The 144,179-nt window shown below is 51.1% G+C and overlaps 2 protein-coding genes across 2 annotated transcripts; both read left to right on the plus strand.

Annotated features, from left to right (window-relative positions):
- The first annotated feature begins 16,921 nt into the window (after positions 1-16,921).
- On the plus strand, positions 16,922-99,621 carry PI16 (peptidase inhibitor 16). Its single transcript, XM_066572781.1, has 8 exons — positions 16,922-17,063; positions 26,539-26,738; positions 48,228-48,449; positions 58,251-58,360; positions 75,153-75,244; positions 92,278-93,081; positions 95,784-96,084; positions 98,857-99,621. Exons 2-7 carry the CDS (start codon positions 26,598-26,600, stop codon positions 96,053-96,055), a joined length of 1,641 nt encoding a protein of 546 aa, XP_066428878.1. The 5' UTR covers positions 16,922-17,063; positions 26,539-26,597; the 3' UTR covers positions 96,056-96,084; positions 98,857-99,621.
- An 18,046-nt stretch (positions 99,622-117,667) lies between these two features.
- LOC136573259 (olfactory receptor 51G2-like) lies at positions 117,668-118,651 on the plus strand. Its single transcript, XM_066574557.1, has one exon. The coding sequence runs from the start codon at positions 117,668-117,670 to the stop codon at positions 118,649-118,651; it is 984 nt and encodes a 327-aa protein (XP_066430654.1).
- Positions 118,652-144,179: the final 25,528 nt, after the last annotated feature.

Genomic DNA, 144,179 nt, shown 5'->3' on the forward strand with positions numbered 1-144,179 from the left:
GCACGAACCCCGCGTGAAGTGAAGCCGGCGCTCTCAGCGGGTCAGTTGTGCGGTTTCTCTCGTGCAGCGATGCCGCAGCTTCTATTTCTCAGTGATTTTGCCGATGAGTTACCAATCGTATCGCCGCCGATGCGTCTCAGGAGGCGCCATTTCTATTTTTCCTGATGAAATCGCATCACATTCACGTACTAAAGTGCGATCTGGCAGTCGGCGCTTCTTGCACGGCTATCGCCTTCCTTACACCACAAGTATCTGGCTTTCCTATCTGCCCTCAGTGTTAACCCCGTGAGCGCCTGAGCGATCCCAGATGTTTCTGCTCCCCTCCCTGCATCTGTTCCCCTCCTTGGAGTCTCCCACCCTTCTCTCTGGCTGCTGTCAGGGTGTTTGTGCTGAGTGCCCCCCGGGGTGGGCCGGGCCCGGATCCAGGGGGCTCTGGGCCGTTCTCACATGCACATTGGGATGCGGTCCCGTGTATTATGCGATCCATATGTCCGGGCTGTGAGAATGAAGGCTGGTAATTCCTTACACATGTCTGCTCGGCGGGACGCCCGCTGCACATGTATGAGGGGGGGCGCACGCATGACCGGGTATAGCAGCCCTCACCAGCTGCAGCCTTCTGACCTCCTTCCAACTACATAATGGTAGAACTAAAGAATTCACAGGAAACGACCCAAAAAATAACTTTTATTGAGAGAATTAAAACTAAATTGAGCAAAACAGACAAAGGTCCTTGAACTTGTGTAAGCCTTCTGGGCGTCCTCATCGCCGCGGAGGTGGTGGAGTGTCGGCTGCCGCTGGATGGATTGCAGGCCTTGTGGCAAGGAGGTGGTAGGGCCAACAAGATTACGCTGCGGACCGGCAGTCTCTACTGGGGAAGCTCATTCCGGCGTGTCGGATGACGCCCACAGAAAGGGATTGTTGGAGATGGTTTTTTGACCGCCGCGTAAAAAAGTGGCCCATCATCGCCGTCGTTTGGGATAAGAGCACAAGGCGGATTTTCAGGTGTGGATGTCCTTCGTGGGTCATACAATGGGGATCAGCGATGATTGCGGTAATTGAGGATTTTGACTGTGAACTGTTTACGGCTGCGGCAGGCGGTTGGCGGTTCAATATGTATTTTCAAGGACAGTGGTGTGTTGGTCAATGGCCGACTGAGTGGCTGGAGTCAGGACTGGTAACACATTTGGTGGTGCTTGAGCTTTTCCTGATTATTGTCGCAGCGACACGATGGGGTGACGGGTTTGGAACCAGAAGCTCAGGTTTCATTGTGTCATTTTAGGGGCTGTCCCAGCTATTACAATGTAACGGCCCCCCGGCCCGGTAGTGAGTGGGCTGTGTAATCCGCTGTTACAAGTGTGGTGACCGAGACTCGAGGCCCACGCTGAGGAGCTGGTGGGGTAGAGATGGCACTTGTCACTGTGGCTCTACCAGACTGCCCACCTGAGGGATGCACAGAACCTCGGCTCAAGTACTGCTAGGCCTCTTCCAGGCTACGCCTCGACAGCGGTTACCTGTATACGTGTTGTGGACATGGAGTTGTCACGCGTGACGCCAGCGTTCCTTTCTCACCATACCTTATCCGGCTCCAAGGACGCCCAGAGATATGATCTATAAAACCAAAGGCCGAAGCCGCTATAAAGTATATGAATAAAGTCCACACACGGATCAGCTGAATCCCTCGGGGAGCGGGCAGAGACTGCAAACTGCAGAAGAGGTAGCAGAATGCAATTGTGCAAGAAAGACAAGTGTAGATGCGAGGTCAGGGGGAGCACTCAGGATGGTACCGGGCCTGCAGTGTCAGTTATCGGCAGCGCTCCTGGACAGGGAACACTCCGGGGAGGACAGGGAACACTCCGGGGAGGACAGGGAACACTCCACTCACACTCACTCTGCACTCTGCTGGACGGCTCTGCTCAGCGGGCTTCTCACTCCTTTCTCTCTTCAGAGGCGGCTCCTGGCATGAAGGCCTCAGGCTACCTCTCTCATCACTTCACCCATGAGGGTTGTAGGTACCCCCATGTGGCCGGCGTTGAAGATGACAGACCCCACCTAGCTCTCCAGCACTCATACTTATAGGGTGCAGACACCACGTGACAGGACATATATTGCTACATTTGCAGACCTATCCCAGCCACTTTCAGATATTAACCTCTTCCATGCTGCAGCTCTGCAACGCACTTAGCAGACAAGACATTTTGCACAGTGCAGCCACATAAAAGACACGACGTATGACAATTATGGAGGGTCCAGAAATAGGTGTTTTGGGCCCCTACACAAGCGTTGTCGCTGGAGCCGTGGACTGTGGCGGTACAAGGACTGGGTGTAAAAAAACTCCATTGCAGATCCTCCTCCTCGCTTTCGGTGGGAGCATTTTCAATTGTTAGCTCTGGAAGCAGAAGAGGAGGGCAGGAGGTGGCGGCACGGGTTTGGGGATGGGCGGCCAGCAGAATCATCTGATTCTTGCATCTTTGGGCCGAGTTCCTTAATGGCATATGAGGCAACCTGGTGGGAATGGGAAGATTGGGTATGGTCACTGTGTGGCACACGGACGGATGATGATAAGGGCGGAGCTTTATAATGTTGGTTGGGGAGCGCATCTACGGCGGGCTGGTCGGTCGCTGAGGTATTACTTTAGAGGGGTCATATCTCTGGGGGTCCTTGGAGTCGGTTTTGGGGGGAGGCAGAGTGTAGATGGGGATTGGATGGGGTGCGTTGGCTCTGACAGGGGGTGTCCTTGCAGAGTTGGTGGAGTGTCCAGTGGGTCTCCGGGTGGGAGGTGTGCGGCTGGGGCAGTGGGGATTGTAGCCACACAAAATCATGATATTGCCGCAAGAAAACACAGTGATATCGCTGCGATTCTCTCGCATCCATATGGTTGTCGCGATCCGGGTGGAAGCGGCCTTAGGGTGCCATGTTCACCAGGAACTACACAAATATGCTGTTAACCCCTTACTGACGCGGCCCCTTTCCCCATTTGCGTTCCTTCCTCCATGCCCGTCGCTGTACGAGCGCTCGGGGTTTTTCGCTGGTCCTATTTATTGTACCGTATAAAGGACTGAAAAACTTTGCAAAATTGAAAGTGGAATAAAATGAAAATAAACCCGCCATTCCGCCATCTTTGGGTGCGTCCTGTTTCTACGGCGCACAAACTGCCACAACAATGACCGGATGGCTTTATAGCTTTCTTCTCTGGGTCGGTCTGATTACTGCGATACAAACTTGCACAGTTTTATTTTTGCGGTACTTTTTCCCCCAGTGAACACAGTTATGCGCGGCCCGTTTTTTGCGGGACGTCCTGTCATTTCCGGTCTGATTCCGGAACACATAGGACTTTTTGATCGCGTTTTATTGCATTTCTTCTGGGGGACGGCTGCGTTTCTGGGGCTCTTTATTTTTTTTCAGGACGATGTTCACCGTGCGGTAAATAATGCGCTACTTTGATAGATCGCACTTTTATGGACGCGGCGATACCAAACATATAATTTTATGTTATTTTTTAGATTCTTTTATTGTAAATATGGCAAAAGGGGTTTCTTTCGAACTATTACTTTATGCCACAAAACCAACACAGCTCCCTGCAATCTCATCCGGGAGCGCCGATTGGTCAGGGGATTTAAATGCCGCTGTCAGAATTTACAGCAGCATTTAAAGGGTTAACAGCCACAATTGGCCGTGCGGCTGTTTGCAGTCGTTGCCGCTGGGTGTTGGCTGTAAGGAACAGTTTCTACCCCGACCCTGCAGGACATAACTGTAGCAGGAAGGGGTTAAGGAGCTCGGCCCAAAGATGCAAGAATCAGATGATTGGCTGCTGGCCGCCCCACCCCAAACCCGTGCCGCCACCTCCTGTCCTCCTCTTCTGTTCCGGGGCTAACAATTGAAAATGCTCCCATTGAAAGCGAGAAGGAGGATCTGCAATGGAGTTTTACACCCGGTCCATGTACCGCCCGTCCTCGTCTCCAGCGACAACACTTGTAACAGCGGATTACACAGCCCACTCAGTACCGGGCCGGGGTGCCGTTACATTGTAATAGCTGGGACAGCCCCTAAAATGACGCAATGAAACCTGAGCTTCTTGTTCCGAACCCTTCGCCCCATCGTGTCGCTGCGACAATAATCAGGAAAAGCTCAAGCACCACCAAATGTGTTACCAATCCTGACTCCAGCCACTCAGTCGGCCATTGACCAACACACCACTGTCCTTGAAAATACGTACCGAACCGCCTGCCGCAGCCGTAAACAGTTCACAGTCAAAATCCTTAATTACCGCAATCATCGGTGATCCCCATTGTACGACCCACGAAGGACATCCACACCTGCAAATCCGCCTTGTGCTCTTATCCCAAACGACGGCGATGATGGGCCACTTTTTTACGTGGCGGTCAAAGACCATCTCTAACAATCCCTTTCCGTGGGCGTCATCCGACACGCTGGACTGAGCTTCCCCAGTAGAGACTGCCGGTCCGCAGCGTAATCTTGTTGGCCCTACCACCTCCTTGCCACAAGGCCTGCAATCCATCCAGCGGCAGCCGACACTCCACCACCTCCGCGGCGATGAGGACGCCCAGAAGGCTTACACAAGTTGAAGGACCTTCAGTTTTGTTGGGAGCCAATAGGAACCCAAAACATTTTGACACCCATTGGACCATCACAAGAAGAGTTAAACAAGTCAGCGAACTTGCCGGACCTAAACATAAAAAATTGTCTAATAATGAATTACCGAGCCAATACCGTCTGTATCGTTTACCACCCCCTAAAAAAAAGCGAGAATAGTTTCCGAGCCAATCTAGAACCTCATATGCAAATTCTGTCTGTAAAATTATCCCCCCCTTCAAAAGTATCCCAACAAACGAATCCCTACAGGATGCGCTAGGCGAAGGCGCAAAGCCGACTCAATAACGGGCTTTGCAGGCAACGCACCCTTTTTTATTTTTTCACACCTAACTTGCTGCTGCATCACAACAATGGAGGAGGTCCCTGGAGACCCCAAAAATCTGAAGCTTCACCATTTAAAGCATAATATCCCGATTGCCTCCAGCCGCACACCTCCTGACTCGGAGACCCACTAGCCTTTACAAGGCTAGACACACCACCATCTCTGCAAGGACTCTCCCCTGTCAGAGCCAAGAAGCGCCAAACACCAGCAGTCACCACCCAATGGGAGAGGGGAAGGTGGCTGTCCACACCTTGCCTCTCCCCCTCGACCATTTTTATAACCGACTTCAAGGACCCCTCGACCCCATGAGATGCCGCTCTGATATGAAACATTGCACAACATTGTGTGTCATCCTTGCACGGTGAGCAGATATGCTTAAACCTGCAGCTTCCCCTAAATTTGCATTGGACCTCATTAAATTGCCAACACATTCCCGTTAATTGACGGGATTGACCGGAGGACTCCTCCTCACAGCAGACCCTCAAAACACACATAGACCTCCCCCTCCACTCTGTTATCAAATTGTATCCCATCCCCATCTTTTTCCATCTGCACAGTCCCCCCGGTCGTCTGCTGACGCTCGCTCGCCACTGGACTTCCACAAGGAACGCTACCCACAACTTGTTGACGGAATTGACGGGGTTATCCATGCTGAAATTGGCAGTGGAGCACACCCTAAACCCGCCCCAGGTCCTCTCCTATATCTATTGAACACCTCGCACACACTTCCCAAAAAATCCTGCAAATCCTCCCCACTACTGCGCACGTCTAAGCCGGACGCTGAACTCTCGTACCTCCAACCTAACCCGATGACTGTGAGCACCATATGACTCTCTAAATTGTACGGACTTACATGGACATGACCTCACGGGGCTGTGTAGGAGCTTTGACCCCACCAGCTGTTGTCCCCATATCCTGACGAGACATCACCTCTGACATTCTGACCATCTGTGATCAAACCGCAGATCCCAAAGCCACCACCGTTGTCCGTGATGACTTTCTCCTCCAGTGTGCAGGACAGGACGATTGCCATCTGATCCTTGTAAACCGTTGATCTCTAGACCAATCCACCTCAGGACACCGGGCATCCATGTCTCCGCTGCTTCCATCAGGGCGACATGGAAACTTCCCGACCGTTACATCACCAGGTGAGCTTCCCCTCGTGATGCTAGTGCTCTCTGGTGTCAGCCGAGCACTAGGCCTCGCCCCTTTTTTAGCTCCAAGCCTAGCACCCAGCGCTGAGCAGCACAGTCTCATAGGATTCCTCCTAGACACGTATTGTAAGGGAGACTGTCTGGAGGGTCCTCGGAAGGACTCCACAGACGGCAGCAGGCTCTCTGCCTCCTCTCTCTCAGCAGCTCAGCGATCTCCTCGGCCTCCTCTCTCTCAGCAGCTCAGCGATCTCCTCGGCCTCCTCTCTCTCAGCAGCTCAGCGATCTCCTGGAGATTTAATAAGGGAAGCGCCTTTTTGGTGTTACATTATTTCTTAAAGAATCCCTAGCGTGCTGCTCCTACATTTGCTTTATGGGACTATATATGTAAGGATCCAAGAAGTCACGGATCTATTGGAGCGTGCATCCCCACAGGCTCTCCCTGCAATTGGTAAACTTTGGGAGTGAATATTACTGTGCTGTTGGCTTCCCCTCTTTTTTCTGCTTTCAGCTCAGGGATCACCTCATGCTCCTCTCTCTCATCAGCTCATGGATCTCCTCGGCCCCCCCTCTCTTGGCAGCTCAGGGATCTTCTCAGCCTCCTCTCTTTCAGCAGCTCAGGGATCTCCTCAGCCTCTTCCTCTTCGCAGCTCAGGGATGTTCTTGGCCTCCTGTCTCTCAGCAGCTCAGGGATATCTTGGCCTCCTCTCTTAGCAGTTAAGGATCTCCTTGGCCTCTTCTCTCATTCAGCAGCTCAGGGATCTCCTCGGCCTCCTCTCTCTCAGCAGCTCAGGGATCTCCTCAGCCTTCTCTCATTCAGCAGCTCAGGGATCTCCTCAGCCTTCTCTCGTTCAGCAGCTCAGGGATCTCCTCATCCTCCTCTCTCTAAGCAGCTCAAGGATCTCCTCGGCCTCCTCTTTCTCAGCAGCTCAGGGATCTCCTCAGCCTCTTCTCTCTCTCATCAGCTCAGGGATCTCCTTGGCCTCCTCTCTCAACAGCTTAGGAATGTCCTCGGCCTCCTCTCTCTTTGCAGCTCAGGGATCTCCTCGGCCTCCTGTCTCTCAGCAGCTCAGGGATCTCCTCAGCCTCCCCTCTTTCAGCAGCTCAGGAATCTCCTCAGCCTCCTGTCTCTAGTCAGCTCATGGATCTCCTCAGCCTCCTGTCTCTCAGCAGCTCAGGGATCTCCTTGGCCTCCTGTCTCTCAGCAGCTCAGGGATCTCCTCGGTCTCCTCTCTCTTTCAGCAGCTCAGGGATCTCCTCGGCCTCCTCTCTCTTGGCAGCTCGGGGATCTCCTTGGCCTCCTGTCTCTGAGCAGCTCAGGGATCCCCTCGGTCTCCTCTCTCTTTTAGCAGCCCAGGGATCTCCTCGACCTCCTCTATTTCAGCAGTTCAGGGATCTCCTCAGCCTCCTCTCTCTCAACAGCTCAGGGATCTCCTCGGCCTCCTCTCTCTTGGCAGCTAGGGGATCTCCTTGGCCTCCTGTCTCTCAGCAGCTCAGGGATCTCCTCGGTCTCCTCTCTCTTTCAGCAGCCCAGAGATCTCCTCGACCTCCTCTATTTCAGCAGCTCAGGGATCTACTCAGCCTCCTCTCTCTCAACAGCTCAGGGATCTCCTTGGCCTCTTCTTTCTAAACAACTTCGGGATCTCCTCGCCCTCCCCTCTCTCAGCAGCTCAGGGATCTCCTCAGCCTCTTCTCTCTCAGCAGCTTAGAGATCTCCTTATCGTACTCAGTTTCAGAAGCTCAGGGATCTGCTCAGTCTCCTCTCTCTCAGCAGATCATGGATCTCCTCGGCCTCCTCTCTCTTGGCAGCTCAGGGATCTTCTCAGCCTTCTCTCTCTCGGCAGCACAGCGATCTCCTTAAGCTCCTCTCTCTCGGCAGCTCAGGGATCTCCTTGGCCTCCTGTCTCTCAGCAGCTCAGGTATCTCCTTGGCCTCCTGTCTCTCAGCAGCTCAGGGATCTCCTCGGCCTTCTCTCTCTTGGCTGCTCGGGGATCTTCTCAGCCTTCTCTCTCTTGGCAGCTCAGGGATCTCCTCAGCCTCCTCTCTCTCAGCAGCTTATGGATCTCCTTGGCCTCCTGTCTCTCAGCAACTCAGGGATCTCCTCAGCCTCCTGTCTCTCAGCAGCTCAGAGATCTCCTCGGCCTCCTGTCTCTTTCAGCAGCTTAGGGATCTTGTCGACCTCCTCTATCTCAGCAGCTCAGGGATCTCCCCGGCCTCCTCTCATTCAGCAGCTCAGGGATCCCCTCATCCTCCTCTCTCTTTCAGCAGCTCAGGGATCTCCCCATTCTCCGCTCTCCCAGCAGCTCATGGTTCTCCTCGGCCTCCTCTCTCTTGGCTGCTTGGGGATCTCCTCGGCCTCCTCTCTCTTGGCTGCTTGGGGATCTTCTCAGCCTTCTCTCTCTTGGCAGCTCAGGGATCTCCTCAGCCTCCTCTCTCTCAGCAGCTTATGGATCTCCTTGGCCTCCTGTCTCTCAGCAACTCAGGGATCTCCTCAGCCTCCTGTCTCTCAGCAGCTCAGAGATCTCCTCGGCCTCCTCTCTTAGCAGCTCAGGGATCTCCTTGGCCTCTTGTCTCTCAGCAGCTCAGGGATCTCCTCAGCTTCCTCTCTCTAATCAGCTCATGGATCTCCTCAGCCTCCTGTCTCTCAGCAGCTCAGGGATCTCCTCGGTCTCCTCTCTCTTTCAGCAGCTCAGGGATCTCCTCGGCCTCCTCTATCTCAGCAGCTCAGGGGTCTCCTTGGCCTCCTATTTCTCAGGTGTTCAGGGATCTCCTCGGCCTCCTCTCTTAGCAGCTTAGGGATCTCTTCTACCTCCTCTCTCTTTCAACAGCTCAGGGATTTTCTCAACCTCCTCTCATTCAGCAGCTCAGGGATCTCCTCATCCTCCTCTCCCTCAGCAGCTCAGGGATCTCCTCATCCCCCGCTCTTACAGCAGCTCAGGGATCTCCTCATCCTCCTCTTTCTCAGCAGCTCAGGGATCTCCTCGGCCTCTTCTCTCTCAGCAGCTTAGGGATCTCCTCTCTTTTAGCAGCTCAGGGATCTGCTCAGCACTTTTGTAACTCCTTCCATCCCCCTGCTCCTCCCCTCTTTTATGTACTGTTAACCCTTTCTTTCCCACTTCCTTGTTTACCATGTCATGTGGGCCTCTGTTCCAGCCCTTCTTGACAACTGTGGCAGAGGCCCTACAGAACCTACACAGCCTGATTATGGTCATGGGGTCCCAGGAGAACATACAAAGGCCAACAGTCACTGACTGCAGCTCCTCTAAGGCTGGGGCTTAAGTGGCGCCCTCGCAGGTCTTTGTCCATCAGAGATGTCGGGGCCCTTTTACACTGGACAATATTTAATTTGTCATTTGAAAATAAAATGACAATCGCCCTGCTTAAACTGAGCAACAAAGAGTGATGATCGGTAGGGTGGCGGACGGGCCATCTGCTGGGGCTATTTGAGGGATATGCCCCACCACCCATTCACATGTCAGCCACCATCTTGGCCAACAGGTGGTGTCTGCAGAAGCAGAGTCTGGGCAGAGAGGATGCACGATGTGAGAGGAACTATGTCACTGTGTCAGGACTTGAGCCCTGGAGCTCCTGTGCTCCAGGCAGCAGCTCTACCTGTTGAGCTATCCAGCACTCCGATAAGCTCCTCTGCTGAATCCTGTTTCTTGCTCGTGGTCCAGTTTCCTGTTTTGGCTTTGCCCTGTTCCTCTATATAAGCCTGGCCCGGTGTCACCCATATTATGAGATTATTGCGTCCTAAGCCTGTAGTCAAGCTCCACCACCTGCCTGCTCTTCTGTACTAAAACTGATATTCCCATGTACTAACCTCTGGCTTTTCTTGACTATACTACCTGCCTGCACTGGTCGCAATAAGAGGCTCCAAACCTGAACCAGAATCATGACACATTGTGTGGTGCCCAGCAGAGACTTGAACTGTGGCGGTGGCCACTGATAGCAGTGCAGCCCGAGCAGTGCTGTCCCCAAGCTGGGGAGCAGCACAGGCATCAACATAAAGGCCCTGATGACCACGGATGAAATAGAAGGATGGCAAGGCCCTGATGACCGTGGGTGAAGTAAAAGGATGGCAATGCCCTTATGACCAGGGGTGAAGTAGAAGGACTGCAATGCTCTGATGACAGCGGACGTTCCACTCACCTGAAAGCCATAAGGCTTATCCTCAGTACAGTGTGCACACCATGTTAATGCTCAGACCGGCAATGCACACAGGTTTATTGGCAAGCGGATTTATATTTGGGTTATGTGGATAATGCGAGGGCACAGCAATCTCACCTGCCATATTGAGAGGAAATGGGATTTAATCAGAGATAGCCCTGGGTAGATGTGCATGGCAGCAGGGACGTAACCCCCATGGGACGTTGAGGTCTAAGCCACATGTAACAGAGTTCATTACGGACACTGAGGTGAACAGGTACATTGCTGCGGCCGGTTCTAGACAGAGTTAATGTGCCAGACACGTGTAATGGTTCCAGTATAGCGTTCTAATGCAAACATCTTCCATCTTCCTTATTTGCATATTACCCAGAGCAGCATGGATGGCCCTATAAGTCTCCTCACACAGCTCCTAACTGCTCTCCCTAAGGGTGACCGCCCACTACAGCTTTTTTTCACTGCGAAATTTGCAGCGTTTTTTCTCTCCACGGGTCTATGGGACTTGTAATGTTAAAATCGCAATCGCGCAAAATCGCAATTTTAACATTACAAGTCCCATAGACCCGTGGAAAAAAGAAACGCTGCAAATTTAGCTGTAAAAAAAGCGGTAGTGGGTAGTCACCCTAAGGAGTGATGTTACCCCTCCCGTCCCAGTCACAGGCCTCTCAATAGTCAAGCCAGGATCCTACTGCACACTGAGGAGGGACAAACACCCGAAACAGCTGTCTGTGTGTGGATTCTGGCCTGGTGCACAATTCCCAATCATTGCTCTGGATAAAGGCTCAAGCATTGATTTGAAGGAATTCTGCCATCCAATAGGTGGCGCTGCAGAGGGATCGTTGCATCTTCCTTATTTGTTGCTGCAGACAGCTACACCATTCTTTGTTAAGCAACGTTGAAGTAGTCGAGCCCCCCCCCCCCATGGAGCGCTGCACCATATAACTGCTTAGTAGAGTTTGTTGTTTGAAATAGGGTGCGCTGCCTCCGCCTGTCACCGCCATGTCATAGTACCAACCTCCTGCACTGTAATAAGTGCCACCATGTAGAGCTGCTAACTGACTATTGTATAGGTATACTATTACTATGACGGGGGTAAGAGTGAGCACTATTACTGAGCTACAAAGGGTATAGCTTAGTGCAAGAGGGGCATGGCCTAACAATTTGGTGTGATGCAAGGGTTAACATGTGGGGGCAGCAACATGCTCCATACTCTGGGCAGCCTTAATCTGTCCCTGAGTGTATGGAGGAGAGGTACACCAGGAGAAGGGCATATGGGTGGCACAGTAGGGGTCTTAAAGGGCCAAAATCAGCACTTAGAGAGAGTTGTGAGGAGTAGATGGCAGCTGAGCAGATAGCTATGACAAGTGTTCACCCAACTATGGCCAACCATGAGGCACCTGACTAGAGTCCAAAGGAAGGGAAGGGTGGAGCGACTCCGGTTAAGGATATGATCGGAGATAGTCAACATTGTTTTTCTGAAATAGTGGGGTGCTGCCAGTCGAATTACCGCCACCTTAGGTAACCGGGCATGGAAATGCTTACTTGTAAAAAGGAGAAATTATTGGAACCCACCACTTCTTCCTTCCTTGGAATACAAAGCCAGGTTATCCAGGAACACACTGCTCGACTTCTAAGGAAGGGGCTATGTCCCCAAAACGCATCACTTAATAAAGAAGAATTGGGTTAATCCCTGTTACGTTCATGAGGGCTAGTGAGCACCGGGCCACGCACACGTTACCAAGGATCGGGAACACCAGGTGAAGCAACCACCGATTAACACCTCTCCCTATACTCTCACTCAAGTGACATTGACCTACCTGAGCGGGGACATCGCCCAATAAAGGGCGGCCCAGCGGTCTTCGGATCTGGACTCTAGCTGCTCCTATGACCCACACACCCTAGATAGGACTCATACACATGCCACCACCGTCAGGGACAGCTGGACAGGGTAAGAAGACACACAGAGCCAGAATCACACCATACAGCAGCCGATACACAAACAGTAGTAGCAGATGTTAACACTATAAATGCCAGGTATTTGTTGACATTTTGATCAAAAGAGCGGGCCACGTCACGGCTCCTGGCTATACCGCTAGTCCCTACACTAACCAGGAGTCCAGCGACATAACCAAACAAAACCACTAGACGCAAACGTTTCTTACAGCCCCCACACATAGAGAGAGAGAAAGAGAACAGAGAAAGCTAAACACCCCCACACCTGGGAAGACAGCTGACCACACCCACACCTAGGAAGACAGCTGACCACACCCACACCTGGAAGATAGCTGACCACACCCACACCTGGGAAGACAACTGAGCACAGCCACACCTGGAGAGACAGATGACCACACCCATACCTGGGAAGACAGCTGGCCACACCCACACCTGAAAAAACAGCTGGCCACACCTACACCTGGGAAGACAGCTGACCGCACCCACACCTAGGAAGACAGCTGATTACAGCCACACCTGGGAAGACAGCTGACCACACCCACACCTAGGAAGACGGCTGACCACACCCACACCTGGGTAGACAGCTGGTCACACCCACACTTGGGTAGACAGCTGACCACACCTACACCTGGGAAGACAGCAGACCAGACTCATACCTGGGAAGACAGCTGACCACAGCCACACCTGGGAAGACAGCTGACTACACCCCAAACTGGAAAGACAGATGACTACACCCACAACTGGAAAGACAGCTGACCACACCCAAACTTAGGAACATAGCTGGACACAGCGAAACTTGGGAAGACAGCTGACCACACCCACACCTGGAAAGACAGATGACTACACTCACATCTAGGAAGACAGCTGACCACACCCACACCTGGAGAGACAGATGACTACACTCACATCTAGGAAGACAGCTGAGCACACCCACACCTGGGAATACAGCTGACCACACCCACACCTGGGAATACAGATGACCACACCCACACCTGGGAAAATAGCTGGCCAGACCTGCCTCTGTGAATACAGCAGACCACAGCCACACCTGGAAAGACAGCTGAGCACACTCACACCTGGGAAGACAGCTGACTATAGCCACACCTGAGAAGACAGCTGAGCACACTCACACCTGGAAGACAGCTGACCATACCAGCACCTGGGAAGACAGCTGACCATAGCCACACCTGGAAGAAAGCTGACCACACCCACACCTGGGAAGACAGATGACTACACTCACATCTAGGAAGACAGCTGAGCACACTCACACCTGGAAGACAGCTGACCATAGCAGCACCTGGGAAGACAGCTGACCACAGCCACACCTGGAAGACAGCTGACCATAGCAGCACCTGGGAAGACAGCTGACCACAGCCACACCTGGGAATACAGCTGACCACACCCACACCCGGGAATACAGATGACCACACCCACACCTGGGAAAATAGCTGGCCACACCTGCCCCTGTGAATACAGCAGACCACAGCCACACCTGGAAAGACAGCTGAGCACACCCACACCTGGGAAGACAGCTGACTATAGCCACACCTGAGAAGACAGCTGAGCACACTCACACCTGGAAGACAGCTGACCATACCAGCACCTGGGAAGACAGCTGACCATAGCCACACCTGGAAGAAAGCTGACCACACCCACACCTGGGAAGACAACTGAGCACAGTCACACCTGGGAAGACAGCTTACCACAGCCACACCTGGAAAGACAGCTGACCACACCCACACCTGGGAACATAGCTGGCCACAGCCACACCTGGGAAGACAGCTGACTACACCCACACCTGGGAAGTTAGCTGACCACATCTGCACCTGGGAATACAGCTGACAGCACCCACACCTGGGAAGACAGCTGAGCACGCACACCTGGGAAGACAGCTGGCCACAGCCACACCTGAGACTACAGCTGAGCACACACACACACGGGAACATAGCTGACCACACCCACACCTGGGAAGACAGCTGATCACACCTACACCTGGGAATACAGCTGGCCACAGCCACACCTGGGAAGACAGCTGACCACACCCACCTGGGAATACAGCTGACCACATCCACACCTGGGAAAATAGCTGGCCACACCTGCCCCTGTGAATACAGCAGACCACAGCCACACCTGGGAAGACAGCTGAGCACACCTATACCTGGGAAGACAGCTGACTATAGCCACACCTGAGAAGACAGCTGAGCACACTCACACCTGGAAGACAGCTGACCATACCAGCACCTGGGAAGACAGCTGACCACATCTGCACCTGGGAATACAGCTGACAGCACCCACCTGGGAAGACAGCTGACCACATCCAAACTTGGGAAGACAGCTGGCCACACACACCTGGGAAGACAGCTAACCAGACTCATACCTGGGAAGACAGCTGACCACAGCCACGCCTGGGAAGACAGCTGACCACACCCACAACTGGAAAGACAGCTGACCACATCCACACCTGGAGAGACAGATGACTACACTCACACCTGGGAAGACAGCTGAGCACACCCACACCTGGGAAGACAGCTGAGCACACCCACACCTGGGAAGACAGCTGACCACACACACCTGGGAGGACAGCTGGCCACACCCACACCTGGAAGACAGCTGACCACACCCACACCTGGAAAGACTGCTGGCCACACCCACACCTGAGAAGACAGCTGGCCACTCCCAAACCTGGGAGGACAGCTGACCACACCCATACCTTGGAAGACTGCTGACCACAGCCACACCCTGGAAGACAGCTGACCACAGCCACACCTGGGAAGAAAGCTGACCATAGCCAAACCTGGAAACACAGCTGATGACACCCACACCTGGGAAGACAGCTGATCACACCTGGGAACATAGCTGGCCACACCCACACCTGGGAAGACAGCTGGCCACAGCCACACCTGGGAAGACAGCTGACCACACCCACACCTGGGAAGTTAGGTGACCACATCTGCACCTGGGAATACAGCTGACAGCACCCACACCTGGGAAGACAGCTGACCACACACACCTGGGAGGACAGCTGGCCACACCCACACCTGGAAGACAGCTGACCACAGCCACACCTGGAAAGACTGCTGGCCACACCCACACCTGGGAAGACAGCTGGCCACTCCCAAACCTGGGAGGACAGCTGACCACACCCATACCTGGGAAGACTGCTGACCACAGCCACACCCTGGAAGACAGCTGACCATAGCCACACCTGGGAAGACAGCTGACCATAGCCAAACCTGGAAACACAGCTGACGACACCCACACCTGGGAAGACAGCTCATCACACCTGGGAACATAGCTGGCCACACCCACACCTGGGAAGACAGCTGGCCACAGCCACACCTGGGAAGACAGCTGACCACACCCACACCTGGGAAGTTAGGTGACCACATCTGCACCTGGGAATACAGCTGACAGCACCCACACCTGGGAAGACAGCTGAGCACACACACCTGGGAAGACAGCTGGCCACAGCCACACGTGAGACTACAGCTGAGCACACACACACCCGGGAACATAGCTGACCACACCCACACCTGGGAAGACAGCTGATCACACCTACACCTGGGAATACAGCTGACCACACCCACCTGGGAAGACAGCTGACCACATCCACACTTGGGAATTCAGCTGACCACACACACCTGGGAAGACAGCTAACCAGACTCATACCTGGGAAGACAGCTGACCACAGCCACACCTGGGAAGACAGCTGACCACACCCACAACGGGAAAGACAGCTGACCACATCCACACCTGGAGAGACAGATGACTACACTCTCACCTGGGAAGACAGCTGAGCACACTCACACCTGGGAATACAGCTGACCACACCCACACCTGGGAAGACAGCTGAGCACACCCACACCTGGAGAGACAGATGACTACACTCTCACCTGGGAAGACAGCTGAGCACACTCACACCTGGGAATACAGCTGACCACACCCACACCTGGGAAAATAGCTGGCCACAGCCACACCTGGGAAGACAGCTGACCACACCTACACCTGGGAAGACAGCTGAGCACACCCACACCTGGGAAGACAGCTGAGCACACCTACACCTGGGAAGACAGCTGACCACACACACCTGGGAGGTCAGCTGGCCACACCCACACCTGGAAGACAGCTGACCACACCCACACCTGGGAAGACAGCTAACCACAGCCACACCTGGGAAGACTGCTGGCCACACCCACACCTGGGAAGACAGCTGGCCACACCCAAACCTGGGAAGACAGCTGACAACACCCATACCTGGGAAGACTGCTGACCACAGCCACACCCTGGAAGACAGCTGACCACAGCCACACCTGGGAAGACAGCTGGCCATAGCCAAACCTGGAAACACAGCTGACCACACCCACACCTGGGAAGACAGCTGATCACACCTGGGAACATAGCTGGCCACACCCACACCTGGGAAGACAGCTGGCCACACCCACACCTAGGAAGTTAGCTGACCATATCTGCACCTGGAAATACAGCTGACAGCATCCACACCTGGGAACATAGCTGGCCACAGCCACACCTAGGAGGACAGCTGACTACACCCACACCTGGGAAGACAGCTGGCCACAGCCACACCTGAGAAGACAGCTGACCACACCCACACCTGGGAAGACAGCTGGCCACAGACACACCTGAGAAGACAGCTGACCACACACACACCTGGGTAGACAGCTGACCACACCCACACCTGGGAAGACAGCTGACCACACCCACACCTGGGAAGACAGCTCTTATGTGTACTGACGTGGAGTTATTGCTGGATAGAGACACGCAACCAGCCAGCATAATCCCCACACCTGAGCAGGAAAGCTTCAGAGAACCTGTAGAACCACAGATCCCAGGAGACCGACGTAAGAATCCCTTTGTCTAAATGTGCCTTGCAGTAGAAGGGATGTAGTTATGGTCCATTACTTCTCCTTCTTAGCAGTCAGCATTCCCTAACTGTAGTGACCCTCTGGGATGGTGTAACCCTGACTGCACATATTAGGGCAACATCTGATCCTCCAGCAGCGCCCGATCCCAACCCCCTTCTGTATCCATGAACAAAGCCGGCTTTCCATTAGCTTTGAAGTCTGAGGTGTTCTTAGTTCTGACCTGTTCACCATCCTTGGCTGTTCTGAGATGTTCTCGACTTCTCTGAGTTCTGGGCTATTCTGGACTTTTCAGACTTCTGGGATTTCTGCGTTGCGGCTTGTTCTGGGGTGTTTTCGGGGAGTTGGGGTCTTCTCTGAGTTCTGACCTATTCTAGGTTGGCCTGGGGTGTACTGGGCTGTTCTGCATTGTTCTGGTCTTTTCTCAATCCTGGATTGTTCTAGACGTTTCTCAGTTTGGGGCTGTTTTGGGCTTTTCTGGATTCCGGGGTGGTTCTGATGCGGCTTCTTGCTGATTGCAGATTTCAGGGACATGCAGTAATTTATTTTTCAGTAACTTGCTGATGGTTGTTTTTCACTTCCCCTTGTTTGTGACATTTTGAGGACTTTGACATGAGACATATTTGCATATAACAGTCACATAAGAACTGCTGGTACATAACATGAGTCTGGAGGGAGGCCCTCCCGATACTTATCACCTGGCAGCAGACCGGCTTGGCTCCTCTCCTATATTCTCAGGGAGGGTGTGGATGTAATCTATGGAGAGGGATGAGATCACCGCCCAAGCCTAATGTACAGCAGATCTCCTCAACAGACATCGGTGTAAGAGAGGTCACCAGTTATAGAGGGAACGGTACATAGTGGGAAGCTGAGCGAGACCTCGTTTCCATCGCTGCAAAGATCAGAGCGTCAACCTGCTCACGGCATACGATTCAATGCCATAAATGGTCTCCTATTCCCCCACATCTGGTTGCTGCATCCCCCACAAAGCTAAGCGTGGTGATACACCCGGCCATTAGCTCCAAGCATCCCTCTGCTGGGGTCACCAGGAATGATGGGGGTCCTGCTCTGAGGGCTCCAGGTCGGTCCTCTATCTGCAGACCGGCCGGTGGTCACACGATATTCTCCAGTCTGTCCTGGACAGTCCTGACTTCTATCCTGTCCTCGATCATTCTATAAGATACGGGAATCATGGAACGTCTCCTGAGATTTGAACCCACATTGCTATTAAGAAGGTTTCTGGGTAGCAAGGACTCATCTGCTGTGATGTCCATCCACCGTGATTAGTAGCACCCGTACGCCCGGGTGGGTAGGCTCACTGGGATGATGCGCACCAGCATGTTGGATTCTAACCCCTTGAGTGTTAAGGACGCACACACTGCGTCTTTACATGTGGCGTTATCCCATATTGTCATGATGTTAGGACCCTTGCTACAATCATTGTGCGCTCTACTGGAGGCTTCTACATGATGACGTCTTACACTCAGCTTTGTGTTCGTCTCATGAGCAACATTTATAGCAATCTGGAAGATCTAGGATTGCAATTATAAATGTCTGCAGTACTAGTTACTGAGTCCTTACACATTGACCAGTCTATGGCTGTCTCGTCTGTCTAAGCTCTGGTCTTCTCCTTGTTGTAAAGCTACTGTAAGGCATGATGAAAGACCAAAGCGGTCCGCGTGAGTCTCATGTCTTGGCTTTGGTTGTCTTCTTTGCCTACCACCACCCTAATCCATGATGATTTTGGCTCAGATTGTCCTCCTTTTGTGATGCCACCCTAAGTAATGACGATAGACCCGAGCCAGGTATGTGTCTGTCTTGTGTATCTTGCATGAGGTTGTCATTTTTGTGTAATATCTTCCTAAGGCATGATGATAGAGAGGATCTTCGGTCTATGTGCCTTCAGTCTGGTCATCTTCTTTCTGAAAAGTGTCCCCCTAGGTCATGGTGAAGGAGAAGAGCCCCAGTGTAGCGGTTTCAGACACTAGGGTGGAGCCTCAGGTGTAGCAGCCGCAGGTCTTGAGAGTAGTCAGGGAAGAGCCAAGACTCAGTAATGTGAGGCCTCAGTTTGCAGTACAGATAGATGAGGCGGGCAGCGTAGTCAGAAGGGAAGCCTTGTAGCAATAGGAGGTCTTGTAGCAATAGCAGAAGGGCAGGCAGAAGTGGCGATTGACCAACGCTGTGGAGCAGAATAATTACGCAATGAAGGACTGTCAGGACCAGGCTTTTATAGCAAGTCCTAATCAGGAACAGGCGGAGCAAAAACAGGGGCTGGATAGTAGGAACGGGAAACAAGGTCAAGGCATGCTGTGGAACTGTCCAAGGCTGAATGGCTTAATAGAAAGAGCCACCGACTAAAGCACAGGAGGTTGTGGGTCCGAGCCCTGACACCGTGTCTGTATGTGTCTCTGTATGTCCTGGCCATGGTTGTTTTCTTTTTGTAATGCCACCCTAAATGATGATTATAGACCGGAGCCCCCATGTAGGTGCGTCTCTGTGTAGCTTTGTGTATCTTGGCTCGGGTTGCCTTTGTTTCATGTTAGACATAGCTTCAGCGAGCCGAGGAGTAACTGTAACCCCTGCAGGGGGAGCTGAGCTACAATCACTGTACAAACCAAGCAAGTACCAAGAAGTTATTAAAGGGGATGGAACTCTGTGTGATTGTAACGTTAGTATACGTAAGTGATTACAGTGTCAGGGCAAAGGGATTGTCCATTGTGGAGAACTGACCCCTAGTGAGGAGGCTCTAGTACCCTGTTGTACCGCCTCTAGCTTGGATACAAGATGTGATACAGACTGGCATGGAGGCTCTAGTACCCTGTTGTACCGCCTCTAGCTTGGATACAAGATGTGATACAGCCGGGCATGGGGGCTCTAGTACTCTGTTGTACCACCTCTAGCTTGGATACAAGATGTGATACAGGGGGCATGGAGGCTCTAGTACCCTGTTGTACCACCTCTAGCTTGGATACAAGATGTGATACTGGTGGGCATGGAGGCTCTAGTACCCTGTTGGGCCGCCTCTAGCTTGGATACAAGATGTGATACAGGCGGGCATGGAGGCTCTAGTACCCTGTTGTACCACCTCTAGCTTGGATACAGGATGTGATACAGGGGGCATGGAGGCTCTAGTACCCTGTTGTACCACCTCTAGCTTGGATACAAGATGTGATACAGGGGGCATGGGGGCTCTAGTACTCTGTTGTACCACCTCTAGCTTGGATACAAGATGTGATACAGGGGGCATGGAGGCTCTAGTACCCTGTTGTACCACCTCTAGCTTGGATACAAGATGTGATACTGGTGGGCATGGAGGCTCTAGTACCCTGTTGGGCCGCCTCTAGCTTGGATACAAGATGTGATACAGGCGGGCATGGAGGCTCTAGTACCCTGTTGTACCACCTCTAGCTTGGATACAGGATGTGATACAGGGGGCATGGAGGCTCTAGTACCCTGTTGTACCACCTCTAGCTTGGATACAGGATGTGATACAGGGGGCATGGGGGCTCTAGTACCCTGTTGTACCACCTCTAGCTTGGATACAAGATGTGATACAGGCAGGCATGGAGGCTCTAGTACCTTGTTGGGCCGCCTCTAGCTTGGATACAAAATTTGATACGGGGGACATGGAGGCTCTAGTACCCTGTTGGGCCGCCTCCAGCTTGGATACAAGATGTGATACAGGCAGGCATGAAGGGTCTAGTACCCTGTTCTACCACCTCTAGCTTGGATACAAGATGTGATACGGGCGGGCATGAAGGCTCTGGTACCCTTTTGGTCCACCTCTAGCTTGGATACAAGATGTGATACGCGGGACATGGAGGCTCTGGTACCCTGTTGTACCGCCTCTAGCTTGGATACAAGATGTGATACCGATGGCATGGAGGCTCTAGTACCCTGTTGTACTGCCTCTAGCTTGGATACAAGATGTGATACGGGGGGCATGGAGGCTCTAGTATCCTGTTGTACCGCCTCTAGCTTGGATACAAGATGTAATTTGGGCAGGCACGGGGCTCTGGTAGCCTGTTGGGCTGCCTCTACCTTGGATATGAGATGTTATATAAGCAGCCATGGAGGCTTTAGTACCTTGTTGAGCTGCCTTATGTCAGAAACAAGATGTGATACGAGCATGCATGAACGCTCTAGTATTCTGTTGGGCCACAACTAGCTTTGATACAAGATGTTAAAACAGTAGGGATGTATGTTCTTCGACCCAGCTGGGTCACCTCTAGCTTGGAAAAGGATATATCACACGGGTGGGCATAGAGGCTCTAGTACCCTGTTGTACCACCTCCAGCTTGGATACAAGATGTGATACGGGGGCATGGAGGCTCTAGTACCCCGTTGTACCACCTCCAGCTTGGATACAAGATGTGATACGGGGGCATGGAGGCTCTAGTACCCAATTGGTATGCCTCTGGCTTAAATACAAGATGTGATATGGGTGAGCATAGAGGCTGTAGTACCCTGTTGGGCCACCTCTAGCTTGGACATAAGATGTGATACAGGCAAGCATGGAGGCATTAATACCTTTTGGGCAATCTCTCTCTCTTGGATACAGGATGTCATGCAGGCAGACATGGAGGCTCTAGTATCCTGTTGGGCACTCTTTAGCTTGGATACAAGATGTGATACGGGTAAGCATGGAGGCACACAGGTTCTGTGTGGTATTCTGCAGCATATCACTTCACATTTGCTGTAACTGAGCCTCTAGATCCTGTAAACCCACAGGTTGTCAAAGCTTGAGTCCCAGATGGTCACATGCAGGTTCTATTGATGATAAATCTGACAATGTTGTGGGGGTTTCCTGTGACCCCCTTGTGTGTGCAGCTTCAGCCAAGCGCCTGGAAATGGTTCAGACAGATAAAGAGGTGTAACAATGGCGCCACCCGTCTCTGGATGGTTCAATGAAACAGTTGGAGCTGCATTTGCTTGTCCTTTCTACTGGTGGTCTGTAGGGGGCCCTGAGCCTGGTCACCTTGTGTGCCCTCACACATCCACTGGTCCCACCACCTCCTAACAGTCTGGTCAGGCGCTCCTCTCTACTGGTGGTCTGTAGGGGGCGTCCTGAGGATGGTCACCTTGGGTGCCCCCATCCACTGGTCCCAACACCTCGTAACAGTCTGGTCAGATGCTCCTCTCTACAGGTGGTCTGTAGGAGGCGTCCTGAGCTCAGTCACCTTGTGTGCCCCCATTCACTGGTCCCAACACCTCCTAACAGTCTGGTCAGATGCTCCTCTTTACTGGGGGTCTGTAGAAGGCGTCCTGAGCCCGGTGTCCTTCTGTGCCCTCACACATCCACTGGTCCTAACACCTCCTAACAGTCTTGTCAGATGCTCCTCTCTACTGGTGGTCTGTAGGGGGCGTCCTGAGCCAGGTCAACTTGTGTATCCTCACAAATCCACTAGTCTCAACACCATCCAAACAGTCTGGTCAGTCGATCCTCTCTAGTGTTGGTCTGTTGGGGGCGTCCTGTACCCGGTCACCTTGTATGCCCCCATCCACTCATCCCAACACCCCCCAACAGTCTGGTCAGATGCTTTTCTCTATTGGTGGTCTGTTGGGGGCATCCTGAGCCCAGTCACCTTGTATGCCTCCATCCACTGGTCCCAACTCCTCCTAACAGTCTGGTCAGGCACTCCTCTCCACTGGGGGTCTGTAGTGGCTGTCCTGAGCCCGGTGACCTTGTGTGTCCTCACACATCTACTGGTCCCAACACCTCCTAACAGTCTGTTTAGATGCTCTTTTCTACTAGTTGTCTGTAGGGGGCGTCCTGAGGCCAGTTACCTTGTGTGCCTTCAAACATCCACTGGTCCCAACACCCCCTAACAGTCTGGTCAGATGCTCTTCTCTACTGGTGGTCTGTGGGGGGCATCCTGAGCCAGGTCACCTTGTGTGCCTTCACACATCCCCTGGTCTTAACACCTCCTAACAGTCTGGTCAGACACTCTTCTCAACTGGTGGTCTGTAGGGGGTCCTGAGCCAGGTCACCTTGTGTGCCCCCATCCACTAGTCCTAACACCTCCTACCAGTCTGGTCATACACTCCTCTCCACTGGTGGTCTGTAGTGGCTGTCCTGAGCCCAGTGACCTTGTGTGCCCTCGCACATCTACTGGTCCCAACACCTCCTAACAGTCTGTTCAAATGCTCTTATCTTCTAGTGGTCTGTAGGGGGCGTCTTGAGCCCAGTCACCTTGTGTGCCCTCACACATCCACTGCTTCCAACACCCCCTAACAGTCTGGTCAGACGCTCTTCTCTACTGGTGGTCTGTTGGAGGCATCCTGAGCCCGGTCATCTTGTATGCCTCCATCCCCTGGTCCCAACACCTCCTAACAGTCTTTTCAGACACTCTTCTCTACTGGTGGTCTGTAGAAGGCGTCCTGAGCCCGGTCACCTTGTGTGCTCCCATCCACTGGTCCCAACACCTTCTAACATTGTGGTCAGACACTCCTCTCTACTGGTGGTCTTTGGGGGGCGTCCTGAGCCTGGTCACCTTGTGTGCCCTCACACATACACTGGTCCCAACACTCCTAACAGTCTGGTCAGACACTTCTCTCTAGTGTTGGTCTGTAGGGGACATCCTGAACCCAGTCACCTTGTATGCCCCCATCCACTGGTCCCAACATCTCCTAACAGTCGGGTCAGACGCTCCTCTCTACTGGTGGTCTGTAGAAGGTGTCCTGAGCCTGGTCACCTTTTGTGCCCACATCCAATGGTCCCAACACCTCCTAACAGTCTGGTCAGATGCTTCTCTCTACTGGTGGTCTGTAGGGGGCGTCCTGAGCCCAATCGCCTTGTGTGCCCCCATCCACTGGTCCCAACACCTCCTAACAGTCTGGTCAGACACTCTTCTCTACTGGTAGTCTGTAGGGGATTTCCTGAGCCCGGTCATCTTGTGTGCCCCCATCCACTGGCCCCAATACTTCCTAACAGTCTGGTCAGACGCTCCTCTCTACTGGTGGTCTGTAGGGGGCACCCTGAGCCCGGTCACCTTGTGTGCCCCCATCCACTGGTCCCAACACCTCCTAACAGTCTGGTCAGAACGGTCGGTGAAGGACAATTAATCGATTCGACCATCCAGCTTCTCACATCCCAATAATGCGCCCCCCTCTGGTAACGGGGTGAAATCTCTTCTCTGTGTCATAGAGGCGTCTAGTGGCCAACAAGCTCTACAAGCCGAAGAAGAGGTCACTACACATAAGGAGCCTCCGAGAGCCTCTTATAGGCCAAGGGGGGAACCACTTTTAGGGCCTCCGGTGACAAGACCGTTCATCTAATCACCACAACTCTCATCATTTACAGATCTGCCCGAGATGAAACCGCAGGACGGGGTCTGCAGCAAAAGGGGTGGGGGTGGGGTATTGTTACAAAGAGTGTAAATACACTACACTAACAGATGATTGGCTGGTGGAACCATCCACCCACATCCAAACAAACTCCACAGCAGCAGATAGATGTGTACATGTCAGGGTGCATGTGCTGGTATCGTGGTCGCATGGGTCGGGGCTCATGTCATGACATCACCCCAAACCGACTACTTGATTGCAACCGCCACACCATAACTGCTGACCTAAGAGACCAGAGCCACGGTCTGCATGTGTCTTGTGCATCTTGGCTCTGGTTTGCACAGAGAGAAACCTATGAAAGCATGGCTCTGATCCTGGAGGCCATCAAGTCTGAGGATGACGAGTGGCAGACGAGCTGCGATGTACCAGTTGGAGCGCTGCTTACAGCCTCACATTTTTTACATTCGCACCTTGGTTTCTTCCCAGAAAGTGCGGCTCCTTCAGTGATGACCAGGGTGACGCGGTCACCAGGATATCGTTAGTACGGAGCCTCGTTATCAAGGACACCGGAGTCTGGAGCCCCTGGCTCATGGGGGATTGCTGACGGTTTCTGGTTAGGGAGACTAATGAGACACCCCAAGATTTGGTAAATCAACCTATTTGCAAACCAGATACAGAAAAACGTTTAATCCGTTGGAATAAATGGCGCCGGACACTTTCCCTTTTACATATAACTTTTTCCCGCTCTTATTTGTGTTTAATCTGTTGACTAGCATTATTGGCTTTTGGGCCGAGGGTGGCGGTATTCCTGAAGCAGCGCAGTCTGTGAACGGTTCGCGTGCTGCTGGGGTGAAGTATACCGTGAGTGGAAGGAGGTCACCGCTGGGAATGACCGACCTGGAAACTGCGGAGCAGCATGCGCCACTGATGTGAGAGGTGAATGACTGCTCTGAAGGTGCGTGGGGGGCCGACTGATGCGCTACATGCAAGGGAACCAGGGGCGACCAGAGGTGTCTAATACAACAGTTCAGCGAACCCGACTGCGCATGGGCCTCCGAAGCAGATTGATAGTCACAGCCAGTAAAGGAGCATCAGAAGAGAAGGCTACAATCTGCGCAGCAGTAGCGGCATTGGTTGGCCTTGTCTGATGAGTGATGTTTTCTGCTTCATCAAGGTTCTCCGGCCGCTCATCCGTGTAGAAGGCGCTCTGAGCCCATCTGGTTATGGATCCATCCTTGCAGATCTGATACAGCCATACATGCTGATTGCCTTCCCAATGCGACACGTCACACAGCTAGAAGTGTCCGCTAGTGGTTGGAGACCCCCAAGTGCTTCCCTGCCTCCTAATTCCCCAGACTTGGACCTCTTTGAACATTTGTTAGACCCCGATCGCTGTATTTGCTGTATGGATCCTTCCTCATGGACCCTCCAGCACTACAGTCAGCTTGACTCCATATACCTGAGACCACCTACCTGCTGAGTCTCCCCGGCCGTCTACTGTCCGTGCGGCACATGGCGGTTACTGTAGAGTCCAGAACCTCAAATATGAGAATTTTTCGCAAGGCTCAGAATGAAGTTTCTCCTTAAGGCGGTAAAACTACTGTGCAGATTGTAACTTCTCCCACCCTCACAATATCATGACCCTCACGAGGGGCAGCGAGCCCACGGAGAGCGACTGCTAGGGTCTCCTTGGCTGCAGCGAGCGGTCGGCGACCACAAGCTGTGCCATCTGTCATCCGCTCGTCATCTGACTTCTTACCGCTGGCCGGTCATAGGAACGTTTTTCAGGCTTTTCTGTTTTTGCAGCTGTGCGTGGCAGTACTGGCTGTCTCAGCCGCCTCCTGGCATTGTGATTAACACTGACAAACAGATGGAAAGCTCCGCTAATAAAAAAGGCCAATTAATAGTAACTCTCCATCTGTGCCGAGGATTAACAGCGGAGTTACTGCGGCTCGCTGCTGGCATGGAGGGGTTAATGAGAGGGGTCCGCAGCATGTATAGCAGGGTTATTAATCCCCGGCTGGACGGACTGCCTGTTCTCCGGCTCTGCCCAGTCCCTGGTCCCTAAAACACAATATTTCTGCTTCCAGCACAATACATCAGCGGGTGGAGTAACGCCGCGTCCCACCCTGCCACAAACTTTATAGTCTCTGACTCCTCTGTACAGTCACACAGTCCCCGGCAGAAGCTACATGACACCACAAAGCGTGGCCCCGAGGATCCAGCATGCAAGGGCCCCAGTACATCCTGCTCTGCCTGCTTCACCTGACCTCCGCTCTGACCCCTGAGGAGAAGAAGACCATCGTGGAGAAGCACAACTTCTACCGCTCCGCACCTGAACCACCTGCTGCCGACATGCAGGCTCTGGTAAGACCATGCCAGGACTAATGACCCCCACCTGAGGGGTCCGACAATGGGAGCGAGGGCGGGAAGACATCAGGGTGGGCATCACCAGGACTAATGACCCCCACCTGGGGGGGTACGACAATGGGAGCGAGGGCGGGAGGACGTGAGGGTGGGCATCACCAGGACTAATGACCCCCACCAGAGTGGTCCGACAATGGGAGCGAGGGCGGGAAGATGTCAGGGTGGGCATTACCAGGACTATTGACCCCCACCTGAGGGGTCCGACTATGGGAGCGAGGGCGGGAGGACGTGAGTGTGGGCATCACCAGGTCTAATGACCCCCACCACAGTGGTCTGACAATGGGAGCGAGGGCAGGAAGATGTCAGGGTGGGCATCACAAGGACTAATGACCCCCACCTGAGGGGTCCGACAATGGGAGCGAGGGCGGGAAGATGTCAGGGTGGGCATCACCAGGACTAATGACCCCCACCAGAGTGGTCTGACAATGGGAGCGAGGGCGGGAAGACATCAGGGTAGGCATCACCAGGACTAATGACCCCCACCTGAGGGGTCCGACTATGGGAGCGAGGGTGGGAAGACGTCAGGGTGGGCATCACCAGGGCTAATGACCCCCACCAGAGTGGTCCGACAATGGGAGAGAGGGTGGGAAGACGTGAGGGTGGGCATCACCAGGACCAATGACCCCCACCTAAGTGGTCCGACAATGGGAGCAAGGGCAGGAAGACGTGATGGTGGGCATCACCAGGACTAATGACCTTCACCTGTGGGGTTCAACTATGGGAGCGAGGGCGGGAAGACGTGATGGTGGGCATCACCAGGACTAATGACCCCCACCTGAGTGGTCTGACAATTGGAGCAAGGGCGGGAAGACGTCAGGGTGGGCATCACCAGGACTAATGACCCCCACCTGAGGGGTCCAACAATGGAGAGCGGGGAAGGGAAGCTGTTAGGGTGGACATCATCAGGACTAATGACCTCCACCTGTGGGGTCCGACTATGGGGAGCGACGGCGGGAAGATGTCAGGGTGGGCATCACCAGGACTAATGACCCCCATCTGAAGGGTCCAACAATGGTGGGGAGCAAGGGCGGGAAGACTTCAGAGGGGACTCCACCAGGACTAATGATCCCCACCTGAGGGGTCTGACAATGTTGGGTAGTGAGTGCGGGACGACGTGAGAGGGGACATCACCAGGACTAATGACCCCAATCTTAGGGGTCCAACAATGGGTAGCGAGGGCAAGAAGATGCCAGGGCAGGCATCACCAGGACTAATGACCAACACCTGGGGAGCCCAACAATTGGGAGCGACGGCGGGAAGATGTCAGGGTGGGCATCACCAGGACTAATGACCCCCACCTGAGGAGTCAAATGGGTTGCGAGCGTGGGAAGCTGCATGAACAGATACCTGGTGGTCAAAGGGACGCTGTATGAACAGATACCTGGTGCTCAGGGGTACGCTGTATGATTAGATACCTGGTGGTCAGGGGTACGCTGAATGATTAGATACCTGGTGGTCAAGGGTCGCTGCATGATTAGATACCTGGTGGTCAGGGGTACGCTGTATGATTAGATACCTGGTGGTCAGGGGTACGCTGTATGATTAGATACCTGGTGGTCAGGGGTACGCTGAATGATTAGATACCTGGTGGTCAAGGGGCGCTGCATGATTAGATACCTGGTGGTCAGGGGTAAGCTGTATGATTAGATACCTGGTGGTTAGGGGGACGCTGTATGATTGGATACCTGGTGGCCAGTTGTACACTGTATGATTAGATACCTGGTGGTCAGGGGTACACTGTATGATTAGATACCTGGTGGTCAGGGGTAGGCTGTATGATTAGATACCTGGTGGTCGAGGGTACACTGTATGATTAGATACCTGGTGGTCAGGGGTACGCTGTATCATTAGATATCTGGCGGTTACTGCTACGCTGTATGAACCAATACCTGGTGGTCAGGAGTACGCTGTATGATAGATACCTGGTGGTCAGGGGTACGCTGCATGATTAGATACCTGGTGGTTAGTGGTACGCTGCATGATTAGATACCTGGTGGTCAGTGGTACGCTGTATGATTAGATACCTGGTGGTCAGCGGTATGCTGTATGATTAGATACCTGGTGGTCAGTGGTACGCTGTATGATTAGATACCTGGCAGTCAGCGGTATGCTGTATGATTAGATAGCTGTTGGTCAGGGGTATGCTGTATGATTAGATAGCTGTTGGTCAGGGGTATGCTGTATGAACCGATACCTGGTGGTCAGCGGTATGCTGTATGATTAGATACCTGGTGGTCAGCGGGGTACGCTGTATGATTAGATACCTGGTGGTCACAGGGACGCTGTATGATTAGATACCTGGTGGCCAGGGGTTTGCTGTATGATTAGATACCTAGTGGTCAGGGGTACGTTGTATGATTAGATACCTGGTGGTCAGGGGGACGCTGTATGATTAGATACCTGGTGGTCAGGGGGATGCTGTATGTTTAGATACTTGGTGGTCAGTGAGACGCTGTATGATTAGATACCTGGTGGTCAGGGGTACTTTGTATGATTAGATACCTGGTGGTCAGGGGGATGCTGTATGTTTAGATACTTGGTGGTCAGGGAGACGCTGTATGAACAGATACCTGGTGGTCGGGGGTACGTTGTATGATTAGATACCTGGTGGTCAGGGGTACTTTGTATGATTAGATACCTGGTGGTCAGGGGGATGCTGTATGTTTAGATACCTTGTGGTCAGTGGGACGCTGTATGTTTATATACCTGGTGGTCAGTGGTACGCTGTATGTTTAGATACCTGGTAGTCAGGGGGACGCTGTATGTTTATATACCTGGTGGACAGGGGGACGCTGTATGACTAGATACCTGGTGGTCAGGGGGACGCTGTATGTTTAGATACCTGGTAGTCAGGGGTAGACTGTATGATTAGATACCTGGTGGTCAGGGGTACGCTGTACGACTAGATACCTGGTGGTCAGGGGGACGCTGTATGATTAGATACCTGGTGGTCAGGGGGACGCTGTATGACTAGATACCTTGAGGTAAGGAGTACGCTGTATGATAGATACCTGGTGGTCAGGGGTACGCTGTATGTTTAGATACCTGGTGGTCAGTGGTACGCTGCATGATTAGATACCTGGTGGTAAGTGGTACGCTGTATGATTAGATACCTGGTGGTCAGTGGTACGCTGCATGATTAGATACCTGGTGGTCAGTGGGACGCTGTATAATTAGATACCTGGTGGTCAGTGGTACGCTGCATGATTAGATACCTGGTGGTCAGGGGGACGCTGTATGATTAGATACCTTGAGGTAAGGGGTACGCTGTATGATTAGATACATGGTGGTCAGGGGGACGCTGTATGATTAGATACCTGGTGGTCAGGGGTACACTGTACGACTAGATACCTGGTGGTCAGGGGGACGCTGTATGATTAGATACCTGATGTTCAGGGAGACGCTGTATGATTAGATACCTGGTGGTCAGGGAGACGCTGTATGATTAGATACCTGGTGGTCAGGGGTAGGCTGTATGATTAGATACCTGGTGGTCAGGGATACGCTGTATGATTAGATACCTGGTGGTCAGGGGTAGGCTGTATGATTAGATACCTGGTGGTCAGGGGTACGCTGTATGATTAGATACCTGGTGGTCAGGGGTAGGCTGTATAATTAGATACCTGGTGGTCAGGGGGACGCTGTAGGATTAGATACCTGGTGGTCAGGGGTAGGCTGTATGATTAGATACCTGGTGGTCAGGGGTAGGCTGTATAATTAGATACCTGGTGGTCAGGGGTACGCTGTATGTTTAGATACCTGGTGGTCAGTGGTACGCTGCATGATTAGATACCTGGTGTTCAGTGGTACGCTGCATGATTAGATACCTGGTGGTCAGGGGGATGCTGTATGATTAGATATCTGGTGGTCAGGGATACGCTGTATGACTAGATACCTTGAGGTAAGGAGTGCGCTGTATGATAGATACCTGGTGGTCAGGGGTCGCTGTAGGATTATATACCTGGTGGTCAGTGGTACGCTGTATGTTTAGATACCTGGTGGTCAGGGGGACGCTGTATGATTAGATACCTGGTGGTCAGGGGGACGCTGTATGATTAGATACCTGGTGGTCAGGGGGACGCTGTATGATAGATACCTGGTGGTCAGGGGTACGCTGTATGTTTAGATACCTGGTAGTCAGGGGTAGACTGTATGATTAGATACCTGGTGGTCAGGGGTACGCTGCATGATTAGATACCTGGTGGTCAGTGGGACACTGTATGATTAGATGCCTGGTGGTCAGTGGTACGCTGCATGATTAGATACCTGGTGGTCAGGGGGACGCTGTATGATTAGATACCTTGAGGTAAGGGGTACGCTGTATGATTAGATACATGGTGGTCAGGGGGACGCTGTATGATTAGATACCTGGTGGTCAGGGGTCCACTTTATGATTAGATACCTGGTTGTCAGATGTACGCTGTATGATTAGATACCTGATGTTCAGGGAGACGCTGTATGATTAGATACCTGGTGGTCAGGGGTAGGCTGTATGATTAGATACCTGGTGGTCAGGGATACGCTGTATGATTAGATACCTGGTGGTCAGGGGTAGGCTGTATGATTAGATACCTGGTGGTCAGGGATACGCTGTATGATTAGATACCTGGTGGTCAGGGGTAGGCTGTATGATTAGATACCTGGTGGTCAGGGATACGCTGTATGACTAGATACCTTGAGGTAAGGGGTACGCTGTACGACTACATACCTGGTGGTCAGGGGGACGCTGTTTGTTTAGATACCTGGTGGTCAGGGGTACGCTGTATGATTAGATACCTGGTGGTCAGTGGTACGCTGCATGATTAGATACCTGGTGGTCAGTGGGACGCTGTATGATTAGATACCTGGTGGTCAGGGATACGCTGTATGACTAGATACCTTGAGGTAAGGGGTACGCTGTATGATTAGATACATGGTGGTCACTGGTACGCTGCATGATTAGATACCTGGTGGACGGGGGTACACTGTATGATTAGATACCTGGTGGTCAGGGCTACACTGTACGACTAGATACCTGGTGGTCAGGGGGACGCTGTATGATTAGATACCTGGTGGTCAGGGGACCACTTTATGATTAGATACCTGGTGGTCAGATGTACGCTGCATGATTAGATACCTGGTGGTCAGGGGACCACTTTATGATTAGATACCTGGTGGTCAGATGTACGCTGCATGATTAGATACCTGGTGGTCAGGGGTAGGCTGTATGATTTAGATACCTGGTGGTCAGCGGGACGCTGTATGATTGGATACCTGGTGGTCAGGGGTAGACTGTATGATTAGATACCAGGTAGTCAGGGGTAGACTGTATGATTAGATACCTGGTGGTCAGTGGTACGCTGTATGATTAGATAACTGGTAGTCAGGGGGACTTTGTAGAATTAGATACCTGGTGGTCAGGGGGACGCTGTATGATTGTATACCTGGTGGCCAGGGGGAAGCTGTATGATTAGACACCTGATGGTTAGGGGTTTGCTGTATGATTAGATACCTGGTGGTCAGGGGTACGCTGTATGATTAGATAACTGGTAGTCAGGGGGACTTTGTAGAATTAGATACCTGGTGGTCAGGGGGACGCTGTATGATTGTATACCTGGTGGCCAGGGGGAAGCTGTATGATTAGACACCTGATGGTTAGGGGTTTGCTGTATGATTAGATACCTGGTGGTCAGGGGGGCGCTGTATGATTTAGATACCTGGTGGTCAGCGGGACGCTGTATGATTAGATACCTGGTAGTCAGGGGTACGCTGAATAATAAGATACCTGGTGGTCAGGGGTAGACTGTATGATTAGATACCTGGTGGTCAGGGGTACGCTGTATAATTAGATACCTGGTGGTCAGCGGGACGCTGTATGATTAGATACCTGGTGGTCAGGGGTACGCTGTATAATAAGATACCTGGTGGTCAGGGGTAGACTGTATGATTAGATACCTGGTGGTCAGGGGTACGCTGTATAATTAGATACCTGGTAGTCAGGGGTAGACTGTATGATTATATACCTGGTGGTCAGGGGTGCGCTGTATGATTAGATACGTGGTGGTCAGGGACACGCTGTATAATTAGATACCTGGTGGTCAGGGGGTCGCTGCATGATTAGATACCTGGTGGTCAGGGGTACACTGTATGTGTAGATACCTGGTGATCAGGGGTAGGCTGTATGATTAGAGACCCGGTGGTTGGGGGTACGCTGTATGATAGATATCTGGTGGTCAGGGTTACGCTGTATGATTAGATACCTGGTGGTCAGGGTTACGCTGTATGATTAGATACCTGGTGGTCAGGGGGACACTGTATGATTAGATACCTGGTGGTCAGTGGTACGCTGCATGATTAGATACCTGGTCGTCAGGGGGATGCTGTATGATAGATACCTGGTGGTCAGGGTTACGCTGTATGATTAGATACCTGGTGGTCAGGGTTACGCTGTATGATTAGATACCTGGTGGTCAGGTGTATGCTGTATGATAGATACCTGGTGGTCAGGGGGACGCTGCATGAATAGATACCTGGTGGTCAGGGCTACACTGCATGAATAGATACCTGGTGGTCAGGGCTACACTGCATGATTAGATACCTTGTGGTCAGGGGTACACTGTATGATTAGATACCTGGTGGTCAGGGGTACGCTGTATGATAGATACCTGGTGGTCAGGGGTACGCTGTATGATTAGATACCTGGTGGTCAGGGTTACGCTGTATGATTAGATACCTGGTGGTCAGGTGTATGCTGTATGATAGATACCTGGTGGTCAGGGGGACGCTGCATGAATAGATACCTGGTGGTCAGGGGTACGCTGTATGATTAGATACCTGGTGGTCAGGGGTACACTGTATAATTAGATACCGGGTGGTCAGGGTAGGCAGTATGATTAGATACCTGGTGGTCAGCGGGACGCTGCATGAATAGATACCTGGTGGTCACGGGGACGCTGTATGATTAGATACCTGGTGGTCAGGGGTACGCTGTACGACTAGATACCTGGTGGTCAGGGGGACGCTGTATGATTAGATACCTGGTGGTCAGGGGTACGCTGTATAATAAGATACCTGGTGGTCAGGGGTAGACTGTATGATTAGATACCTGGTGGTCAGGGGTACGCTGTATAATTAGATACCTGGTAGTCAGGGGTAGACTGTATGATTATATACCTGGTGGTCAGGGGTGCGCTGTATGATTAGATACGTGGTGGTCAGGGACACGCTGTATAATTAGATACCTGGTGGTCAGGGGGTCGCTGCATGATTAGATACTTGGTGGTCAGGGGTACACTGTATGTGTAGATACCTGGTGATCAGGGGTAGGCTGTATGATTAGAGACCCGGTGGTCGGGGGTACGCTGTATGATAGATACCTGGTGGTCAGGGTTACGCTGTATGATTAGATACCTGGTGGTCAGGGTTACGCTGTATGATTAGATACCTGGTGGTCAGGTGTATGCTGTATGATAGATACCTGGTGGTCAGGGGGACGCTGCATGAATAGATACCTGGTGGTCAGGGCTACACTGCATGAATAGATACCTGGTGGTCAGGGCTACACTGCATGATTAGATACCTTGTGGTCAGGGGTACACTGTATGATTAGATACCTGGTGGTCAGGGGTACGCTGTATGATAGATACCTGGTGGTCAGGGGTACGCTGTATGATTAGATACCTGGTGGTCAGGGTTACGCTGTATGATTAGATACCTGGTGGTCAGGTGTATGCTGTATGATAGATACCTGGTGGTCAGGGGGACGCTGCATGAATAGATACCTGGTGGTCAGGGGTACGCTGTATGATTAGATACCTGGTGGTCAGGGGTACACTGTATAATTAGATACCGGGTGGTCAGGGTAGGCAGTATGATTAGATACCTGGTGGTCAGCGGGACGCTGCATGAATAGATACCTGGTGGTCACGGGGACGCTGTATGATTAGATACCTGGTGGTCAGGGGTACGCTGTACGACTAGATACCTGGTGGTCAGGGGGACGCTGTATGATTAGATACCTGGTGGTCAGGGGTACGCTGTACGACTAGATACCTGGTGGTCAGGGGGACGCTGTATGATTAGATACCTGGTGGTCAGGGGGACGCTGTATGATTAGATACCTGGTGGTCAGGGGTCCACTTTATGATTAGATACCTGGTGGTCAGATGTACGCTGTATGATTAGATACCTGGTGGTCAGGGGTCCACTTTATGATTAGATACCTGGTGGTCAGATGTACACTGTATGATTAGATACCTGGTGGTCAGGGGTACGCTGTATGATAGATACCTGGTGGTCAGGGGTACGCTGTATGATTAGATACCTGGTGGTCAGGGTTACGCTGTATGATTAGATACCTGGTGGTCAGGTGTATGCTGTATGATAGATACCTGGTGGTCAGGGGGACGCTGCATGAATAGATACCTGGTGGTCAGGGGTACGCTGTATGATTAGATAGCTGGTGGTCAGGGGTACGCCGTATGATTAGATACCTGGTGGTCAGGGGGACGCTGTATGATTAGATACCTGGTGGTCAGGGATACGCTGTATGACTAGATACCTGGTGGTCACGGGGACGCTGTATGATTAGATACCTGGTGGTCAGGGGTACGCTGTATGATTAGATACCTGGTGGTCAGGTGTATGCTGTATGATAGATACGTGGTGGTCAGGGGGACGCTGCATGAATAGATACCTGGTGGTCAGGGGTACGCTGTATGATTAGATACCTGGTGGTCAGGGGTACACTGTATAATTAGATACCGGGTGGTCAGGGTAGGCAGTATGATTAGATACCTGGTGGTCAGCGGGACGCTGCATGAATAGATACCTGGTGGTCACGGGGACGCTGTATGATTAGATACCTGGTGGTCAGGGGTACGCTGTACGACTAGATACCTGGTGGTCAGGGGGACGCTGTATGATTAGATACCTGGTGGTCAGGGGTACGCTGTACGACTAGATACCTGGTGGTCAGGGGGACGCTGTATGATTAGATACCTGGTGGTCAGGGGGACGCTGTATGATTAGATACCTGGTGGTCAGGGGTCCACTTTATGATTAGATACCTGGTGGTCAGATGTACGCTGTATGATTAGATACCTGGTGGTCAGGGGTCCACTTTATGATTAGATACCTGGTGGTCAGATGTACACTGTATGATTAGATACCTGGTGGTCAGGGGTACGCTGTATGATAGATACCTGGTGGTCAGGGGTACGCTGTATGATTAGATACCTGGTGGTCAGGGTTACGCTGTATGATTAGATACCTGGTGGTCAGGTGTATGCTGTATGATAGATACCTGGTGGTCAGGGGGACGCTGCATGAATAGATACCTGGTGGTCAGGGGTACGCTGTATGATTAGATAGCTGGTGGTCAGGGGTACGCCGTATGATTAGATACCTGGTGGTCAGGGGGACGCTGTATGATTAGATACCTGGTGGTCAGGGATACGCTGTATGACTAGATACCTGGTGGTCACGGGGACGCTGTATGATTAGATACCTGGTGGTCAGGGGTACGCTGTATGATTAGATACCTGGTGGTCAGGTGTATGCTGTATGATAGATACGTGGTGGTCAGGGGGACGCTGCATGAATAGATACCTGGTGGTCAGGGGTACGCTGTATGATTAGATACCTGGTGGTCAGGGGTACACTGTATAATTAGATACCGGGTGGTCAGGGTAGGCAGTATGATTAGATACCTGGTGGTCAGCGGGACGCTGCATGAATAGATACCTGGTGGTCACGGGGACGCTGTATGATTAGATACCTGGTGGTCAGGGGTACGCTGTATGATTGGATACCTGGTGGTCAGGGGGACGCTGTATGATTAGATACCTGGTGGTCAGGGGCCCACTTTATGATTAGATACCTGGTGGTCAGGGGGATGCTGTATGATTAGATACCTGGTGGTCAGGGGGATGCTGTATGATTAGATACCTGGTGGTCAGGGGGACGCTGTATGATTATGGTTCAAAATGTGTTTTTATTTATATAGAAAATTATGCATTTAACATTAAATGTCATCAAATATTGCCAGGTAATATCACGTCACTATTTTATGTCAACTTTGTATGCCAAGATCTTAAACCAAATAAATGAACAAACTTATCTTGGTTTTGTTTTCTTGGTTTTAACCATCTATGAAAAACAAACCAAAAACAAAAAAAAAACAAACAAAACAGCAGTTATTTAGAATTGGAGAAGAAAAGGGGGTGGGGGATAGGAAAAAGGGAAAGAGGAAGAAAAAAAAAAAAAGGGGAGAGGTGGTATGAGTAAAGGGGGTCCGACCTATTAACCATTGAAGTAACCATCAAGTGTTTTTTAAGACTTAATTTTGATGGGCTGATTGGGTTTGTCTTTGGGGAATAATGCCACTTGTAACCCAGGATGCCAACTCTGGTGTGTTACGGAGCATAATCCACATGGACCAGGTTGTCAGGAAGTTGCTGTGCCTTCTCTCGTCCTTTGCACATATTTCTTCCATATACTGGATGTGATCTATCGCTTTGATCCACATCACCCTTGTGGGGGGCGATGGGGATTTCCATTTCCTGGGAATTATTTGGCGTACGGCTATGACAAAAAATCGTAGTAGTGATTTTTTGACTTGTGTCAAAGGACCAGGGAACATCGACAGTAGTGCTATTTCTGGGGATAGTTTTATATTTTGTCTACTCGTCCATGAATAGAGCTCGCCGACCTCTTGCCAAAGGGGGCAGATCATCGGGCACGACCACCAAATATGAATGAACGTACCTTTCTCTTTTAAGCATCTCCAGCAGACATCTGAATATTGTGGGAAGGCTCTGGCAAGCCCCGCGGGGGTTCTGTACCACCTTGTCAGGATCTTATAGTTTAATTCCTGTAATTTACTCGAGATGGTGGTTTTGTGTGTTAGAATATAAGCTCTCCTCCATGACTCCTCGGGGGGGGGGAACATCCGAGCTCCTTTTCCCACTCTCTCTCCAGCACAGCGCTATTTCCTTGACTATTCTCTGCTAGCAAGAATTGGTATAGTTCTGACACCCTACCCTTTACCGTTTTGTTGAGTATGAATTTGTTTTCAAAGGGTGTCGTGTCTGTTCCTATTGATGCCGGTCCCCCTAATGTCCTAATGTAGTGGCATATTTGGAGGTATTGGAACCATGCTCCAGCTGGTGCGTCCCTGCCTTCTAGGATCTCTCCTAGCGTTTTAATGTTGTTTCCCCCAAGCATGTTTTTAATTCTAGGGATTTCCTTTGTCCGGTCACTCGCCAGAAGGTTTACTAGCGGGGAGCCATTGTAAAATGCTGGAATGTCTATATTTCCCACCAGTGGAGTTAGTGGTCCTGGTCTCTTTATCCAACCTGCCTTGGTCGCAGGTCCCACCCATGCTGTCAGTAACTCTTCTATGAATGGGGAAAGTCCCGTGTTTTTATGTTTCCCCTTTCCTGGGATCCATATTAGGCCATATCCCCTATGGGGGGCTGAGTCTTGTTCTGCTGACACCCAACGTTTCTGAGATCTACTCCGTACTAGTTCCAGTACTCTTCTGGTCAGTGAGGCCTTGTGGTAGAGCGAGATATTGGGTATCCCCATTCCCCCATCCTCCTTAGGGCCAGTCAGGGCCCTCCAATTACGTCTCGGTCTTTTGTCGCCCCAGATGAATTTCATTATTATTTTCCTAATTTTATTTAAGTAGGCCCCCGGGAGTCTGATGGGGACGGTTTGGAGGACGTATAGCAGCCTAGGGAGGACATTCATTTTTATGGAACTGATCCTACCAAACCAGGAGAGGGACACTGTCCGCCATCCCTCCAGGTCTTTTTCGAGCTTTGCTAAGAGTGGCTTATAGTTTGTTTGGAATAGGTCTTTTATGTCCGGTGTGATTGTTATGCCTAAATATTTGATCCCGTTTTTTTGCCATTTGAATGTAAAGGCATTCTCCAGGTCCCCTTCCTCGTTGTTGGGTATGTTAATGTTTAAGATTTCTGTTTTATTTAAGTTTACTTTGAAATTGGAGAGGCGGCCGAATCTCCGAAACTCTTCCAGGATATTGGGCAGGGCTATCCTTGGATTTGATATGTAGAGCAGCAGGTCGTCGGCATAAAGGGCGACCTTCTGCTCGCTTGTGGCCACCTGCATTCCCCTGATGTCGGAGTTGGTTCTGAGAGCATTGGCCAGGGTCTCCATCACTATGATATAAAGAAAGGGAGACAGAGGGCAGCCCTGCCTTGTGCCATTTCTAATTTGGACCTGGTTAGACATCCTCCCGTTTACTCGTATTTTTGCTGATGGATTATTATAGAGTGCCATTATCCATTCTAGGAACCTTGAGCCCAGCCCTATCTGTTTTAGTGTTGCCTCCAGGAATCCCCAATCCACTCTATCAAAAGCCTTTTCGGCGTCGACCGCAAGAAGGCAGAGTGGGGTACCTTCCTTTGCGGCCCTTGATATGAGTGCCAATGTGCGGACTGTACTGTCCCCTGCCTCCCTTCCAGGGACGAAGCCCACCTGGTCCCCGTGTATCAGGGTTGGTATGTGGCGCTGCAGGCGGTTCGCCAACATTTTGGCAAATAATTTAGTATCCACATTTAGGAGCGATATTGGCCTGTAGCTCCCACAATTAGTCGGGTCTTTCCCAGGCTTCGGGAGGACTGTTATGACCGCCTGCAGCGCCTGTGCCGGGAAGGGGGATGCTCTGGAAACTGTATTGAATGCCTCTAACATCAGGGGGGCCAGACGACCCATACAGGTCTTATAAAAGCGGGGTGTGAACCCGTCTGGGCCTGGGCTTTTACCGATTTTCAGCGACCCGGCCGCCTCCTCCAGGTCTTGTGTTGTAAAGTCAGTCTCTAATGCCATCCTGTCTTCGTGGGGTATGCTCTTAGGGGCATGGGTTGCTATATATGCGTCTCTCTCCTTCCTATGGTCCACTTCAGTGATGTTCTGCTCTTTATCCAGATTATATAATTTCTGATAATATGCGTGGAAGCTTTCAAGGATCCTAGCATTGTCGTGGACCAGTCCCTCTCCCGGCTTGTCTATAGTGAAGACGTAGGTTTGGGGTGATCTGGGGTTTAATGCTCTAGCCAGTCCCTTACCGCACTTGTCCCCATATTCATAAAACTTTCCTCTGATTCTGTCACGTTGACAGAGAGAGGTCTGCTCCAATATATTGAGAATATTTGTTTGAGTCGCCGATATCTCCGCTGCGGTCTCTGCAGCGGGTGCCGCTTTGTTAGTCGATTCTAGCATGTTTAAGTGGGTCAAAAGGGTCTCTAACTTAGTGGACCTTAATTTTTTAATTCGGGATCCGTGCGATATGAATATTCCCCGTAATATGCACTTGAGGGCTTCCCATTTCACGGGGGATGGGGTTGTGTCTGTGGCGTGGTTAACTATGAAGGAGTCTATTGCTAGCTGTATTTCTTGTAAGCATACTGCGTCATCTAATAAGTTGTCGTTTAGGCGCCATTCGGGACTCGATTTATTCCTCTGTCCTATCCCTAGGGATCCCCAGACTGGAGCATGGTCCGACCACACAAAGGTGCCCATGGATGAGGAGGGTTTTCTGTCTAGTAAGCCATGTGATATGTAAAGATAATCTAATCTCTGGTAACTGTTGTGAGCTAGTGAGTGAAAGCTATAATCCCTCTCTCTAGGGTGGAGTGTCCTCCATAAATCTACCAATCTAAGGCTGGCTAATTCTGTTTTGAGTCTGTGCGTTGTTGTGGGGGAGACCCCCGACTTACCCCCCGAGGAGTCACAGACCGGATCCATGCAAAGGTTAAAGTCGCCTCCCATGATGATATTGGACCCGTTCGCGAAGGTCGCCAGAGCCCTCAGCGTTCGGATTCCAAAACTTTTCTGACCTAGATTGGGAAAATAAACATTAGCCAATGTAATGATTTCAGCATTTACTTGGATTTTTAAGAATAGATGTCTCCCGTTTTTGTCCATTTCGGAGGCCAGCAGTTTATGCGGTAGATATTTGTGGATTGCTATCGAAGTGCCTCCTGCTTTTTTCGTCGGGTGTGGACTATGATGCCACGTTGTATAGTGACGATGCTTACACTTCGGTATCTCAGATTCCTGGAAGTGTGTTTCCTGTATGAAGACTATCATTGTCTTCTGGCGGTGGAAGTGGTCCAAGATCTGCCCCCTTTTGGCCGGTTTATTTAACCCCCTGGCATTGTAAGTGCCAAAGGTGAGATCAGCCATCTGGTTGGCAATTGAGGTGTCTCAGCTGAGGTCGGGAATGGATAGGTGGATATAGAGTGGGGGGGGGGGGAGAGTGTTGGATGAGCAAGGAAAGAGCATGTGAAGAGGTGAAGAGAAAAAAAAAAGAGAGAAATGAGTAAGGCTCACTTTTTGAAGCCTTGTGCTGCGCTGAGTAGTCGCGCATGCTTGCTGGGTGAATTGCTGGCTTGAGCTTGCCAGCGTTCGCGATGGTGCGATTGGTCACCCTGTGTGTGGAGAGTGAGGAGGTACCGGAAGGAGGTTTTCCGAACCCCCGCGTCCCCCACCCATGGGACCAACATGTGTTAGTTGCTGCCGGCCCCTATATGAGGCCTTGGAGGATATTCCCCGAGGCACCAGGGAGTGTAGGATGATGTTCAGTGTGTAGGAGTCTGAATGTGGGGAAGGGAGTTAAGGTTAAGATTGATGAGGCATAGCATTTGTAAGTAAGAAAAAGAGATAGAAGATAAACCGTTTGTAACCATGGTTAATAACTATTAACTTGGAGAACATCTTGTGGTTCTAGTCTCTTTAACGTGTAGGCAGTCCACAGGGTCATGTGTCTTTTCCGCTTCAGTGTGCGGCCTCTCGCTCCGTTTTTCCCCGGAGCCCTGCTTCGGCGAGTTATGAGATGCGTGTTCATTTTGTCTCTGTTATTGTTAGCAGGGCAGCCGAGGTGCGGACGGTAGGGTCAGTGTTCTGGACTGGAGCTATGAGAGGCCAAAAGAAGGGCCGTGTGTCCTCTTTAGGTTTGTCCCCGTAGATTCAGGTGTTTTTATCTGCGCGGGTTCGTTTGTCTCTTTGTGCTTTTGGTTGCATGGTCTGCCACTGTTCTTGCGTTGTAGGTGCCAGGGCTGTTGGGACCATGGGCCAGTCCGGGAGGGCGACCATTGGTAGTTGTAAGGTTCCTAAAAAATTTGGGAGGTCACCTAAGTTGCGGAAGACAGCTGTTTTCCCGTCTTTTGTGGCGGACAGGGAGAAGGGGAATCCCCATCTGTATGGCGTCCCCTGAGCTTTCAGGGCTGCTAGGAGGGGTCTGAGGGCTCCTCTCATTCGCAGGGTGTGGCGCGCCAAGTCTTGGAGGAGTATGATAGGTTTTCCGTTGTGTTGCAGGTCTCCTCTTTCTCTCGCTTTCCTGATGATCTCATCTTTATCTTTGTAGAAGTGTACTCTACATATGATATCCCTTGGCATGTTGGGGTCCATGGCCCTGGGCCCTAGGGCTCTATGGATTCGGTCTATCTCTACTGGGCTCTCTGTTGGCCGTTTCAGTAATTGTTGAAAGAAAGTCTGTGCCCACTCCTCTAGCTGCTGGCCCTCCACTTCCTCCGGCAGACCTCGTATTCGTATATTATTTCGGCGGTTCCGATTTTCCAGGTCATCAATATGCATGATGAGACCTGTAATCTGGTCGGCTTGGGCTTGTATAGCTTGCCTGTGGTTTTCTAAGATGGCTGACGTGCCCTCCTGGGTGTCTTCTATTTGCATTATTCTGTGGCCTAAGTGCTGTATATATGAGCGGATGCCATCTAGTACTTGTTTGTTGGAGGATTCAAATTTGTGGAATAGTTCGGTCAGCTCGTTTTTTGTCGGAATCTCCATTATATGGCGTTTCCACTCCTCGTCTCCTGTAATGTGTGGGGAGCCTCTATTCCCTCTGGGGGGTGGACTGGCCGTGGTATTGGGCATATGTGAGGATGTCCATGAGGGGCTATCACTCCTATCAGCCATGTCTGCCTGTGCTGTAGGGGGGGGTGTGCTGTGCTGTGTGCAGGGGCTGCTGCCCGGAGTACTCACTGCACCCTCGGTCTGTTTGCCTCCTCTCTGCTCCGGCCGTCCTTGTGGGGAGAGATCCGTGCTGCTGGCTGCTCTTGCAGCTCCGTCATCGGCTTGTCTTCCCTTGTCTGGTGTCTGCAGGGCGCCTTCTCTTGGGTGCAGAGCCGCTGGTGAATGCGGAAGCTGATCTGCCTCCCGCGCTTCTGCTGGTGCCGGCGCCATCTTGCTCCTCACAGCCGGCTCCCCTGCTCCACCGAGATATCGCTCCATTCCGCCGCTTCTGCTGACCGGAGTGCAGGTCTGCGATCGGGTGGGTCTTCTCCTCCCCATGGACTGCGTGGTACTCCTTTTCTGCCGCTCGCCGGTGCCTCAAGGCTGCAGGAAAGGTAGGAGACGCGGGAGCTCGCCGAAAGTGCGGCTTATCCCGCCATCCACTTGGCCACGCCTCTAAGCTGTATGATTAGATACCTGGTGGGCAGAGGGACGCTGTATGATTAGATACCTGATGGTCAGGGAGACGCTGTATGATTAGATACCTGGTGGTCAGGGGGACACTGTATGATTAGATACCTGGTGGTCAGGGGGACGCTGTATGATTAGATACCTGATGGTCAGGGGGACGCTGTATGATAAGATAACTGGTGGTCAGGGGGACGCTGTATGATTAGATACCTGGTGGTCAGGGGGACGCTGTATGATTAGATACCTGGTGGTCAGGAGTACGCTGTATGATAAGATAACTGGTGGTCAGGGTTACGCTGCATGATTAGATACCTGGTGGTCAGGGGGACGCTGTATGATTAGATACCTGGTGGTCAGGGGGACGCTGTATGATTAGATACCTGATGGTCAGGGAGACGCTGTATGATTAGATACCTGGTGGTCAGGGGGACGCTGTAGGATTAGATACCTGGTGGTCAGGGAGACGCTGTATGATAAGATAACTGGTGGTCAGGGGGACGCTGTATGATTAGATACCTGGTGGTCAGGGGGACGCTGTATGATTAGATACCTGATGGTCAGGGAGACGCTGCATGATAAGATAACTGGTGGTCAGGGGGACGCTGTAGGATTAGATACCTGGTGGTCAGGGGTACGCTGCATATTTAGATACCTGGTGGTCAGTGGTACGCTGCATGATTAGATACCTGGTGGTCAGGGATACGCTGTATGACTAGATACCTTGAGGTAAGGGGTACGCTGTATGTTTAGATACCTGGTGGTCAGGGGTACGCTGTATATTTAGATACCTGGTGGTCAGTGGTACGCTGCATGATTAGATACCTGGTGGTCAGGGATACGCTGTATGACTAGATACCTTGAGGTAAGGGGTACGCTGTATGATTAGATACATGATGGTCACTGGTACGCTGTACGACTAGATACCTGGTGGTCAGGGGGACGCTGTATGATTAGATACCTGGTGGTCAGGGGTCCACTTTATGATTAGATACCTGGTGGTCAGGGGGGCGCTCTATGACTATATACCTGATGGTCAGGGAGATGCTGTATGATAAGATAACTGGTGGTCAGTGGTACGCTGTATGATTAGATACCTGGTGGTCAGGGGGACTTTGTGGAATTAGATACCTGGTGGTCAGGGGAAAGTATGATTAGATACCTGGTGGTCAGGGGGACGCTGTATGATTGTATACCTGGTGGCCAGGGGGAAGCTGTATGATTAGATACCTGATGCTTAGGGGTTTGCTGTATGATTAGATACCTGGTGGTTAGGGGGGCGCTGTATGATTTAGATACCTGGTGGTCAGCGGGACGCTGTATGATTAGATACCTGGTGGTCAGGGGTAGACTGTATGATTAGATACCTGGTGGTCAGGGGTACGCTGTATAATTAGATACCTGGTGGTCAGCGGGACGCTGTATGATTAGATACCTGGTGGTCAGGGGGACGCTGTATAGTTAGTTACCTGGTAGTCAGGGGTAGACTGTATGAATAGATACCTGGTGGTCAGGGGTACGCTGTATAATAAGATACCTGGTGGTCAGGGGTAGACTGTATGATTACATACCTGGTGGTCAGGGGTACGCTGTATAAGTAGATACCTGGTAGTCAGGGGTAGACTGTATGATTAGATACCTGGTGGTCAGGGGTACGCTGTATGATTAGATACCTGGTGGTCAGGGGTATGCTGTATGTTTAGATACTTGGTGGTCAGTTTTACACTGTGTGAATATATACCTGGTGGTCAGGGGTGCGCTGTATGATTAGATACCTGGTGGTCAGGGGGACGCTGTATGATTAGATACCTGGTGGTCAGCGGGACGCTGTATGATTAGATACCTGGTGGTCAGGGGGACGCTGTATAATTAGTTACCTGGTAGTCAGGGGTAGACTGTATGATTGGATGCCTGGTGGTCAGGGGTAGACTGTATGATTAGATAGCTGGTAGTCAGGGGTAGACTGTATGATTAGATACCTGGTGGTCAGGGGTACGCGGTATGATTAGATACCTGGTCGTCAGGGGGACGCTGTATGTTTAGATACCTGGTGGTCTGCGGGACGCTGTATGATTAGATACCTGGTGGTCAGGGGTAGACTGTATGATTAGATAGCTGGTGGTCAGGGGTACGCTGTATGATTAGATACCTGGTGGTCAGGGGTACGCTGTATGATTAGATACCTGGTAGTCAGGGGTACGCTGTATGTTTAGATACCTGGTGGTCAGGTGTACTTTGTATGATTACATACCTGGGGGTCACGGGGATGCTGTATGATTAGATACCTGGTGGTCAGGGGGACGCTGTATGATTAGATACCAGGTAGTCACAGGGAAGCTGTATGATTAGATACCTGGTGGTCAGGGGGATGCTGTATGATTAGATACCTGGTGGTCAGGGGGACGCTGTATGATTAGATACGTGGTGGTCAGTGGTACACTGTATATGATTAGATTCCTGGTGGTCAGGGGGACGCTGTATGATTAGATACCTGGTGGTCAGGGGGACGCTGGATGATTAGATAGCTGGTGGTCACAGGGACGCTGTATGATTAGATACCTGGTGGTCAGGGGGACGCTGTATGATTAGATACCTGGTGGTCAGGGGTACACTGTATGACTAGATACCTGGTGGTCAGTGGTACGCTGCATGATTAGATACCTGGTGGTCAGGGGTACACTGTATGATTACATACCTGGGCTTAACGGGGAGGCGGTATGATTAGATACCTGGTGGTCAGAGGTACGTTGTATGATTGGATACCTGGTTGTCAGGGGGACGCTGTATCATTAGATACCTGGTGGTCAGGAGTACGTTGTATGATTAGATACCTGGTGGTCAGTGGTACACTGTATATTATTAGATTCCTGGTTGTCAGGGGGACGCTGGATGATTAGATACCTGGTGGTTGGGGGTACACTGTATGATTAGATACCTGGTGGTCAGTGGTACACTGTATGATTAGATACCTGGGGGTCAGGGGGACGCTGTATGATTAGATACCTGGTGGTCAGGGGGACGCTGCATAACTAGATACCTGGGGGTCACGGGGAGGCTGTGTGATTAGATGCCTGGTGGTCAGAGGTACGTTGTATGATTAGATACCTGGGGGTCAGGGGGACGCTGTATGATTAGATACCTGGTGGTCAGGGGGACGCTGTATGATTAGATACCTGGTGGTCAGGGGGTACACTGTATGATTAGATACCTGGTGGTCAGGGGGACGCTGGATGATTAGATACCTGGTGGTCAGGGGGACGCTGCATAACTAGATACCTGGGGGTCACGGGGAGGCTGTGTGATTAGATACCTGGTGGTCAGAGGTACGTTGTATGATTAGATACCTGGGGGTCAGGGGGACGCTGTATGATTAGATACCTGGTGGTCAGCGGGACGCTGTATGATTAGATACCTGGTGGTCACGGGGACGCTGTATGATTAGATACCTGGTGGTCAGGGGGACGCTGTATGACTAGATACCTGGTGGTCAGGGGGACGCTGTATGATTAGATACCTGGTGGTCAGGGGGACGCTGTATGATTAGATACCTGGTGGTCAGCGGGACGCTGTATGATTAGATACCTGGTGGTCAGTGGTACGCTGCATGATTAGATACCTGGGGGTCACGGGGAGGCTGTATGATTAGATACCTGGTGGTCAGGGGGACGCTGTATGATTAGATACCTGGTGGTCAGGGGGACGCTGTATGATTAGATACCTGGTGGTCAGGGGGACGCTGTATGATTAGATACCTGGTGGTCAGGGGTACACTGTATGACTAGATACCTCGCAATAGCAAAGTCCAGGGCAGCACAACGCCGTATAACCCTCTGGGTGGGACCGTCCAATGTGCCAGCCGCAGCAAGGAGCCGGATCGCTCAGCTCCAGAAAGCCAGTCAGAAGAAAAAATAGCCGTGGCAGCAGGAAACGATGCAATCACAACACCTTTATTCCTCCAGTCACCATACGACGCTTCGATCTAACATGATCTGTATCTACATACCTGGGGGTCACGGGGACGCTGTATGATTAGATACCTAGTGGTCAGGGGGACGCTGTATGATTAGATACCTGGTGGTCAGGGGGACGCTGTATGATTAGATACCTGGTGGTCAAAGGTACGTTGTATGATTGCATACCTGGTTGTCAGGGGGACGCTGTATGATTAAATACCTGGTGGTCAGGGGGACGCTGCATGACTAGATACCTGGTGTTCAGGGGGATGCTGTATGATTAGATACCTGGTGGTTAGGGGGACACTGTATGATTAGATACCTGGTGGTCACAGGGACGCTGTATGATTAGATACCTGGTGGTCAGGGGGACGCTGCATGACTAGATACCTGGTGTTCAGGGGGATGCTGTATGATTAGATACCTGGTGGTTAGGGGGACACTGTATGATTAGATACCTGGTGTTCAGGGGGACGCTGTATGATTAGATACCTGGTGGTCAGGGGGACGCTGTATGACTACAGACCTGGTGGTTAGGGGGACACTGTATGATTAGATACCTGGTGGTCACAGGGACGCTGTATGATTAGATACCTGGTGGTCAGGGGGACGCTGCATGACTAGATACCTGGTGTTCAGGGGGATGCTGTATGATTAGATACCTGGTGGTTAGGGGGACACTGTATGATTAGATACCTGGTGTTCAGGGGGACGCTGTATGATTAGATACCTGGTGGTCAGGGGGACGCTGTATGACTACAGACCTGGTGGTCAGGGGGACGCTGTATGATTAGATACCTGGACTGTAGATGTGATATGTACATCGGTCGCTGGATGTGATCAGTTGGACAGTGGGTGGGATGAGTCCAGTTCCATGTCCCGGTACACCCAGTGCACCCGCACAGGAGCGCCCCTTTTGGTAATGATGGGCTATATATGGAGAGAGGAGGGGACTGCATCATGTTATAACGGCACATCTGTATAGTAATGGTGCTCAGAATAATGATGGGCACCCTTCTTGTGCCCGCAGCGATGGGATCGGACGCTGGAGGAGCTGGCAACATCGTATGCTGCGAAGTGTATCTGGGAGCACAACGAGGAGCGCGGCTTCCGAGGGGAGAACCTCTTCATCATGTCTGGCCCCAGTCTGGATGTGGAGATGGGTCTGGCGGACTGGCACAAAGAGCGCGACTACTACAACTTCACTGCAGACACCTGCCAAGAAGGACAGATGTGCGGGCACTACACCCAGGTACAGTGCCATAGACCGATGTCTAGGGGGGCGCAGCAGAGCATCGCGTCCTCAGAAGCAGATGCTCTTCTACCTTCTCAGAGGCTTGTTAGACCTCCGCTGGGTAGCATGGCTCTACGGGGGAGGGCATGGAAGTATATTAGACCTCCTCTGGGTATTATGGCTCCGTAGGGGAGGGCATGGCAGAATGTTAGACCTCCACCGGGTATCATTGCTCAATGAGGGAGAGCATGGCAGTATGTTAGACCTTAGTTGAGTAGCATGGCTCTTAATAGTAGGGCATGGCAGTATGTTAGACCTCAGCTAGCTAGTATGGTTCTATGGAGGAGCCATGGCAGATGCTAGAGCTCAACTAGGTAGCATGGCTCTACGGAGAAGGCATGGCAGTATGTTAGACCTCAACTACGTAGCGTGGCTTTATGGAGGAGGCATGGCAGATGCTAGAGCTCAACTACATAGCCTGGCTCTATGGAGAAGGCATGGCAGTATGTTTGACCTCAGCTAGGTAGCATGGCTCTCTGGAGAAGGCATGGCAGTATGTTAGACCTCAACTAAGTAACATGGCTTTATGGAGGAGACATGGCAGATGTTAGACCTCAACTACGTAGCGTGGCTCTATGGAGGAGGCATGGCAGATGCTAGAGCTCAACTACGTAGCCTGGCTCTATGGAGAAGACTACGTAGCACTGGTTGTATGGGGAGGGACAAGGCAGATGTTAGACCTCAACTACGTAGCGTGGATCTATGGAGGAGGCATGGCAGATGCTAGAGCTAAACTACGTAGCGTGGCTCTATGGAGAAGACATGGCAGTATGTTAGGTAGCACTGGTTGTATGGGGAGGGACAAGGCAGATGTTAGACCTCAACTAGGCAGTATGGCTCAATGGGGTAAGGCATGCCAGTATGTTTGACCTCAACTAGGTTGCATGGCTCTATGGAGGAGGGCATGGCAGTATATTATACCTCCGCTGGCTAACTTGGCTCTATGGAGGAGTTCATGGCATTATGTTACAGCTCAGCTGAGTAATATGGATCTATGGAGGAGGCATGGCAGTATGTTAGATCTCCACTAGTTAGCATGGCTCTATGGTGGAGGGCACGGCAGAATATTAGACCCCCACTGAGTAGCATGGCTCTGTGTTGGAGGGCATGGCAGCATGATAGACCTGAGCGGTGTGGCATGGCTTTATGGAGGAGTTCATGGTAGTATGTTAGACCTATCTGGGTAACATGGCACTATGGGGAAGGTCATGCCATTGTTTTTTAATCCTCAGTTGGATAGAATGCCTTTATGGGGGAGGGCAGGGCAGTATGTTAGACGTCAGCTGGGTAGCATGGCTCTATTGGGGACGGCATGGCAGTATGTTGGACATCCACTGGTTAACATGGCTCTATGGTGGATAGCAGGGCAGTATATTATACCTCAGCTGGGTAGCATGGCTCTATGGGGAAGGGCATGGCAGTATAATAGACCTCAGCTGAGTAGCATGGCTCTATGGAGGAGGCCTGCCATTATGCTTGACCTAAGCTAGGCATTATGGCTCTGTGGGGGAGGGCATGGCAGTATGTAAGTCCTCAGCTGGGTAGCATGGCTCTATGTAGGAGGCAGATGGCAGTATGCTCGATCTCAGCTGGGTAGCATGGATCAATGGGGGAGGGCATGGCAGTAGGTTAGACCTCAACTGGGTATTATGGCTCTATGGAGGAGGCATGCCATTATGCTCGAGCTAAGCTAGGCATTATGGCTCTGTGGGGGAGGGCAGGGCAGTATATTAGACCTCAGCTGGGTAACATGGCTCTATGGGGAAGGGCATGCCATTGTATTTTAATCCTCAGCTGGGTAGCATGGCTCTATGGGGGAGGACATGGCAGTATGTTAGACCTCAGCTGTGTATCATGGCTCTATGTAGGAGGGCATGGTAGTGTGCTAAACCTCAGGTGGGTAACCTGGCTCTATGGGGGAGGGCATGGTAGTATGCTAAACCTCAGCTGGGTAACCTGGCTCTATGCGGGAGGGCATGGTAGTATGCTAAACCTCAGCTGGGTAACCTGGCTCTATGGGGGAGGGCATGACAGTATGTTAGTCCTCAGCTGGGTAGCATGGCTCTATGGGGGAGGGCATGGCTCTATGGGGGAGGGCATGGCAGTATGTTAGACCTCAGCTGAATAGCATGGCTCTATGTGGGAGGGCATGGTAGTATGCTAAACCTCAGCTGGGTAACCTGGCTCTATGGGGGAGCGCATGGCAGTATGTTAGACCTGAGCTGGGTATTATGGCTTTATGGAGGAGGGCATGCCATTATGCTCAACCTAAGCTAGGTATTATGGCTCTGTGGGGGAGGGCAGGGCAGTATGTTAGACCTCAGCTGGGTATTATGGCTCTATGGGGGAAGGCATGGCAGTATGGTGGACCTCTGCTGAGTAGCATGGCTCTATGGGGGAGGGCACGGTAGTATGTTAGATCTCAGCTGGGTACCATGGCTCTATGTAGGAGGCAGATGGCAGTATGTTAGGACTCAGCTGGGTAGCATGGCTCTATGGGGGAGGGCATGGCAGTATGTTAGACCTCAGCTGGGTATCATGGCTCTATGTAGGAGGCGGATGGCAGTATGTTAGGCTTCGGCTGGGTATCATAGCTCTATGTGGGAGGGCATGGTAGTGTACTAAACCTCAGCTGGGTAACCTGGCTCTATGGGGGAGGGCATGGTAGTATGCTTAACCTCAGCTGGGTAACCTGGCTCTATGGGGGAGGGCATGGCAGTATGGTGGACCTCTGCTGGGTAGCATGGCTCTATGGGGAGGGCATGGCAGTATGTTAGACCTCAGCAGGGTATCATAGCTCTATGTAGGAGGGCATGGTAGTGTGCTAAACCTCAGCTGGGTAACGTGGCTCTATGGGGGAGGGCATGGTAGTATGCTAAACCTCAGCAGGGTATCATAGCCCTATGTAGGAGGGCATGGTAGTGTGCTAAACCTCAGCTGGGTAACCTGGCTCTGTGTTGGAGGGCATGGCAGCATGATAGACCTGAGCGGTGTGGCATGGCTTTATGGAGGAGTTCATGGTAGTATGTTAGACCTATCTGGGTAACATGGCACTATGGGGAAGGTCATGCCATTGTTTTTTAATCCTCAGTTGGATAGAATGCCTTTATGGGGGAGGGCAGGGCAGTATGTTAGACGTCAGCTGGGTAGCATGGCTCTATGGGGGACGGCATGGCAGTATGTTGGACATCCACTGGTTAACATGGCTCTATGGTGGATAGCAGGGCAGTATATTATACCTCAGCTGGGTAGCATGGCTCTATGGGGGAGGGCATGGCAGTATAATAGACCTCAGCTGGGTAGCATGGCTCTATGGAGGAGGCCTGCCATTATGCTTGACCTAAGCTAGGCATTATGGCTCTGTGGGGGAGGGCATGGCAGTATGTAAGTCCTCAGCTGGGTAGCATGGCTCTATGTAGGAGGCAGATGGCAGTATGCTAGATCTCAGCTGGGTAGCATGGCTCAATGGGGAGGGCATGGCAGTAGGTTAGACCTCAACTGGGTATTATGGCTCTATGGAGGAGGCATGCCATTATGCTCGACCTAAGCTAGGCATTATGGCTCTGTGGGGGAGGGCAGGGCAGTATATTAGACCTCAGCTGGGTAACATGGCTCTATGGGGAAGGGCATGCCATTGTGTTTTAATCCTCAGCTGGGTAGCATGGCTCTATGTAGGAGGGCATGGTAGTGTGCTAAACCTCAGGTGGGTAACCTGGCTCTATGGGGGAGGGCATGGTAGTGTGCTAAACCTCAGGTGGGTTACCTGGCTCTATGGGGGAGGGCATGGTAGTATGCTAAACCTCAGCTGGGTAACCTGGCTCTATGGGGGAGGGCATGACAGTATGTTAGTCCTCAGCTGGGTAGCATGGCTCTATGGGGGAGGGCATGGCAGTATGTTAGACCTCAGCTGAATAGCATGGCTCTATGTGGGAGGGCATGGTAGTATGCTAAACCTCAGCTGGGTAACCTGGCTCTATGGGGGAGGGCATGGCAGTATGTTAGACCTGAGCTGGGTATTATGGCTTTATGGAGGAGGGCGTGCCATTATGCTCAACCTAAGCTAGGTATTATGGCTCTGTGGGGGAGGGCAGGGCAGTATGTTAGACCTGAGCTGGGTATTATGGCTTTATGGAGGAGGGCATGCCATTATGCTCAACCTAAGCTAGGTATTATGGCTCTGTGGGGGAGGGCAGGGCAGTATGTTAGACCTCAGCTGGGTAGCATGGCTCTATGGGGGAAGGCATGGCAGTATGGTGGACCTCTGCTGAGTAGCATGGCTCTATGGGGGAAGGCATGGCAGTATGGTGGACCTCTGCTGAGTAGCATGGCTCTATGGGGGAGGGCACGGTAGTATGTTAGATCTCAGCTGGGTACCATGGCTCTATGTAGGAGGCAGATGGCAGTATGTTAGGACTCAGCTGGGTAGCATGGTTCTATGGGGGAGGGCATGGCAGTATGTTAGATCTCAGCTGGGTATCATGGCTCTATGTAGGAGGCGGATGGCAGTATGTTAGGCTTCGGCTGGGTATCATAGCTCTATGTGGGAGGGCATGGTAGTGTACTAAACCTCAGCTGGGTAACCTGGCTCTATGGGGGAGGGCATAGTAGTATGCTTAACCTCAGCTGGGTAACCTGGCTCTATGGGGGAGGGCATGGCAGTATGGTGGACCTCTGCTGGGTAGCATGGCTCTATGGGGAGGGCATGGCAGTATGTTAGACCTCAGCAGGGTATCATAGCTCTATGTAGGAGGGCATGGTAGTGTGCTAAACCTCAGCTGGGTAACGTGGCTCTATGGGGGAGGGCATGGTAGTATGCTAAACCTCAGCAGGGTATCATAGCCCTATGTAGGAGGGCATGGTAGTGTGCTAAACCTCAGCTGGGTAACCTGGCTCTATGGGGGAGGGCATGACAGTATGTAAGTCCTCAGCTGGGTAGCATGGCTCTATGGGGGAGGGCATGGCAGTATGTTAGACCTCAGCTGAATAGCATGGCTCTATGGGGGAGGGCATGGTAGCATGCTGAACCTCAGCTAGGTAACCTGGCTCTATGGGGGAGGGCATGGCAGTATGTTAGACCTCAGCTGTGTATCATGGCTCTATGTAGGAGGGCATGGTAGTGTGCTAAACCTCAGGTGGGTAACCTGGCTCTATGGGGGAGGGCATGGTAGTGTGCTAAACCTCAGGTGGGTTACCTGGCTCTATGGGGGAGGGCATGGTAGTATGCTAAACCTCAGCTGGGTAACCTGGCTCTATGGGGGAGGGCATGACAGTATGTTAGTCCTCAGCTGGGTAGCATGGCTCTATGGGGGAGGGCATGGCAGTATGTTAGACCTCAGCTGAATAGCATGGCTCTATGTGGGAGGGCATGGTAGTATGCTAAACCTCAGCTGGGTAACCTGGCTCTATGGGGGAGGGCATGGCAGTATGTTAGACCTGAGCTGGGTATTATGGCTTTATGGAGGAGGGCGTGCCATTATGCTCAACCTAAGCTAGGTATTATGGCTCTGTGGGGGAGGGCAGGGCAGTATGTTAGACCTGAGCTGGGTATTATGGCTTTATGGAGGAGGGCATGCCATTATGCTCAACCTAAGCTAGGTATTATGGCTCTGTGGGGGAGGGCAGGGCAGTATGTTAGACCTCAGCTGGGTAGCATGGCTCTATGGGGGAAGGCATGGCAGTATGGTGGACCTCTGCTGAGTAGCATGGCTCTATGGGGGAAGGCATGGCAGTATGGTGGACCTCTGCTGAGTAGCATGGCTCTATGGGGGAGGGCACGGTAGTATGTTAGATCTCAGCTGGGTACCATGGCTCTATGTAGGAGGCAGATGGCAGTATGTTAGGACTCAGCTGGGTAGCATGGTTCTATGGGGGAGGGCATGGCAGTATGTTAGATCTCAGCTGGGTATCATGGCTCTATGTAGGAGGCGGATGGCAGTATGTTAGGCTTCGGCTGGGTATCATAGCTCTATGTGGGAGGGCATGGTAGTGTACTAAACCTCAGCTGGGTAACCTGGCTCTATGGGGGAGGGCATAGTAGTATGCTTAACCTCAGCTGGGTAACCTGGCTCTATGGGGGAGGGCATGGCAGTATGGTGGACCTCTGCTGGGTAGCATGGCTCTATGGGGAGGGCATGGCAGTATGTTAGACCTCAGCAGGGTATCATAGCTCTATGTAGGAGGGCATGGTAGTGTGCTAAACCTCAGCTGGGTAACGTGGCTCTATGGGGGAGGGCATGGTAGTATGCTAAACCTCAGCAGGGTATCATAGCCCTATGTAGGAGGGCATGGTAGTGTGCTAAACCTCAGCTGGGTAACCTGGCTCTATGGGGGAGGGCATGACAGTATGTAAGTCCTCAGCTGGGTAGCATGGCTCTATGGGGGAGGGCATGGCAGTATGTTAGACCTCAGCTGAATAGCATGGCTCTATGGGGGAGGGCATGGTAGCATGCTGAACCTCAGCTAGGTAACCTGGCTCTATGGGGGAGGGCATGGCAGTATGTTAGGCCTCAGCTGGGTAGCATGGCTCTATGGGGGGGGGGCATGGCAGTATGTTAGACCTCAGCTGGGTAGCATGGCTCTATGTAGGAGGCAGATGGCAGTATGTTAGGCTTCGGCTGGGTATCATGGCTCTATGTAGGAGGGCATGGTAGTGTGCTAAACCTCAGCTGGGTAACCTGGCTCTATGGGGGAGGGCATGGTAGTATGCTTAACCTCAGCTGGGTAACCTGGCTCTATGGGGGAGGGCATGGCAGTATGTTAGACCTCAGCAGGGTATCATAGCTCTATGTAGGAGGGCATGGTAGTGTGCTAAACCTCAGCTGGGTAACGTGGCTCTATGGGGGAGGGCATGGTAGTATGCTAAACCTCAGCTGGGTAACCTGGCTCTATGGGGGAGGGCATGACAGTATGTAAGTCCTCAGCTGGGTAGCATGGCTCTATTGGGGAGGGCATGGCAGTATGTTAGACCTCAGCTGAATAGCATGGCTCTATGGGGGAGGGCATGGTAGCATGCCAAACCTCAGCTAGGTAACCTGGCTCTATGGGGGAGGGCATGGCAGTATGTTAGACCTCAGCTGGGTATTATGGCTTTATGGAGGAGGGCGTGGCATTATGCTCGACCTCAGCTAGGTATTATGGCTCTGTGGGGGAGGGCAGGGCAGTATGTTAGACCTCAGCTGGGTAGCATGGCTCTATGGGGGAGGCAGATGGCAGTATGTTAGGCCTCAGCTGGGTAGCATGGCTCTATGGGGGGGGGGGGGGGCATGGCAGTATGTTAGACCTCAGCTGTGTATCATGGCTCTATGTAGGAGGGCATGGTAGTGTGCTAAACCTCAGCTGGGTAACCTGGCTCTATGGGGGAGGGCATGGTAGTATGCTTAACCTCAGCTGGGTAATCTGGCTCTATGGGGGAGGGCATGGCAGTATGGTGGACCTCTGCTGGGTAGCATGGCTCTATGGGGAGGGCATAGCAGTATGTTAGACCTCAGCTGGGTATCATGGCTCTATGGGGGAGGGCATGGCAGTATGCTAAACCTCAGCTGGGTAACCTGGCTCTATGGGAGAGGGCTTGGCAGTATGTTAGACCTCAGCTGGGTAGCATGGCTCTATGGGGGAGGGCATGGCAGTATGGTGGACCTCAGCTGGGTAGCATGGCTCTATAGGGGAGGGCATGGCAGTATGGTGGACATCTGCTGGGTAGCATGGCTCTATGTGGGAGGGCATGGCAGTATGTTAGGCCTCAGCTGGGTAGCATGGCTCTATGGGGGAGGGCATGGCTCTATGGTGGACCTCTGCTGGGTAGCATGGCTCTATGGGGGAGGGCATGGCAGTATGATGGACCTCTGCTGGGTAGCATGGCTCTATGTGAGAGGGCATGGTAGTATGGTGGTCCTTTGCTGGGTAGCATGGCTCTATGTGGGAGGGCATGGCAGTATGTTAGGCCTCAGCTGGATAGCATGGCTCTATGGGGGAGGGCATGGCTCTATGGTGGACCTCTGCTGGGTAGCATGGCTCTATGTGGGAGGGCATGGCAGTATGATGGACCTCTGCTGGGTAGCATGGCTCTATGGAGGTAGGCATGATGCTGTTGTGTAGATGGAGGATAGGATCTGTCATGGATTATAATAAGCGGGAAGATTATTGATTTCCAGTTCTCAGCCTGGAATACGCCTCTGGTTCATGGATTGTAATGGAAGGAATTGTTTTACCTCCTGATTATCACACAGCACAGTCCTGTCCAAATTACAGGACTATTAACTCTTCACTGTCTTTTAGGCATTGCACACAGCTCTCCATATGGAACACTTATCTCCACCATTACACACCTGTAACGTTAGAGTTTTCCTCAATGTACACATCTATCACCTCTACGCATCTCTTCTGGCTGTATGTACTTTTCTCCACTTTACACTCTGCCCAGTCCTTTTCATCTTGCCCAATCCTGTTCTCTGCCTAGCTTTCTCTGTACTCTGTCCATCCCTCTCTACACTCTGCCCAGTCTTATCTCATCTGTCCAGTCTTATCCCATCCTCTCTGAACTCTGCCTAGGCTTATCCCCTCTGTTCTGACTTATCCGCTTTTTCCAGTCCTATCCCCCTGTCCAGTCTTCTCTTCACTCTGCCCAGTCCTTTACATCTTGCCCAATCTTGTCCTCTCTGCTTAGCCCCCTCTGCACTCTGTCCATCCTGCTCTACACTCCGCCCAGTCTTCTCCACTCCGCCCAGTCTTCTCCCGTCTGCCCAGTCTTCTCTCCTCTCCCCAGTCTTCTCCCGTCTGCCCAGTCTTCTCCCGTCTGCCCAGTCTTCTCCCGTCTGCCCAGTCTTCTCCCGTCTGCCCAGTCTTCTCCCGTCTGCCCAGTCTTCTCCCCTCTCCCCAGTCTTCTCCCCTCTCCCCAGTCTTCTCCCGTCTGCCCAGTCTTCTCCCCTCTCCCCAGTCTTCTCCTCTCTCCCCAGTCTTCTCCCCTCTCCCCAGTCTTCTCCCCTCTCACCAGTCTTCTCCCGTCTGCCCAGTCTTCTCCCGTCTGCCCAGTCTTCTCCCGTCTGCCCAGTCTTCTCCCGTCTGCCCAGTCTTCTCCCGTCTGCCCAGTCTTCTCCCCTCTGCCCAGTCTTCTCCCCTCTGCCCAGTCTTCTCCCTTCTCCCCAGTCTTCTCCCTTCTCCCCAGTCTTCTCCCTTCTCCCCAGTCTTCTCCCTTCTCCCCAGTCTTCTCCCTTCTCCCCAGTCTTCTCCCCTCTGCCCAGTCTTCTCCCCTCTGCCCAGTCTTCTCCCCTCTGCCCAGTCTTCTCCCCTCTGCCCAGTTTTCTCCCCTCTGCCCAGTCTTCTCCCGTCTGCCCAGTCTTCTCCCGTCTGCCCAGTCTTCTCCCGTCTGCCCAGTCTTCTCCCGTCTGCCCAGTCTTCTCCCGTCTGCCCAGTCTTCTCCCGTCTGCCCAGTCTTCTCTCCTCTGCCCAGTCTTCTCTCCTCTGCCCAGTCTTCTCTCCTCTGCCCAGTCCTCTCCTCTCTGCCCAGTCTTCTCCTCTCTGCCCAGTCTTCTCCCCTCTTGCCCAGTCTTCTCTACATTCTGTCCACTTTTTGCTCCTCTGTCCAGTCATTTTCACTGTCCTGTTTTTTGTACTTGGTGGAGAGAAGTATTCAGTATGGAAGGCTGTGTGCAATGCCTTGAAAACTGCAGAGTTAATAGTCCTCTAATTTGGATAGGACTGCCCTCTGTGTACTGGACTGTGTTGTGTGATAAGTCTTCCTAATGCCGCACCTTTCTGTCTTAGATGGTCTGGGCTCAGACGGAGCGTGTCGGCTGTGGGGAGAAATTCTGTGAAAAGTTGGAAGGATTTGAGGAGTCAAATATGTTTCTCCTGGTTTGTAACTACGAACCCCCGTAAGTGTCATCGCTGCCCCCCTCACTGTATGTAACACCATCAAAAATCATCAAATACTCTAAAAAAACACCAACTCAACCTCTGTGTGCCAATGACCGGGGTCGGACCATGAGGACGGAGACCGGTAGGTAGGAGGACCGTAAACCGACATACAGCGCTCACATGGAGGAGAACCAGAGACCATTACTTGGGTGTCAGATCCTGAAGGTCGTCTTCAAGGAGTCTGCATAAATGCTGGTCCCCACTGTGGCAGCCACAAGCTGGTATAACCTTCAGCCGAGTCCTAACCCAAATCCTCAATCTAATGCTTTCACATGGAGATAGGGTATCCAAGCCGATCCTGCGCCCCTCCTTTAGGCTGAACACCCACTGGCGGTCTTTAATGCTGCGATATCGCTGCGTTTTTTTACCTCAAATGTCCATGGGTCTTTCTAATGTAAAATCGTAGAAGTGCAAACATGCGATTTTTGTGCGATGCGATTTTAACATAAGAAAGTCCCCTTGACATTGTAAGTAAAAAATGATATCGAAGCGTTAAAAAAACGTTAGTGGGTAAAAGCCCTAGAGGAGTTGACCCCGCTTGGGATTTCACTCCAGACGCCATCCGGAAGGTCTGGGCTCCAGTGGCCGCACATGAGCTCCACTCACTTCAATGGGTCAGCTGGATGAAGCCAAACGCTTGACCATGGCAATCTCTGGAGATCTCGTGGAAGTGGATGGCTACTGCTTTAGGATGCGCCAATGGTAATATCTCAGGATCAGTAGGGGTAGCAACGGTTGGAACCCACCTATCAGCGAGTTATCCCCTATCCTGCATCTTGATGCCACCGGCAGCTAGGAGTGTGCCAGCTGTCAGCAGGAGCGAACACCCCTGTCATGCCCCTAGCTTCGCATTGGCTCACAAGACACAGCAGTACCCTGTGAGTGGTGGGGGGCTGCACGGAGGCAGGCGGGAGCGCAGAAAGGAGGCCGGCGGCGGAGGGGAAACACTGTGCGCTGGACCATCCACAGAGAAGTTAGAAAGCCTCTACCCCCACTGTGACAGCTGGCTCTTCTGCGGAGAAATCCTCCCCAACCCCCCCTGCCAGGACTGTGTGAGCGGGACCACCCCAAGCGGTGATACTAAGCCGCCAGGGGACTACAGAGAGCAGCTGAGAAAAGCGGGTCCGCAGCTGCCACACTCGGCAGGACTGCAGCCTCGCAACACCCAGTGCGCCAGCGGCGACAGGCTGCTGTGAGTATAATGTTCCCCCAGGCACTCCCGATGTGGACCACGGTCCTGCGTTGCTGGCCGGCACCTGTAACAGTGGCCGCTACTGATCTTGTATGTCCCCTGCACTCCATCTCTGCTGAATGTCTCCGGCGTCGCAGGAACCTCTGCTGTTTTGGCAATGCTGTGGCATGCCCCCCGTTGCTCGTCCGCTCTTCGCCCCCCCCCCCCTCCTGACAATCTAGTGGCTGTCAAGCAGCCTAACCTGGTGTACACCCACCACTTCCGGTGCGGATATCCTGTGCATTGGGAATAACTGGCAGAGATGGGCATGTGCCCTTAACTCTAATCCTAATACCTGCTGATAAACCCAAGGTACGTAGATGGAGATGTGAAATCACAGCAAAAACTAGCTTCCCCCTCAGCACTAATGCTTCCTCTATGTTATTGTTAGCCTGTTAGCCTTCAAGAGCCTCGGCGACCCTACGGGCGACACTACAGGCGAGCTCCTCCATGTTTTTCGTTTTTGCTTCTTCTAGTTGTGTGATCTCCATGCCAGTATCAGCTCTGTCAGTATCGGCCATCGTGTCCTTTGGGTCTTCTGGGTCTTCTTCCATGACTGATCTGTCCAAGCTTTATAGATTTTTCTAGTGACTATGCTGGCACTACATGGTTCCTCTATGTCCCAGCCGTGTAGGAGTCATCCATATACGCCTGTGCCAAGCCGGGGAGGGTGAGGGAAAGACCCGGCGAACTACCCTGTAAGAACTTCACCTTGGAAGCCCTATGAAAGAACTTCCTCTATACATAATGCAAATCCCAGATTATTCTAACACTAATCGCAGGCAGACGGTCACTAACCCCAAATCAGTTCATTGTAACCCTAATACCGGAACCCACTATGTCAAAGGTAATCCGAAACTCAACTAATACTATCCCTAACTGTAATGCCAACACTAACTCTAACCACAGCTAATCCTAACTCTAACCCCCGGCAGACCGTCAGACTGGGCATTAAACTAACCCCAACCACCGTGACCCCCAACTGTACCCGCTAAATCTAACCCTAATACCGGAACCAACTATATCAAAGGTAATCTTAATCCCAACCACAGTGATTCTATCCCTAATCCCAACAGTAACCCCGACTCACCACTAATCTAATAGTAATCCAGCTGGAACCCTGATGCAGATTGAGCTGTGAACCCAACACTTAAGGTGTCAGGGTATCCAAGGAGGCGGCAGCATCAACGGTGTAAAGATAGTAAAAAAAGGGGTTTATTGCTCCATAAAATGGCGACGTTTCGACTTAATCTAAGTATTTTTCAAGCCTTAGATTAAGTCGAAACGTCGCCATTTTATGGAGCAATAAACCCCTTTTTTTACTATCTTTACACCGTTGATGCTGCCGCCTCCTTGGATACCATTGCATTTATTTGGGGTTTGGTTCATGACCCCACAGGTGGCTTGGCATATACAGACTGGAACCTCTGCACTGAAGTGCATGTGTTAGGTGTGCTGCGGGACTTTCCTATTTCTACTAACACTTAAGGTGTCAGGACCGGCGGCTCGCGGCTCCCCCATGCCCTCACCGCCAGTCCTGTCACGCAAGAGGCTGCCGTGCGGCGCAGTGAAGCCCCGGTCCTGGTTATCTCCCCTGGCCGCCGCGCTCCTCCTTGCCGCCAGGTTGTTAGGGATGCTACTGGCGCCAGCCAGTGCCGTGTCCTGGATGCCATGGCAACGAGGCTGGCATCCTGAGCCTCACCTATCTTGCAGGGCTGTTCCCCAGCTCCGCCTGTGTGATATTCTGTTGCTGTCAGACCATCAGCTGCTGGGGCGGGAGCTCTGACAGCATTATAACCTGTCCGTGTGTGCTGATCCTCGCCAGTGTTAGTTTGGTCTTCCAGCTGCACCCGCGTTTTCTTTGCTTGACTCCCGTTTGACTCCTGGTTTTGACTCTCTGCCTTCTGGACCCGACTTTGCCTACAGCCGGACCCTTTTCTACTGTGCACCCTCCTGTTGCCGATCCGGACCGTCTGACTTGCCTTAGTGTTTGTTTGTCCCTGTGTTTGTTGTTGTCTGTCCCCGTTTCCCACTTCCCTAGTGAGTGCAAGGACCGTCGCCCAGTTGTTGCCACGAGAGTTAGTCTAGGGGGGCAAGTAGGTAGGGACAGGGGTTGCGGACAGTTTTAGGGACTTCCAGTATCCCGGACCCTGCCCTGACAGTAACACTGGCCAAAAGGAAGTCAGATCCCTACATCCGACCAGCAACCTTGAGCCCCTCAATGGAGGCCATACCAGGTTCAGGACTTGATTTCCCGCCTGCAGCATCAGGAGTAGCAGGTGGCTACTGGTGCAGTGCAGCCCACTCCCGTTCTTGGTGCAGTATCTGAACCATGGGCTACTCTTCCCAATTTCTTTTCTGGGGAGTGAAGCCAGTTTTTTGCGCTCAAGGAAGGCTGCAAGCTCTATTCTGACCTACGACCCCATACCTCCGGCACAGAATACCAGAAAGTAGGTATCGTGATTACTTGTCTGAGGGGAGAACCCCTAAATTGGGCCTTCACTGTACCTGCTGACTCTCCTACCCGACAGTCTCTTGACACCTTTTTTGCTGCCTTGGGCCAACTATATGACGAACCAGACCATGCTGTATTCGCAGTTTCCAAACTCCTAGCCTTGCGCCAGGGTCGGAGGTTGGCTGAGGACTATTGTTCTCAATTTCGCCAACACTGCACAGAGTCCGGGTGGAATGACGCTGCCTTGAAGGATTTATTTTTGGCCAGCCTGACGAAGGGTCTCAAGGACCTCTGTGTGGCACACCCTGAACCTAAGACCCTGGAGCAAGCTATGTCACTGGCTATCCGGGCCGACCGACACTTGAGGGCCAGACGCTCCACTTGGACCAGTCCTGTCCATACGTCCACATCCTCGGTAGTTCCAACATTATCACCTCCCTCCGCAGAACCAATGGAGTTGGGAACTATGACCCCTGAACAATGACGGGAATATCGCCTAAGGAGCAACCTCTGCCTCTACTGTGGGGAGCCGGGCCATCGCATTGTGACCTGCGGGAAGAAGCTGCAACAAGAAAAACTTCTGCTCCTAGGCAGTTGTCAGGAGGACTGTCTAGGAGCGAAGGTACTCCCTGTAAGGTCAAAAATGTTGTTACCCAGCACCTTAGAATTCCGGTCTTTCTGCCATGCCGGCCAAGCATTTGTTGCTTCTGGGCTGCTGCTAATTTTGTTAACTGTGACTTTGTGGCTCAACTGTCTGGATTATTTCTCCGTTTAGACCCCCCAAGTCTGGTCTCAGGTCTTGCCTCCACTCCCTTGCAGGCCGCCTAGTAAGTCTTGTTACCCCGAAGTTACGGTTTACGGTAGGAGCCTTACATACTGAGTCCTGTACCTTTCTGGTTATGAAAGACTTGTTTGTGGACATAGTGTTGGGGCTACCCTGGCTAAGGGAACACAAGCCCGTAGTTAAGTGGGGCACATTGGAACTGGTCAAGTGGGGTTCACGCTGTGCCAATCACGTACGCGTGGTGGAGGTGGATATCTCCACCTGCGAGGGGGTTGAGCTACCTGACTACCTCTCCGAGTTTTCGGATATCTTTTTTTAACAGTTGTCAGAAGCCTTGCCTCCTCATAGAGAATGGGATTGGAAAATTGAGTTGGTTCCTGGGGCCAAACTTCTAAAAGGGCGCATCTACAATGTTACGGTTCCGGAGAGGGAATCCATGAAGGAGTATATCCAGGATAGTTCGGCAAAGGAACACATCCGGCCCTCTGAGTCTCCAGTAGGTGCTGGCTTTTTCTTTGTGGAGAAGAAGGATGGAGGCCTCAGAGCCTGTATAGATTACAGGCAGCTAAACAAGATTACAGTCAGAAACCAATACGCCCTTGCGCTCATCCCCGACCTCTAGAGATGAGCGAGCACCAAAATGCTCGGGTGCTCGTTACTCGAGATGAACTTTTCGCTCGAGGGTTCGTTTCGAGTAACAAACCCCATTGAAGTCAATGGGCGACCCGAGCATTTTTGCATATCGCCGATGCTCGCTAAGGTTTTCATTTGTGAAAATCTGGGCAATTCAAGAATGTGATGGGAACGACATAGAAACGGATAGGGCAGGCGAGGGGCTACATGTTGGGCTGCATCTCAAGTTCCCAGGTCCCACTATTAAGCCACAATAGCGGCAAGAGTGGCCCCCCCCCCCTCCCAACAATTTTTACTTCTGAAAAGCCCTCATTAGCAATGCATACCTTAGCTAAGCACCACACTACCTCCAACAAAGCACAATCACTGCCTGCATGACACTCCGCTGCCACTTCTCCTGGGTTACATGCTGCCCAACCCCCCCCCCCCCCCGCACGGCCCAGTGTCCACAGCGCACACCAAAGTGTCCCTGCGCAGCCTTCAGCTGCCCTCATGCCACGCCACCCTCATGTCTATTTATAAGTGCGTCTGCCATGAGGAGGAACCGCAGGCACACACTGCAGAGGGTTGGCACGGCCAGGCAGCGACCCTCTTTAAAAGGGGCGGGGCGATAGCCCACAATGCTGTACAGAAGCAATGAGAAATCCAATCCTGTGCCACCTCCATCAGGAGCTGCACACATGGGCATAGCAATGGGGAATCCATGTGCCACACACTATTCATTCTGTCAAGGTGTCTGCATGCCCCAGTCAGACCGCGGTTTTTTATAAATAGTCACAGGCAGGTACAACTCCGCAATGGAAATTCCGTGTGCACCCACAGCATGGGTGGCTCCCTGGAACCCACCGGCTGTACATAAATGTATCCCATTGCAGTGCCCTGGACAGCAGAGCTAACGTCAGATTAAATGCAGGTGGGCTTCGGCCCACACTGCATGCCCCAGTCAGACTGGGGTTCTTTAGAAGTGGACACATGCAGTTACAACTCCCTGTGGACGACAGCATGGGTGGCTCCCTGGAACCCACCGGCTGTACATAAATATATCCCATTGCAGTGCCCAGCACAGCGGATGTAACGTCAGCTTTAATGCAATTGGGCTTCAGTCCACACTGCATGCCCCAGTCAGACCGGGCTTTTTAATACATAGACACTGGCAGGTACAAATCCCTAATGTGAAGTCCCTGTGGACCCACAGCATGGGTGGCTCCCTGGAACCCACCGGCGGTACATAAATATATCCCATTGCAGTGCCCATCACAGCTGAGGTAACGTCACATACAATACAGGTGGGCTTCGGCCCACACTGCATGCCCCAGTCAGACTGGTAATATGTTTATGTAGCAAAAGTGTAGGCCAACCCCACACACCTTGCTGTACCATGAGTGCAGGCGAAGCCCATAAAAATTACTAGGATTACACTGTAGGCGAGGGCCCAAAAAAATTGGTGTACCAACAGTACTAATGTACCTGAGAAAAATTGCCCATGCCCAACCAAGAGGGCAGGTGAAACCCATTAATCGCTTTAGTTAATGTGGCTTAATTGGTAACTAGGCCTGGAGGCAGCCCAGTAAAAATAAAAATTGGTTGAGGTGAAAGTTCCAACGCTTTAATGAGCATTGAAACGTATAAAAATTGTTTACAAAAATTATGAGTGAGCCTTGTGGGCCTAAGAAAAATTGCCCGTTCAGCGTGATTACGTGAGGTTTCAGGAGGAGGAGCAGGAGGAGGAGGAGGAGGAATATTATACACAGATTGATGAAGCGAAAATGTCCCCGTTTTGGATGGTGATAGAGAACGATGCTTCCATCCGCGGGTGCAGCCTACGTATTGCTTAGGTATCGCTGCTGTCCGCTGGTGGAGAACAGAAGTCTGGGGAAATCCAGGCTTTGTTCATCTTGATGAGTGTTAGCCTGTCGGCACTGTCGGTTGACAGGTGGGTACGCTTATCTGTGATGATTCCCCCAGCCGCACTAAACACCCTCTCTGACAAGACGCTAGCCGCAGGACAAGCAAGCACCTCCAGGGCATACAGCGCGAGTTCAGGCCACGTGTCCAGCTTCGACACCCAGTAGTTGTAGGTGGCAGAGGCGTCACGGAGGACGGTCGTGTGATCGGCTACGTACTCCCTCACCATCCTTTTACAGTGCTCCCACCAACTCAGCCTTGACTGGGGAGTGGTGACACAGTCTTGCTGGGGAGCCATAAAGCTGGCAAAGGCCTTGGAGAATGTTCCCCTGCCTGTGCTGTACATGCTGCCTGATCTCCGCGCCTCCCCTGCTACCTGGCCCTCGGAACTGCGCCTTCGGCCACTAGCGCTGTCGGATGGGAAGTTTACCATCAGTTTGTCCACCAGGGTCCTGTGGTATAGCATCACTCTCGAACCCCTTTCCTCTTCGGGTATGAGAGTGGAAAAGTTCTCCTTATACCGTGGGTCGAGCAGTGTGTACACCCAGTAATCCGTAGTGGCCAGAATGCGTGTAACGTGAGGGTCACGAGAAAGGCATCCTAACATGAAGTCCACCATGTGTGCCAGGGTACCTGTACGCAACACATGGCTGTCCTCACTAGGAAGATCACTTTCAGGATCCTCCTCCTCCTCAGGCCATACACGCTGAAAGGATGACAGGCAAGCAGCATGGGTCCCCTCAGCAGTGGGCCAAGCTGTCTCTTCCCCCTCCTCCTCATGCTCCTGCCCCTCCTCCTCAACGCGCTGAGATATAGACATGAGGGTGCTTTGACTATCCAGCGACATACTGTCTTCCCCCGCCTCCGTTTCTGAGCACAAAGCGGCTGCCTTTATGCTTTGCAGGGAACTTCTCAACATGCATAGCAGAGGAATGGTGACGCTAATGATTGCAGCATCGCCGTTCACCATCTGGGTAGAATCCTCAAAGTTTCCAAGGACCTGGCAGATGTCTGCCAACCAGGCCCACTCTTCTGTAAAGAATTGAGGAGGCTGACTCCCACTGCGCCGCCCATGTTGGAGTTGGTATTCCACTATAGCTCTACGCTGCTCATAGAGTCTGGCCAACATGTGGAGCGTAGGGTTCCACCGTGTGGGCACGTCGCACAGCAGTCGGTGCACTGGCACATTAAACCGATGTTGCACGGTCCGCAGCGTCCGTCTTGGACTTGCGGAAATGTGCGCTGAGCCGGCGCACCTTTCTGAGCAGGTCCGACAAGCGTGGGTAGCTTTTCAGAAAGCGCTGAACCACCAAATTAAAGACGTGGGCCAGGCATGGCACGTGCGTGAGGCTGCCGAGCTGCAGAGCCGCCACCAGGTTACGGCCGTTGTCACACACGACCATGCCCGGTTGGAGGCTCAGCGGCGCAAGCCAACGGTCGGTCTGCTCTGTCAGACCCTGCAGCAGTTCGTGGGCCGTGTGCCTCTTCTCTCCTAAGCTGAGTAGTTTCAGCACGGCCTGCTGACGCTTGCCCACCGCTGTGCTGCCACGCCGCGCGACACCGACTGCTGGCGACGTCCTGCTGCTGACACATCTTGATTGCGAGACAGAGGTTGCGTAGGAGGAGGAGGAGGGTGGTTTAGTGGAGGAAGCATACACCGCCGCAGATACCAGCACCGAGCTAGGGCCCGCAATTCTGGGGGTGGGTAGGACGTGAGCGGTCCCAGGCTCTGACTCTGTCCCAGCCTCCACTAAATTCACCCAATGTGCTGTCAGGGAGATGTAGTGGCCCTGCCTGCCTGTGCTTGTCCACGTGTCCATTGCTAAGTGAACCTTGGCAGTAACCTCGTTGGTGAGGGCGCGTACAATGTTGCGGGAGACGTGGTCGTGCTGGGCTGGGACGGCACATCGGGAAAAGTAGTGGCGACTGAGTAGCGCGGGGCCGCCGCCATCATGTTTTTGAAAGCCTCCATTTCCACAAGCCTATACGGCAGCATCTCCAGGCTGATCAATTTGGCTATGTGCACGTTTAACGCTTGAGCGTGCGGGTGCGTGGCGGCGTACTTGCGCTTGCACTCAAACAGTTGCGCTAGCGATGGCTGGACGCTGCGCTGAGAGACATTGCTGGATGGGGCCGAGGACAGCGGAGGTGAGGGTGTGGGTGCAGGCCGGGAGACGGTAGTGCCTGTGTCCTCAGAGGGGGGTTGGATCTCAGTGGCAGGTTGGGGCACAGGGGGAGAGGCAGTGGTGCAAAGCGGAGGCGGTGAATGGCCTTCATCCCACCTTGTGGGGTGCTTGGCCATCATATGTCTGCGCATGCTGGTGGTGGTGGCTCCCCGGCTGATCTTGGCGCGACAAAGGTTGCACACCACTGTTCGTCGGTCGTCTGCACTCTCAGTGAAAAACTGCCACACCTTTGAGCACTTCGGCCACAGCAGGGTGGCATGGCGCGAGGGGGCGCTTTGGGAAACAGTTGGTGGATTATTCAGTCTGGCCCTGCCTCTACCCCTGGCCACCGCACTGGCTCTTCCAACCTGCCCTGCTGCTGCACCTGCCTCCCCCTCTGAAGACCTGTCCTCCGTAGGCGTAGCAAACCAGGTGGGGTCAGTCACCTCATCGTCCAGCTGCTCTTCCTCCGAATCCTCTGTGCGCTCCTCCCTCGGACTTACTGCAATTACTACTACCTGAGTGGTAGACAACTGTGTCTCATCGTCATCGTCCTCCTCACCCACTGAAAGCTCTTGAGACAGTTGCCGGAAGTCCCCAGCCTAATCCCCCGGACCCCGGGAACTTTCCAAAGGTTGGGCATCGGTCACGACAAACTCCTCCGGTGGGAGAGGAACCATTGCTGCCCATTCTGGGCAGGGGCCCGAGAACAGTTCCTGGGAGTCTGCCTGCTCCTCAGAATGTGTCATTTTCATGGAGTGAGGAGGCTGGGAGGAAGGAGGAGCAGCAGCCAGAGGATTCAGAGTTGCAGCTGTGGACGGCGTAGAAGACTGGGTGGTCGATAGATTGCTGGATGCACTTTCTGCCATCCACGACAGGACCTGCTCACACTGCTCATTTTCTAATAAAGGTCTCCCGCGTGGACCCATTAATTGTGAGATGAATCTGGGGACCCCTGAAACTTGCCTCTCTCCTAATCCCGCAGCAGTCGGCTGCGATGCACCTGGATCAGGAGCTCGGCCTGTGCCCACACCCTGACTTGGGCCTCCGCGTCCTCACCCACGTCCACGTCCTCTAGGCCTACCCCTACCCCTCAGCATGGTGTATTACGAGTAGAGCAGAAACAGAACGCTGTAATTAAATGTGCCGCTTATTGGCCTGTGGTTGGAGGCTGACTTCGCTTACGGAACGCACAGCAGAGCCAGGAAACAATTTTGCACACGCCTGCAGTGAGACGTAGGTGCGTAGGACTGAGCTAGTGGAATTCACAGCGCAGAGGCAGTCAAGTGGCCAAAGGGCAGTGGTCGGCCTTAAGTATTTTTCTTCTATTTTTTTAAATGCTGAGCTGATACAGCAGACAGACCCTGTATGCAGCGTATATTATGTATACTGTTTCCCTCTGGCGGGATGACGGCAGTGATGTAACGGAGACAGCAGAGCCAGGAAACAATTTTGCGCAAGCCTGCTGTAATGCTTAGCTGCGTATTAATTAGGACTACTACCCCCAGCAGACACGCAGTACACTGAAGACGGTCACAGGCAGCCCAAATATAGTATTTTTTCCCCAATTTTTTTTGAAAAAGCCCACTGCCTATATAGACAGTATATCGCTTTCCCTGCCTCACCAGTACTGGCCCTATACTCTGTACAATGACTGCAGACTGAGGACGCAATGCTCTGCACGCCGGATATATAAAAAATAAATAAATTGTGCAACACTGCTCACAGCAGCCTCAACAGTACTGCACACGGTCAGATGTGGCCCTAAGAAGGACCGTTGGGGTTCTTGAAGACTAATATGCTTCAACAAGATAGCACTGTCCCTGATCTATGTCAGAATAAATCTGTGGCGAGCCGCGGGAGGGGCCGATTTATATACTCGGGTGACACCTGATCTCGCCAGCCACTCACTGCAGGGGGGTGATATAGGGCTTGAACGTCACAGGAGGAAGTTGTAATGCCTTCCCCGTGCTTCTATTGGCCAGAAAAGCGCGCTAACGTCTCAGAGATGAAAGTGAAAGTAACTCGAACATTGCGTGGTGCTCGTTACGAGTAACTAGCATCCCGAACACCCTAATACTCGAACGAGTATCAAGCTCGGACGAGTACGCTCGCTCATCTCTACCGACCTCCTCAACCAGGTTACTGGTGCCCAGTGGTTCTGTAAGCTCGGCCTAAGGGGAGCTTACGATCTCATTCATATTCGGGAGGGGGATGAGTGGAAGACGGCATTTAATACACCTCTCGGCCACTTCGAGTAGCTTTACAGAACGGAACTATGATATAGGCAACCGAGAGTTACTTGCTATTAAATGGGCTTTTGAGAAGTGGAGGCATTTTTTGGAAGGGGCTTGTCATCAAATCTTGGTACTCACAGACCATAAGAACCTTATATATTTAGATTCTGCTAAGAGGTTGAATGCTCCACAAGCCCAGTGGGCTCTATTCTTTTCACGCTTTAACTTTCCGGTTACCTACTGGCCCGGTTCAAAGAACATCAAGGCTGATGCCTTGTATAGTAGTTTTGGTACTCCGGAACATTCTGAGTCTGGGACTGAGACTAACCTCTCCCCTGGGGTGGTTCTCGCCGCTATCTCCTCTGACCTCTCACCTCTGATTCAGGCTGTGCAGCAGTCTACCCCTGAAGCCCTTCCGGAAGGCAAACTGTTTGTTCCTTTACCATTAAGGAACTACTTTCCAGAATCTATTGGTGGCCTCATATGATTAGGGACGTTCCAGCGTTTGTCACTGCTTGTTCGGTGTGCGCCAGGGGGAAGTGTCAGGAGACGTCCTGAGGGGCCTCTTCTTCCCTTGCCCATTCCGTCCAGGCCCTGGGCACATCTGTCCATGGACTTCATCACAGATTTGCCCGTATCCGTCTCTTCGTCACAGGGGAATACGGTCATTTGGGTCATTATGGATCGGTTCTCCAAGATGGCACAGTTCGTTCCTCTGAGCAAGTTACCAAATGCCAAACTGCTATCTGACATGTTTATTAAGGAGGTGGTGCGGTTGCATGGGGTTCCTGAGGACGTGGTCTCGGATAGAGGTGTACAGTTTGTCGCTCGCTTCTGGCGAGCTTCTGCAGGCAACTGAATATTGGTCTGTCCTTTTCGTCTGCTTTTCATCCCGAGTCGAACGGGCAAACTGAGAGGATGAATCAAGAATTAATCCAATATCTGCGACTGTTCGTTTCTGACAATCAACATCTGTGGGTTAACTTCCTTCCTCTCGCCGAGTTTGCCATTAACAACCATGTAAATTCGTCTTCTCATGTGTCGCCGTTCTTTTGTAATTATGGTTTCCATCCCCGATTTTCTTTTTCTGCGCCCTCAGTTTCTGACACGCCGTCTGTGGACTCCGCCATTAATGAACTGTGCACAGTTTGGGCCCAGGTTCGTAAGAACCTTCAGGGTTCCCAGGATAAACTTCTTGGTCAAGCTAATAAAAGACGCACGATCTCTGCACCGTTCGTGGTTGGGGAGCAGGTATTACTGGCCTCAAAAGTTAGAGACTTAGGCCAGATGTCCACTAGCAAAATCCCCCAGGTGTACAGACTATCTCTCCCTCAGCCATGAAAAATTCATGATGTTTTCCACAAGGGGTTACTGAAGAAATATGTAACCCCAGTTCTGCCCGCCCAGAATCTGCCCTCTACTACTCTTGTTCAGGGACAACTGGAGTATGAGGTAGAGCGCTTGATTGATGCTCGGAGTGTTAGAGGTGTTCTTCAATACCTGGTACATTGGAGGGGTTTTGGCCCTGAGGACCGTTCATGGGTTCCCGCCTGGGACGTGCATGCTCCACAATTGTTGAGACGGTTCGACAGGACTTTTCCCCTCAAACCTGCTCCGGGTCGTGGGGCTCTGGCGGCTCGCAGCTCCTCCATGGCCTCACCGCTGGTCCTGTCACGCAAGTGAAGCCCCGGTCCTGGTTACCTTCCCTGGCCGCCACGCTTCTCCTCGCCACCAGGTTGTTAGGGACGCTACTGGCGCCGGTCAGCGCCACGTCCTGGATGCCATGGCAACGAGGCTGGCATCCTGACCCTCGCCTATCTGGCAGGGCTGTTCCCCAGCTCCGCCTGTGTGATATTCTGTTGCTGTCAGACCATCAGCTGCTGGAGCGGGAGCTCTGACAGCATTATAACCTGTCCGTGTGTGCTGATCCTCGCCAGTGTTAGTTTGGTCTTCCAGCTGCACCCGCGTTTTCTTTGCTTGACTCCCGTTTGACTCCTGGTTTTGGCTTTCAGTCCGCTGACTGGCATTGAGCTTACTGCCGATCTGTGGTGCTTTTATCTCTTCTCAATGAGGCAAATCTGCAAGTGAACTCTGTCCTGGAAGCGCGCAGATTTCAAGTCTACAGCGTGGATTTCCATTAAAGGGAATGGAAGACTTTTAGGATGTGGATTTGGCACTGATTTGATGCAGAATCAGCGAACATTTCCCACTAGCCCCACTCCCCACTGCCCCCGCACTCAGGGAAGCCCTCTAGCCCCACTCCCCTCTGCCCCCGCACCCAGGGAAGCCCTCTAGCCCCACTCCCCTCTCTCTCTCTCTCTCCACACTCAGGGAAGTGCTCTAGACTCACTCCCCTCTGCCCCCGCACTCAGGGACACCCTCTAGCCCCACTCTCCTCTCTCTCCCCGCTACAGGTATTTCCTTATTCTCTACCTGCAGGGGAATCCCGGCTGAGATGAAGGGAAGCCCTGCAGAGAAGGGGGTTCCCCCAGGGCTTTCCTATATCTCTCTTTCCCCACTGCAGGGAGAGAGATGTTCCCCTGCAGAGTAATTTCTCTGCCCTTTATGGGGAATTCCTCATTCGGGTACAGCTGATCAGCACATTTTAAATGTCTCATTGTAAACTCATGTTAGTCCCATCATCCCCACAAGATATAACAGAAGCTTACAGCGGGACATTTAAAATGTGCCTCTGAGTTTAGCTACATGGCAGCACACCCTCCCCAGGCAGCACGCCCCTCCTCGGCAGCACGCCCTCCCCCAGCAGGACTCCTTCCCCAAGCAGCACTCCTTCCCCTAGCAGCACACCCTCCCCCGGCAGCACACCCTCCCCCGGCAGCACGCCCTCCCCCGGCAGGACTCCTTCCCCAAGCAGCACTCCTTCCCCTAGCAGCACTCCTTCCCCCGGCAGCACACCCTCCCCCGGCAGCACACCCTCCCCCGGCAGCACTCCCTTCCCTAGCAGCACTCCCTCCCTTGGCAGCATGCCCTCCCCTGGCAGCACACCTTCCCTTGGCAGCCCTGCTTCCCCTAGCAGCACTCCCCCTCCCCAGCAGCACACCCTCCCTAGCAGCGCACCCTCCCCAGCTGCACACCCTCCCCCGGCAGCATTGTCTCCCCTGGCAGCACTACCTTCCCTAGCAGCTTGCCCTCCCCTGGCAGCACACCCTTCCCTAGCAGCACTCCCTCTCCCGGCAGCACTCCCTCCCCCGGCAGCACACCCTCCCCTAGCAGCACTCCCTCCCCTAGCAGCACACCCTCCCCCGGCAACACTCTATCCCCTAACAGCACACCCTCCCTGGGCAGCACTCCATCCCCCTTATCTCCCTTCCTATCCTGTTCCTCCTTTCCTCTCCTGTTTACACTAAACAATTGGAAGGTTTACCGAATTAATCTCCTCCCCCCTTGTTGTCTGGCTCCCATAGCAGTCCATGGACACTCCTGCGCCTGGCGCACCATATACCTCAGGTCCTATCTTTTCACGCAGCAGGGAATTTCAGTTGTGGGGTTTTCATAGGAATCCATTGGTTCTATTAGCTGTGGGGGTTTTTGCGCAAGTAATATAGAGTGCGTTTCACGCTTGTGTGAATAAGGCCTAACTCTGACCCAAATCACAGCTAGTCCTGACCACGACCTTACAGGGGTTGCACCACAATCACCAGCTCTCCCCGTCCTTAGGACTCCCACAGGATAGAGGGCATCACTTGCTGCTCACCATTGAGACCCCTGCTGATCTGGAGGACTCCTGTGCCCCCCTCTGACTGTGATTGTGGGGGTCCCCCCAGTGACGTCAGAATAAATGGAGCGCCGGTCATGTAAGCGCGCTGAAGCTCCATTTATTTCAGTGGCGTTGACGTAAATACCCAAGTGTGTGCCGCTCGACTCTCTCCGCAGCCCCACTGAATGCAGCAGCCACGCTTCTACAGCCAGCGCTCCGTTCCATCTCCCCCTCTCTACAGGGACAAATCACAGGGGGATCAGAATGACCAGAAGCCCTTCACAGAGCGCCGCACCCTTAGACCGCCTGCACACGGGATTCCTGCAGAATGTCTGCCCATACACGCCTGCATAGGATGGCATTACAATACGCAATCCTATGCAGACGGCCGCGGTTTGTCTGCGCGAAATCACACGAAAAACAAACCGCGGCATGCTCTGTTTCTGTACAGATCTCGCAGAGCCCCGCACAGAAATGTCACTCCCCGGCCGCCGGCTCCGCTCTGCGCATGTGCCAGCTGCTGGCACATGAAAGATCCGGAGCTGCGGGAGCAGGTGAGTGCCCCGCTGGTCCCTGCAGGGGCTCGGGTCGGGTGCCACCGCGAGAATTCTGGAGGCGGCCTAAGGCTACGAGAGCGAGGAAAAAAGCAGAATTATGAAAGCAGTGATTTTCAATAGTTTCCTCCACATTAGCGGTTTTCACTCATGCGATGTTGCGAGAGAAAAAAAATCGTGTTGCGCCCTATCTTTCTGCGAAGAGCGAGTTTTCTTCATTTAATCGTCTCTCATGTTGCCCCACGGAGCCCCCTATTTATCGCATTACAACGCACAAACATGCGATTGTCGTGTGATGCGATTTCAACATTAGAAAGTCCTGTTGACTTACTTGATAAAAAACCGTCTCATCGGCGGCGGCGGCGCTGCGAGATTATACTCAAGAAAAACATTGCCGACGCGCAAAATTCGCAGGAACAGAGACGCAATTTTACCTCGATTTCCTTGTGGCAAAATCGCGATCGCCCGTGTGACACTAGCCTAAAAACCAATTGATTGATGATTATTAAAAGGGCGGGGCTACAAAACGGACAGGAGATACAAGAATGAAAGCACCCGATGCCTACGGTGGATGCAATGGGTTAAAGAGGCCCGCTACCGGGGATCTGTTGGTGGCGCTGACCAATAACGTCATCAGGATGGATAGTCAGAGGAATGCGCCCAATTGGTAAATAGAGCTAGTGTGAAGGCCGATCCCCTATAGTGACAGCGGCCCACAGCCAAGTGCAATGCAGATGAAGCGAGGGGCCATATAGTCTATCAGCCCCGAGAGGGGCATCTACTAGAATAAACCGGAGGCCAATGTGTAACGGTAACCCCGCAGTGCGGATGGGGCACAGGAGCCCCGTCCTTGAGATCGGCGATGAGCCCCCCACTGATCAGCAATGTATCCGCTATGATGTGGGTGGGCTGTAACCTCTGCTACAACCCCTCTAGGTTCACATGGCATAAAACCCGGTCTGATATTTCCAATGTGGATATCAATAAATATTCCCATTAGAAATCCGTGAAGAGCGCTGCGTGCGAAATAAAGTGATCGCTAAACTCATCTCATCTACATTCCACAGGGGCAACTTCCAGGGAGAGATGCCCTACACCCCTGGAGAGGCCTGTTCATCCTGCCCCACCTCTTACATCTGCCAAGGCTCATTGTGCGCAGGTAGGTCCACAGCGCCAACACTTGTGTACACAGCAAATAATTCTCTCAAAAGCAGTGGACTCTGAGTAGATGAAAGACACCCCATGTAGGGGCTGCCCGGGCCATAGATGGAAGACACCCCATGTAAGGGCTGCCCGGTCCATAGATGGAAGACACCCCATGTAAGGGTTGCCCGGGCCGTAGATGGAAGACACCCCATGTAAGGGCTGCCCGGGCCGTAGATGGAAGACACCCCATGTAAGGGCTGCCCGGGCCATAGATGGAAGACACCCCATGTAAGGGATGAGCTTGTCGTAGATGGAAGACACCCCATGTAAGGGCTGCCCGGGCCATAGGTGGAAGACACTCCATGTAAGGGCTGAGCGGGTCGTAGATGGAAGACACCCCTTGTGAGGGCAAAGCGGGTCGTAGATGGAAAACACCCATGTAAGGGCTAAGCGGGTCGTAGATGGAAGACACCCCATGTAAGGGCTGACCGGGGTGTAGATGGAAGACACCCCATGTAAGTGATGCCCAGGCCGTAGATGAAAGATACCCCATGTAAGGGCTGAGTGGGTCGTAGATGGATGATATCCCATGTAAGGACTGAGCGGGCCGTAGATGGAATATACCCCATGTAAGGGCTGCTCAGGCCGTAGATGGAAGACACCCAATGTACGGGCTGACCGGGCCGTAAAGGAAGACACCCCATGTAAGTGCTACCCATGCAGTAGATGGAAGACACCCCACGTAAGTGCTGACCGGGCCGTAGATGAAAGACACCCCATGTAAGGGCTGAGCAGGTCGTAGATAAAAGACATCCCATGTAAGGACTGAGCGGGCCGTAGATGGAAGATACCCATGTAAGGGCTGCCGTGGGCATAGATGGAAGACACCCCATGTAAGGGCTGAGCAGGTCGTAGATGGAAGACACCCCATGTAAGGGCTGCCGTGGGCATAGATGGAAGACACCCCATGTATGGGCTAAGCGGGTCGTAGATGGAAAACACCCATGTAAGGGCTAATCGGGTCGTAGATGCAAGACATCCCATGTAAGGCATGCCTAGGCTGTAGATGGAAGACACACGATGTAAGGGCTGACCGGGCCGTAGATGAAAGACACCCCATGTAAGTGATGCACAGGCAGTAGATGAAAGACACCCCATGTAAGGTCTGAGCGGGTCATAGATGGAAGACATCACATGTAAGGCCTGCCCTGGCCGTAGATGGAAGACATCCCATGTAAGGGCTGAGCAGGATGTAGATGGAAGATACTCCATGTAAGGGCTGAGCAGGATGTAGATGGAAGATACTCCATGTAAGGGCTGAGGAGGTCGTAGATGGAAGACAACCCATGTAAGGACTGAGCGGGCCGTAGATGGAAGACACCCATGTAAGGGCTGCCGTGGGCATAGATGGAAGACACCCCATGTAAGGGCTGAGCAGGTCGTAGATGGAAGACACCCCATGTATGGGCTAAGCGGGTCGTAGATGGAAAACACCCATGTAAGGGCTAAGCGGGCCGTAGATGGAAGACACCCTATGTAGAGGCTGCTCGGGCCGCAGATGGAAGACACCCCATGTAAGTGCTGAGCGGGTCGTAGATGCAAGACATCCCATGTGAGGGCTGCCCGGGCCGCAGATGGAAGACCCCCCATGTAGGGGCTGCCCGGGCCATAGATGGAAGACACCCAATGTAAGGGCTGACGAGCCGGTAGATGGAAGTCACCCCATGTAAGGGCTGAGCAGGCCGTAGATGGAAGACACCCCATGTAAGTGCTGCCGTGGCCGTAGATGAAAGACACCCTATGTAAGGGATGGGCTTGTCGTAGATAGAACAAACCCTATGTAAGGGCTGCCCAGGCCATAGATGGAAAACACCCCATGTAAGGGCTGAGCAGGTCGTAGATGGAAGACACCTCGTGTAAGGGCTGAGATGGAAGACACCCCATGCAGGGGCTGCCCGGGCTGTAGATGGAAGACACCCCATGTAAGTGCTGCCCAAGCCGTAGAGGGAAGACACCCCATGTAAGTGATGCCCAGGCCGTAGATGGAAGACACCCCATGTAAGTGATGCCCAGGCCCTAGATTTAGGACACTCCATGTAAGGGCTGAGCAGGTCGTCGATTAAAGACACCCCATGTAAGGGCTGACCAGGCCGTAGATCGAAGACACCCCATGTAAGTGATGCCCAGGTCGTAGATGGAAAAACACCCCATATAAGGACTGAGCAGGTCGTAGATGGAAGACATCCCATGTAAGGACTGAGCGGGCCGTAGATGGAAGACACCCCATGTAAGGGCTATGCGGCTCGTAGACGGAAAACACCCATGTAAGGGCTGCCAGGCCGTAGATTGAAGACACTCAATGTAAGGCCTGAGCGGGTCATAGATGGAAGACACCCATGTAAAGGCTGCCCAGATCGTAGATGGAACACACCCCATGTAAGGACTGAGCGGGCCGTAGATGGAAGACACACCATGTAAAGGCTGAGCAGGTCATAGATGGAAGTCACCCCATGTGAGGGCTAAGCGGGTCGTTGATGGAAAACACCCAAGTAAGGTCTGAGCGGGTCGTAGATGGATGACATCCCATGTAAGGACTGAGCGGGCCGTAGATGGAAGACACCCCATGTAAAGGCTGAGCAGGTCGTAGATGGAAGACACCCCATGTGAGGGCTAAGCGGGTCGTAGATGGAAAACACCCAAGTAAGGTCTGAGCGGGTCGTAGATGGATGACATCCCATGTAAGGACTGAGTGGGCCGTAGATGGAATACACCCCATGTAAGGGCTGCTCTGGCCGTAGATTGAAAAATACACCCAATGTAAGGGCTGAGCAGGTCGTAGATGGAAGACACCCCATGTAAGGGCTGACCAGGTCATAGATGGAAGACACCCCATGTATGGGCTGCCCAGGTCGTAGATAGAAGACACCCCATCTAAGGGCTGCCCTGGCCGTAGATGGAAGACACCCGATGTAGGAGCTGAGCAGGTCATAGATTGAAGACACCCCATGTAAGATCTGAGCAGGTCGTAGATTAAAGACACCCCATGTAAGGGCTGACCAGGCCGTAGATCGAAGACACCCCATGTAAGTGATGCCCAGGTCGTAGATGGAAAAACACCCCATATAAGGGCTGAGTGGGTCGTAGATGGAAGACATCCCATGTAAGGACTGAGCGGGCCGTAGATGGAAGACACCCCATGTAAGGGCTAAGCGGGTCGTAGACGGAAAACACCCATGTAAGGGCTGCCCAGGCCGTAGATTGAAGACACTCAATGTATGGCCTGAGCGGGTCATAGATGGAAGACACCCATGTAAAGGCTGCCCAGATCGTAGATGGAACACACCCCATGTAAGGACTGAGCGGGCCGTAGATGGAAGACACCCCATGTAAAGGCTGAGCAGGTCGTAGATGGAAGTCACCCCATGTGAGGGCTAAGCGGGTCGTAGATGGAAAACACCCAAGTAAGGTCTGAGCGGGTCGTAGATGGATGACATCCCATGTAAGGACTGAGCGGGCTGTAGATGGAATACACCCCATGTAAGGGCTGCTCTGGCCGTAGATTGAAAAAGACACCCAATGTTAGGGCTGAGCAGGTCGTAGATGGAAGACACCCCATGTAAGGGCTGACCGGGTCGTAGATGGAAGACACCCCATGTAAGTGATGCCCAGGCCGTAGATGAAAGACACCCCATGTAAGGGGTAAGCGGGTCGTAGATGGAAGACACCCCATGTAAGAGCTGCCCAGGCCGTAGATGGAAGAAACTTCATGTAAGGGCTGAGCGAGTTATAGATAGAAGACACCCCATGTAACGGCTGCCCTGACCGTAGATGGAAGAGACCCCATGTAAGGGCTGAGCAGGTCATAGATGGAAGACACCCCATGTAATGGCTGAGCAGGTCACAGATGGAAGACACCCCATGTAAGGGTTAAGCAGGTCGTATATGGAAGACACCCTATGTAAGGTCTGAGCAGGTCGTAGATGGAAGACATCCCATGTAAGGACTGAGCGGGCCGTAGATGGAAAACACCCATGTAAGGGCTAATCGGGTCGTAGATGGAAGACATCCCATGTAAGGCATGCCTAGGCCGTAGATGAGACACCCCAGGTAAGGTCTGAGCGGGTCATAGATGGAAGACATCACATGTAAGGCCTGCCCTGGCCGTAGATGGAAGACACCCCATGTAAGGGCTGAGCAGGATGTAGATGGAAGATACTCCATGTAAGGGCTGAGGAGGTCGTAGATGGAAGACATCCCATGTAAGGACTGAGCGGGCCGTAGATGGAAGACACCCATGTAAGGGCTGCCGTGGGCATAGATGGAAGACACCCCATGTAAGGGCTGAGCAGGTCGTAGATGGAAGACACCCCATGTATGGGCTAAGCGGGACGTAGATGGAAAACACCCATGTAAGGGTTAAGCGGGCCGCAGATGGAAGACACCCTATGTAGAGGCTGCTCGGGCTGCAGATGGAAGACACCCCATGTAAGTGCTGAGCGGGTCGTAGATGCAAGACATCCCATGTGATGGCTGCCCGGGCCACAGATGGAAGACACCTCATGTAGGGGCTGCCCGGGCCATAGATGGAAGACACCCAATGTAAGGGCTGACGAGGCGGTAGATGGAAGTCACCCCATGTAAGGGCTGAGCAGGCCGTAGATGGAAGACACCCCATGTAAGTGCTGCCGTGGCCGTAGACGAAAGACACCCTATGTAAGGGATGGGCTTGTCGTAGATAGAACACACCCTATGTAAGGGCTGCCCAGGCCATAGATGGAAAACACCCCATGTAAGGGCTGAGCAGGTCGTAGATGGAAGACACCCCGTGTAAGGGCTGAGATGGAAGACACCCCATGCAGGGGCTGCCCGGGCTGTAGATGGAAGACACCCCATGTAAGTGCTGCCCAAGCCGTAGAGGGAAGACACCCCATGTAAGTGATGCCCAGGCCGTAGATGGAAGACACCCCATGTAAGTGATGCCCAGGCCCTAGATTTAGGACATTCCATGTAAGGGCTGAGCGAGTGATAGATGGAAGACACCCCATGTATGGACTGCCCAGGTCGTAGATAGAAGACACCCCATCTAAGGGCTGCCCTGGCCGTAGATGGAAGACACCCGATGTAGGAGCTGAGCAGGTCATAGATTGAAGACACCCCATGTAAGATCTGAGCGGGTCGTAGATTAAAGACACCCCATGTAAAGGCTGACCAGGCCGTTGTTTGAAGGCACCCCATGTAAGTGATGCCCAGGCCGGAGATGGAAAAACACCCCTTATAAGGGCTGAGCGGGTCGTAGATGGAAGACATCCCATGTAAGGACTGAGCGGGCCGTAGATGGAAGACACCCCATGTAAGGGCTAAGCGGGTCGTAGACGGAAAACACCCATGTAAGGGCTGCCCAGGCCGTAGATTGAAGACACTCAATGTAAGGCCTGAGCGGGTCATAGATGGAAGACACCCATGTAAAGGCTGCCCAGATCGTAGATGGAACACACCCCATGTAAGGACTGAGCGGGCCGTAGATGGAAGACACCCCATGTGAGGGCTAAGCGGGTCGTAGATGGAAAACACCCAAGTAAGGTCTGAGCGGGTCGTAGATGGATGACATCCCATGTAAGGACTGAGCGGGCCGTAGATGGAATACACCCCATGTAAGGGCTGCTCTGGCCGTAGATTGAAAAAGACACCCAATGTAAGGGCTGAGCAGGTCGTAGATGGAAGACACCCCATGTAAGGGCTGACCGGGTCGTAGATGGAAGACACCCCATGTAAGTGATGCCCAGGCCGTAGATGAAAGACACCCCATGTAAGGGGTAAGCGGGTCGTAGATGGAAGACACCCCATGTAAGGGCTGCCCAGGCCGTAGATGGAAGAAACTTCATGTAAGGGCTGAGCGAGTTATAGATAGAAGACACCCCATGTAACGGCTGCCCTGACCGTAGATGGAAGAGACCCCATGTAAGGGCTGAGCAGGTCATAGATGGAAGACACCCCATGTAATGGCTGAGCAGGTCACAGATGGAAGACACCCCATGTAAGGGTTAAGCGGGTCGTATATGGAAGACACCCTATGTAAGGTCTGAGCAGGTCGTAGATGGAAGACATCCCATGTAAGGACTGAGCGGGCTGCAGATGGAAAACACCCATGTAAGGGCTAATCGGGTCGTAGATGGAAGACATCCCATGTAAGGCATGCCTAGCCCGTAGATGGAAGACACACGATGTAAGGGCTGACCGGGCCGTAGATGAAAGACACCCCATGTAAGTGATGCACAGGCAGTAGATGAAAGACACCCCATGTAAGGTCTGAGCGGGTCATAGATGGAAGACATCACATGTAAGGCCTGCCCTGGCCGTAGATGGAAGACACCCCATGTAAGGGCTGAGCAGGATGTAGATGGAAGATACTCCATGTAAGGGCTGAGCAGGATGTAGATGGAAGATACTCCATGTAAGGGCTGAGGAGGTCGTAGATGGAAGACATCCCATGTAAGGACTGAGCGGGCCGTAGATGGAAGACACCCCATGTAAGGGCTGCCCTGGCCGTCGATGGATGACACCCCATGTAAGGGCTGAGCAGGTCGTAGATGGAAGACACCCCATGTGAGGGCTAAGCGGATCGTAGATGGAAAACACCCATGTAAGGGCTGAGCGGGACGTAGATGGATGACATCCCATGTAAGGACTGAGTGGGCCGTAGATGGAATATACCCCATGTAAGGGCTGCCCAGGCCTTAGATGAAAGACACCCCATGTAAGGGCTAAGCCGGTCGTAGATGGAAGACACCCCATGCAAGGGCTGCCCAGGCCGTAGATGGAAGATACTCCATGTAAGGGCTTAGCGAGTCGTAGATGGAAGACACCTATGTAAGGGCTGCCCTAACCGTAGATGGAAGACATCCCATGTAAGGGCTGAGCAGGTCATAGATGGAAGACACCCCATGTAAGGGCTGAGTAGGTCATAGATTAAAGACACCCCATGTAAGGGTTAAGCGGGTCGTAGATGTAAAATACCCATGTAAGGGCTAAGCGGGTTGTAGATGGAAGACACCCCATGTAAGGGCTGCCCAGGCCGTAGATGAAAGACACCCCATGTAAGGTCTGAGCGGGCCGTAGATGGAGACATCCCATGTAAGGACTGAGCAGGCCATAGATGGAAAAAAACGCATGTAAGGGCTAAGCGGGTCATAGATGGAAGACATCCCATATAAGGGCTGCCCAGGCCATAGATGGAAGACAACCGATGTAATGGCTGACCGGGCCGTAGATGAAAGACACCCCATGTAAGGTCTGAGCGGGTCATAGATGGAAGACATCCCATGTAAGGCCTGCCCTGGCTGTAGATGGAAGACACCCCATGTAAGGGCTGAGCTGGACGTAGATGTAAGACACTCCATGTAAGGGCTGAGCAGATCGTAGATGGAATACATCCCATGTAAGGGCTGAGCTGGTCGTAGATAGAAGACACCCCATGTAAGGGCTGAGCGGGACGTAAATGAAAGACACCCCATGTAAGGTCTGAGCGGGTCATAGATGGAAGACATCCTATGTAAGGCCTGCCCTGGCCGTAGATGGAAGACACCCCATGTAAGGGCTGAGCAGGACGTAGATAGAAGACACTCCATGTAAGGGCTGAGCAGGTCGTAGATGGAAGACACCCCATGTAAGGGCTGAGCAGGTCGTAGATGGAAGACACCCCATGTAAGGTCTGAGCGGGTCGTAGATGGAAGACACCCCATGTAAGGGCTGAGCAGGACGTAGATGGAAGACACCCCATGTAAGGTCTGAACGGGTCATAGATGGAAGACATCCCATGTAAGGCCTGCCCTGGCTGTAGATGGAAGACACCCCATGTAAGGGCTGAGCTGGACGTAGATGTAAGACACTCCATGTAAGGGCTGAGCAGATCGTAGATGGAATACATCCCATGTAAGGGCTGAGCGGGACGTAAATGAAAGACACCCCATGTAAGGGCTGCCTGGGCCATTGATGGAAGACACCCCATGTAAGGTCTGAGCGGGTCGTAGATGGAAGCCACTCTATGTAATGGTTGATTGGGTTGCAGATGGAAGACACCCCATTTAAGGGCTAACCAGGCCATAGTTTGAAGACACCCCATGTAAAGGCTGCCCAGGCTGTAGATTGAAGACACCCCATGTAAGGGCTGCCCGGGCCGTAGATGGTAGACACTCCATGTAAGGGCTGCTCGGGCCATAGATGGAAGACACCCCATGTAAGGGCTCCCCTACGGGCCGATCACAAGTCCAGGAGTCTGGAAGAGAGCGGACTAAACACTAGAGAGGGATTCCCTTAACGTTCTATGAGCTAGAGGGGTTGCTCGGAGGGAGAACACTTTTCATGGCTCTCTCCATTGTACTACTGTTGGGGGCCACAACTGGAACTATTCTAAGGCAGCTTCTTAAGTGTTCCCATGTAGACCTTGAGGGAAAATCCGCGCGTCATTAACACACATTTATCAATGTATAACCTCAATTCCAAAAATGTTGGGCCACTGTCTAAAGTAAAAAAGATTGCAATGATTCGGAGAACTCAATTAATGATATTTTATTCATAGTAGAACATATCAGATGGAGGGGGACACTGTTCCAGTTTATTTACAACTCATGTAGAAATTGATGACAGCAACAAATCTCACAAAAGTTGGGGCGGGGCTGAGTTTACCGATGTGTAGTATGCCATCTTCTGGGAAGTGAAGAGACCAATTGCTGGGCTTTTGGAGAGGAATGTTGTCCCGTTCTTGTCGGATGTAGGTTTTTAGCTGCTCCGTTGGCAGTCTTCAGTTGTCTCTGCTGAAATTTTCATTTCATAACGCACTATTGGCGGGAGATCTGAACTGCAGGCGGCCGGTTCACTCCATCATCTTGTCCTGTGAAGCCATGCTGTTGTGATGGATGCAGTATATGGGGGAAGGTCTGGACTGCAGGTGGTCGGTTCACCCCGGACTCTTCTCCTGTGAAGCCATGCTGTTGTGATGGATGCAGTATATGGTGGAAGGTCTGGACTGCAGGTGGTCGGTTCACCCCGGACTCTTCTCCTGTGAAGCCATGCAGTTGTGATGGATGCAGTATATGGGGGAAGGTCTGGACTGCAGGCGGCTGGTTCACCCCGGACTCTTCTCCTGTGAAGCTGTTGTGATGGATGTAGTATATGGTGGAAGGTCTGGACTGCAGGTAGCCGGTTCACCCCGGACTCTTCTCCTGTGAAGCCATGCTGTTGTGATGGATGCAGTATATGGTGGAAGGTCTGGACTGCAGGTGGTCGGTTCACCCCGGACTCTTCTCCTGTGAAGCCATGCAGTTGTGATGGATGCAGTATATGGGGGAAGGTCTGGACTGCAGGTGGCCGGTTCACCCCGGACTCTTCTCCTGTGAAGCTGTTGTGATGGATGTAGTATATGGTGGAAGGTCTGGACTGCAGGCGGCCGGTTCACCCTGGAATCTTCTCCTGTGAAGCTGGTTTGATGGATGTAGTATATGGTGGAAGGTCTGGACTGCAGGTGACCAGTTCACCCCGGACTCTTCTCCTGTGAAGCTGTTGTGATGGATGTAGTATATGGTGGAAGGTCTGGATGGCAGGCGGCCGGTTCACTTCCGACTCTTCTACTGTGAAGCTGTTGTGATGGATGCAGTATATGGTGGAAGGTCTGGACTGCAGGCAGCCGGTTCACCCTGGGCTCTTCTCCTATGAAGCTGTTGTGATGGATGTAGTATATGGTGGAAGGTTCGGACTGCAAGCGGCCAGTTCACCCAGGATTCTTCTCCTGTTAAGCTGTTGTGATAGATGCAGTATATGGTGGAAGGTCTGGACTGCAGGCGGCCGGTTCACCCCGGACTCCTCACCTGTGAAACCATGGTGTTGTGATGGATGTAGTATATTGTGGAAGGTCTTGACTGCAGGCGGCCAGTTTACCCCGGACTCTTCTCCAGTGAAGCCATGCCGTTTTGAGGGATGCAGTATATGGTGGGAGGTCTGGACTGCAGGTGGCCGGTTCACCCCGGACTCTTCTCCTGTGAAGCCATGCTGTTGTGATGGATATAGTATATGGTGGAAGGTCTGGACGGCAGGCGGCCGGTTCACCTCGGACTCTTTTCCTATAAAGCTGTTGTGATGGATGTATTATATGGTGGAAGGTCTGGACTCCCGGTGGCCGGTTCATGATGGACTCTTCTCCTGTGAGGCCATGCTGTAGTGATGGATACAGTATAGGGTGGAAGGTCTGGACTGCAGGCAGCCGGTTCACCCCGGACTCTTCTCCTGTGAATCTGTTGTGAGTGATGTAGTATATGGTGGAAGGTCTAGACTGCAGGTGGCCAGTTCACCCCGGACTCTTCTCCTGTGAAGCTGTTGTGATGGCTGTAGTATATGGTGGAAGGTCTGGATGGCAGGCGGCCGGTTCACCCCAGACTCTTCTCCTGTGAAGCTGTTGTGATGGATGTAGTACACGGTTGAAGGTCTGGACTGCAGGCAGACGGTTCACCCCGGACTCTTCTCCTGTGAAGCTGTTGTGATGGAAGTAGTATGGTATGTGGGGGAAGGCCTGGACTGCAGGCGGCCGGTTCACCCCGGACTCTTCTCCTATGAAGCCATGCTGTTGTGATGGATGCAGTATATGATGGAAGGTCTGGACTGTAGGCGGCCGGTTCACCCCGGACTCTTCTCCTGTGAAGCTGTTGTGATGGATGTAGTATATGGTGGAAGGCCCGGACTGCAGGCGCCCGGTTCACCCCGGACTCTTCTCCTGTAAAGCCATGCTGTTTTGAGGGATGCAGTATATGGTGGAAGGTCTGGACTGCAGGTGGCTGGTTCACCCCGGACTCTTTTCCTATAAAGCTGTTGTGATGGTTGTATTATATGGTGGAAGGTCTGGACTCCCGGTGGCCGGTTCATGACGGACTCTTCTCCTGTGAGGCCATGCTGTAGTGATGGATGCAGTATAGGGTGGAAGGTCTGGACTGCAGGCAGCCAGTTTCCCCCCAGACTCTTCTGCTTTGAATCGAAGCTGTTGTGATGGATGTAGTATATTGTGGAAGGTCTTGACTGCAAGCGGCCGGTTCACCCCGGATTCTTCTCCTGTGAAGCCATGCTGTTGTGATGGATGTAGTATGTGGTGGAAGGTCTGGACTGCAGGCGGCCGCTTCATCCCAGACTCTTCTCCTGTGAAGCTGTTGTGATGGAAGTAGTATGGTATGTGGGGGAAGGCCTGGACTGCAGGCGGCCGGTTCACCCCGGACTCTTCTCCTGTGAAGCCATGCTGTTGTGATGGATGTAGTATGTGGTGGAAGGTCTGGACTGCAGGTGGTTGGTTCACCCCGGACTCTTCTCCTGTGAAGCCATGCTGTTGTGATGGATGCAGTATGTGGTGGAAGGTCTGGACTGCAGGCGGCCGGTTCACCCCGGACTCTTCTCCTGTGAAGCCATGCTGTTGTGATGGATGTAGTATATGGTGGAAGGTCTGGACTGTAGGTGGCTGGTTCACCCCGGACTCTTCTCCTGTGAAGCTGTTGTGATGGATATAGTATATGGTGGAATACATCACAGAAGGGGAAAATATAAAAACAAAAACAATCACAGAACATGGCCATGTACTTACTGACTAAGGAGGGCAGATAGCTGCATCCCCTCAACATGCAGGTAGCAAACTGCCAAATGAGGGAGCAGATTACACCTGTGAGGGACACCGATGAGACGGCCACTCACACAGCCACTTAGTATAGAGGGGGGTAGCTGCTTGGTGTATACTGCCACACAGTGTGGGAGTATGACATCACTGAATGGCTGTGATTGGCTCATCGAGCGCCGTCTGTGATTGGCTGGGGCTCGATGAGCCAATCACAACGCTCGCTTTGCTGGAGGCGGGGTATTCAAAACCCCATCACCAGGAAGAAGCTCAGCTGTCAGACGGGGGGACGCAGTTTGCCGCACCGCCGTCTTCTATTTCAAGCCATACCTGAAAACTGGGGTAGGTCTTATTATCAGGATAGGTCCTATTTTCGGGGAAACACGGTACCATTATCTTTTCCAGCTTTCTGTAATTCTGTCCCAGGTTTTCTGAGATGTATAGCTGCCATCAATTTCTAAATGACTTAATTTTTACACCCCCCCCCCCCCCTCTGATATGTTTTACTGTGGATAAATTCTGCTTAGATGAGATTTTCAGATCATTGCAATCTTTTTTCTTCACACGTATTTACATTTTACGCAGCGGCCCGACTTCTTGGAATTGGGGTTGCATTTCTGCCTTTTTCTTCACATTTTACTGTAGAATAAGGTCTTCTCTGCACTGGACACGTTTATCAATCATTTGTGCCAGAGCCCCGATGGGGCTGACAGAAATAGCCAAGTGCTGTGATTGAGGACCTACGGGTCTACCTAATGTGTAAGCACTGCACCTGTAACCAAATGGCATGGATCTCTGCCCCTTAGCACCCCAGGAGGTACGTGTAGGCCCTGGCTGGGAAGGGGTTCTGGCAAATGGGCATACATTTACGTTGTATGGATGGCACAGGCTCAGAAGCTGAGCCCATAGCATTCACAGTGGGAGCTGACCGTGACTGACATTCAGCCTCCCGCTGCAACACCAGGGATCGTCGAGAACACCAAGCCCCGCTGTTAATCCCTTACATGCCATGAACAATATTAATCGTGGCATTAAAGGAGTTCACAGAATGAGCGCGCTCCCTCTATGATGTCATCAGCCCTCCATGGTGTAACTGCAGAGAACCAATGTATTGCCATGACAACTGGACACCAGACAATGGCATCTGGGTCTGCCATAGCCCGTACATGATGGTGCCATGCGGTACAGAAGTACTGCAATGTATTATGGCAATCAGAGCATCGCAGGTTCTAGTCCCCTACTAGAACATAAAAAATGTAAAAAATACACATTATTAGTAAAAAAAAAAAGAGAACATAAATAAAACTGTTTTGATAAAAACTTTTTTGCACACTTTCCAGTTTCTGTTTAAGAAAAGTTTAAAAACCCACTTTTCTATTATTTCATCTGTAACAACCTGCACAACAAATTGAAAATACTGTTTATGCTGCACAGAAAATGCTATTAAAAAAGTAAAAACAGGACCAAAAAAAATTATTTTCCTTGAGTTGAGTTCTCTCCCCGCTCTCCCCCGCCCCTCTCCATTCACTGTAAGCAGTGGTCAGCAGGGGGCCAGGGCGGCTAGAGGAGAGTTCTCTTCCCGCTCTTCCCCTGCCCCTGTAATTTCACTGTAAGCAGCGGCCAGCAGGAGGCCGAGGCGGCTGGAGGAGAGTTCTCCTTCCTGCTCTCCTCCGCCCCTCTACATTCAATGTAAGCAGCGGTCAGCAGGCGGCTGGGGCGGCTGGAGGGGAGTTCTCTCCCTGCTCTCCCCCCGCCCCTCTACATTCACTGTAAGCAGCGTCCAGCAGGAGGCCTGGGCGCCTGGAGGAGAGTTCTCTCTCTGCTCTCCCCCCGCTGTAAGCAGTGGCCAGCAGGAGGCCGGGGCGGCTGGAGTTGAGTTCTCCTTCCTGCTCTCCTCCGCCGCTCTATATTCACTGTAAGCAGCGGTCAGCAGGCGGCTGGGGCGGCTGGAGGATAGTTCTCTTCCCGCTCTTCCCCTGCCCCTCTAATTTCACTGTAAGCAGCGGCCAGCAGGAGGCCGGGGCGGCTGGAGGATAGTTCTCTTCCCGCTCTTCCCCTGCCCCTCTAATTTCACTGTAAGCAGTGGTCAGCAGGGGGCTGGGGCGGCTGGAGGGGAGTTCTCTTCCTACTCTCCTCTACCCCTCTACATTCACTGTAAGCAGCGGTCAGCAGGAGGCCGGGGCGGCTGGAGGAGAGTTCTCTTCCTACTTCCCTCTGCCCCTCTACATTCACTGTAAGCAGCGGCCAGCAGGAGGCCTGGGCGGCTGGAGGAGAGATCTCTTCCCGCTCTTCCCCTGCCCCTCTAATTTCACTGTAAGCAGCGGCCAGCAGGAGGCCGGGGCGGCTGGAGGAGAGTTCTCCTTCCTGCTCTCCTCCGCCCCTCTACATTCAATGTAAGCAGCGGTCAGCAGGCGGCTAGAGGAGAGTTCTCTCCCTGCTCTCCCCCCGCCCCTCTACATTCACTGTAAGCAGCGGCCAGCAGGAGGCCTGGGCGGCTGGAGGAGAGTTCTCCTTCCTGCTCTCCTCCGCCGCTCTACATTCACTGTAAGCAGCGGTCATCAGGCGGCCTGGGCGGCTGGAGGAGAGTTCTCTCCCTGCTCTCCCCCCGCTGTAAGCAGCGGTCAGCAGGGGGCCGGGGCGGCTGGGGGAGAGTTCTCTTCCCGCCCCTCTACAATCACTGTAAGCAGCGGCCGCTCTGTACTGACCGACTGCAGCTCACACCAACTGATATGTCATTCGGATTCTGGTTCAGTTTCTGCATACTGTTACATGCAGGATGATTATCGTTCAAAACCCTGCAGGAGAACGATAATCGTCTTGTGTAAAAAGGCCTTTCGCCATATTGCATGGGCTCAGTGCTGCGGAGGAGTGGACCTCACTTTGTTGGCCGTGTCACCATAAGCTTCATGAGCTCCTGCGGCTCCTCCTCACCCAGCACCCTTCACCCCATCTGACTTTGCCAGCTGCTCCACACGAGTCTTCTTCTGTTCTTCTCCCAGTGGTTGTCACTGTGGTCCTCTTGGACCCTCTTCTATCCAGCATTAGGTCTGCCGGGTGGCTCTGATCTCATGGATAGTGCCGTGCCTCTGAATTTTCCAAATTTTTAATTTCTTGAAACAACTTGTGAACTTTCCAAAAAAAGACAGATCCCGCGGCGCACGCGTGTCATTGAAAGGTTTCGTAATGTCTTCAGTCCGCAGTTGAAAGCACAAATTGCCCTCTACAGTCAGACATGGCAAAAATAAATATCATGTCACGATCAAAGAGAAAGAACGCCCCTTCAGCTGTGATGATTACCAAAGTCACCTCTTTGGTTCTTCTACCCAACCCTGACATGTCCTCCATACTGTGAGATGAGAGCGTAGGGTTAGTAGTGGAGGTGCCAGACTGCTACTATACACCTTGTGAAACCTTCAGAATTTTCCATATTTCTGCTTATATTTGACCTAAGACTAAGGCCCCCTGCACACAGGCGGAAATTCCGCGGTGGGATTTCCCGAAGAATTTCCGCCCATGGCCGCTGCCCTAGGATTGCATTAGAAAACACAATCCTATGCAGACGGCTGCAATTTGTCCGCGTGAAATCACGTGCAGAAAACAAACCGCGGCATGCTCTGCGAGACCCGCACAGAAATGTCACTCCCCGGCCGCCGGCTCCACTCTGCGCATGCGCAGGCTGGCCAGCAGCCGTAAGATCAAAGAGCCGGAGCCGCAGGAGAGGTGAGCGCTGCGCTGATCCCTGCAGGGGCTCGGGTCTGGTCCCGCTGTGAGAACTCTCGCAGGGGATCCAACCCAGCTGTCTTCAGGCGGCCTTAATCAGAATTTTACACAAGTCCTAAAAGCAGGTAAAGAGAACCAAATCAAACAAACACGTCCCAAATATTAGACTTGATCATTTATTTATTGAAGAGAATGAAGCAATATCACATGTCTGGGTGTGACAAAAGTATGTGAACCTGTAGGGTTAGCAGATAATTTGAAGGTGACATTAGAGTCAGGAGTTGTCAATCAGTGGGATGGCAATCAGGTGTGAGGGGGCGACCAGGTTCACGTAAAGCACAAGGGTCTGTTAGAGTCTGATATTCCCAACATGTTTGTGGAAGTGTATCATGGCACAACGAGAAGGAGGATTATGAGAAGCTCAGAAGAACTTATGGATGTTCATCAGGCTGGAAAGGGTTACAAAACCATCTCTAAAGAATCTGGACTCCACCAGTCATACAGACGGAGGACAAGACCATTATTACCCTCTGCAGGAGATCTCACCAAGCCACCATGGGTGGAACAATCAATTCTGAGTTATACCAGCAAGTTCTAAAGGAAAATGTCAGGAAATCAGTCCGTGGGCCAGATCTCAAGAGACTGTGGGTGATGCAGCAAGACAACCACCCAAAGCACGCAAGTCGTTGTACAAAAGAATGACTAAAGAAGAATAAATAAGGTTTTGGAATGGCCAAGTCAACGTCCTGACCTTAATCCTATAGAAATGTTGTGGTAGGGCTTGAAACGGGCGGTTCATGGGAGGAAACCCACCAACACAGCAGAGCTGAAGCTGTACCGAGGAATAGACGAAGCCATGGGTAGGACTAATCAACAATTACCAGAAACCTTTAGATGCAGTCATTGCTGATACTAGATACTGGAAGTAAATGTTCACATACTTAAGACACAGATAAAAAAATAAATAAATAAATCTTGGTATTTGTATAGCGCCAACTTATTCCGCAGCGCTTTCAGGTCATTATTATTATTACCCCCCACCAAGCTGGGTTCTCATTTTACCGACCTCGGAAGGATGGAAGGCTGAGTCCACCTTGAGCCGGCTACCTGAACCATTCGGGGTTTGAACTTGCAACCTTCAGGTTGTGAGTGAGAGCTTACACTGCGCCACACGAGGCTCTCACAGATATGTGATATTGGACCGTTTTCCTCAAGAAAACAATTACCAAATGTAATATTATTGATGTATTTGTTTGATTTGGTACTCCATCTACTTTTAAGACTTGTGCGAAAATTTGATGTAGTTTTAGGTCAAATATAAGCAGAAATATGGAAAACTCTGAAGGGTTCACAAACTTTTAAGCAGCAGTGTACATACAATTCCTGGTGGAGATTGTAGAGAAAAAACTGAGCCCAAGGTTATAAGAGCTACAACCATTTATCAGCACAGATATGAAAGATGGGAGACCACTATAGACACCACACTTGGCCCTGGACCCCATGCGGTGTGCTCATATGTACTAGTGGGCTCAGTTTAGGCAGATAAAGTCTCAGTTTTCTCTTCCTGATTAGTAAGATACTTTATTACTATCATGGTCGATTTGACCAAATGTTACGAGATATTATGAGATTTCACTTACCTCCAGAATTAACCAAAAACTTTTTTGTAATCTGCGATCTGATAAAAGGTTTAGAGCAGGAAGAAACCAGCACAGCTCCACCAGGCACAACACATTCAGAGCGGGAACAAGAACCTACACAACCAGAGCTGGGTCCAGAACCAACACAGTCAGAGGTGGTTCCAGAGACAACCCAATCAAAACCGGTTCTAGAGCAGACACAGTCAGAGCTAGAACCAGAAGCTACACAATCAGAGGTGGTTGCAAAACCAACACAGTCGGAGGCTGATTTAGAATCAACACCATCAGAGGAGGCTCCAGAGGCAACACCGTCAGACCTGAGGTTGGACTTAACCCAACGTAGCACAGAAGCTTTGGAGATAAGCACTCTACAGAGAATGGAAAATTCAAGCCCAGAAGTCAAAGATCAGACACCAATACAACCTACCAGTCAAGTCATTGCTCCTCCAAGTCAAGAATATCTTTCGACTTCAGTGATACCCTCTCTCCCTAAGGATGCTACGCTCCATGTTGACAAGACCAGCATAGACAAAGCATTCTCAAATGATGAACCCAATGCACCAACAGAAAAAGAAGTGATGCTCCCAGTAACAGTAAGCATGATCCCTACAAAGCCAGCGAGAACTCAAGATGTATCTGTATTAGTAGACAAGGACAAAAAACCCCAGGAGGACGCCATTCGTACAGTGATCAGCCAAGACCAGGCCAGAAGAAAAGACTCCATTCCGAAGCCACCAAAGACTTCACCAAAAGATAAGAAGGAGAAGCAGAAAATCATGAACTTAACATCATCCAAGTGGAAAAAACAAAAGTCCAGTTCCATGAGGTGGAATTATAAATCCGCTGCCACAGGTAAGATGACTACCAAGAACCATGAGAGAAGCTGTCCTGATACAGCAGCAATGACACGAGTCACATGTGCTTCACCTGCCATTCTCTGATGTCCTTTTTTGTGACAGCAGCTGGTTTACCTTAAAGAAGCAATGCCAATGGGGGCACTTAGTTAGACTGATGCCCATCCAAGCGGTTTCTAATGAGAAAAGATTGTGGGGGTGGGAGGGGGAAGGGAAAACAACTTAGTAAATTGGTCCCAATACAATTTAGGAATGTGACATAAGTCAGACAGTGTAGGGAAAGTGGAGTCCAGAAGAGGACTGAGAGGGTCTGGAGGCAACAGAGGAGTCTAAAGGAGTCTGGAGGAATATAGAGGATTCTGAAGAAGACATAGTCATTGTGAGAAGGACAAAGGATTTTGAAATGGGACAAAGGAGACTAAAGGGCGACAGAATGGTCTGGAGGAGAGAGAGAGAAGTTTGGAGGACAGAAGATTTTGAAGAGACACAGATGAGTCTTGAGGGGACAGTAGTGTCTAGAGAGGGACAGAGGAATCTGGTGAAGGACAGAAGGGTCTAGAGGAGGCAGAGGATCCTGGAGAAGTACAGGGGATTCTGGAGGGGGGAAGAGGCTGTAGAGAAGGGCAGAGGGGTATAGAAGAGGGTAGAGGAGTCTGAAGTACAGAGGGGTATAGAGGAGGAAGATGAGTCTGGAGACGGAAAAAGGGGTGTGGAATTGGAAAAGGTTTCCCGAGGGCAGAGGGGTGTGGAGAAGGGCAGAAGGCTGTGAAGGAGGGCAGAAGGCTGTGAAGGAGAGCAGAGGGGTGTAGAGAAGGGCAGAAGGCGGGGAAGGAGGGCAGAAGGCTGTGAAGGAGAGCAGAGGGGTGTAGAGAAGGGCAGAAGGCTGTGAAGGAGGGCAGAGGGGTGTGGAGAAGGGCAGAAGGCTGTGAAGGAGGGCAGAGGATTGTGGAGAAGGGCAGAAGGCTGTGAAGGAGGGCAGAGGGGTGTGGAGAAGGGCAGAAGGCTGTGAAGGAGGGCAGAGGGGTGTGGAGAAGGGCAGAAGGCTGTGAAGGAGGGCAGAGGGGTGTGGAGAAGGGCAGAAGGCTGTGAAGGAGGGCAGAGGGGTGTGGAGAAGGGCAGAAGGCTGTGAAGGAGGGCAGAGGGGTGTGGAGAAGGGCAGAAGGCTGTGAAGGAGGGCAGAGGGGTGTGGAGAAGGGCAGAAGGCTGTGAAGGAGGGCAGAGGGGTGTGGAGAAGGGCAGAAGGCAGTGAAGGAGGGCAGAGGGGTGTGGAGAAGGGCAGAAGGCTGTGAAGGAGGGCAGAGGGGTGTGGAGAAGGGCAGAAGGCTGTGAAGGAGGGCAGAGGGGTGTGGAGAAGGGCAGAAGGCTGTGAAGGAGGGCAGAGGAGTGAAAAAGTCTTTGTTTCTTTTGCATTAATAATGAAAAATAAACACATTACTAAGTTTTACCAGGCAATGAAACAGCAAAAAACAGGATTAAAACATGCCAAACCTGTGGAAATTCTAACTATGGATCTGCATTATTAAACATGTAATGGAGAACCAATACCCTGCTATGGACCCATAATTGTACCTATGCTTGGGGGGGGGGGGGGGGGGGTATACAGTGTCCCACAAAGGACCCATACAGCAGCATATGCAATCCCTCCAGGTTTGTAATAGAGCCCCTATACCTGGCTCTGGGCCCATACTGTACCTCTACATGATTCTATAGGGAGTAGCCAGGTAACTAGAGTCATGTGGAACATATGTGTAGTAACAGAGAATAGTCAGAATATCCAGAGTCAGTGGTCAGATGGATAATGAATGCTGTATATCTGCCACTGTTATTGGGGAGTCTTAGTCATCTCCTGTTTCAACATACAGAATAGTGAAGTCTTGATAATTCTTCCTCTATATTCAGCTGCTGTCACAAGGTTTGCTCTAATTTTCATCATTATTCTGTGATAATTTCCCCACTATCTTGTCCATCAATCATCCATGATCATCTATTAATTCTGACCACATGTCAAACCAATCATCATTGCTGATCATTCATCCACCCATGTATTCATTCATCAGAGCTGACCGTCAATTATTACTGATCATCCAACCATCTATGATCATCCTGCCATCATCACTTATCCATCTATTTTGACTGATTATCCAACCCATCCATCCATCATTGATCAGCTATTATGAACAACCATTCCTCATTTCTGTTCATTCATCACTGATCATTCAACCATCCGCCATCTCTGATTAGCCATCCATTTTGACTGATCACCAACTATCCATCAAACAATCACTGATTATCAGTCATCCATCTTTCATCGTTGATCATCCATTTTGACTGACCATCCAACCCTTTCCCGTTTCTGATCATTTGTTCATCTTCACTGATCATCCAAATTTCCATCAACCCTCATTAGCAATCCATGTTGACTGATCTTCCACCCATTCATCATCTCTGACCATACACAAGGCAAGCTACCCATCATACCTGATGATCCATCATCTCTTAAAATCCACATGGTAATTTATATATCCATCGTCCCTGATCTTTCACCCAGCCAACCATCATCGCTGATCATCCATTTGTCTATGCAATCATCATATCTAAAGGACCTTTTAAACTGCAAGATAAATTGGAATGAGCATTGTTTTCATCTTGTTCTTAGAAGTAAGTGTAGACTCTTCCTTTTTTTCTTTGATGGACCTCCAGAGTGGACATACTTTGGCCGCCCTGTCCAGGGCCCACACTTTGTACGAGCTCCAAGGCCTTGTCCATACCCATGCCTCAGGTCACAGTCAAAGCCTCCACTGTGGTTTCCTCTTTATCGCACAAATCACATTACACCTTTGGGAGGATATGATGAGCAACACCAGGAGGTCAACAAACCTCTCGAAAAGCCCAGCTTCAAGCAGCTCCACAGAATGAGCGGGTACAAGAGAGGATTCTACAGCCTGTACCTCCCATCAGCTCGACAACACTGAGAATCAGCTACAAAGTGTTCACAAAGCAGGTAGGAGACATTGCTGTCCTCTCAGCTGAGTAGATTGCATGTAGCTTCAGGTCTTGCCTAGAGGTTTATTTCCTGAATTGCCACTATCCAAGGGTTTGATTCCACTATGTTGTCTCTGTTCGCACTAGATAATGTAATGATTAACTCTGTATGTCCCAATAACATTTATAACTTAGAGATGAGTGAACCTACTCGTTTCGAGTAATTACTCGATCGAGCACCGCGATTTTCGAGTACTTCTGTACTCGGGTGAAAAGATTCGGGGGGCGGGGGGAGGCGTGGCGGAGCGGGGGGGTAGCAGCAGGGAACAGGGGGAGCCCTCTCTCTCTCCCTCTCCCCCCACTCCCCGCTGCAACCCCCCACTCACCCACGGCGCCCCCTGAATCTTTTCGCCCGAGTATGGAAGTACTCGAAAATCGCGGTGCTCGGGTGAAAAAGGGGCGTGGCCGAGTAGGTTCGCTCATCTCTATTTATAACTGGTATCTTCCCAGGGATGGATTAACCAATGCTAACGATACTAATGGTCCTATGTATGTTGCATGTATGGCTGACTATGAAAATCCTGGGCTTTCCATAATCCGACCACCAACAGCCATGAAAAGGCAACCACTGGAGGCTCAGATGCTGTCGCAGAAAGACCCTTCTCTTATCTAACCTTGCTTTCCTCATTTGGTCCAGGTGGTTTTTACTAAGTGCTGCTTAAGCTTCTTCAGATATTAAACAAGTGGTCAGGTACCCATCGTCTACAGCATGTTCTACTGGGATCTCACTTTCCATTGTGGGTTCTCACACAGTGTAGGTCTCTGCTTACTCTTTAGGTGGAGAAGGAACATAATAACCTTGATGTTTATACCAGTATACCTAATCCAGGTAAATTCTGATGTAAACACTACACTATGTTGACAGAAGTATTGGGACGCACATTGGGGGTGATGAAATTCGATTTTATTCACATTTTTCTGCGTGGTGTTAGGCTGCCTGTGGCCTCAATGACTGCAGTAACCCTCCTAGGCTGCTTTCCACCGAATTCCAATAAATGTGTGGAGCAAATGCCTACATTACTTGAGGAGAGCTTCAGATAGTGATGCTAGGGATGATTGACATATTGGTCGCGCACGGATACGGCATTCAAGTTCATCTCAAAGATGCTCAATTGGATTGAGATCTGAACTTTGAGCGGCCAATGAAGTCTGCAGATGTTCTGCTCCTTCGCACTGCTTGCTGTATGACATGGTGCTCGTCATGTTGGTGGAGACATGGAGCTGTACCAGAGTATTACCACAGGGTAGGGGATGCCACATTGTCAGGAGTGTCTCTGTGCCCATTGGTGGTGAGGGTGGACTTTACTGTAACCAATGGCCGTAGTCCTTCCCAGCAGAACCCCCCCCCCCCCCACACACACACAATAAAAGACCCTCCTTCACTGTTGGGACGATGCTGTCATGTCATCATGTAGAAACCGCTCTCCAGGCAACCGCTACGCCCAAGTGCCACCATGCAATCAGAAGATGGTGTCCTGGGATTCATCCACAACACTTGCTTCCACTCACTTACAGTCCGTCTGTTACAGTATACTACCCTTGATACACCAACCCGGGTGCCCTAGATCTCACACACAACCCCTGTCCCTGCCTGCTTGCCTCCACTCCTGGCTAACCCCAGGTGGGCAACAGGGCAGCAGTCCCTACTCTCACTAGGGACCGAAAAGGGACGTTGGCGTACCAAGATGGAAAGGGTAGAATACCGACAGAATAGGCAGATGTAAATAATCAACATGAACAATACTAAGCAGACATGAGGCAGATGGAAGAACCTGGCGGATAATAGCAAAGTATAGCAGACAAGATGACAGAAGCGGGAGACCAACAGAGGACGACTAGCTAGCACACTGAGGGAAACCAATAACTGGCAGTGATTGCAAGTCTCTGCCCGACTTTTAAACAAAAGCCTCCCCCCAGGGGCGGAGAGAGGGAGACAGCCAACTCCCAACAGAAGACAACAAAAGGGGGCTTGTGCACGGCAGCTGCACTCACAGGTGCACGAGCACCACCCGCACCATGCCGGCCGGGCACTGGCGCCGGCAGCCAGACAACAAGCCGGGGGGCCCCGACCGCGGGACCCCGCATACCACTGCCCGGGGAGGATCAGCAACCGCCGCATGGTAACACCGTCGCTCCAAGTCCCATCGCAGGCGCTGCTGTGCAGTCACTACTGTGATGTTGTGTGCAGCCGCTCGATGGTAGTAACCCTTCACATGCCGTTCCCTACGGAGGGCTCTGGTGCTAATGGATGTTCCAATGGCCTGTGAGTGTTTTGGCAGACTATGTGCATGATGCCTTCACAGTTCCTACAAGGCTGTGATGTCCCATACCGATAGGTTTTTCAGGTGACATTCCACCACCATATGACTATGTGACACTCTCATTTATACCTAATGTTCACACATCCAATTTGCATATGCCCTTCACCTCACAGCACAGGATGAGTGGGACGTGGGGGGAACTCAATACTTTTGTCAACATAGTGTACATCCCTCCACCTAGGAAGGAACAGGGAGTGTAATAGTGAAATTGGGAAATAAAAAAAATAATGCATTTGGCGATGGTGGGATCTACGGAGCCTTTGGAGCAGATAACAGAGCAGAACCCTTTGTGCCATTATGGTAGTTTTACGATTAGGGTGGATGTAAGTAGTATACTAAGGGGCAGATAGAAGATCCGTATACCATACTAAGACAACGCTGATGCATCCTACCCCTTATTTTCTTCTCAGGTTTTGAATACCTTTGGTTACTTTTTCGACAAGTTATTCAACGTTCGCCTAGAAGCCTTCATCCTCCAGTCATGCTTGGAATAGGAAGGTCCTCAAGAACGTTTAGTCCCAGATATTTATGTGCAGATGCTGGAAGTTTCGTCTGTGAATCGCTAGCGGCTCTGGTGAGCCTGAGATGCCCGATGTCCTCTCCACAGTATGTATGGAGAGCATATACAAGGCTCCAGCTGAGGTGGAGAGCGTATACAAGGCTCTGGCTGAGGTGGAGAGCGTATATAAGGCTCCGGCTGAGGTGGAGAGTGTATACAAGGCTCCGGCTGAGGTGGAGAGTGTATATAAGGCTCCGGCTGAGGTGGAGAGTGTATACAAGGCTCCGGCTGAGGTGCTCCTTGCGCTTCTTTCTTTTTCTGTCTCTTAATTATTTAGTTGACATCAGAACTCTTGGAAATATTTTTGTTCTGTAACTTATTCCTAGAAATGGCTCCAAACTCCCATCTCTATCAGTGGTCATTTCAGCATCTGCAGATGGAGATATCTAACCCTCCCCAATCAACATGTCCTTCATCACCTGAAAAACAGAAATGTTGGCAAAGGGACAAGTACCCATGTATATCCCTGAGAGATGGGTGCTTGTAGGAAGCCACTGGGCCATGGAGACAGCCCAGCGTGGGTATAGGTTGGCGGGGATCTATAGACTATAGGGCACCTTTACCCGACTTTGATGACGTAATCAGGTGATAAGTCATGCAAATGGAAAGATGGAACAATGCCTCTACAGCACCTCCTGTTGGAAGGAAGCCTTCCTGCAGGTCAATGTCAGACCTCCTAACAAGCCTTGTAACAAAGACGGCGAATATGAGCCAAAGCCAGAGTCTTCTCCAGAAGAAAAAGTTAAACCATAGAGCCAGCCATATCAGGGTATTTGCCCCTCATCAGCGTGCGGTAAGTTTGCTGGCTTGGCTAGTGAGCGGCCCATAGATGAGGAGCAAATACCACTCTTTTACTTCTAGAGAAGACTCTGGCTTTGGCTCATATTCCCAGTCATAGATATAAGTCTTCTTAAAAGGTCTGACATTGACTTGCATGAATGCTGCCTTCCAATAGTTGGCGCTGTAGAGGCATTGTTCCATCTTCCCATTTGCAAAGATTTCCCAGAGAAGGACAGATGTCTTCGAAGTCTCCTTACACTTTCTAGGCGCTCTCCCTAAGGAGAAGTGTTACCTCTCCTGACTATCGGAGGATAAGTCATATTCACATTATTAGAAATGTCTTGTGATGGGAGGCAGATGGTTCTCGGACCACTTGTTACCCCATCACTCTGGAAGTCGTTATTTATTTTATTAGTGGATATTACCCCCTCTCTGTATAAACCCATAAGAAATGCCTCATTGTACATAGAGCCGTGTTATCAATATTCAGCATCTCAGAGACCACCTGCACATGGACAGAAGATCTCAGCTGGTAGACGATTCGGACAACCAGGACACGGCAGACGCTGTACCCCTGACGTGGGTGTCAAACCACCCTGAGGACCATGTATTACCGCCTTGGACCTTTACTCATGTGTCTCAATAAATTATAGAATTGTGGAGTGAACTCTTCGGAGTGGATTAGGTTTGTTTGCAGGTTCCTCACTGGCACCATAGGGTGGTGTTCTGGCTCTTTTATCTGTACATTAGTCATACTGCTCTAGGGGCGAAACTATAGGGGATGCAGTTGCATCAGGGCCCAGGAGCCTTAAGGGGCCCATAAGGCCACTTTTCTCCATCTACGGAGCCCAGTACAATGAATAAAGCATTATATTGGTACAGATTTTGAATGGGGCCCAGAAATTTCAGGTTCTGGCTCTGCTCTAGACCATGCAGATGTATACAGATGAGATGTTAGTGATGACCTGGATCCGGACATCGTACTTCTATCCCTTCTAGCAGTAGGTGACGAGGCCATCCACAGGACAATGACATTGCGTGCCGCTCGGTCACACTCACACGGGTTAACACAAGACAAACTGAATGAATCCCCCTAACGAAGAGAAGCCTCCAGAGATGCCACCACTTAAGTTCCTCTGTTGCCTCCTCTGGAGATGGCAACTAATTACAGATACGGCTAATGAGCTGAGGTGAGCAGAGACTGACGGCTCTGATAAATAATGAGTCCATCCATAGGCCTTGGATCCTCACACAAGAACATCACCATGTGCGCCGACTTCTCCAGTAAGTGATAACCTCCTCCATAGCAGAGAGGGTAATTACTGATAAGCCTAGATGTACATTATATAGTTATAATGACCAGTAATGGGGAGATCCACACCAATAACCAGGATGACATGAAGGCTTCACTGACATCAGAAGGAAAGCACCGCACTCCTACCACAAATCAGGAGGAGTACGGTAAGAGAAAGGTTAGTTAGTGAAGCTTAGGGTTGTGGTTAGAGGAAGGTTAGTTAGTAGAGATGAGCGAGCACCAAAATGCTCGGGTGCTCGTTGCTCGAGTCGAGCTTTCTGCGATGCTCGAGGGTTCGTTTCGAGTAACGAACCCCATTGAAGTCAATGGGGGACTCGAGCATTTTTGTATATCGCCGATGCTCACTAAGGTTTCCATTTGTGAAAATCTGGGAAATTCAAGAAAGTGCTGGAAACGACACAGAAACAGATAGGGCAGGCGAGGGGCTACATGTTGGGCTGCATCTCAAGTTCACAGGTCCCACTATTAAGCCACAACCCTCATTAGCAAGGCATACCTTTGCTAAGCACCACACTACCTCCAACTAAGCACAAGCACTGCCTGCATGACACTCCGCTGCCACTTCTCCTGGGTTACATGCTGCCCAACATCACCGCACGACCCTGCGTCCGCAGCGCACACCAAAGTGTCCCTGCGCAGCCTTCAGCTGCCCTCATGCCACAAGCTGGCCTCATAGCCACACCACCCTCATGTCTATTTATAAGTGCGTCTGCCATGAGGAGGAACCGGAGGCACACACTGCAGAGTGTTGGCAGGGCCAGGTAGTGACCCTCTTTAAAAGGGGCGGGGCGATAGCCCACAATGCTGTTGAGAATTGATAATAGATTGACGTTCGATCTTCATTCCAATCCTGTGCCACCTCCGTCAGAAACTGCAAACGTGGGAAACTGCAAACGTGGGAAGTATGTGAGCGGGCCCTGGGTCAGCCTCTGTCCCAGCAAACACCTTGCGTGGCCCAAGGTGCTGCGAGTGACATAGCAATGGGGACTCCATGTGTCCACACACTACTCATTCTGTTTGGGTGTCGGATACCTCATCGACAACGCAAGGGGTAAACCATCTGCACTCTGCACCCTACCCAAGTCTGTCAGTGTTTTGGGGACAGACAGGTAAAACACCGCTATGGGAAGTCTGTGTGCATCCACAGCATGGGTGGCTCCCAGGAACCCACAGACAGCACATAAAGAAATCCCATTGCAGTGCTCCGGATAGCTAGGGTAACGTGAGAGGAAATACATGTTGGCTGCGGCTCACACGCCATGCCCTAGTCAGTCTGGGTTTTTTGGGGGGCAGATAGGTAGAACACCGCGATGGGAAGACTTAGTGCACCCATAGTATACACAGAACCCTGTAATATTCCTGTAGCAAAGGTATAAGCTGATCCCAGTAACATTTCAGTAGTAACAGTATAAACAGACCCCAGTAACATTTCAGTAGTAACAGTATAGATAGACCCCAGCAACATTTCTGTAGTAACAGTATAGACAGAGCCAAGTAACATTTCTGTAGTAACAGTATAGGCAGACCCCAGTAACATTTATGTAGCAGCAGTATAGGCAGACCCCTGTAACATTTCAGTAGCAGCAGTACAGGCAGAGCCCAGTATTAGTAACATTTCAGTAGTAACAGTATAGACAGAGCTGAGTAACATTTCTGTAGTAACAGTATAGACAGAGCTGAGTAACATTTCTGTAGTAACAGTATAGGCAGACCCCAGTAACATTTATGTAGCAGCAGTATAGGCAGACCCCGGTAACATTTCAGTAGCAGGAGTATAGGCAGAGCGCAGTATTAGTAACATTTCAGTAGTAACAGTATAGACAGACCCCGGTAACATTTCAGTAGCAGGAGTATAGGCAGAGCTCAGTATTAGTAACATTTCAGTAGTAACAGTATAGACAGACCCCAGTAACATTTCAGTAGTAACAGTACAGACAAAGCCGAGTAACATTTCTGTAGTAACAGTATAGGCAGACCCCTGTAACATTTATGTAGCAGCAGTATTGACAGACCCCTGTAACATTTCTGTAGTAACAGTATAGATAGATCCCAGTAACATTTCTGTAGCAGAAGTATAGGCAGACCCTTGTAACATCCTTGTGGCAGCAGTATAGGCAAACCCCTGTAAAATTTACGTGGCAGCAGTATAGGCAGACCCCAGTAACATCCTTGTGGCAGCAGTATAGGCAGACCCCTGTAACATTTCTGTAGTAACAGTATAGACAGATCCCAGTAACATTTCTGTAGCAGAAGTATAGGCAGACCCCTGTAAGATTTACGAGGCAGCAGTATAGGCAGACCCCTGTAACATTTACGAGGCAGCAGTATAGGCAGACCCCAGTAACATCCTTGTGGCAGCAGTATAGGCAGACCCCAGTAACATTTTTGTAGCACAAGTATACGCAGACCCCTGTAACATTTCTGTAGTAACAGTATACACAGATCCCAGTAACATTTCTGTAGCAGAAGTATAGGCAGACCCCTGTAAAATGTACGTGGCAGCAGTATAGGCAGACCTCAGTAACATTTTTGTAGCACAAGTATACGCAGACCCCTGTAACATTTCTGTAGTAACAGTATACACAGATCCCAGTAACATTTCTGTAGCAGAAGTATAGGCAGACCCCTGTAACATTTACGTGGCAGAAGTATAGGCAGACCCCTCAAACATTTAAGTGGCAGCAGTATAGGCAGACCCTAGTAACATCCTTGTGGCAGCAGTATAGGCAGACCCCTGTAAAATTTACGTCGCAGAAGTATAGGCAGACCCCTTTAACATTCAAGTGGCAGCAGTATAGGCAGACCCCTGTAACATTTAAGTGTCAGCAGTATAGGCAGACCCCTGTAACTTTCTTGTAGCAGAAGTATAGGCAAGCAGACCCCAGTAAAATTTCTGTAGTAATAGTATGGGCCAACCTCTGAAACATTGAGCGTAGGCAAAGGCCATAAAAATTTGGTTGGATAAGAGTGTAGGCATGGGCCCGAAAAATAAGGGTAACAAGAGTACAAGTGTACCTCTGAAAAATTTATCAACCGAGAGGGCAGGTGAAACCCATAAACATTTTTTGAAAGATACATCTCACTGTTGCTTAATTTATAACAGAGCCTGTAGGCAGCCCTGTTGAAGAAATTGGTTCATGTTAAAGTATCAATACTTTTGAAACTTTGAAAAATTGTAAAAACATTGGTAGATGTAGATGAGCCTTTTGGGCTGCTGAAAAATTGGCAGTTCAGCGCGATGACATGATGTTTCTGGAGGAGGATTAGCAGGAGGAGGACTAATGTCAGACACAGATTGACAAAGAGAAATGCCCCGTTTTCCCGGTGATAGAGAGGAGTGCTTTTATCTGTGGCTGCAGCGAAAAGAATCTTTAGGTTCCGTTGCTCTCCACCGGTGGAGAAGAGAAGTCTGGGGAAATCCAGGCTTTGTTCATCTTTATGAGTGTAAGCATGTCGACACTGGCAGTTGACAGGCGGGTATGCTTCTCCGTGATGATTCCCCCAGCTGCACTAAACACCCTCTCTAACAAGACGCTAGCGGCAGGGCAAGCCAGCACCTCCAGGGCATACAGCGCAAGTTCGTGCCACGTGTCCAGCTTTGACACCCAGTAGTTGGAGCTGAGGCATCACGGAGGATGGTGGTATGATTGGCTACGTACTCCCTCACCATCTTTTTACAGTGCTCCCTCCGACTCAGCCTTGACTGGGGAGTGGTGACGCAGTCTTGCTGGGGAGTCATATAGCTGTCAAAGGCCTTGGAGAGTGTTCCCCTGCCTGCGCTGAACATGCTGCTTGATCACTGCGCCTCCCCTGCTACTTGGCCCTCGGAACTGCGCCTTCTGCCGCTAGCGCTGTCAGATGGAAAGTTTACCATCAGTTTATCCACCAGGGCCCTGTGGTATTGCATCACTCTCGAACCCCTTCCCTCTTCGGGAATGAGTGTGGAAAGGTTCTCCTTATACCCTGGGTCAAGAAGGGTGTACACCCAGTAATCCGTAGTGGCCAGAATGCGTCTAACGTGAGGGTCATGAGAAAGGCAGCCTAACATGAAGTCAGCCATGTGTGCCAGGGAACCAGTACACAACACATCGCTGTCCTCACTAGGAAGATCACTTTCAGGATCCTCCTCCTCCACAGGCCAAACACGCTGAACAGATGAGAGGCAAGCAGCATGGGTACCCTCTGCAGTGCGCCCAGCTGTCTGTTCCCCCTCCTCCTCCTCCAAAACGCGCTGAGATATAGACATGAGGGTGCTCTGACTATCAAGCCACATACTCTCTCTGGGATAGGGCTGGAACGTCACAGGAGGAAGTGGTAATGCCTATCCTGCATGTCTATTGACCAGAAAATGGCGATAAACATGCAGGGAAGGAAATGGAATTGACTCGAGTACCGCGTGGCGCTCGTCTCAAGTAGCGAGCATCTCGAGTACCCTAATACTCGAACGAGCATCAAGCTCGGACGAGTATGCTCGCTCATCTCAATTAGTTAGTGAAGTTTAGGGTTATGGTTGGAGGAAGGTTAGTTGGTAAAGCTTAGGGTTGTGGTTAGAGGAAGGTTAGTTAGTGAAGCTTAGGGTTACGAATGGAGGAAGGTTAGTGAAGCTTAGGGTTGTGGCTAGAGGAAGGTTTGTTAGTGAAGCTTAGGGTTGTGGCTAGAGGAAGGTTAGTTAGTGAAGCTTAGGGTTGTGGTTAGAGGAAGGTTAGTTAGTGAAGCTTAGGGTTAAGGTTAGAGGAAGGTTAGTTAGTGAAGCTTACGGTTGTGGTTAGAAGAAGGTTAGTGAAGTTTAGGGTTGTGGTTAGAGGAAGGTTAGTTAGTGAAGCTTAGGGTTACTGTTGGAGGAAGGTTAGTTGGTGAAACTTAGGGTTACAGATGGAGGAAAGTTAGTTAGTGAAGCTTATGGTTACAGATGGAGGAAGGATAGTTTGTGAAGCTTAGGGTTACGGATGGAGAAAGGTTAGTTAGTGAAGCTTAGGGTTGTGGTTAGAGGAAGGTTAGATAGTGAAGCTTAGGGTTGGGATTAGAGGAAGGATAGTTAGTAAAGCTTAGGGTTGTGGTTAGAGGAAGGTTAGTTAATGAAGGTTAGGGTTGTGGGTAGAAGAAGGTTAGTTAGTGAAGCTAAGGGTTGTGGTTAGAAGACGGTTAGTTAGTGAAGCTTAGGGTTACGGTTAGAGGAAGGTTAGTTAGTGAAACTTAAGGTTGTGGTTAAAAGGAAGGTTAGATAGTGAAGCTTAGGGCTACGGTTGGAGGAAGGTTAGTTAGTGAAGCTTAGGGTTACGGATGCAGGAAGGTTAATTAGTAAAGCTTATGGTTGTGGTTAAAGGGAAGGTTAGTTAGTGAAGCTTAGGGTTATGGATGGAGGAAGGTTAGTTAGTGAAGGTGAGGGTTGCGGTTAGAGGAAGGTTAGTTGGGAAAGCTTAGGGTTTGTGGTTAGAGGAAGGTTAGTTAGTGAAACTTACGGCTGTGGTTAGAGGAAGGTTAGTTAGTGAAGCTTAGGATTGTGGTTGGAGAAGGGTTAGTTAGTGAAGCTTAGGGTTACAGTTAGAGGAAGGTTAGTTAGTGAAACTTAGGGTTGAGGTTAAAGGGAAGGTTAGTTAGTGAAGTTTAGGGTTGTGGTTAGAGGAAGGTTAGTAAGTGAAGCTTAGGGTTACGGTTAGAGGAAAGTTAGTTAGTGAAGCTTAGGGTTACGGTTGAAGGAAGATTAGTTAGTGAAGCTTAGGGTTACGGTTTGAGGAAGGTTAGTTAGTGAAGCTTAGGGTTGTGGTTAATGGGAAGGTTAGTTAGTGAAGCTTAGGGTTACGATTAGAGGAAGGTTATTTAGTGAAGATTAGGGATGTGGTTAGAAGAAGGTTAGTGAAGCTTAGGGTTACGGTTAGAGGAAGGTTAGTTAGTGAAACTTAGGGATATGGTTGGAGGAAGGTTAGTTAGTGAAGCTTACGGTTGTGGTTAGAGGATGGTTAGTTAGTGAAGCTTAGGGTTACGGATGGAGGAAGGTTAGTTAGTGAAGCTTAGGGTTGTGGCTCGAGGAAGGTTAGTTAGTGAAGCTTAGGGCTGTGGCTAGAGGAAGGTTAGTGAGTGAAGCTTAGGGTTGTAGTTAGAGGTAGGTTAGATAGTGAAACTTAGGGTTGTGGTTAGAAGAAGGTCAGTTAGTGAAGCTTAGGGTTGTGGTTAGAGTAAGATTAGTTAGTGAAGCTTAGGGTTGTGGTTAGAAAAAGGTTAGTAAAGTTTAGGGTTGTGGTTGGAGGATGGTTAGTTAGTGAAGCTTAGTGTTATGGTTGGAGAAAGGTTAGTTAGTGAAGCTTAAGGTTACGGTTAGAGGAAGGTTAGTTAGTGAAGCTTAGGGTTATGCATGGAGAAGGGTTAGTTACTGAAGCTAAGGGTTATGGTTAGAGGAAGGTTAGTTAGTGAAACTTAAGGTTGTGGTTAAAGGAAAGGTTAGTTAGTGAAGCTTAGGGTTACGGTTGGAGGAAGGTTAGTTAGTGAAGCTTAGGGTTACGGATGGAGGAAGGTTAGTTAGTAAAGCTTAGGGTTGTTGTTAAAGGGAAAGTTAGTTAGTGAAGCTTAGGGTTACGGTTGGAGGAAGGTTAGTTAGTGAAGCTGAGGGTTGCGGTTAGAGGAAGGCTAGTTGGGAAAGCTTTGGGTTGTGACTAGAGGAAGGTTAGTTAGTGAAACTTACGCTTGTGGTTAGAGGAAGGTTAGTTAGTGAAGCTTAGCGTTGTGGTTGGAGAAGGGTTAGTTAGTGAAGCTTAGGGTTACGGTTGGATGAAGGTTAGTTAGTGAAGCTTAGGGTTACAAATGGAGTAAGGTTAGTTAGTGAAGCTTAGGGTTGTGGTTAAAGGGAAGGTTATTTAGTGAAGCTTAGGGTTGTGGTTAGAGGAAGGTTAGTTAGTGAAGCTTAGGGTTGTGGTTAGAAGAAGGTTGGTGAAGCTTAGGGTTACGGTTAGAGGAAGGTTAGTTAGTGAAGCTTAGGGTTATGGTTGGAGAAGTGTTAGTTAGTGAAGCTTAGGGTTATGGTTAGAGGAAGGTTAGTTAGTGAAACTTAGGGTTGCGGTTAAAGGGAAGGTTAGTTAGTGAAGCTTAGGGTTGTGGTTAGAGGAAGGTTAGTTAGTGAAGCTTAGGGTTACGGTTGGAGGAAGGTTAGTTAGTGAAACTTAGGGTTACAGATGGAGGAAGGTTAGTTAGTGAAGCTTAGGGTTACGGATGGAGGATGGTTATTTAGTGAAGCTTAGGGTTGTGGTTAGAGGAAGGTTAGTTAGGGAAGCTTAGAGTTGGGGTTAGAGGAAGGTTAGTTAGTAATGCTTAGGGTTGTAGTTAGAGGGAGTTTCGTTAGTAAAGCTTAGGGTTGTGGTTAGAGGATGGTTAGTTAGTGAAGGTTAGGGTTGTAGGTAGAGGAAGGTTAGTTAGTGAAGCTTAAGTTTGTGGTTAGAAAAAGGTTAGATAGTGAAGCTTAGGGTTATGGTTAGAGGAAGGTTAGTTAGTGAAACTTAGGGTTATGGTTGGAGAAAGGTTAGTTCGTGAAGTTTAAGGTTGTGGTTAGAGGAAGGTTAGTTAGTGAAGCTTAGGGTTACGATTAGAGGAAGGTTAGTTAGTGAAGCTTAGGGTTACGATTAGAGGAAGGTTAGTTAGTGAAGCTTAGGGTTGTGGTTAAAGGGAAGGTTAGTTAGTGAAGCTTAGGGTTACGGATGGAGGAAGGTCAGTTAGTGAAGCTGAGGGTTGCGGTTGGAGGAAGGTTTGTTGTGAAAGCTTAGGGTTGTGGTTAGAGGAAGGTAAGTTAGTGAAACTTACGGTTGTGGTTAGAGGAAGGTTAGTTAGTGAACCTTAGGTTTGTGGTTGGAGAAGGGTTAGTTAGTGAAGCTTAGGGTTACAGTTAGAGGAAGGTTAGTTAGTGAAACTTAGGTTTGTGGTTAAAGGGAAGGTTAATAAGTGAAGCTTAGGGTTACGGTTGAAGAATGGTTAGTTAATGAAGCTTAGGGTTACAGTTGGAGGATGGTTAGTTAGTGAAGCTTAGGGTTAAAGTTAGAGGAAGGTTAGTTAGTGAAGCTTAGGGTTACGATTAGAGGAAGGTTAGCTAGTGAAGCTTAGTGTTGTGGTTAGAGGAAGGTTAGTTAGTGAAGCTTAGGGTTACGATTAGAGGAAGGTTAGTTAGTGAAGCTTAGTGTTGTGGTTAGAGGAAGGTTAGTTAGTGAAGCTTAGGGTTATGGTTGGAGGAAGGTTAGTTAGTGAAGCTTAGGGTTACAGTTAGAGGAAGGTTTGTTAGTGAAGCTTAGGGTTGTGGTTAGAGGAAGGCTAGTTGGGAAAGCTTAGGGTTGTGGTTAGAGGAAGGTTAGTTAGTGAAACTTACGGTTGTGGTTAGAGGAAGGTTAGTTAGTGAAGCTTAGGGTAGTGGTTGGAGAAGGGTTAGTTAGTGAAGCTTACGGTTACAGTTTGAGGAAGGTTAGTTAGTGAAGCTTAGGGTTGTGGTTAATGGGAAGGTTAGTTAGTGAAGCTTAGGGTTACGATTAGAGGAAGGTTATTTAGTGAAGCTTAGGGATGTGGTTAGAAGAAGGTTAGTGAAGCTTAGGGTTACGGTTAGAGGAAGGTTGGTTAGTGAAACTTAGGGTTATGGTTGGAGGAAGGTTAGTTAGTGAAGCTTACGGTTGTGGTTAGAGGAAGGTTAGTTAGTGAAGCTTAGGGTTACGGATGGAGGAAGGTTAGTTAGTGAAGCTTAGGGTTGTGGCTCGAGGAAGGTTAGTTAGTGAAGCTTAGGGTTGTGGCTAGAGGAAGGTTAGTGAGTGAAGCTTAGGGTTGTAGTTAGAGGTAGGTTAGATAGTGAAACTCAGGGTTGTGGTTAGAAGAAGGTCAGTTAGTGAAGCTTACGGTTGTGGTTAGAGTAAGATTAGTTAGTGAAGCTTAGAGTTGTGGTTAGAAAAAGGTTAGTGAAGCTTAGGGTTGTGGTTAGAGGATGGTTAGTTAGTGAAGCTTAGGGTTATGGTTGGAGAAGGGTTAGTTAGTGAAGCTTAGGGTTACGGTTAGAGGAAGGTTAATTAGTGAAACTTATGGTTACAGATGGAGGAAAGTTAGTTAGTGAAGCTTAGGGTTGTGGTTAGAAGAAGGTTGGTGAAGCTTAGGGTTACGGTTAGAGGAAGGTTAGTTAGTGAAGCTTAGGGTTATGGTTGGAGAAGTGTTAGTTAGTGAAGCTTAGGGTTATGGTTAGAGGAAGGTTAGTTAGTGAAACTTAGGGTTGCGGTTAAAGGGAAGGTTAGTTAGTGAAGCTTAGGGTTGTGGTTAGAGGAAGGTTAGTTAGTGAAGCTTAGGGTTACGGTTGGAGGAAGGTTAGTTAGTGAAACTTAGGGTTACAGATGGAGGAAGGTTAGTTAGTGAAGCTTAGGGTTACGGATGGAGGATGGTTATTTAGTGAAGCTTAGGGTTGTGGTTAGAGGAAGGTTAGTTAGGGAAGCTTAGAGTTGGGGTTAGAGGAAGGTTAGTTAGTAATGCTTAGGGTTGTAGTTAGAGGGAGTTTCGTTAGTAAAGCTTAGGGTTGTGGTTAGAGGATGGTTAGTTAGTGAAGGTTAGGGTTGTGGTTAGAAGAAGGTTGGTGAAGCTTAGGGTTACGGTTAGAGGAAGGTTAGTTAGTGAAGCTTAGGGTTATGGTTGGAGAAGTGTTAGTTAGTGAAGCTTAGGGTTATGGTTAGAGGAAGGTTAGTTAGTGAAACTTAGGGTTGCGGTTAAAGGGAAGGTTAGTTAGTGAAGCTTAGGGTTGTGGTTAGAGGAAGGTTAGTTAGTGAAGCTTAGGGTTACGGTTGGAGGAAGGTTAGTTAGTGAAACTTAGGGTTACAGATGGAGGAAGGTTAGTTAGTGAAGCTTAGGGTTACGGATGGAGGATGGTTATTTAGTGAAGCTTAGGGTTGTGGTTAGAGGAAGGTTAGTTAGGGAAGCTTAGAGTTGGGGTTAGAGGAAGGTTAGTTAGTAATGCTTAGGGTTGTAGTTAGAGGGAGTTTCGTTAGTAAAGCTTAGGGTTGTGGTTAGAGGATGGTTAGTTAGTGAAGGTTAGGGTTGTAGGTAGAGGAAGGTTAGTTAGTGAAGCTTAAGTTTGTGGTTAGAAAAAGGTTAGATAGTGAAGCTTAGGGTTATGGTTAGAGGAAGGTTAGTTAGTGAAACTTAGGGTTATGGTTGGAGAAAGGTTAGTTCGTGAAGTTTAAGGTTGTGGTTAGAGGAAGGTTAGTTAGTGAAGCTTAGGGTTACGATTAGAGGAAGGTTAGTTAGTGAAGCTTAGGGTTACGATTAGAGGAAGGTTAGTTAGTGAAGCTTAGGGTTGTGGTTAAAGGGAAGGTTAGTTAGTGAAGCTTAGGGTTACGGATGGAGGAAGGTCAGTTAGTGAAGCTGAGGGTTGCGGTTGGAGGAAGGTTTGTTGTGAAAGCTTAGGGTTGTGGTTAGAGGAAGGTAAGTTAGTGAAACTTACGGTTGTGGTTAGAGGAAGGTTAGTTAGTGAACCTTAGGTTTGTGGTTGGAGAAGGGTTAGTTAGTGAAGCTTAGGGTTACAGTTAGAGGAAGGTTAGTTAGTGAAACTTAGGTTTGTGGTTAAAGGGAAGGTTAATAAGTGAAGCTTAGGGTTACGGTTGAAGAATGGTTAGTTAATGAAGCTTAGGGTTACAGTTGGAGGATGGTTAGTTAGTGAAGCTTAGGGTTAAAGTTAGAGGAAGGTTAGTTAGTGAAGCTTAGGGTTACGATTAGAGGAAGGTTAGCTAGTGAAGCTTAGTGTTGTGGTTAGAGGAAGGTTAGTTAGTGAAGCTTAGGGTTACGATTAGAGGAAGGTTAGTTAGTGAAGCTTAGTGTTGTGGTTAGAGGAAGGTTAGTTAGTGAAGCTTAGGGTTATGGTTGGAGGAAGGTTAGTTAGTGAAGCTTAGGGTTACAGTTAGAGGAAGGTTTGTTAGTGAAGCTTAGGGTTGCGGTTGGAGGAAGGTTTGTTGTGAAAGCTTAGGGTTGTGGTTAGAGGAAGGTAAGTTAGTGAAACTTACGGTTGTGGTTAGAGGAAGGTTAGTTAGTGAACCTTAGGTTTGTGGTTGGAGAAGGGTTAGTTAGTGAAGCTTAGGGTTACAGTTAGAGGAAGGTTAGTTAGTGAAACTTAGGTTTGTGGTTAAAGGGAAGGTTAATAAGTGAAGCTTAGGGTTACGGTTGAAGAATGGTTAGTTAATGAAGCTTAGGGTTACAGTTGGAGGATGGTTAGTTAGTGAAGCTTAGGGTTAAAGTTAGAGGAAGGTTAGTTAGTGAAGCTTAGGGTTACGATTAGAGGAAGGTTAGCTAGTGAAGCTTAGTGTTGTGGTTAGAGGAAGGTTAGTTAGTGAAGCTTAGGGTTACGATTAGAGGAAGGTTAGTTAGTGAAGCTTAGTGTTGTGGTTAGAGGAAGGTTAGTTAGTGAAGCTTAGGGTTATGGTTGGAGGAAGGTTAGTTAGTGAAGCTTAGGGTTACAGTTAGAGGAAGGTTTGTTAGTGAAGCTTAGGGTTGTGGTTAGAGGAAGGCTAGTTGGGAAAGCTTAGGGTTGTGGTTAGAGGAAGGTTAGTTAGTGAAACTTACGGTTGTGGTTAGAGGAAGGTTAGTTAGTGAAGCTTAGGGTAGTGGTTGGAGAAGGGTTAGTTAGTGAAGCTTACGGTTACAGTTTGAGGAAGGTTAGTTAGTGAAGCTTAGGGTTGTGGTTAATGGGAAGGTTAGTTAGTGAAGCTTAGGGTTACGATTAGAGGAAGGTTATTTAGTGAAGCTTAGGGATGTGGTTAGAAGAAGGTTAGTGAAGCTTAGGGTTACGGTTAGAGGAAGGTTGGTTAGTGAAACTTAGGGTTATGGTTGGAGGAAGGTTAGTTAGTGAAGCTTACGGTTGTGGTTAGAGGAAGGTTAGTTAGTGAAGCTTAGGGTTACGGATGGAGGAAGGTTAGTTAGTGAAGCTTAGGGTTGTGGCTCGAGGAAGGTTAGTTAGTGAAGCTTAGGGTTGTGGCTAGAGGAAGGTTAGTGAGTGAAGCTTAGGGTTGTAGTTAGAGGTAGGTTAGATAGTGAAACTCAGGGTTGTGGTTAGAAGAAGGTCAGTTAGTGAAGCTTATGGTTGTGGTTAGAGTAAGATTAGTTAGTGAAGCTTAGAGTTGTGGTTAGAAAAAGGTTAGTGAAGCTTAGGGTTGTGGTTAGAGGATGGTTAGTTAGTGAAGCTTAGGGTTATGGTTGGAGAAGGGTTAGTTAGTGAAGCTTAGGGTTACGGTTAGAGGAAGGTTAATTAGTGAAACTTATGGTTACAGATGGAGGAAAGTTAGTTAGTGAAGCTTAGGGTTACGGATGGAGGAAGGTTAGTTAGTGAAGCTTAGGGTTTTGGTTAGAGGAAGGTTAGTTAGTGAAGCTTAGGTTTACGGATGGAGAAAGGTTAGTTAGTGAAGCTTAGGGTTGTGGTTAGAGGAAGGTTAGTTAGTGATGCTTAGGGTTGGGGTTAGAGGAAGGTTAGTTAGTGAAGCTTAGGGTTGGGGTTAGAGGAAGTTTAGTTAGTAATGCTTAGGGTTGTGGTTAGAGGAAGGTTAGTTAGTAAAGCTTAGGGTTGTGGTTAGAGGAAGGTTAGTTAATGAAGGTTAGGGTTGTGGGTTGAGGAAGGTTAGTTAGTGAAGCTAGGGGTTGTGGTTAGAAGAAGGTTAGTTAGTGAAGCTTAGGGTTACGGTTAGAGGAAGGTTAGTTAGTGAAGCTTAGGGTTATGCTTGGAGAAGGGTTAGTTACTGAAGCTAAGGGTTATGGTTAGAGGAAGGTTAGTTAGTGAAACTTAAAGTTGTGGTTAAAGGAAAGGTTAGTTAGTGAAGCTTAGGGTTACGGTTGGAGGAAGGTTAGTTAGTGAAGCTTAGGGTTACGGTTGGAGGAAGGTTAGTTAGTGAAGCTGAGGGTTGCGGTTAGAGGAAGGCTAGTTGGGAAAGCTTAGGGTTGTGACTAGAGGCAGGTTAGTTAGTGAAACTTACGCTTGTGGTTAGAGGAAGGTAAGTTAGTGAAGCTTAGCGTTGTGGTTGGAGAAGGGTTAGTTAGTGAAGCTTAGGGTTACAGTTAGAGGAAGGTTAGTTAGTGAAACTTAGGGTTGTGGTTAAAGGGAAGGTTAGTTAGTGAAGTTTAGGGTTGTGGTTAGAGGAAGGTTAGTAAGTCAAGCTTAGGGTTACGGTTGGAGGAAAGTTAGTTAGTGAAGCTTAGGGTTACGGTTGGAGGAAGGTTAGTTAGTGAAGCTTAGGGTTACAAATGGAGTAAGGTTAGTTAGTGAAGCTTAGGGTTGTGGTTAAAGGGAAGGTTATTTAGTGAAGCTTAGGGTTGTGGTTAGAGGAAGGTTAGTTAGTGAAGCTTAGGGTTGTGGTTAGAAGAAGGTTGGTGAAGCTTAGGGTTACGGTTAGAGGAAGGTTAGTTAGTGAAGCTTAGGGTTGTGGTTAAAAAATGAATGGGATGGAGCTACAATACCAGGCACAACCACTATACAATGAATGGCGCTGTGCCTGGTATGGATTGAAGTGACAGCAGCACTCATTGAAGCATTGCTGCCAGTTCAATCAGCTGCTTGGTGGGGATCTTCAGCGACGGTCCCCCACAATCAACTATAGATGATCCTGAGGATCGGTCAACAATAGTTTAGTATCGGAAATCTCCTTTTTAGAAAAATTATGGCAATGGTTATGGTTGGGGAAGATTAGGGTGAATGTTGTGGCTAGAGGACATTAGCATAATTTTTACAGTTCGGGAAAATGGGGGTAATGGTTAAGAGGAGTGAAGGCAACAGTTATGGTAATGCTCGCCCAAGGGGACCATCAGGGTTCTAGTTTGTGAGGATTAGTTAGAGAAGGTTAGTATAACTAGTAGGAAGGTTATTGTCCTACAAGCAGACCAGACTGATGATCCCTGCAGGTCACGGCTCCAGAATACACTTCATTATTCTGAAGATAGAGATGTCCGTCTGTTGAGGAGATATCGCATATCAGCGAGGTCTTAAGGTCCATCTATATGTAACAATTATCGCTCGAACGAACAAAAGTGCGTGATAATCGTTACGTCCAAACACGAGCCATCGTGCACTTTTAGTTTGCCTGTCGTTTGTCGCTCAGCTTCAGGCGCCATAAGAATCATCGCCGTCTCACTCGCTTCTCACTACTTCTAAACACTCGCCGCTCCGTGTATACATAGCAATGTGAGCGCTGAACGAGATGTGAATGATCCTCAGCGGGGATCTGCCTGTCTAAACACTCCAAACCAATTACTGGTGACGTCACTCGCTCAGGCGCCGTGCACACAAGAACCGTCCCGTGTAAAAGCATTGTCTAGGCCCAAGTACTAGACTGCACATGCTGTTAGTAGAGCCTCTCAGTAGTGCAGCCTCACGCTTTGGCCCTGCAGCTTCAAATGTTCATATCTTAGTACAGAAGACTCGGTATTACAATGCAGGAACACTTATATCTAGAGATAAGCAAACCTACTCGGCCACGCCCCTTTTTTGCCCGAGCGCCACGATTTTCGATTACTTTCGTACTCGGGCGAAAAGATTCGGGGGGTGCCGTGGGTGAGTGGGGGGTTGCAGCGGGGAGTGGGGGGTAGAGGGAGAGAGAGAGGGCTCCCCCCTGTACCAGCTGCTACCCCCCGCCACGCCTCCCCCCGCCCCGCAGCGCCCCCCGAATCTTTTCACCCGAGTACGGAAGTACTCGAAAATCGCGGTGATCGATCGAGTAATTACTCGAAACGAGTATATTCGCTCATGTCTACTTATATCCAATAGGTGGGGGGGTTCACTGATGACATCACTAAGGTTAGAGGATGACATTGCTTTTTATTAGTGGAGTCCAGGAGATCAAGTCAGACAGAAGAAATGAGATGGCACACCACCTCACACAGAGCCATGAGTGGACTATTAGAGGAGAGGGGTTTGTGTGGGAGGCGGTTTGCAGAATGAGTCCTCTGCACTCAGTTTAGTGGTATCTTAGCCATTTTTGAATTTTTTTAAAACTTTGTTTCATTCAAAATGTTTTGCATAGCTGCTAATGGGCGCTAATTGCCATTAGTAGCTTATTAACTTCATTTGCATGTATTCAGAGAACAGCAGGTGGACTGTTCTCTAAATGCATCTTCTTGTTCAGCCATGGGCTGCACGCTGAAATCAATGTTATCAGCCCCCCCCCCCCCCCCCCCCCCCCGCGCGCAGAACTCAGCTTGCGGTCCCTGCTATTGAGGACGATGGATTTTATGCTGACTTCAAGTCAGCGATGAACGAACAGTGACCAAAAAATGCACGATGGGCGCGTATCTACACGCAACGGCTATCACTCAGAAGCCACCGTTTGGACAAATTTTGAGCGATAATTGTTGCATATAAATGGGCCTATAGTTATCAAGAATTTATACAATGTTTCTTTCTTGTACGTAGAGAAAGGAAAAGGGATATCCTCTCCCATCCCTAATAACATGAAGGGAACAGAATCTGCTATCATACATTGTAATACACATTTCGACAGGTGGGCTTCTGTGTATGCAGATCCCACTTAACATGTAGTAACCTGTGCATCCATCCCGGTACATCAGTCTATAGTGTCTGATGGGAGTTGAGTATCTTTTCATCGGGACACCCCATGTGTTCATGTGTTATTTTTCATATGGGATTGTTGCATTGACCACCCCGGACCAACCTGACACCTAGGGTGACTCCACCGCCATCCACCTCACAGCAATTGTTTTACTGGCCGGGAACAAAACTTCCTTATGGAACATTCGGGTGTAGTGCGGCCACACTTCCACGTCCAATTGACCAAACAACGCTATCTTGGGATCTACATTAAGGGCAGAAGTGAAAACATCCGCCCAGAAATCTATGATGTGGGAAGATTCCCATATGAAGTGCCAAAAACCTGCATTTAGCTGGTGACATCTATGACAAGATGTGTGGGACTCCTACCCATTTTATGTAGTCGAACGGGGTTGAATAGGACTGATGGACAATATATAGTTGTAGCCACGTATTGCTAAAATCCGGGGATGGTTGGATGTGAATCCATCTCGTCCAGCCAGTCTTCTGTCGATAATACAGGAAGGTGAGACTTCCACCCAATGGGTTGTGGCTGATTTGGGCTGATAGCTGTATGTATAATATGTAGATTTATCCCTTAGGTCCCTGGGATTTTAATATGCCTGTTGTGGGATAGTTAGAAATTTTAGTTAGGCCGGGAAGGAATTGAGCATTTGGAGCGAGGCGTAATTGAAAATATCTGAACAACTGCAGTTGAGGTGTTAGTAGGTTTTCACATAGTTGGGTACATGATACCAGCACATTATCCTTATATACGTCCCTTAATGTGTTTTTTCCCAACCTGGTTCAGTACCCATAAAGCCTTTTTTGAATGCTGTGCTGGGATTTCTTGCAGGGAGAGAGGAGAGGGAGCTCCCTGATTTCCGTCTGGGTACAGAACTGGTTACACACTACCACGAGAATCGTTCTGCATTTTTTTTGCTTTTTCTTGGGAGGGGGCAGTTTTCCATGTTTTATTTGCAGGGCTCTTTGTTCTGTATGTAGCACATGGAGATGTATGGCCTGTGTTATTCTGTGTTATCTAGAAGCAGCATGATCTCCTCAATTAACGCTTCGGACAGCAGAGACGTCCTGACGCTAGTCCTGGTGGGAATTCCTGGCCTGGAGCACATCTACCCCTGGATATTAGTCTCATTCTGCTTCCTCTATGTCATTTCTTTGATTGGGAACAGCATCTTGTTCTTCATCATTAAGACAGATACATTCTTACAGACGCCCATGTATGACCTGGTTTCTAGGCTGGCGCTCACTGACCTGGGTCTGTCCCTGGTGACCCTTCCCACGGTATTAGGCGTGTTTTGCCTCCAGTCTCTCAGGCTTTCTGTGCCCTGCTGTCTGCTCCAGATGTTCTTCGTCCATTGCTTGTCTGTCATAGAATCTTCCGTCCTTCTAACCATGGCCTATGACAGATTTGTGGCTATCTGCAACCCCCTACGATACTCGTCTCTTCTTACCAGACCCCTCACTAGCAGATTGGGGCTGTTCTCGGTTTTACGGGGTGTGGCTGTCATTTTGCCGATCCCACTGATGCTGCGTTGCTCCAGTCTTTGTAAGAGTAGCATACTGTCCCATGCTTTCTGCCTGCACCCGGATGTCATGAGGCTCCTCTGTTCCCATATGTCAGTGAACAATTTATACAGTATTTTTGCCGTTCTCTCCACGATGGGCCTAGATGCTGTTTTCATCACTCTGTCCTATGTCTTCATACTGAGAGCTGTGTGTGGCCTGGGCTCATCCTCTGAGCGTTGTAAAGCCTTCCACCGTTGTGCGTGCCATATCAGCGTTGTGCTTCTGTTCTACAGCCCCATGATCAGCCTGTCTATGATTCACAGATTTGGGGGCCACAAGACCAGGTTTCCACATGTGGTTTTGGCTTACCTGCACTTCCTCTTACCACCAGCGCTGAATCCCATCTTGTACGGCGTGAACTCTAAATGCATCTACCAGCGGTTGGTGCACCGGATACAACACATCCGGTTAGACAAGGTCAAGAAGCCACAGGACAATGTCCAATGACTGTTCCAATCAACACATTGCGACTTGTGCCAATCTTCCTTCCCTCGTGGATCTGCAGTCAACACGGACTTCTCTCCTGATGGATAATCAAACCAAAGCCAAGATAACCATGATCTTCACTCCTCAAATCCTCCAGTCCTCAAGACCCCCAACCAGTCATGGCTGAGGATATTCTATTGAAGAGACACTGGTGGCAATGACCGCGGCAGAATAATTACATCAACTATGCGATACTGAGGAAATCCTGTACACATGCCCTGTTGGGGGTCCCTGAGGACTGAGGTGGGAGACGCTAGTGCAAACCATGATGTATGAGCCAATATATTGCACGTCTATAACAAAAGCAAAAAGGGTCAGAGAAACCAAACACTGAGGCCGCTCTCGTATACACCCTGTTAGTAAAACGCAGGTTGTAGCAGTCACGGTGATCCCAAATGTGTATAGGGGGTGTTAGATAGATGAGAACATCTAAAATCGAATCTATCTATCTATAAAGGTGAAAGCCTCACTGACTGACTGACTCGCCACTAATTCTCTAACCTCCCGATGTCATACAAACATGAAGTTTGGCAGGAACATTCTTTAGGTCCGCAATAGAAGAAGGTCACAACTCAATTATTCAATGCTAAGTGCAAACGTAAGTGCACCCCTATGTAATGTAACTTCCCGGTGTCGTACAAGCGTGAAATTTGGCACAACAATCTAACTAACCTCTTTATATACTGAGGAGAATTTAATGAACCTCTCTTTATACTGAAAGGCTGTAAAATGCATTAGGAATCGGCAGTATTGTTGTAGCTTGTCTCCGCCAAACGATGCCAACAATTTTGAAGAATGGGTGGAGACAAGAAAAATGCCCCCCCCAAGCGACGCCCACAATTTTATTGGCTGGCCTGGAGAATGGGTGGGCATTATCTCTCCTCTAGCCTTGTGTCACTCAGCCCACTGGTGCTGTGCGTTGTGCTCTGTACCGGCTTCTGCACCATTGCCCCACCCCCACTTCTCTCTGCTTCATTCCCCTAGCTGAGCGTTCTAATACTGCATTCGGCGATGTCATGCCCACCCATTCTCCAGGCCAGCCAATAAAATTTTGGGCGTCGCTTGGGGGCATTCATCTTGTCTCTACCCAATCTTCATGGTGGAGACGATACAACAATATCGGAAGCGGCTGTGGACTGCAGGGATGGAGCCTTTAAGGCTAAGAAGGGGCTGCAACCTCCAGTCTGGGGGCAATTTTGAATAATAAAGGGCGTTGCCTTTAAGGGTATAAAGTGATGAGAGTGGGAGGGGCGGCAAATTCTGAAGAAGGATATCCGTACATGCAGCCTGAGGAGAATCTAACACTCCTCTATGTGTATATAGATTTTATTCCACCACTTCATGAAAAGTTTCCGTGCGAACAACAGGTAAACATCAGTACAGCATTAACTCGGGTGAAGCCGGAAGTATCAGCTAGAATTAAATAAAATATATATTACGCTGCGGTCAAAAGTGCACGAAAAACAGCGCAGCAAAAATAGCATGTGTCTGTACTGTTAATTGGAAGTTTTTGATGGAGCTTCCAAAACAGCATATTTACCAGCAGCAAAAGCACGTACAGATATTGTGCTGTGGTTTAACTGTACCTCAACCGCACTGTGCGAATACACCCATACCCTGATGGAGACCTGATGCTCTCATACAAGCATAAAGAACCAGCTATTACATATGACGGGGCTAACAATGTCCCACGTACTGTATGCTGCCAGGGGTAACAACAGCTAAAAGATGAGGTGCACACATGCCTACACAATGCACAGCATAAGCTGCTACTGGCACTAGTACAATACTGGGCCTGGCTCCACCGCTGGTGTCCCGACACTAGTTTAATACTGGGCCTGGCTCCTCTGCTGGTGTCCCAAGAATGGTACAATACTGGACCCGGCTCCTCCGCTGGTGTCCCAACAAGAGTACAATACTGGGCTAGGCTCCTCCACTGGTGTCCCAACAATAGTACAATACTGGGCCTGATTCCTCCGCTGGTGTCCCGACACTAGTACAATACTGGGCCCAGCTTCTCCGCTGGTGTCCCGATAACAATACAATACTATGCCCGACTCCTACGCTAGTGTCCCGACAATAGTATAGCACTGGGCCTGGCTCCTCCGCTGGTGTCTCGACAATAGTATAATACTGGGCCCGGCTCCTCAGCTGCTGTCCCAACAATAGTACTATACTTGGCCAGACTTGTCCGCTTGTCTCCCGACAATAGCATACTACTGTGCCCGTCTCTTGTGCTGGTGTCTTAACACTAGTATAATACTGGGCCTGGCTCCTCCGCTGGTGTCCCGACAATAGTACAATACTGGGCCCGGCTCCTCCGCTGGTGCCCAGCACCAGTACAATACTGAGCCAAGCTCTTCCGCTGCTGTCCCAACGCTAGTACAATAACTAGCCCGGCTCCTCCACTAGTGTCCGAATACTAGTACAATACTGGGCTTGGCTCATGCGCTGGTGTCCCGACACTAGTACTATACTGGGCCCGATTCCTCCGCTGGTGTCCCAACAATAGTACAATACTGGGCCCGGCTCTTCCGCTGGTGTCCCGACACTAGTACAATACTGGGCCTGGCTCCTCCGCTGGTGTCTCAACAATAGTATAATACTGGGACCGGCTCCTCCGCTGGTGTCTCAACACTAGTACAATACTGGGCCCGACTCCTCCGCTGGTGTCCCGGCACTAGTACAATACTGAGCCCGACTCTTCCACTGGTCTCCTGACCATAGTATAATACTGTGCCCGGCTCCTGTGCTGGTGTCCCAACAATAGTATAATACTGGACCTGGCTCCTCTGCTGGTGTCTCAACACTAGTACAATACTGGGTTTGGCTCTGCGATGGTGTCCCAACACAAGTACAATACTGGGCCCGATTCCTTCGCTGGTATCCCAACAATAGTACAATACTGGGCCCAACTCCTCCGCTGGTGTTCCGACATTAGTGCAATACTGGACCCGACTCCTCCGCTGGTGTCCTGACACTAGTATAATACTGGGCCTGGCTGCACCACTGGTGTCCTGACACTAGTTTAATACTGTGCCCATCTCCTCCACTGGTGTCATAACACTAGTATAAAACTGGGCCCGGCACCTCCGCTGCTGTCCAGACACTAGTGCAATACTGGGCCCGGCTCCTCAGCTGGTGTCCTGACACTAGTATAATACTGGGCCTGGCTGCACCACTGGTGTCCTGACACTAGTTTAATACTGTGCCCATCTCCTCCACTGGTGTCATAACACTAGTATAAAACTGGGCCCGGCACCTCCGCTGCTGTCCAGACACTAGTACAATACTGGGCCCGGCTCCTCAGCTGGTGTCCCAACAATAGTACAATACTGCGCCCGGCTCCTGTGCTGGTGTCTCGACAATAGTATAATACTGGGCCCGGCTCCTCCAATGGTGTCCTGGCACTAGTACAATACTAGGCTGGGCTTCTCCACTAGTGTCCCAACACTATTACATTAACTGGCCTGGCTCCTCCACTAGTGTTCGAACACTAGTACAATACTGGGCACGGCTCCTCCGCTGGTGTCCCGACACTAGTACAATACTGGTCCTGGCTAATCCGCTGGTGTCCCAACACTAGTACAATACTGGGCCTGGCTCCACCGCTGGTGTCCCGACACTAGTGCAATACTATGCCCCGCTCCTCCACTGGTGTCCTAACACTAGTACAATACTGGACCCGACTCCTCTGCTGGTGTCCCAAAACTATTACAATAGTGAACCTGGTTCCTCCGCTGGTGTCGCAACAATAGTATAATACTGGGCCCGACTCCTCTGCTGGTCTCCTGATAATAGTATAATACTGGGCCTGGTTCATCCCCTGGTGTCCTGGCACTAGTACAATACTGGACCTGGCTCCTCTGCTGGTGTCCCAACACTATTACCATAATGGGCCCAGCTCTTCTGCTGGCGTCCTGGCACTAGTACAATACTAGGCCTGGCTCCTCCAGTAGTGTCCTAACACTAATACAATAACTGGCCCGGCTCCTCCACTAGTTTCCCAACACTAGTACAATACTGGGCTTGGCTCCTGCGCTGATGTCCCAACACAAGTACAATACTGTGCCCGATTCCTTCGCTGGTGTCCCAAGAATAGTACAATACTGGGCCCGGCTTCTCTGCTGGTGTCCCGACATTAGTACAATACTGGGCCCGACTCCTCCGCTGGTCTCCTGACAATAGTATAATACTGGGCCCGGTTCCTTCGCTGATGTCCCAACAGTAGTACAATACTGGGCCCGACTCCTCCGCTGGTGTCCTGAGAATAGTATAATACTGGGCCCGACTCCTCCTCTGGTGTCCAGACACTAGTACAATACTGGGTCCGGCTCCTCCGCTGGTGTCCCGGCACTAGTACAATACTGGGCCTGGCTCCTCTGCTGCTGTCACAACACTAGTACAATTCTGGGCTCAGCTCTTCCGCTGGTGTCCCGGCATTAGTACAATACTAAGCCCGGCTCCTCCACTAGTGTCCCAACAATAGTACAATATTTGGCCTGGCTTCTCCGCTGTTGTCCCGACAATCGCTGGTGTCTCAACACTAGTACAATACTGAGCTCGGCTCCTCCGCTGGTGTCCCGACAAAAGTATAATACTGGGCACGGCTCCTCCGCTGGTGTCCTAACAATAGTACAATACTGGGCCCGCCTCCTCTGCTGGTGTCTCGACACTAGTATAATACTGGGCCCGGCTCCTGTGCTGGTTTCTCGACACTACTATAATACTGGGAACACTAGTACAATTACTGGCCGGGCTCCTCCACTAGTGTCCCAACACTAGTACAATACTGGGCCTGGTTCCTCCGCTTGTGTCCTGACACTAGTACAATACTGGGCCCGATTCCTCCGCTGGTGTCCCAACAATAATACAATACTGGGTGAGGCTCCTCCACTGGTGTCCCAACACTAGTACAATACTGAATTCAACTCCAACACTGGTGTCCTGACACTAGTACAATACTGGGCTCGGCTCCTATGCTGGTGTCCCAGTACTAGTAAAATACTGGGCTCGACTCCTCCACTGGTGTCCTTACACTAGTACAATACTGAGCCTGGCTCCTCGGCTGGTGTCCTGACTTTAGTACAATACTGGGCCAAGCTCCTCCACTGGTGTCCTAACACTAGTACAATACTGGGCTTGATCCTCCGCTGGTGTCCCAACAATAGTACAATACTGGGCTTGACTCCTCAGCTGGTCACCCGATAATAGTATAATACTGTGCTCGGCTCCTCTGCTGGTGTCCCGATACTAGTACAATACTGGGCCTAGCTCCACCGTTGGTGTCCTGGCACTAGTACAATACTGGGCCTGGCTCCACCGCTGGTGTCCCGACACTAGTTTAATACTGGGGCTGGCTCCTCCACTGGTGTCCTGGGACTAGTACAATACTGCGCTTGACTCCTCCGCTGGTGTCCCAACACTAGTACAATACTAGGCACAGCTTCTCCACTGGTGTCCCGGCACTAGTAAAATACTGGGCCCGACTCCTCCACTAGTGTTCTGACACCAGTACAATACTGGGCCTGGCTCCTCCCCTGGTGTCCAGACTTTAGTACAATATTGGGCCCAGCTCCTCCACTGGTGTCCTAACACTAGTACAATACTGGGCCCTGCTCCTCTGCTGGTGTCCCGTCACTAGTACAATACTAGGCCTGGCTCCCCCGCTGGTGTCCCGACAATAGTTTAATACTGGGCCTGGATCCTCAGCTGGTGTCCCAATAATAGTATAATACAGGGCCTGGCTCCTCCGCTGGTCTCCTGACAATAGAACAATACTGGTCCCAGCTCCTGTGCTGGTGTCTCAACAATAATATAATGCTGGGCCCGACTCCTCCGCTGGTCTCCTCGCACTAGTACAATACTAGGCTGGGCTCCTCCACTAGTGTCCCAACACTAATACATTAACTGGCCCGGCTCCTCCTTTGGTGTCCCGACACTAGTACAATACTGGGCCCGACTCCGGGGCTGGTGTCTCGACACTAATATAATACTAGGCCCGACTCCTCCGATGGTGTCCCAACACTAATACATTAACTGGCCCGGCTCCTCCTTTGGTGTCTCGACAATAGTATAATACTGGGCCCGACTCATCCACTAGTGTCCCAACACTAGTACAATACTGGGCCCGGCATCTCTGCTGGTCTCCTGACAATAGTATACTACTGGACACGGCTCCTCCGCTGGTGTCCCAACAATAGTACAATACTGGGCCCGACACTTCCGCTGGTCTCCTGACTATAGCATAATACTGGGCACGGCGCCTCCGCTGGTGTCTCAACAATAGTATAATACTGGGCTTGACTCCTCCGCTGGTGTCCCAACAATAGTACAATACTGGGCCTGACACCTCCGCTGGTCTCCTGACAATAGTATAATACTGGGCACGGCTCCTCCTCTGGTGTCCTGATTTTAGTACAATACTAGGCCAAGCTCCTGGGCTGGTGTCTCGACAATAGTATAATACTGGGCACAACTTCTCCACTAGTGTCCCAACACTAGTACAATACTGGGCCCGGAACCTCCGCTGGTCTCCTGACAATAGTATAATACTGGGCACGGCTCCTCCGCTAGTGTCTCGACACTAGTATAATACTGGGCCCGACTCCTGCACTGGTGTCCCGACACTAGTAGAATACTGGGCCCAGCTCCTCCGCTGGTGTCCTGACACTAATACAATACTGGGTCTGGCTCCTTCGCTGGTGTCCCGGCACTAGTACAATACTGGGCCCGGCTCCTCTGCTGGTATCCTGACACTAGTACAATACTGGGCCTACCTACTCCGCTTGTGTCCCAAAACTAGTACAATACTGGGCCCAGCTCTTTGGCTGGTGTTCCGGCCCTAAAACAATACTACTCCCGGCTCCTCTACTAGTGTCCCAACACTAGTACAAAACCTGGCCCGGCTGCTCCGCTGGTGTCCCAACACTAGTACAAAACCTAGCCTGGCTCCTCCTCTGGTGTTCCAACACTAGTACAACACTGGGCCTGGCTCCTCCGCTGGTGTCCTGACACTAGTACAATACTGGACCCCGCTCCTCCTCTGGTGGCCTGGCACAAGTGCAATACTGGGCCCGGCTCCTCTGCTGTTGTCCTGACACTAGTACAATACTGGGACCGGCTCCTCCGCTGTTGTCCCAACAATAGTATAATACTGGGCCCAGCTCCTCCGCTGGTTTCCTGACAATAGTATAATACTGGACTCGGCTCCTCCACTGGTGTCTCGACAATAGTATAATACTGGGCCCGACACCTCCGCTGGTGTCCCAACACTAATACAATAACTGGCCCGACTCATCCACTAGTGTCCCAACATTAGTACAATACTGGGCCCGACACCTCCGCTGGTCTCCTGACAATAGTATACTACTGGGCACGGCTCCTCCGCTGGTGTCCCAACAATAGTACAATGCTGGGCCCGACACCTCCGTTGGTCTCCTGACAATAGTATAATACTGGGCACGGCTCCTCCGCTAGTGTCCTGACTTTAGTACAATACTAGGCCTAGCTCCTCCACTGGTGTCCTAAGACTAGTACAATACTGGGCTCGATCCTCCGCTGGTGTCCCAACAATAGTACAATACTGGACCTGGCTCCTCCGCTGGTCTCCCAATAATAGTATAATACTGGACACGGCTCCTCCACTAGTGTCCTGACTTTAGTACAATACTAGTCCAAGCTCCTGCACTGGTGTCCCAACACTATTACCATAATGGGCCCAGCTCTTCCGCTGGCGTCCTGGCACTAGTACAATACAAGGCCTGGCTCCTCCAGTAGTGTCCTAACACTAGTACAATAACTGGCCCGGCTCCTCCACTAGTTTCCCAACACTAGTACAATACTGGGCTTGGCTCCTGCGCTGGTGTCCCAACACAAGTACAATACTGTGCCCGATTCCTTCGCTGGTGTCCCAACAATAGTACAATACTGGGCCCGGCTTCTCTGCTGGTGTCCCAACATTAGTACAATACTGGGCCCGACTCCTCCGCTGGTCTCCTGACAATAGTATATTACTGGGTCCGGCTCCTCCGCTGGTTTCCCGGCACTAGTACAATACTGGGCCTGGCTCCTCTGCTGCTGTCCCAACACTAGTACAATTCGGGGCTCAGCTCTTCCGCTGGTGTCCCGGCATTAGTACAATACTAAGCCCGGCTCCTCCACTAGTGTCCCAGCAATAGTACAATATTTGGCCTGGCTTCTCCGCTGTTGTCCCGACAATCTCTGGTGTCTCAACACTAGTACAATACTGAGCTCGGCTCCTCCGCTGGTGTCCCGACAAAAGTATAATACTGGGCACGGCTCCTCCGCTGGTGTCCTAACAATAGTACAATACTGGGCCCGCCTCCTCTGCTGGTGTCTCGACACTAGTATAATACTGGGCTCGGCTCCTGTGCTAGTTTCTCAACACTACTATAATACTGGGAACACTAGTACAATTACTGGCCGGGCTCCTCCACTAGTGTCCCAACACTAGTACAATACTGGGCTCGATTCCTCCGCTGGCGTCCCAACAATAATACAATACTGGGCGAGGCTCCTCCACTGGTGTCCCAACACTAGTACAATACTGAACTCAGCTCCAACACTGGTGTCCTGACACTAGTACAATACTGGGCTCGGCTCCTATGCTGGTGTCCCAGTACTAGTAAAATACTGGGCTCGACTCCTCCACTGGTGTCCTTACACTAGTACAATACTGAGCCTGGCTCCTCGGCTGGTGTCCTGACTTTAGCACAATACTGGGCCAAGCTCCTCCACTGGTGTCCTAACACTAGTACAATACTGGGCTTGATCCTCCGCTGGTGTCCCAACAATAGTACAATACTGGGCTTGACTCCTCAGCTGGTCTCCCGATAATAGTATAATACTGTGCTCGGCTCCTCTGCTGGTGTCCCGATACTAGTACAATACTGGGCCTAGCTCCACCGTTGGTGTCCTGACACTAGTACAATACTGGGCCTGGCTCCACCGCTGGTGTCCCGACACTAGTTTAATACTGGGCCTGGCTCCTCCGCTGGTGTCCTGGCACTAGTACAATACTGGGCCGGGCTCCACCGCTGGTGTCCTGGCACTAATACAATACTGGGCCTGGTTCCACCGCTGGTGTCCCGATACTAGTTTAATACTGGGCCTGGCTCCTCCACTGGTGTCCTGGGACTAGTACAATACTGCGCTTGACTCCTCCGCTGGTGTCCCGACACTAGTAAAATACTGGGCCCGACTCCTCCACTAGTGTTCTGACACCAGTACAATACTGGGCCTGGCTCCTCCCCTGGTGTCCAGACTTTAGTACAATATTGGGCCCAGCTCCTCCACTGGTGTCCTAACACTAGTACAATACTGGGCCTTGCTCCTCTGCTGGTGTCCCGTCACTAGTACAATACTAGGCCTGGCTCCCCCGCTGGTGTCCCGACAATAGTTTAATACTGGGCCTGGATCCTCAGCTGGTGTCCCAATAATAGTATAATACAGGGCCTGGCTCCTCCGCTGGTCTCCTGACAATAGAACAATACTGGTCACGGCTCCTGTGCTGGTGTCTCAACAATAATATAATGCTGGGCCCGACTCCTCCGCTGGTCTCCTCGCACTAGTACAATACTAGGCTGGGCTCCTCCACTAGTGTCCCAACACTAATACATTAACTGGCCCGGCTCCTCCTTTGGTGTCCCGACACTAGTACAATACTGGGCCCGACTCCGGGGCTGGTGTCTCGACACTAATATAATACTAGGCCCGACTCCTCCGATGGTGTCCCAACACTAATACATTAACTGGCCCGGCTCCTCCTTTGGTGTCTCGACAATAGTATAATACTGGGCCCGACTCATCCACTAGTGTCCCAACACTAGTACAATACTGGGCCCGGCATCTCTGCTGGTCTCCTGACAATAGTATACTACTGGACACGGCTCCTCCGCTGGTGTCCCAACAATAGTACAATACTGGGCCCGACACTTCCGCTGGTCTCCTGACTATAGCATAATACTGGGCACGGCGCCTCCGCTGGTGTCTCAACAATAGTATAATACTGGGCTTGACTCCTCCGCTGGTGTCCCAACAATAGTACAATACTGGGCCTGACACCTCCGCTGGTCTCCTGACAATAGTATAATACTGGACTCGGCTCCTCCACTGGTGTCTCGACAATAGTATAATACTGGGCCCGACACCTCCGCTGGTGTCCCAACACTAATACAATAACTGGCCCGACTCATCCACTAGTGTCCCAACATTAGTACAATACTGGGCCCGACACCTCCGCTGGTCTCCTGACAATAGTATACTACTGGGCACGGCTCCTCCGCTGGTGTCCCAACAATAGTACAATGCTGGGCCCGACACCTCCGTTGGTCTCCTGACAATAGTATAATACTGGGCACGGCTCCTCCGCTAGTGTCCTGACTTTAGTACAATACTAGGCCTAGCTCCTCCACTGGTGTCCTAAGACTAGTACAATACTGGGCTCGATCCTCCGCTGGTGTCCCACAATAGTACAATACTGGGCTTGACTCCTCCGCTGGTCTCCCAATAATAGTATAATACTGGACACGGCTCCTCCACTAGTGTCCTGACTTTAGTACAATACTAGTCCAAGCTCCTGCACTGGTGTCCCAACACTATTACCATAATGGGCCCAGCTCTTCCGCTGGCGTCCTGGCACTAGTACAATACAAGGCCTGGCTCCTCCAGTAGTGTCCTAACACTAGTACAATAACTGGCCCGGCTCCTCCACTAGTTTCCCAACACTAGTACAATACTGGGCTTGGCTCCTGCGCTGGTGTCCCAACACAAGTACAATACTGTGCCCGATTCCTTCGCTGGTGTCCCAACAATAGTACAATACTGGGCCCGGCTTCTCTGCTGGTGTCCCAACATTAGTACAATACTGGGCCCGACTCCTCCGCTGGTCTCCTGACAATAGTATATTACTGGGTCCGGCTCCTCCGCTGGTTTCCCGGCACTAGTACAATACTGGGCCTGGCTCCTCTGCTGCTGTCCCAACACTAGTACAATTCGGGGCTCAGCTCTTCCGCTGGTGTCCCGGCATTAGTACAATACTAAGCCCGGCTCCTCCACTAGTGTCCCAGCAATAGTACAATATTTGGCCTGGCTTCTCCGCTGTTGTCCCGACAATCTCTGGTGTCTCAACACTAGTACAATACTGAGCTCGGCTCCTCCGCTGGTGTCCCGACAAAAGTATAATACTGGGCACGGCTCCTCCGCTGGTGTCCTAACAATAGTACAATACTGGGCCCGCCTCCTCTGCTGGTGTCTCGACACTAGTATAATACTGGGCTCGGCTCCTGTGCTAGTTTCTCAACACTACTATAATACTGGGAACACTAGTACAATTACTGGCCGGGCTCCTCCACTAGTGTCCCAACACTAGTACAATACTGGGCTCGATTCCTCCGCTGGCGTCCCAACAATAATACAATACTGGGCGAGGCTCCTCCACTGGTGTCCCAACACTAGTACAATACTGAACTCAGCTCCAACACTGGTGTCCTGACACTAGTACAATACTGGGCTCGGCTCCTATGCTGGTGTCCCAGTACTAGTAAAATACTGGGCTCGACTCCTCCACTGGTGTCCTTACACTAGTACAATACTGAGCCTGGCTCCTCGGCTGGTGTCCTGACTTTAGCACAATACTGGGCCAAGCTCCTCCACTGGTGTCCTAACACTAGTACAATACTGGGCTTGATCCTCCGCTGGTGTCCCAACAATAGTACAATACTGGGCTTGACTCCTCAGCTGGTCTCCCGATAATAGTATAATACTGTGCTCGGCTCCTCTGCTGGTGTCCCGATACTAGTACAATACTGGGCCTAGCTCCACCGTTGGTGTCCTGGCACTAGTACAATACTGGGCCTGGCTCCACCGCTGGTGTCCCGACACTAGTTTAATACTGGGCCTGGCTCCTCCGCTGGTGTCCTGGCACTAGTACAATACTGGGCCGGGCTCCACCGCTGGTGTCCTGGCACTAATACAATACTGGGCCTGGTTCCACCGCTGGTGTCCCGATACTAGTTTAATACTGGGCCTGGCTCCTCCACTGGTGTCCTGGGACTAGTACAATACTGCGCTTGACTCCTCCGCTGGTGTCCCGACACTAGTAAAATACTGGGCCCGACTCCTCCACTAGTGTTCTGACACCAGTACAATACTGGGCCTGGCTCCTCCCCTGGTGTCCAGACTTTAGTACAATATTGGGCCCAGCTCCTCCACTGGTGTCCTAACACTAGTACAATACTGGGCCCTGCTCCTCTGCTGGTGTCCCGTCACTAGTACAATACTAGGCCTGGCTCCCCCGCTGGTGTCCCGACACTAGTACAATATTAGGCCTGACTCCCCTGCTGGTGTCTCGACAATAGTTTAATACTGGGCCTGGATCCTCAGCTGGTGTCCCAATACTAGTATAATACAGGGCCTGGCTCCTCCTTTGGTGTCCCGACACTAGTACAATACTGGGCCCGACTCCGGGGCTGGTGTCTCGACACTAATATAATACTAGGCCCGGCTCCTCCGCTGGTGTCCCAACACTAATACAATAACTGGCCCTGCTCCTTCACTAGTATCCCAACACTAATATAATACTAGGCCCGACTCCTCCGATGGTGTCCCAACACTAATACATTAACTGGCCCGGCTCCTCCTTTGGTGTCTCGACAATAGTATAATACTGGGCCCGACTCATCCACTAGTGTCCCAACACTAGTACAATACTGGGCCCGGCATCTCTGCTGCTCTCATGACAATAGTATACTACTGGACACGGCTCCTCCGCTGGTGTCCCAACAATAGTACAATACTGGGCCCGACACTTCCGCTGGTCTCCTGACAATAGCATAATACTGGGCACGGCGCCTCCGCTGGTGTCCCAACAATAGTACAATACTGGGTTTGACTCCTCCGCTGGTTTCCCAACAATAGTACAATACTGGGCCTGACACCTCCGCTGGTCTCCTGACAATAGTATAATACTGGGCACGGCTCCTCCTCTGGTGTCCTGATTTTAGTACAATACTAGGCCAAGCTCCTGGGCTGGTGTCTCGACAATAGTATAATACTGGGCACAGCTCCTCCACTAGTGTCCCAACACTAGTACAATACTGGGCCTGGAACCTCCGCTGGTCTCCTGACAATAGTATAATACTGGGCACGGCTCCTCCGCAGGTTTCCCAACAATAGTCCAATACTCGGCCCGACACCTCCGCTGGTCTCCTGACAATGGTATAATACTGGGCACGGCTCCTCCGCTAGTGTCTCGACACTAGTATAATACTGGGCCCGACTCCTGCACTGGTGTCCCGACACTAGTAGAATACTGGACCCAGCTCCTCCGCTGGTGTCCCGGCACTAGTACAATACTGGGCCTGGAACCTCCGCTGGTCTCCTGACAATAGTATAATACTGGGCACGGCTCCTCCGCAGGTTTCCCAACAATAGTCCAATACTCGGCCCGACACCTCCGCTGGTCTCCTGACAATGGTATAATACTGGGCACGGCTCCTCCGCTAGTGTCTCGACACTAGTATAATACTGGGCCCGACTCCTGCACTGGTGTCCCGACACTAGTAGAATACTGGGCCCAGCTCCTTCGCTGGTGTCCCGGCACTAGTACAATACTGGGCCTGGCTCCTCTTCTGGTGTCCTGACACTAGTACAATACTGGGCCCGTCTCATCCGCTGGTGTCCTGGCACTAGTACAATACTAGGCCTAACTCCTCCGCTTGTGTCCCAAAACTAGTACAATACTGGGCCCAGCTCTTTCGCTGGTGTTCCGGCCCTAAAACAATACTACTCCCGGCTCCTCTACTAGTGTCCCAACACTAGTACAAAACCTGGCCCGGCGCCTCCGCTGGTGTCCCAACACTAGTACAAAGCCTAGCCCGGCTTCTCCGCTGGTGTTCCAACACTAGTACAATACTGGGCCTGGCTCCTTCGCTGGTGTCCTGACACTAGTACATACTGGGCCCGGCTCCTCCGCTGGTGTCCTGACACTAGTACAATACTGGGCCCGGCTCCTCTGCTGTTGTCCTGACACTAGTACATTACTGGGCCCGGCTCCTCCACTGGTATCCTGGCAGTAGTATAATATAGGGGCCTGGCTCCTTCGCTGGTGTCCTGACACTAGTATATTACTGGGCCCGGCTCCTCCACTGGTATCCCGGCAGTAGTGTAATATAGGGCCTGGCTCCTGTGCTGGTGTCCTGACACTAGAACAATACTGGGCCCGACTCCTTCACTGGTGTCCTGACACTAGTACAATACTGGGCCCGGTTCCTCCGCATCTCATGTTTGTATATATTACTATTCACACCACGGGTAGTACCGCTTACCAGCCTCATCGCCCCCCCCCCATCAAAACTACATCCCCAGTTTGGTGCAGCTCTTTTCTCCAAGCCGAAGAACTGCACCGGAGACTGACACAAGACTAGTTCCTGATAGATGGGCTGACATCACTTCCGGCAGCACAGAGCCCACCCACATGGCTTTATGTACACTACGGAACACCTAATTTTGGGCCGTACAAATACTTTTTGAATTATTGTCTGAATGCATCGTTTGTTTTTGCAGGGTTCATACAGGTTTTTTTTCAACGACATTTCCATGAAAAAAATCTTAATTTTCCATGACACTCGCGGAACTCAAAATACACACAATCAAAGGTTTTTGGTTTTTCTTATTATTGTTTTATATACAAAAATACTAAGAGACACCCCGCGAAGTCGAGCCATTCCCAGTTAAAGTTTTTTGTTTTTTTAAATAAAAAATCCCCCCCATCCCCCGTCTGTGAGCGGACGCTTGAGAACAAAACTTCAAACACTTTAAAATCTGAGATATTTTTTGTATTTCTGAGGCCGAATGCACCCTGGTGCCCGGCCAGTGACTCCGCAGCGGAATCCAACCTGGTGCCCGGACAGTGACGCTGCAGTGAAATCCAACCCTGGTGCCCAGCCAGTGACCCCGCAGCGGAATCGAACCTGGAGCCCGGTCGGTGACCCCCTCCAGCGGAATCCAACCCGGTGCCCGGCCGGTGGTACCGCAGCGGAATCCAACCCTGGTGCCCGGCTAGTGACTCCGCAGTGGAATCCAACCCGGTGCCCGGCCGGTAACCCTGCAGCGGAATCCACCCTCAGTACCTGGCCTGTGACCCCGCAGCGGAATCCAACCTGATGCCCGGTCGAGGACCTCCTGGTGGAATCCAACCCTGGTGCCCAGCCAGTGACCCTGCAGCAGAATCCAACCCGGTGCCCGGTCGGTGACCCCCCAGGGGAATCCAACCCGGTGCCCGGTCGGTGACCCCACAGCGGAATCCAACCTGGTGCCCTGCTGGTGACCCCGCAGCGGAATCCAACCTGGTGCCCAGTCGGTGACCCCGCAGCGGAATCCAACCCTGGTGCCCAGCTAATGACCCCGCAGCGGAATCCAACCCTGGTGCCCGGCCAGCGACCCCACAGCGTACCTGTCTGGATGATTCTTCCCTGTGCTGCGGATTTGCAGGGGTGGCACACATGGGCAGTACAGAAAATGCAGTGCGTCACTGGCAATTATGTGGGTTTTGCGGCAGTGAAAGCAATGGAAGCCGTACTGGAATGGCACATGCTGTGATTTCCCCTCCATGAGCAGAAAATCGGAATTGATTTGGGCTCAAGGACATGGAAAGTGACTCCATAGCATGTCTGTGGTATTTGCTGCGGACGCCCGTGTGCCGGCGGCCTGGGAGCGGGAGATCATCCAGATCATTTCTTTATTCCTTTGTGTTAAACACAATACTGGATTGTGACGGAATAACAACTAAAAGGCAGGAATTCAGATATTTATTATTGTCAGAAATACAGATTTCTGTTTGCAAAATGAACTTTCAAAAACATCACCTGAGAGCTTTAGGCATCCGCCCGTGCCCCGCCGCCATCCGCGCCAACCTGCCCTGAAGTCTGTTATCTGCACTGCGGTCGGGCCGCCCGGGAGCCGCCAGACACACACAATGCTGGATTTTTTTTTTAAATCTCTGTTAGATGCTGACCGGAATCCAAAACCGTCTTCTAATGACATTGCGGGCGGGCCGCCGGTCGGACGGCTGCCACTGACTTCAATGGAAGCCGTCCGTGCGGAGTCCGCACAGAAATAGAGCATGCTGCGATCTCTCCTCCGCGAGCGGTACGCTATGGGCGGTATTTGCTGCGGATGCCCACTCTAGAGTCTGCAATACAAATCTGCCCGTGATCAGCGAGACCTGTTCCTGGGTGAGGGGGGGGGGGGGGGCGGAAATGTGTCATTAAAAGGCTATTTACCTACACAAACTCAAGGTTTTGGGGCGACTAAAGCGTTATATTAAATGTATTATAAACATAATAATAAATGTCAACCTCAGAGATCAAAACGTATCAAGCAGCCTGTTACAAGATAGTTCATGGCGATCCACTGGAGGCGTATGGACACTGTTGGAAGCCTCTGTGTCTCCCTGGGTGGTAAATCTTTCAGGGCATGGAAGACAGGTATACGCACTAGGTTTGCCACCTTTCTCACCAAAAAGTGCTGGCCAAGGTAAAAAGGGGTGCGGTTAGGGGTGGTGCTTATCAAGACATATGATTTTACCTCTGTTATTGCATGGGCCCCAATAGTAATCGTGCCCCCCTCTCAGTGGTCCTAATAGTAATCGTACCCCCCTCTCAGTGGTCCTAATAGTAATCGTGCTCCCCTCTCAGTGGTCCTAATAGTAATTGTGCTCCCCTCTCAGTGGTCCTAATAGTAATCGTGCTCCCCTTTCAGTGGTCCTAATAGTAATCGTGCCCCCCTCTCAGTGGTCCTAATAGTAATCGTGCCCCCCTCTTAGTGGTCCAAATAGTAATCGTGCCCCCCTCTCAGTGGTCCTAATAGTAATCGTGCCCCCCTCTTAGTGGTCCAAATAGTAATCGTGCCCCCTCTTAGTGGTCCAAATAGTAATCGTGCCCCCCTCTCAGTGGTCCAAATAGTAATCGTGCCCCCCTCTCAGTGGTCCTAATAGTAATCGTACCCCCCTCTCAGTGGTCCTAATAGTAATCGTGCCCCCCTCTTAGTGGTCCAAATAGTAATCGTGCCCCCCTCTCAGTGGTCCTAATAGTAATTGTGCCCCCCTCTTAGTGGTCCAAATAGTAATCGTGCCCCCCTCTCAGTGGTCCTAATAGTAATCGTGCCCCCCTCTTAGTGGTCCAAATAGTAATCGTGCCACCCTCTCAGTGGTCCTAATAGTAATCGGGCTCCCCTCTCAGAGGTCCTAATTGTAATCGTGCCCCCCCTCAGTGGTCCTAATAGTAATCGTACCCCCCTCTCAGTGGTCCTAATAGTAATCGTGCCCCCCTTTCAGTGGTCCTGATAGTAATCGTGCTCCCCTCTCAGTGGTCCTAATTGTAATCGTGCCCCCCTCTCAGTGGTCCTAATAGTAATCGTGCCCCCCTCTCAGTGGTCCTAATAGTAATCGTGCTCCCCTCTCAGTGGTCCTAATAGTAATCGTGCCCCCCTCTCAGTGGTCCTAATAGTAATTGTGCCCCCCTCACAGTGGTCCTAATAGTAATCGTACCCCCCTCTCAGTGGTCCTAATAGTAATCGTGCTCCCCTCTTAGTGGTCCTAATAGTAATCGTGCTCCCCTCTCAGTGGTCCTAATAGTAATCGTGCTCCCCTCTTAGTGGTCCTAATAGTAATCGTGCCCCCCTCTTAGTGGTCCTAATAGTAATCGTGCCCCCCTCTCAGTGGTCCTAACAGTAATCGTGCCCCCCTCTCAGTGGTCCTAATAGTAATCGTACCCCCCTCTCAGTGGTCCTAATAGTAATCGTGCTCCCCTCTCAGTGGTCCTAATAGTAATCGTGCCCCTCTCTCAGTGGTCCTACTTGTAATCGTGCCCCCTCTCAGTGGTCCTAATAGTAATCGTGCTCCCCTCTCAGTGGTCCTACTTGTAATCGTGCTCCCCTCTCAGTGGTCCTAATAGTAATCGTGCTCCCCTCTCAGTGGTCCTAATAGTAATAGTGCCCCCCTCTCAGTGGTCCTAATAGTAATCGTGCCCCCCTCTCAGTGGTCCTAATAGTAATCATGCTCCCCTCTCAGTGGTCCTAATAGTAATTGTGCCCCCCTCACAGTGGTCCTAATAGTAATCATACCCCCCTCTCAGTGGTCCTAATAGTAATCGTGCTCCCCTCTCAGTGGTCCTAATAGTAATCGTGCTCCCCTCTCAGTGGTCCTACTTGTAATCGTGCTCCCCTCTCAGTGGTCCTAATAGTAATCGTGCCCCCTCTCAGTGGTCCTAATAGTAATCGTGCTCCCCTCTCAGTGGTCCTACTTGTAATCGTGCTCCCCTCTCAGTGGTCCTAATAGTAATCGTGCTCCCCTCTCAGTGGTCCTAATAGTAATAGTGCCCCCCTCTCAGTGGTCCTAATAGTAATCGTGCTCCCCTCTCAGTGGTCCTAATAGTAATCGTGCCCCCCTCTCAGTGGTCCTAATAGTAATCGTACCCCCATCTCAGTGGTCCTAATAGTAATCGTGCTCCCCTCTCAGTGGTCCTACTTGTAATCGTGCTCCCCTCTCAGTGGTCCTAATAGTAATCGTGCTCCCCTCTCAGTGGTCCTAATAGTAATCGTGCTCCCCTCTCAGTGGTCCTAATAGTAATAGTGCCCCCCTCTCAGTGGTCCTAATAGTAATCATGCTCCCCTCTCAGTGGTCCTAATAGTAATTGTGCCCCCCTCACAGTGGTCCTAATAGTAATCGTGCCCCCCTCTCAGTGGTCCTAATAGTAATCGTGCCCCTTTTATGGACCATGACACCCCTCATAGTAACACAGAAGCCGAGGGGTCAGAGTCTCCGATTCCATCAGCTTCATTGCCTCCTCCTAGGGTTGTGCAGCCTTTCAAGCTGTAAGACAAATGCCTGTAAATGTGGGCTCCTTGGGCTTTCTTCAAGACGTTGCAGACAGAAATGGAGGACACATATCCTCGCCAGCAGTCGATCCTTCCGCTACATATGTGGGGCACAAAGCTGGTCGGATGCCCGAGTCGCCTTATCATTCTGCTTACAGACAAAAGAATATCTGAGCACAAAAGGTGGACCTGTCTTCCGGCGTCACATAGTGGGAACGACCGCCGAGAATTCATTCGCTTCTCGATCGGTCGTTCAGTTTCTGCATGCAGAGGCGACATCACTTATAATTGCCGGTCTGGTTGCTGTGGATGGCGGCGGGCAGCAGGAATGATCCCCAGCTGCTCCACCAGTCAGTAGTGTGACCATTGCTGGGACGTCCTGTCGGGCTTCTGTCGTTTCTCTAGGCTCCTCTGCAGACACTTCCTGACACTCGCAGATGTCACTGGGTGCAAGCAGCCTTTTCTGCGGTCATTTGGGCAACCAGGCACCGAGGCTTTCTGCAGTCCGGCTGACGTCCAGCGGTCCGTTTAGCCCGTCTGCAGCCAGAAATCATCGGGTGCAGCAATTCGCACCCCAGCTTGGCTGATATGCCGCCTCACCACGGGCGATGGTCCTGGACACCATTAGTGCCGCAGGGGGGATGGCTCCGCATGCTTATCTCAGTTAACAATACTTTACCTTTTGGGGGCTCCCAGCATTTGGCCTGCAGAGGAGGGGTGCGGCCCCCGCAGGAGCTCAGATATTGACCCACTACCTGCTACAATTTGGCCCACCAACGTGGTCTGGCTTATTGGCAGCTAAAAGCGCTCCTTAAAGGGGTTGTCCCGCGGCAGCAAGTGGGTCTATACACTTCTGTATGGCCATATTAAAGGGGTTGTCCCGCGGCAGCAAGTGGGGTTATACACTTCTGTATGGCCATATTAATGCACTTTGTAATGTACATTGTGCATTAATTATGAGCCATACAGCAGTTATTCACTTACCTGTTCCGTTGCTGGCGTCCTCGTCTCCATGGTGCCGTCTAATTTCAGCGTCTAATCGCCCGATTAGACGCGCTTACGCAGTCCGGTCTTCTCCCTTCCGAATGGGGCCGCTCGTGCTGGAGAGCTGCTCCTTGTAGCTCCGCCCCGTCACGTGTGCCGATTCCAGCCAATCAGGAGGCTGGAATCGGCAATGGAGCGCACAGAGCCCACGGTGCATCATGGGAGAAGACCCGCGGTGCATCGTGGGTGAAGATCCCGGCGGCCATCTTACTAAGGTAAGTAAGAAGTCGCGAGAGCGCGGGGATTCGGGTAAGTACTGGACGTTTTGTTTTTTTTTACCCCTGCATCGGGTTTGTCTCGCGCCGAACGGGGGGGCTATTGAATAAAAAAAAAAAACCCGTTTCGGCGCGGGACAACCCCTTTAAAGGGGTTGTATCAGACTATCAGGTTTACCACTCAATTCACTTCAAAGGGACTGCCGAGAAACTGAGCGCCCCCCGCTGGGGTATTTCCATCACTCCCATTAAAATGAATGGAGGGCGGACTGTGTCCGCCTGGCCATAGCTCCAGAGTGACATCACTGCGCGGGGGGGGGAGTGACCCCGGCAGTGACAGGAGAGTGGGCGTTACCCCCACTGATCAGCTAGTTACCCCTATCTGCTGGATATCTTGTGGACGGGGAAGAACTTCTTATTCTGGTACAACCCCTTTAAGTCGAGACTCACAGATCGGGACAAAGAAAAAATGACCTTTGTGGATCACCTCTTCAAAAAGTAAAACCCGACTTCAATGATTTATGTCAAACTACTGGACAGGCGGGTGGAGGCGAGGGGGGTCAGGCATTTAGCAGTTGGAGGAGGCGCTTTCAGGATCGTGACCTTCCTTTTAACCCCCTAAGGACCAGGTGTGGTAAATATACGGTGCTTGGTCCAGGACTTTAATTCCAGCCGATAACACAAGTACAGCGTGGGAGTAAAGCTTCTGTTCCTGCATTCAGACGCAGCCGAGGACCCGGAGAAAAAGTTTCCAACTCCTTCTGCCTTCTTCTTTCCAGGCTACATGGTGCTCAATGAGCGCTATGTACTAAAAGGTGGAAGTATAACTGCCACTATGTGACCACTGAGTGCCCATGTTACAGCAGAGCGGCAGGGTCCTAGCAGACCCTCATTAGCTCTGCTAGTGACTGATGTTCTCTGGGGCTCCTACAGGGGAAAAGTGTGAAATAAATAATATACATTATGAATGACCCCCAGAGGCTTTAAATGACGTCATGGGGGCCATCGATGGTAAAAAGAAGTTACAAAAATGTATTATTTTAGCGTCAATGTACTCATTTAAAAAAAGCTAACTTTTTTTAGCTTTCTAAAAAACATAGAAGGATGGAACGCAGCGAGGAGGGGAGGCGGAGGGCGTCTCATAGAGCTTTCTACGGGGTCAGTGCTTTGGCGCACTCCCATAGCTCAGCTAGAAAAGCCATTGTCCTAAATGTAAAATATACCAGCGGACATGTGCGTGGACTATAGCGCGTGTCAGGACGCAAAAAGACCATCTCTCCATGTTCCCCGGAGAATGCAGCCAGCAGCGGGGAGCAAGGAGCGGGTGCCATCTTGGATGCTGCAGCGCACCTCCACACGGGCACGGCTCTGACCCGGCACCCTGTCACACACCAAGGTAGGAGGCTCGGTGTTAGCCGAGTTAGGAGCAGCGACATTTAGGGCTCATTCACACGGGCGGATGCAGCCTCTGTCCCTAACATACACAGCGCTGTCACGGACTCTCTGGATTGCTCTGAGTGGAATTACCGCGCGTCTCACATGCTCCAAAAAATGAAAGGTCCCGTAGATTTCTCCTGCGTTATGCGTGAATATTTACGCGATCCCATTGATTTAACGGGCAATTACAGTCTGACATACGGACCAAAATAGGACACGCCTGGAAAACGCAGGTCTGAAGACAAATGAGTGGCGCTCCAGCTGCTGGCGTCCGGGCGGGCTCACGCCAGCAGAGGATTACCGCGTATCATGCGTGCGGTGTATGCCATAATTCACAGGCCATCGTATACACTGCCTTCTGCTGACATCTGCGTGTACGCACTGTGTAATCCGTGAGCGCAGAAAAGAACGCAGCGTTTTCTGTTTTGCCATATATTACGCGCAAGACCATTTTTCTCTATGGCTGCGTAATCAATGCCACCCGTACGCAATTACTTATTTATGGGAGATGTATATACACGCCATTGCGAAGCGACAGCGCAGGAAACTTAAAAACCAGGAAGCCTGCGTATGGCAGCATGTGAGATACATGCTTGAGATATCGCTGCCATTGGAGGCCATGGGCAAGCACCGGCAGACCTGCTGCATTGTTGATGGCAAGCATAATGCTGACATGGGCTACAAGAATGGCATATCTCCCATGGGCACTCTGGAGGCGAACCTCCCATGGAATGACTGGAGGCGTACCTCCCATGGACAGGCTGGAGGCGGACCTCCCATGGACGGGCTGGAGGCAGACCTCCCATGAACAGGCTGGAGGCGGACCACTCATGGACGGGCTGGAGGCAGACGTCCCATGAACAGGCTGGAGGCAGACCTCCCATGGACAGGCTGGAGGCGGACCTCCCATGGACATGCTGTAGGTGCACCTCCCATGGACAGGCTGGAGCCAAACTTCCCATGGACAGGCTGGAGGCAGACGTCCCATGGACAGGCTGGAAGCGGGCGTCCCATGGACAGGCTAAAGGCGGACGTCCCATGGACATGTTGGAGGCGGACACCCCATGGACAGGCTTGAGCCGGACCTCCCATGGACAGGCTGGAGGCAGACCTCCCATGGACAGGTTGGAGGTGGACCTCGCATGGACAGGCTGGAGGCGGACCTCCCATGGACAGGCTGGAGGCAGACTTCACATGGACAGGCTGGAGGCGGACTTCCCATGGACAGGTTAGAGGTGGACATCCCATGGACAGGCTGGAGGCGGACTCCCTCACTAGATGGTCTACGGTCTTCTGCAGATGAGACGATCCACCAGCTCCTTCACTAGATGGTCTTCTGTGGATGAAGCGATACGCGTGCTCCTTCACTGGAGGTCTTCTGCGGACGAGGCGATCCACGTGCTCCTTCACTAGACGATCTTCTGTCATCGTGCTCCCCTCTCAGTGGTCCTAATAGTAATCGTGCCCCCCTTTCAGTGGTCCTGATAGTAATCGTGCTCCCCTCTCAGTGGTCCAAATAGCAATATTGCTCCCCTCTCAGTGGTCCTAATTGTAATCGTGCCCCCCTCTCAGTGGTCCTAATAGTAATCGTGCCTCCCTCTCAGTGGTCGTAATAGTAATCGTGCTCCCCTCTCAGTGGTCCTAATAGTAATCGTGCTCCCATCTCAGTGGTCCTAATAGTAATCGTGCTCCCCTCTCAGTGGTCCTAATAGTAATCATGCTCCCCTCTCAGTGGTCCTAATAGTAATCGTACCCCCCTCTCAGTAGTCCCAATAGTAATCGTGCTCCCCTCTCAGTGGTCCCAATACTAATCGTGCTCCCCTCTCAGTGGTCCTAATAGTAATCGTGCCCCCCTCTCAGTGGTCCTAATAGTAATCGTGCTCCCCTCTCAGTGGTCCTAATAGTAATCGTGCTCCCCTCTCAGTGGTCCTAATAGTAATCGTGCTCCCCTCTCAGTGGTCCTAATAGTAATCGTACCCCCCTCTCAGTGGTCCTAATAGTAGTCGTGCCCCTTTTATGGACCATGACACCCCTCATAGTAACACAGAAGCCGAGGGGTCAGAGTCTCCGATTCCATCAGCTTCATTGCCTCCTCCTAGGGTTGTGCAGCCTTTCAAGCTGTAAGACAAATGCCTGTAAATGTGGGCTCCTTGGGCTTTCTTCAAGACGTTGCAGACAGAAATGGAGGACACATATCCTCGCCAGCAGTCGATCCTTCCGCTACATATGTGGGGCACAAAGCTGGTCGGATGCCCGAGTCGCCTTATCATTCTGCTTACAGACAAAAGAATATCTGAGCACAAAAGGTGGACCCGTCTTCCGGCGTCACATAGTGGGAACGACCGCCGAGAATTCATTCGCTTCTCGATCGGTCGTTCAGTTTCTGCATGCAGAGGCGACATCACTTATAATTGCCGGTCTGGTTGCTGTGGATGGCGGCGGGCGGCAGGAATGATCTCCAGCTGCTCCACCAGTCAGTAGTGTGACCATTGCTGGGACGTCCTGTCGGGCTTCTGTCGTTTCTCTAGGCTCCTCTGCAGACACTTCCTGACACTCGCAGATGTCACTGGGTGCAAGCAGCCTTTTCTGCGGTCATTTGGGCAACCAGGCACCGAGGCTTTCTGCAGTCCGGCTGACGTCCAGCGGTCCGTTTAGCCCGTCTGCGGCCAGAAATCATCGGGTGCAGCAATTCGCACCCCAGCTTGGCTGATATGCCGCCTCACCACGGGCGATGGTCCTGGACACCATTAGTGCCGCAGGGGGGATGGCTCCGCATGCTTATCTCAGTTAACAATACTTTACCTTTTGGGGGCTCCCAGCATTTGGCCTGCAGAGGAGGGGTGCGGCCCCCGCAGGAGCTCAGATATTGACCCACTACCTGCTACAATTTGGCCCACCAACGTGGTCTGGCTTATTGGCAGCTAAAAGCGCTCCTTAAAGGGGTTGTATCAGACTATCAGGTTATCCACTCAATTCACTTCAAAGGGACTGCCGAGTAACTGAGCGCCCCCCGCTGGGGTATTTCCATCACTCCCATTAAAATGAATGGAGGGCGGACTGTGTCCGCCTGGCCATAGCTCCAGAGTGACATCACTGCGCGGGGGGGGGGGGGGGGGGGGGAGTGACCCCGGCAGTGACAGGAGAGTGGGCGTTACCCCCACTGATCAGCTAGTTACCCCTATCTGCTGGATATCTTGTGGACGGGGAAGAACTTCTTATTCTGGTACAACCCCTTTAAGTCGAGACTCACAGATCGGGACAAAGAAAAAATGACCTTTGTGGATCACCTCTTCAAAAACTAAAACCCGACTTCAATGATTTATGTCAAACTACTGGACAGGCGGGTGGAGGCGAGGGGGGTCAGGCATTTAGCAGTTGGAGGAGGCGCTTTCAGGATCGTGACCTCCCTTTTAACCCCCTAAGGACCAGGTGTGGTATACAGTGCTTGGTCCAGGACTTTAATTCCAGTCGATAACACAAGTACAGCGTGGGATTAAAGCTTCTGTTCCTGCATTCAGACGCAGCCGAGGACCCGGAGGAAACGTTTCCAACTCCTTCTGCCTTCTTCTTTCCAGGCTACATGGTGCTCAATGAGCGCTATGTACTAAAAGGTGGAAGTATAACTGCCACTATGTGACCACTGAGTGCCCATGTTACAGCAGAGCGGCAGGGTCCTAGCAGACCCTCATTAGCTCTGCTAGTGACTGATGTTCTCTGGGGCTCCTACAGGGGAAAAGTGTGAAATAAAAAATATACATTATGAATGACCCCCAGAGGCTTTAAATGACGTCATGGGGGCCATCGATGGTAAAAAGAAGTTACAAAAATGTATTATTTTAGCGTCAATGTACTCATTTAAAAAAAGCTAACTTTTTTTAGCTTTCTAAAAAACATAG

The sequence above is a fragment of the Eleutherodactylus coqui genome, chromosome 7 (genome assembly GCF_035609145.1).
Source record: "Eleutherodactylus coqui strain aEleCoq1 chromosome 7, aEleCoq1.hap1, whole genome shotgun sequence".
Classification (NCBI taxonomy): domain Eukaryota; kingdom Metazoa; phylum Chordata; class Amphibia; order Anura; family Eleutherodactylidae; genus Eleutherodactylus; species Eleutherodactylus coqui.

Excerpts from the sequence above, each read along its gene's own strand:
- LOC136573259 (XM_066574557.1), top strand. The coding sequence starts at position 117,668 with ATGATCTCCTCAATTAACGCTTCGGACAGCAGAGACGTCCTGACGCTA.
- PI16 (XM_066572781.1), top strand. The coding sequence starts at position 26,598 with ATGCAAGGGCCCCAGTACATCCTGCTCTGCCTGCTTCACCTGACCTCC. Across the intron at positions 48,450-58,250 it reads TGTGCGGGCACTACACCCAG|ATGGTCTGGGCTCAGACGGA; the intron begins GTACAGTGCCAT and ends TTTCTGTCTTAG. Across the intron at positions 58,361-75,152 it reads GTTTGTAACTACGAACCCCC|GGGCAACTTCCAGGGAGAGA; the intron begins GTAAGTGTCATC and ends TACATTCCACAG.